This window comes from Triticum aestivum, chromosome 7D (assembly GCF_018294505.1).
Source record: "Triticum aestivum cultivar Chinese Spring chromosome 7D, IWGSC CS RefSeq v2.1, whole genome shotgun sequence".
Classification (NCBI taxonomy): domain Eukaryota; kingdom Viridiplantae; phylum Streptophyta; class Magnoliopsida; order Poales; family Poaceae; genus Triticum; species Triticum aestivum.
The window spans coordinates 242,087,512-242,231,690 of record NC_057814.1 but is presented as its reverse complement, the minus strand read 5'-3'; positions in this window follow the sequence as shown (position 1 = coordinate 242,231,690).

Here is a 144,179-nt window from a genome sequence, read left to right as displayed (position 1 = left end):
TCGTCCTCAGATGTGAAGGCCCTGACCAACGCGTCCACATTATCCTCAACCCAATGCGCTAGGTCGCCCCGGACGGCCATGGGTACGGGGGCGATGGCGGCGTCGAAATCAAAGTTAGGGTCGGCATTCAGGAGGTGCCTGAAGACGCGGGAGAAAGCGCGCTCGAGCAGGCCACGACCCCTTTCCTCCACAAGCTGGCGAGCTCTGGCAGATCAAGCCTCCAGGCGCGTCACCACCTCGGTGAAGAAGGTCAGGTGGCTGGCATAATCATTCGAGTGAGGGGCCGGCGCCTCCATGTCGCAAATATGGCCCAGGGCGATATTGACCCTGTTCCGGAGATCCTGAAGTATAGGGGTATGCTCGCGCTCCAATGTGCGTCGCCGTAGCACTTCTTCCGTGTTCTGCCTCGCGACGGCCTCAGCATCATCAACCCGCCTCCGGAGGGAATGCAGCTTGCATGGGCGGAGGCCAGGTCCACCTGCGCCATGACCAAGGCGGCGGCCATGGCTTCCGCACGCCTCTCGGCCTCGTCCAACCTGGGCCTAAGGGCAGCGGCCCTGCCCTCATCCTCCGCGCCCGCGAGCTTCAGCTTCAGGTCATACCTACCCTCAAGATCTGTGCGAACCTCGGCCACCCGGTGAGCAATCTCCTCCTCGGCTCTGGCCTCGCAAGCCCCGACGACATCTTCCGCTTGGGCAACTTAACGCTCCCTCGTCTCCAGTCGCTCGAGGCTGCGCTCCACGGCCTCCAGGGTCAGCGCCTCCTCGCGCTTCCGGATCTCCTCTTCCTCCACGGGCGTCCCCCTCAGCGACGCCAGAGCGGCCCTGCGTGCCTCCACCTGCTGCTCAAGAGATGCGCTCTAGGCCTAGAGCTCCCACGCGCGCTTCTCCGCAGCCTCGCGACGGCGGTCAGCCTCGTGAGCCTCTTCCAGAGCTCACGAGCGGGCTTTGTGGGCAACCTTGAGGGATGCCTCGGCTTTCGCGTTATCAAGGTCGTGCTGGTATCGACCGAAGTTGATGGCCACCTTCAGCTTGCGCCGCTCCTCCACCAGCCGGAGACCCTCAGCCTCAAGGCGCGAGTCGACACCCGCGAGCTCTTCACCGAGTTGGCTCATCGCGCCCATTGCCTCCTAGAAGAGCTCATGACGAACCATGCTTCGCCCGCGCTCGAGCTCGAACGCCCGGCCCACCTCGTCCTCCACCTCGGGGGCTGCGGGCGGGGCGCCAAGCGGCACACCACCCCCCGACAGGGGGCTGGGGGCTGGCACTCCACCCGACGTCAACTCATCCTCGCGAGGAGCCCGAGCCGATAGGGGCTCGCTGCTTGAAGAGGAAAAGAAGATTGAAGCCAACCAGCTGCTGCCCATGAGCAAGGGAGGAGTCTTAGGTGCGCCCGCCAATCTCCACACCAGGTCGTGGGGGAGGGATGGCCAAGTCGCGGGCTCGGTACGCCGCGAAGGTAGAGGCGCTCCTCCAACCCACCCCTCTCCAAGGGCGGCAGGCGGGCCAGGAACGCTCAAGGCCGATGATGAAGTTGGAGAAGGAGGAGGCTGCTTCTCGGGAGTCGCAACAGCTTCGACGGGAGGAGCCCTGGAGGACCAACGTCAGAATAAGGAGACTGCAGGGAGGAAGCCATGACAATAAGATACTTACACGTCAATGGCGATGTACTTTCGCCGCCTCAACGACCCGAAGATATTGCTGCCGCCAGGGGATCCTTTCCTCTTACGGAGCTCCTCGAAGTCCACACAAAGACGACCGAAGCGCTGGACGTGACGACTGGTGCGCAGTGGGGCCGAAGAAGAGCTCGGAAGGATATCTTCAGGGGTGCCCGGTTGCGGCAGACAGCCGGGCCTCGTCTCACCACGACCTCCCGAGGCTACTGGAGCCTTGGCCTCGGGAGTCGCATGCGGCGTCTCCTCAGCGACCGACGCCTCAGGAGGGGGGTGGCAGGCTCCTGAGGACGATGCCCCAGGATCCCCACTCATCACTTGCTCCTCAGCACTCGAGCCACCGGCCTCAGCCGGAGCTCGCCCACCTGCACCGTCGCTTGGGGCGAGCTCAGCACCAGGGGCAAGGAAGGGAACCACAACGACGGGGTTGTCGCGAGGCCCCTCTAGGCCCATCGGCCGCGGCCCCCACTCGTCGAAGGAAGGCAAGCTCACTGCAAACTCATCCTTGTTCTTGCAGCGATACATCAGGCAATTCTTCCCAGGCAGTTCGGCCGGCAAAGGGACACCCGTCAGGACCTTGAGCATTGTCTGCCGCTTCCCGAGGAGGAGCCCAAACTCCTGAAACCTCATGTGGTCCTGGCTGTGAAGCAAGTTCCACATTGGGCGAGAATGGTGCTGAAGCAGAGCAACCCAGCGCTTGAGGAATTCCTTCACCACCATTGGCACGGTCACGCCGCGATCCTTCAGCAACCTCAACCTGAGCCAGACATGGGCAAGGCCGGGGCTCATGAGCTGCTGATGGCTCCAGCCAGGTTTAGGAACAGCGGGCCCTGACGGAGCCTGAAGCAGAGGACTGAGCACGCCGACATCGACAAACACCCCTCGTGTCCGAAATTCGCTCGAGGATGGAGGAAGCTCAAAGTCGATCCCCTCGCCTGCCGTCGCAGCCACGGCGTGGAAGCTCACGCATCCTGAGCTTTGTTGGGGGTCGGTCAGATGCAATGAGAAGAAATGGCGAAGGAGGGCCACAGAAGGGGCTATGCCAGCCATGGCCTCGCACACGAAGGCGAAGACGGTGAGAAGAGTCACAAACTGAGGATCTAGATGCAGCATATGGATCTGGTAATGCTCAAGCGCCGCGTTGAAGAAAGCGGAGAAGGGAGGAATCAGGCCAGCCCAGAGGGCATCTATGAAGATTGGGACTTCGGTGGCCGCCTGAGCCGTGCGGGTGCGAGACGTAGGCCAAGCCACCGTCTCCCCCCACTCGTTGAAACTGGAGGCAAGCATCGGGTGCACCTTGTCCATGGCCTCGTCGTTGAGCACCCGAGACCGGCCGAGTGCCGGCGCAAAGGGCGGAGGCGCAGCTGGCAGAGGCAGAGGCCCCTTCCCCTTTTCAGCTTGTTTCGGCACCATGGCGATGGAGCAGGCGGAGCGCAAGTCAGATTGGAGAAGAGGAACAAAGTCTCGAGGAAGCAAGGGGACTGGGGAAGCAAGGCGCAGGCAACGGGGAATAACTGTGTAGGCCGCGGGGGCCGCACAGCTCGGCGGATTCAAAGGCAGCGTGGGGAAGCGGAGATGCCCATGTCAATCAATCGCCATGCGTCAACCGAGGCCGCAGGCTTTTGGGGCCCGCGGTGCTCCGAACTTTACCATTGGCTTCGCCGCGAAGCCAAGCCCGAGCGCACCTTGGGCCCGGGGGCTACTGTCGGCGTTCTGGGAATGGGGGTCCCCAGACTTGCCTGCCTGCGGCCCACAGTGTGGCCAAGCCAGCAGGTCGTTTGGCCCATCTTCATCAACAAGGCATCCAAGACCCTCGCGAGGGTCCAAGCTTCACGAGGCGGACGACGCAAGACCTCCTCTGGAGTATCCTAACCAGGCAGGCTTGCGAGGAGCGGAGATATCAAGGCAGGGCAAAACCTCACGAGGCCCTCGTGATGTGAGCCATGAAGAATGGCACCAGGAGGGCGCCAGCGCGCGCAGCGTCCTTATTTCGTCTTTGGTGCTAAGGAGGCCAGCGGAGGCGAAGAGTACCGAGCCATCAGGCAAAGGTTGCTATATTGGTGCAACGAGACCAAGACCAGAAGGACGGCAAGACGGAGGTCATCATGGAGCCCAAGACGGCGTCACCACCAGAGCTTTTCGCAGGCGAAGACCGCTTTTGTCAGGATAGCTTGTACTAGCTGTCCCATTTCAAATTCCCCCGCCATTGTTGGCTCCCTTCCTGCTCGATATTTGGGAAGCGGACCAGGGCCTCTATAAATAGGTCTAGCCACCACAGTAGTAGGTATCGAATCCTCACCAGCACAAGTTCGACAAGCACAAGAGCACTTCAACCTCAGGAGGCTGTTCTTCCTTTGTACTGTTCATCATCAGCCCAGGAGGTAATCCACCACCACCACATTGGAGTAGGGTATTACACCACAACGGTGGCCCGAACCAGTATAAACCTCATGTCTCTCTGTGTTGCGAGTTCGTCGAGTTCGTCCGCGAGATCTTTGTGAGCTAGGGCGTAGATCGGTAGGAGGGAAAGACTTCGCGCGCACCACAGTGTTCGAACCTCAAGGGTTTGCCGGAACCCCACATCCGACACTACTGTCTTGGTTTATTTCCCATTTAGATAAGCTAGATGCTTCTTTTTGTTGGCTTCTGTGTCATCCATCGTTATTGACCACTAGTTGTTTCCTTTGCACCTCTGTGTAAACAGGGTTATCTACTTCACCTCGTTGCCACTGTGACCTTTTGTTGCACTGCACAAAACACTTTTGTTTTAACAGTGTTTTGTGCAGTTCGACCCAAATGTCACACCGACAACATTGCTTGATTACTTGATCTTAGTGGATCTGCACAAGAGGAGATTTTACTTCCTATCCGTGTTGGCAAATTTGGTTCAAATCTTCTTCTTGTGAGTTGTTTGAATTCTGCATCACGAGAGGTCAGTACTAGCCTTCTTTCACATGATTCTGCAGTGTGCTTTGATATGTTGTGCTATTTGTACGGTAATGTTTCTTGATTTTAGTGAACTGCACAAATGGAGACAAAACTTCCAATCTGTTTGTGCACCGCAATATCCCATTGAGGTAAGATAAGGATATTTCACAACTGTTGGCCTGTATTTTGCCACTTTCATCATAAAATTAATGTCATTGTTTGGTGTTATACTTGTGCAACCTAATTGACATGCCAAATCTAACATTGAAGGTGAAGCTTGTCTGTTATTGAACCAAGTGATGAAGGGGAAGAACAAGCGGAAGAAAAACAAAAATCAACTCCTGGTGCTGTAAAGAAGCACTGGAACTGTGATGACACAAGTAATGATATAGTTTTGCATCTTAATTTATTGCTATGGCTGGAACGACCAATTGTTTTGCCACTGATTTGATGCCACTCTTAATGTAATACGTAATTATCTCTACTTGTGCAAACAGGGATCTTCTTTGAAGATACCATATATTTTAGTGGAACTGCACAAGAAGATGTTGGAAACATTAATCTAATCAAGGAGTATATAGTAAGCATGGACACCACAGTAGATAGCAACAGATGGTTCCGGAGAAGTGCTTCATCTGTATGCTCTACACAATAAGCCTCCTGACAAAGGTTGGTACTCGCCCACTGATTTCATCCATATGATTGAGCTTTGTCATCTCTATTGGTGTTGTGCTATTGTTTAGATACTGTCATCAAAAAGTGGTATTGTCCTTGAGAAGTGCTTCATCTGTGCTGTTTTAAATATTTTCTTTCCTTTTTTCGATCAAACAGGGATGTTAGCATTTAGTTATCCTCTTGTCTTTGCACAATAGGATCATCCTCCTCTCAAGAAGAATATGGAGTACGTGAAGTGACTAGTTCCGATTATGCCAGGATGAAGAAGCTCTGTCCTCATCAGAAGGAGCAGTTTAAGGATGGTTACATTACCCCCCACAAGACCAAACTAACTTCAGCTCAGAAGGACTGACAAATCTCCATTTTCTTGCTGTGATGCGCGAGTACAATGTTGTTCAAGGATTCTTTCCGGTGAGTTCCATTTTTCTAAAAGTGTGCTCTACATGGACCATGTAGGTGCCTGTTTAAACTGTCAATTCATAGTAGAGTTTGCTTTATACTAATCACTTTTTTGAATTTGTGCAAACAGTGGTGCTCAGCTTGATTTCAATGGGAACTACACAAAATGTTCATGAATACATCAAATCATTCATTTCCACCACAAGAAAGGAGGTGCCGATAAGTTCAAGGCGTTGCAACATATAAGGGCGAAATCATACATGCTACGCGCGAATTTGGTTGATTTTGGTGGAACTGCATAAAAAGGGCAGCTGGTTTATTTAGCACGAGGTGCCATGTCAATGGCCGAACTGATGGCAAACCCTGCCCATTCCACAATCGTAGGCATTTGATATTTTGGAATGGGAAAACCTCGTCAAATTTTGCTCGTTGATTTTGGCAAGAAGACATGCGTTTGATATTTTCGAATGGGACGCCCTTTGCTGTCAGCAGCGTCGATCCATTTTTTCTTTATTATTTAGTTGTGAAGTAAATATTGGCTCTGACATGTGAATCGCTAAGATGCATAATCATCGATTGTTTTGAATGTTCTCTGTGAATTGCCAGGCCTGTGTTTGATTGCAATGTACAGGAACGCTAAAAAGCTGCTCAAACTCTTTGTACTCCTTCTGTTCCTTTTTACTTCGCACATTGTGAAAGTGCATACTTTTTTCTATAAGATTGGTCAAAGTAGAGATACTTTGACTGGAGACAAAACTTGTATGCAGACTAGAAAGGACCGGAGGGAGTACATGTGAAACTGCTGCAAACGAGGTGATCACCCTAGGAATAATGCTAGTACGTATTGTTTTGCATGTTCATCCAATGCCAGTGATACAAGAATTCGAACTAATCGAAATAAATTCATTCATACACTGTCGGATTTCATATAAACATGCCGGATTTCATTACATTTCATACATTCTTCAACTAAAAAGGGGTGCGCTGGAGGTATAATTAATTAACCGAAGCTACCCATCTGTGTCCGGCTGAGCCGAACAGAAGCTTCAGTGACTTAACTGTAGGTTCAGTTGCATAACTGACATGTGGCCCAGATGCCTATTGGGCGCACGTGTCAGTCAGCCAACTGCACCAGCAGTTAAGTAGAAGCAGGGTCCTTCTCCAACATAGCTCTTCGACTCCACGTCGCTGCCAAGAAGCTGACCGTCCGTCAGTGGTCAACCCGCCTAGCTTGTCATAGCGATTAGGGCAACTAGGAACCCAATGATCAGGATCCCCACATGACAAACACCTTTCTTCTTGTCATTCTTCTTCTTGAAGTTCGTGTGTTGCACAACCTTGTTCTTCCCATCAAACTTTGCTTTACCATCAAACTTGCCCTTGTTCTTGAACTTGTGGGGCTGGAAGTTCTTCTTCTATACCAGATTGGCACTAGATCCTCCCTCAATTCCTCGAGCACATGTGCGCTTTGGTCTCACCTTTTCTTCCACATCAAGAGTGCCAATGAGATCCACGAAGGAGGAAGCTTAGTGATGATACCTCCGGCAACAAACTTGTCCAGTAGCATACAACTGAAGTGCTCAAGTTCTCTAGCAAATGGCTGTATCTTATGAGCTTGCTCAACCACAGAGCGCTCTTCAATCATCCTGTAATCACAGAATTGCTCCATGATGTACAGCTCAGTGCCAGCAACCGGAGGGTAGCAGCGGTGGGCTTACTTGGACCCGAGCGGCGGCGACCTACCATGTTCTACTCTTCCTCGTTTTCTGTGTGGTGCGGCCTCGTTGGCAGTAGGGTGGGCCTCGGCGGAGCCGGCGATGTCCTCTATCTCGTTGCGGGCGGCGCCTCGACGGAGCGTGGGAAATCCTCCCCCTTGTTGCCGGCAGGGTGGGGCCTCGGCAGTGCCGGCGGTGTCCTCTGCCTCATTGTTGGCGCCTCGGGGCCTCGGCTGAGCTGGGCCTCGTCGACGCGAGCGGAGCGGGATTCGTCGGAGCCGGCATTGTCCTCTGCCTCGTCCTCGGTCTCGCCAAACAGTGCCTCCCCTGCTTCATCGCCCTCTTTGTAGGCGGCCGCAGCCTCCGCCACCCACATGCGGTACCGCCAGTGCTCGAGGCGGCCCTCGCGGGCAGAGCGGTACGAGTCGAGCAGTGCCTCCTGCTCCGCCCCCTCCGCGGCGATCTACTCCTACGCCTGCAGGTGCTCCTGGAGGAGATGGTGGTTGTAGGCGGCGTCGGCCTGCGCCTCTCGGAACTACCCCTCACGCTTCTACCTCACCGTGTCCATGTATTGGGCATGGGCCTCACCGATGGGCATGGTGCAATGCACCGACGAGGATGGCGCGGAGGAGGGGGTTGGCGCCGGATCGTCGACTACCATGTTCTCCGTTGGGACGTCGTCGTCATCCGGCTGCCTGCCGACCAGTCAGCCGGTAGCAATGGCTGCCATCTCCTTGTGGTCCGTCGTCCGCCCGTCCCGAAGAGCGCTGGAGCACGAGGAAGCCATGGTGGGTAGTAGTGGTGTGGACAGGAGAATAGGAACGGATGCGGATGACTGTGGCTATGGCCGGCGCAACAGTTTATATAGCAATGGTGGGCGGCAGAGGGACGGACGTGTGGCGCCGAAGTAGCCGCCTCGGCAACTGCGTATCATTAATGTGGGCGGCAGAAGGACAGACGGACGGCACTTGTGTCGTTTGAAGGCGGAGCAATCGCATGCACCGGGAAGCGGGGCGGGCGGCGCTGACCGTTTCGGGCGGAAAGCGCGCGCGGGCAAGGGAGGCAGTCTGGGTGGGCCAGGGCAGTTAGACTCGTGCTTGACAGCGGGTCGGTCAGCAGCCGGACATGCTGGCTCGCCAGCTACCTCGCCGAGCTGAGCGACGACAATCAGATGATGGACGTAGCTTTCGACCAGGAGCCGGCACCACTGTCCAAGCTGGTTCATGTCGTGTTCACCATAGAGCAGGTGCGGCCGCACTTCGACGCCCTAATGGCGGAAGAGCTACCAGCACAGGAGGACCTGCGCTGCAACCTCCGTCTCCTCAACAAGCACCGGTGAACAACCGAACGATAATGCCGTCGAGGACATGTGGCCCTATGATCCTGGCTTCTCGAATGAGCAGCCGACGCTGTATCAGACCATTCGTAGGGCCCATGAGGCCCTCTCCGTCATCCTTCGAGTTGTTGCGCTCGCCGTGGCGCCGCCGTCTCGTGTTGTCAACATGGTCAACGGACATGAGGATGAGGAGATGACTTTACTTGGAGAGGATGACAGTGGGGACCCACCAGGGCCATAGCCGCACGTACGCAAGTGCCTCCTTATATGTATATAAAACTATAATTTTTTTTGCTTCCTCCTGGTTTCCTGACATCACGGTCCCACACCATTGTCAACCTATGTAGTCAATAGACGAGAGAATTGCACAAGAAGCGGCCGACAGCTGGGACCAAGCAGCTTGAGCAGTATTTGTGTTTTTGAGGTGCGAGCACTACACGGTTTTTCTTGAGCGATGTTTAGCCCAGATATTAATTTTTCTCGTTTGAACAACAACGAAAACATCGCTGCAGCTATTAACTGGGCGGGCTGTGGCCCGTCTAGCCCACGCCAGATATCCAGCCCAGATATTAAATTTTTTTCAAGCTGAAAATGGCTAGCCCAGCTATACTTTTTTTAGGAATGCCCAGGCAAGGTCAAGGTGTTATTCTCCGCCCCGCTGGGCTGCAAATCTTTCCTAGGAGGGATGCATTAGGCTTAACAAGAAAATGGCTATAAATGGGATGTAATTATAAAAACTGGCCAGTAACTATAAAAAATGCACCAAACACGTAATTACTTTATAAAATATTATTTTTGGATGTTGAAAATTTTAATTTCATTAATTGTTGCGAGCGCAATGTTTCGTTGTTACGTAATATAATTTATATTGAAATTGTATTTAATCTGACTAGAAATTTCGGGATAAAAAATATTCCGGATCTCATCAAAATGTGGGAAATTTTATTGAATTCTGTTTTGAACGTTTGGTTGAAATGGGCTATACTTTAACAAACTCTAAATGGGCTGTAGTAAATTCCATTAGAATTCGAAAATTGGCTGCACATTCTTACAAATCTCAAATGGGCTATAAGTTCTCTGCCACAAACTTGGGGGCTTACTAAGTTGACGCGTCCCCTCAAAAAAAAAGTTGACGCGTATGCAAGGCTTTTTCAACTTATAGTCAACACACGGTTCAAGCAGCGGTGGCCGTTGGATGTCCATCCAACGGATGCCGTGCTTCTTCTTCAATCTCGGATATTCTAGCTTCACCCGCCCAAAAAATGATTCCTCCCCTTGACATCTGGGGCGCACCGTTTCAGAAGCTGACCTGTGGGCCTACTAAGTTGACGCGTACCAAGGGCTTTGTGAACTTAGTCAATATAAATGATTCTAGCTGCAGTGACCGTACGATGTCCATCCAATGGCCGCCGTGCTTCTTCAACCTCTGGTCTTCTTGCTCCAGCCGCCCAAAGCAGCGCCGGTCGTGCCGCCTGCTCCTGCCTCCCGTGACCGGCTGTGTTGCCGCGCAGGCCTCACCACCCCCTACTACTCCCACCGCTGGCCAGGCCATCCCTCTACTCACCCACACCCCCTGTTATTCCGCGGCGACGACAACCTCACACCGCAGCCGAACCAGTGAACCATCATACTCCTCTCCGCACGGGCTTCCACTGCTGCGTCTTCCCTGGCTCCGCGTCGTCCCCTTCCCTGGCCTCACCGTCGTCCACCGCCCTGGTGCTCTCGGCGTGGCGTGGTCAACGTGGTCAAGGAACGGCTTCCATCGGACGTGGACTGTACGTGGAGAGGCTGATAGCTGGGTCCACCAGGCCAGCAAGGAAGTGCCTCCTTATTACGCGGAAAATAATGATTCCTCCACTTGACAGTAGGGACCCACCGGACGGGCCACCGTATTTCGTGAAAAAAAACATTTCCCCCTGACTGCTGGGACCCACCAGACGGGCCAACGTATTGCGTGAAAAAACGTTCCCCCGCTGTCAGCTCGGACCCACCAAAAGTGCCTCCTTATTACGCACAAAAAATGAATACTCCCCCTGCTGGTTGGGACCCACCTTGGTGGGAGGCTGACTTGTGGGCCTACTAAGTTGATGGGGACGGAGTGCTTTCTCAACTTAGTCAATATGAACGATTCTAGCACCAGTGACCATATGATGTCCATCCAACGGCCGTAGTGCTTCTTCAACCTCTGATCTTGTCGCTCCAGCCGCCCAAAGCAGCGCCGGTCGTGCCGCATGCTCCTACCTCTCGTGGCTGGCTGTGCTGCCGCGGAGGCCTCACCGCCCCTACTATTCCCACCGCTAGCCAGGCCATCCCTCTACTCACCCACACCCCTGTTATTCTGCGGCAACGGCAGCCTTACACCACAGCAAACCAGTGAACCCTCATACTCCTCTACGCGTGGGCATCCATTGTCGCGTCTTCCCCCGCTTCGCGTCGTCCCTTTCCTAGGCCTCGCTGTCGTCCACCGCCCTGGTGCTCTCGGTGCGGCATGGTCAACGTGGTCAAGGAATGGCTTCCATCAGACATGGACTATATGTGGAGAGGCTGACAGCTGGGTCCACGGCCGCAGCAAGGAAGTGCCTCCTTATTACGCGCAAAATAATTATTCCTCCACATGACGGACACGCCACCGTATTTCACGAAAAAACATTTCCCCTGAATGCTGGGACCCACCAGCTACATCTTCACACGCAAGGAAGTGCGTCCAGGCAAAAAAATGATTCGCCCCCCTAACTGCTGGGACCCACCAGCTACATCTCTGCACGCAAGGAAGTGCCTGACAGTCGGGACCCACCTGGTCGAAGCGTACGTAGCATTGTCATTCTGGTCGGGAACATGTACGTACATACTGGTGGATGTAGAGGCGCGCACGTGTCGTAGTAGAGGCGCGCATGTAGCATATACACGTACGTACAACGCCCAGTGTGCAAGAAAGAAAATACAGCCACGTACGTAGATACGGGCAGGGTCACGAATGCCTACTCGCGCATACGTACGGCCAGGGCTCGTGTACATGGCTGGGTCGGAACGGAGAAACTGTGTCCTCGTCGTGTTCATGGGGAGCCAACCGGCTGGGTCGAAACGGAATGCGTCATCGTGTTCATCGGGAGGGCTTGGATGGAACAGCCGATGGAAATGATGCCTGGCGTACCGCAGAACGGAGGAAACGACCTTGTGTTCGACCGGCCATGTTCGAAATGGGATCCTGTTCATCGGGAGGGGTCTGGTGTACCGCAAAACGGAGGAAACGGACCTCCTACAGTCGAAACGGGGGTCCTGTTGATCGGGAGGGGTGTGGCATATCGCAAAATGGAGGAAACCGACTTCTGTTGGAGTGCTACGGTCCAAATGGGTGTCGGTTCAATATCTGGCGTATCTCGTAGTAGGGGTCCTAAGCTAGGCATCTTGGAGCGATGGTAACATTGGACACGGGGATTTAACCAGCTTCGGGCTCTCTTGATGAGATAATACCCTAGATGCTGCTTTTGATTGTATTCATATGGGTGTAGTACAGAGTACATGTATCTACCACAAGATTGTAGTAATGAATATGAGATTGTCGATTGACTAGCCTGGCCTCGGTTTATATATGCATCGTAGGCCTAGGGTTTAGAGGAGTCCTTGTCTTGGGCGCCAAGTCTTGTAGAATCCTCCTTGTATGCGGCATGGGCTGTCTGAACTGGCCCAATAGTGAAGTGCCATGGGGGTCCACGGCCCAATCTAACTGATCGGGAGACGACGTGGTGAGTACCCCCTAGTCCAGGACACCGTTAGTAGCCCCCTGAACCGGTCTTCAAGTTGGGACGCTCCTCGATTTTTCTGAACTATTCTTCATCTTCGGTCGTCGGTCTTGAAAACTGGTTCAACTAATCTTCTTATCTTCGATCTTGAGGATCGCCGAAGTAAATCCGAAGGGTTTATATGTCGGGTATCCGAGGAGCCCCTTTAAGTTATCGGCTTTTATCAATGCCTTGTTATTTTTACACCCACCTCGGGCTCGAAGTTGTTCCCGGGCGGCGGGGTCCTGTTGCATCCGAGCTCCAACGCCGGACTGCATTTCGAGGTATCTTTTGCAGCCGAGCACCAACGTCGGACTGTATCCGAGCTCCAACGCCGGACTGTATACAAGGTGTCATAGATCACCTTGGCTTGAAGAAGTTTAAAGGGAGTTAGCCGAGCTTAATGCCTGAAATGCCCTCTATAGGGCTAGCCACTTGCATCCGAGCTTTATGTCGGACTGCTTCCGAGGTGATGCACCACCTCGGGCTTGGGCTAATTGTTTACGGTTTTTATTTCTGATGCGTATAAATTTATTTGCTGACGAGATATATTTCCAGTAGCCCTCAAGGTGTCTATCGGCCTAAAATCTGAGATGCACCTGACGGAAAACATAAAACTGCTGATCCTGGTAGCCCCTGAGACCCAGGTCGTGAAATTGGCCTGAGGATCAACTCCTAGCTCGGCAGCATACATAGGAATAGAAATGCAGTGTAATATATTAGAGGTAATAGTGATCGGCGGATGGGCCCCTAAGAGAGGGTCGTGAGAAGTCGCCGTGATATACCAGCTTGATGCCGGATAAGTCCCATATGGTACTTACTGTCGTCCGAAGACGCGCTTTTCCATAGTTCGGTTATGCCGAACATTAAGCACTTTGAATTTGCTGCATTGAATAGGCAATGCAGTAGCCCCGAGACACTTGTCGGGTGGCAACACCAGATTAGGGGATCGATGTGCCCCTTTAATATTTGTAAATAATGAGCGCAAAGCCCAGTAGCCCCCGAGCCTTAATGTGGGCACGGGTGGCCGAATTAACGATCGATATCCGTTTGACAGAAAATTTTGTTGTGTTTAACACAAACTTCTCGGAAAGAGAATAAAGATCTCCTAAAAGAGTTTAGAGTTGGTCGAAATCCGAGCTCGCCAAGGTAGGCCCCAAGGGGTTTAAAAGATGGATTGCAGTAAATGGATTTTACTCGCAATTTTTATGTGTAATGATTCTATGTATCCAAGTACTTTTCATCACTAATGCTCAAATCCGCATTGTACAAAACTTTGTTGACCGACCATCGGCTTCAACCTCCTCGGCCAGTAGCTGGGGAGTGTTTGTCCTACTTTATAAAGCTGTTATAAGGGCAAAGTTTTACGACAAACAAGGCAATCCAGTCATACGGTTTTATAAACAAAGGTACACGGAGAGATATGTTATATTATGTTTTAACGTAAGAAACATCTTCCAAAGAAAATAGTCTCGCTATCGGTTCCTTTCTTTGGGTCGTCATGCTTATCATGATCATGAAACTCACCTCCGATCAATGTGGGAGGAAAATATTCAGGATTTAGTTCGGCGAAAGTTCCCGAACTCTATGGTATTAATGAACCAAAATTTTTACTTCCGTTGTTGCCGACCAATCTGATCCTTTAAGATTGCTAGCTTTCAGCTTCACCCAGTTTGAGGTACTAACTCGGATGACCCGGTAGTAACAATCACAGAGGTGCTCCCTTTACCGCATAGCCGAACAATCGGGAACGTAGGGGTAAGCACAGGAGCCAGGAAACCTGTCGTGGAATTGTCACGGCAGATGTCCTCGTGCAAGGACTTAGTCGTGGAGCCATCGCAGCTAGGAAGCTTAAAGGGGTTAAACGGGACAAGTAACACGAGGGTTATACTGGTTCGGCCCCTTACGGTGAAGGTAAAAGCCTACGTCCAGTTGAGGTGGTATTGATTAGGGTTTCGATGACCAGGGAGCTTAATCGCTATGCCTGGCTCTCGACGAGATCTTACTTGTCCCTAAACCGCCGCCGGGTCACCCCTTTATATAGAGAGGTTGACGCCCAGCGGCTCTCAGAGTCCCGGCCGGCTCATAAGAGTGTCCGGCTCAGACTCTCAACTACTCTTGCCTTACACTACAAGTCTTGCCATATGGCGGTTTATCACTACGGGCCTTAAGCCACCTCCGGGTCTTAAGCCCATTATCTAACCCGCCGTCTTCAAGATTGGTACTGGGCTTCGCGTGATGACCATTATGACGTAACCCGGCCCCTCCTGGGCGGGTGACTCTAATGGTTATATCCTCAACAAAACCCAGCTTGGCCAAAATCTTAAGTCAAATTGATGCATATGTATGGCTTTATAACGATGATTACAGAAGGCAGCCTTTGTATATTAAATACAAACGCCGATGATATGTTTATTTTGACACCGTTGCGACCATTTATCAGTTGAAAGTGGCCCATCGTCAGCTTCCGCCCCATTGTAGATGCTACGCAGGGTGTTTACGCAATAACAAAACAACCCTTAGCCGACGTCTCGGTGCCCGAAGGCGGTTGTGTTAGCGGAAACGAGGCAATCAGATATGCGGGCTTTATAACTTTCACTTAGTCATAGGAGCTTTAAACTGGGGAAGCTAGCTACGAGCCCTCGGTTAGTGTTCGGCGACAGCCGAGGTCAAGCCGTAAACACTTCGGCCAATGTTATGAATGGCCCGTCATTTAACATAGTCATCGGATCGCTGACCAGTTTATGCTTATTGTGACAGTCAGTTTTCGGCTTTCTCCACTAAGGTGCTTAACCATGCGAGCTGGAAGCACAATCGCAGTGGTTCTCCCTTTGCACACCTAGCCGAACAAAGGGAACGTAGGAGGCAAGCACGGGAGCCGGGCAACCCAACTATTGACCGAAGACACAATTCGAAACTGATGCATATATAGCAATGTCCGAGAATTTCGTGCCGAATCTCTAAAGGTGTCCGGCGTTGCACTACGAGACTTATGCGGGAAACACACAAATAGTTTAAAAGTGCCATAGGCTTGGAAAACCCAACAATTTAGTAAAAACATGACGTCCGAATTAGATCAAGTGTTCGGTGCCAATCCGAAAATTGGTCAAAAAAGGGGTGCTTCTGTCGTGCCTTAATATGACACATCCGATCTCAAGACCTCAAGCGGGTCAGCCCACGGCTGTAACCTCCTATCCCGAAGGCGGAGTACTGCTCGTTAGGCCAGTTTAGCAAACTAAACTCGAACGGCTTTGAGAGAGAGACTAGGCTCCCCGGCTATTGACCACACACTCGCGTCGAAAAAAGGAGTGATAAAAAAAGATTTTGCAATGACCAAGAAGAAAACATTTATTATAAAATGGCTCATACTAATTTAAGAGCCCCCGAGTGACTTGGGCAAAAGAATTTTATGTATAATGATTGTATGTACGGAAGTACTTATATCATATCCGTGTTCACCTGAACTTTAAACGCGTCTTAACCGACCGTCAGCTTCTCCCTCTTCGGTCAAGGACCGAAAAGTGTTATGTACTCCACCTGTCGAGGATATCGACGGTGTTTCCGATAACCAGGCAATCAGGCCATAAGGCTGCAACAGACAAAGCACGCTCATGGAACTTATGCTATATTACTGGCGAAGTGTAAGAAGCGTCTTTGAAGAAAATAGTACCTCCACCGATACCTTTCTTTGGTTGCTCATTGTTACTATGAGACTTGTGCAATAGATTTTTTGTACTCATGAGTTCCGTTGTGTGCCGCCCATTATTGAAAACAATAAGAGCACTAGCTTTCGGCTTCACCCAGTCTGAGGTACTAACTCGGATTACCCGGTAGTAACAATCGTAGAGGTGCTCCCTTTACCACCTAGCCGAACAATCGGGAACGTAGGGGTAAGCACAGGAGTCAGGCAACACAGCTTGCAAAACACTTAAGTCAACATGGTGCATATTGTGGCGTAATACACGAACAAGGAACGAAGCTGTACAAGTATAGTCATATGCAGGAGGAAAGGCTTCATGAAGGAATCCCCCAAGTAAACGGGGTATTTGAATTTGTGTGTCACAAACAAACTTTTGACAAGGAATTTTGTCACAAACAACTTTTTGCCAAAAGAGTATAATGCTTGGTCGAACCAAACAAAATTTAAAACTGAAAGTTTTTGAGCATGAAAGCGACTTACCTGGTTAATGTGCTCAGTATTGATGACGCGGTACGAGCTTACGACGGGGCAAGGTCCCAGCCCCCAAGCCGGTCCCGAGGTGGCGGAGCGAACAGCTCGGCACTCCGAAGTGGCGACATAGCACGCCTAATGCAGACCGGCAGTGTGACGCCGAAGTCCCCGGCGTGGCTTAATGAAGTAATGGCGAAGCCCTCGGTCCAGTCGAGGTGACATGGCACGTCGGTACGCCGAGGTGACAGCGCTACCCGACCCGGATCCTTTACCTGTGCACAGAAATAGTGCAAGCCGGAGATAATAGGAATAATTATAAAAAAAGTTGCATAATTAACAATTTACGCAAAGTGAGTAATAAAAGAAATATGGCCTGTGTGCCGAACACTCGATGAGGTAGAGCTCTCTCAACGATGCCGAAGTCCTCGAGGCAACCGAACATGTCGGTATGGCAACACGACCAACAAAGTGATCGCGCGAGCCGATTTACGCCCATTGGGACGACGGCGTCAGCTTGCCGAAGAGACCACGTGACTTAGTCGAAGTCCATTACCGAACCACCATGTGACCGTCGTTAATGCGTCCACAATTTTATAGGCCTGCGTACAGATGATGGAACAAACCAGAGTAATAATTCCTTGGAAAAAATAAATCCAAACAAGCAAAAATTACTAGGATAAATAGCACTTGGTTTATTTGTTGTAGCAATCCGAAGAAAGGTGACTCCCAAAATTAGGACTCGATCCGCACACCCATTGCCTGAGGGGCGATAAAGCGACGGCATGGCGATGCTGACAAAGGTTGGCTTGCCGAGACAAAGCCCTCGGTCTAGCTAATGTGACGAAGCTGGTCGGCTGGTGACGCCGAAGTCACCGAAGTATGTTGATGTAGAAATAGCCAAGTCCCCGGTCCAGCCGAGGTGACGGAGCAGGTCGGTGAGGAGACGTTGCAGCTGCCCTGTCAGCCGAGGTGTTGAAGCAGGTCGGCGTGATGGACATCGGCTTGAAGAAGCAACAGTGCGGCCATGCTGACGTATGTCGTGACTTGTGACGCGGTCAATGCCGGCTTGATGAAGTGACCACGCGGCGATGCCGGTGTGCCCGCTCCGTGTAATCCAGGGGCAGCGATGTTGGTGATGATTTATCCTTCGCGATGCCGAACTCTTGTTCGGCTTGCCGAGATGATGATCGAAGAAGTTGAGCTCGGCTCAACAAAGTGGCGACGTGTCTGGCGCAGGTCGACAGCCGTGGAGCAATATTGCCCAACTGGTTTGACACCAGCGTGATGGTGAAGGTTACTTCGGAGGAAGCTTAAAATTTTATGGCTACATGTTTAAAAACAACGCACACTACCCTAGAAAAAAAATCCTTCAAACGGGTTGTCCAATATTTCGTTCATGAAGAATCATGAACTCAGGCCGGATTCGTATTCGCGCAGAAAGCAGATCCGAAAATTGGTCCACTCATCGGAAGGTTCCCGGAGTTTGAACCATCGGATCGAGCTGAAATTTGGAGGGGCGCTAGATATGGGAATTCCATAGAGGATGAACGGTTGGATCTTCCAAAGGACCTCCGAGCTGGGCTCTGGAGACTACGCCCTAAACTCATCCGGATTCCCGTCCAGATTTGACACGGCTCCGGTATATCGTAGATTGCCAGAGATTCCTCCATCGGAACTCGACGAAATCTGGCATGGTTGTTGTACAATTAATTACGCACAATTCCACAGAAGGAATCATCAAAGCGACGCTCGAGGAGGTGGTAGCAGCGGATACAAGTTTGCTGTTCGGAAAAAACAGCACGTTCGGCCGAGGGCAATGTTGACGTTGAGCCCCCGAGCTCCATGGATGATTCTTCCATGATCATGATAGAGATCGGAGTTGATGTTGACGAAGGCCCTCGTCCGAACATGATGAACGGAGGTAGGTCATAGTCCTTAGTTAAGCCAAGGTGGCCAGCCGAGCCGGCCACAAAAGATGCCGACATCGACCATAAAGCTCGGCTCCGATGCGTAGATCGCGCCGGAGACAATCCGAATTCCCATTGCCCCTTGGTGACCGCCAGCAGGCTCTCAATGAAAGCACCAATGTCGGTTCAATATCCGGCGTATCTCGTAGTAGGGGTCCTAAGCTAGGCGTCTTGGAGCGATGGTAACATTGGACACGGGGTTTTACCCAGCTTCGGGCTCTCTTGAGGAGATAATACCCTACATGCTGCTTTTGATTGTATTCATATGTGTGTAGTACAGAGTACATGTATCTACCACGAGATTGTAGTAATGAATATGAGATTGTCTATTGACTAGCCTGGCCTCGGTTTATATATACACCGTAGGCCTAGGGTTTAGAGGAGTCCTTGTCTTGGGTGCCAAGTCTTGTAGAATCCTCCTTGTATGCGGCATGGGCTGTCCGAACTGGCCCAATAGTGAACCGCCATGGGGGTCCTCGGCCCAATCTAACTGATCGGGAGACGACGTGGTGAGTACCCCGTAGTCCAGGACACCGTCAACGGGGGTCCTGTTCATCGGGAGGGGTGTTGCGTACCGCAAAACGGGACTCCATGGTTTACTGTTCATCTCCACCGTCGACCCCCTCCAGCCTCCACGAGCTACTGTTCATCCACCATCGACCTCCTCCAGCCTCCACCTGCGACTGTTCATCCACGGGCTCCTGTTCATCCAGCCTCCACCGCACGCCACTCCACCGGCTACTGTTCAACCAGCCCTCTCCACGGGCTCCTGTTCAACCACCCCTCCACGGGCTACTGTTCATCCAACCCTCAACCGTCTACTGTTCATCCAGCCCTACACGGGGCGGTCCTGTTCATCCTGCCCTCCACGGGTCCTGTTCATCCAGCCCCAACCGGCTCGATCGATCGGGGTCCTGTTCATCCAGAGACAACACCATGGGGTCATGTTCATCCACCCCAACGGGAACTGTTCATCCAACCCCTCCAGCAACGCTCACTCTTCATCCAGAGGCAGCATCGATCGGCTTTAGTAAGCAGCAGTAGCGAAGGAATTGCTCGATCGGGTTCAGTTAACAGCCATCGATCGATTGCTCGGGTTCAGTAACGCGTAGCCTGCAGTGCAATCGTTCGGGTTCAGTTAGAGCCCAACGCCTCGCTCGAGTTCAGTTAGAGCCCAACGCCTCGCACCCACGCGCGTGCGTGTACGAGAGAAACGCGCATCGCTCGGCCCCGACCACCCACCGTAACTTGGAACACCCCGATATTTTCCTCGCCCTCGCTTCTACCACGGTTTTTTCCGTCATGGACAGCCCAAAGAATGTCATACAGCTGCGTCTCCGGCCTGCCCAGGAAGAAAAGCCCATTTTCTGTCATGATTTTTTGTCATAGAAGTAGGACCCCACCACATCTATGATGATACCGGGTTTTTGTCAAAATTATCGTCATAGAAGTGTCATAAGTATGATAGAAAAAAAATTCGTTCGGCCCAAAATATCACAGATGTGTTTTTTTTGTAGTGCAAGCATATCAATAAGCAACCATGTCTTTCAAAATATCAACACTAAAGAAAGTTATCCCTAGCCCACCATGCTCAATCATTGATCCATTCATGAAACACACTCGCATATTAGCTACATCCAATGCTCATGTACGATCATAGTTCCCCTTAGTTGGTGCTTTATAAGAGAAGATGGAGACTCAAATAAAAATTAAAAAATTGCATAAAGTAAAAAAGAAAGGCCCTTGACAGAGGCAAGTAGGGATTTGTAGAGGTGCCAGAGCTCAAAGCTTAAATTGAGAGATAAATTTGTTTGAGAGGCATACTTTTCCTGTCAACGAAAACGACTGAGTAATTCCCAACACTTTCCATGCTAGATATATCATAGGCGTTTCCCAAACAGAAAATAAAGTGTATTCCTTTTTCCACCATTCTTTCACATTCCACGGCTAGCCGTATCCACGGGTACCGTCCATACCAACACTTTCCAAGGAATTTATTATTTGACAACATAAAGTAAATTTCTTTTTCATTTTGGGACAGGGCATCCCTATTACCATCGCTCTCTCGTGCAATGACAAGTGAATAAACACTCATCTTGAGAATAACACATCTATCATGGAAAATATTGGCCACCCTATAAGTGCATCTAGTGCCCCTTAGTGATTTTGGTGTATTGAAGACTTATAGGTTAAGGGACTAATGCGTTTATGAGTGTACACATGTATATAAGTCTATGAGGAGTTTGATATTTACAGAGAAGGTCGACCCCTAAAAATGAATGTCTTCAACTGAAGACTTTGGTTTTGTGAAGATCTTCTGAAGACTTTGAAAGTGAAGAAATTGGTGTGATCATGAAGACTTGGATTTCATGCGAGGAACATGAAGCGTGAAGACCTTTGTTTTCATATTTTCATTTTCTTTTCTTGAGTCATAGGAAACACCGTACTGTTAAAGGGGGTCGAGGAAAAACTAAGGAAAAGTTTCCAAGTGATGCTCATCTCAAAATCCTACACCTACCAATCCTTTCGAGTGAAGCCATTAGAAATCTCATGCAGTTCAGTCAATTTCTTCAGTGACAGAGACGAAGTTCTTCTGGTCTCTGAGGAATTTGTTCTGACTGAGGAGTTAGGAATTCGCCAGTGCGGATTGCCTACAAGTGAGGAACATGATAGCCCTGAGGAATTTGAGCCTCAAATTTCCGACCGTTGCTGTGCTACGTGCCAGCTGTCCCAAAATATCTACCTACCTAATGGTCATATCATTGAAGGGCATTTATGTCTTATCATGTCGGGCTGCTCCCTAGGCTATAAATAGCCGCCCCCTACAACCACTGGGTTGGCTGCTCCGAGAGAAACATACACTTGTCATTGAGAGCATCCCATCCTCCGAGGACTTTGAGTGAAAATCATCAAGTGAGGAAAACCAAAACCTAAAACACCTACAAACCCAAAGTGATTGAGCATCAGTGAAGAGATTGTTCCTGTGTGGATCCGATGCTTGTTACCTTTGAAGACTGTGCATCTTCCAAATGGTTAGTCATGGTCTAGAGCATCCAAGAGGAAATTGTGGATTGCCGAGTGATCGAGTTTGTGAAGGTTTGGAAGTCACCTGAATACTTACCACGAGTGATTGGGCGAGGTCTGTGTGACCTTAGCTCCAGGAGAATACGGTGAGGACTTTGTGTCCGGGACTGTGTGTCCTCAGGTTTAAATACCTAGCCGCTCCAACCAGACGTACAACTGTCACAGCAGTTGGAACTGGTCTACCAAATCACTGTCTTCACCAAGCCTAGTGGTTCTATTTACTAAACCCTTCCATTTCCTCATTACTTTGTTGTGTGCTTGTTCATATCCGTTTGAAGACTTTGATTGAAGACTTTCTGAATTTCCTCAGTTCAATTTCTTCAGTTTGTTTGTCTTCGTCCTGTTTATCCTGTGCTTACGCTTTCTGTACTCTGTGTTTGCTTTCATTTCGTCATGATGTCTATGCTTATGTTATGTTATGTCTGCATCTGAGTACTTATTCCATTGCAAGTAGTTCTTTGCTAAGGAATTTCCTCACCCGGAAATTCCTTATTGAAGAATTCATAAAAATCGCCTATTCACCCCCCTCTAGTCGACTTAACGCACTTTCAATTGGTATCAGAGCAAGGTACTCCCTTGTTCTGTGTGATTTTGGTTTAGCCACCTGGAGTTTTAGTTATGTCGATCACAAGTATGATCAAGGTCTCTGCTGGGTGTCCTACCTTCGATGGGACGGACTACCCCTACTGGAAGAATAAGATGTGAATGCATCTTGAGGCAATTAATAATGATCTCTGGTATGTTGTGGAGAATGGTGTCCCCTCTGTCACTCCTACCATCAACGTTGCTGACGTGAAGAGATTCAAGCAACTCGACTCTCAAGCGAAGAACATCATATGTGGCCATCTGAGCAAAGGGCAGTATGGCAGAGTGAGTGCTTTGTAGACAGCTAAGCTTATCTGGGACAGGCTGTCCTAGGTCAATGAAGGAGTCTCAACACAACGTGACTCTTGAGTTGACGTTCTTCGCAATCTCTTCAACCGCTTCAAAAGACTCGACAATGAAAATGTTCAGCAAACCTTGGATCGCCTCACTGACATCTCAAATGAGCTTCAAGCACTTGGTGCCACTGACATCACCGACCATGAGGTATTGAAGAAATTGCTCAGATCGCTTGATTCCTCATTTGACACTCTGGCACTGATGATACAAGAACCTGGTGATTACAAGTCACTTGATCCCGCTGATATCCTCGAGAGGCTAAACACTCATGAGTTCCAGCTTGCTGAAAAGAGAGATCTCCATGGACCGAGCTATGGCAGATCACGAGCTCTGAAAGCCAAGGTAGTGTCTGAAGCTGAAGGTGAAGATTCTGGTAGCAACCTTGGTGATCCTGAAGAACAAGAAGAAATCTTCAAAGTCTTCATCATCAAAATCCTCGAAGTCTTCATCTCACAAGAAGAGCAGGTCTAAGAAGGCTCGGGCATTCATCGGCAAGGAAATGGACTCTGAAGCTGAATCTGAGGAACATGAGGAAGAGGAGGCATCTGGGGAGTCAGAATCTGGTGTGGCAAGCGTAGCCCTCGCTACTCCATTCGTCAGCAAGTCCATCTTCAACTCTGAGGAGAATGACTTCCCCAACAAGGCTGATGATGGCGATGATGTCTACGCTCCCACCTATTGCTTCATGGCAAAAGGTGCCAGGGTACTCAAATATCCCTCCTCTGAATCAAGTGAGGATGAATCTGATGAAAACCTCAAGCCTAGCTACTCTAAACTTGCTAAGATTGTTGTGAAACAAGAAAAGGCTTTTGAAAAGGTTCAAAACATGCTAGACAAGAGCGATGATATGTTGGGTGAAGAAATGGATCGCACTAAAACTTTGACTGAAAATCTTCAGAGACTTTAGTCCAAGTTTGATAATCTTCAAAGTCATCATAACACTCTCTTATTTGATCATGATAAGCTTTCTTATGAATTTCTTCAAAGAAAGCAAGATCTTGAGAAGCTAAGGGAGAGTTATGAAGGTCTTCAGAAGGAGCGTGATTCATTACTAGCTCAACAAATCAGCGCTGCTCAGGAAGAATTTATTCCTCCATGTTTGAAGTGCATTGAAAATGAATCTGCTAATTCTTCACCTGAATGTTCAAATACTTATACTGCTACAAATTCTTCACCTGTCTCTGCTATCACCAATTCCTCATCTGAGGATATTGCTAGTATCACTGACAATGCAGGGCTGAAGGAATTGTATATGATAGGCATGTACAAAAGCCACAAAGGGCATCAGGCTCTTTGTGATATGCTTAAAAAGAAGATCCTCAAGAGGAACCCTAGGAAAGAGGGTATTGCCTTTGTGAGGAAACTCAATGCTGATGGAACATACTGGAAGCCTGAGCAGTACCCCAAAACCTCATGGGTTGCTGCAAAGGGACCTCTAGTAGATCCATCTACTCTATCTGGCTTTACATGTGAATCTCCTCATTCTTCTGATGAGTCATTTGACTCCAACTATAAGCGGTTCAAAAATCAGAATGGTGAAGTATTTGCTAGATATGTTGGCTCTAACTGCAGGAACGGTTCCCCTATGAAGAAAATCTGGGTTCCCAAAAGGTGCCTTGAAAGTCTTCAGGTGAATGTCATCATGACACCACCTGTGAAGAATAGGAACCCCAAATCAAATTCCTCATATGGACCAAATTCTTCATATGGATCCAAGTCCTCGTACGGACCAAATTCCTCACGTGGATCAAATTCCTCAAAAGGATCCAAATCCTCATATGAACATCATCGTGCTAACACTTCTGTTTCGCAGGAAAGATCTAAGTGCTATGAATATGAGCATTATTCTTCTAACCATTATGTTCATAAGTCCTCGAAGAATTTCTCTGCTTATTCATATGCTTACCCTAACTCCTCTTATGTGAAACGAAGTGGACTGGCTTCTATGCCACCTTTCTCTTATGGAGCTCGCAGAATGATGAACTCTTTGCCACCCCTTCAGATGTGGGTGGTGAAGAAAAAGAACTAATCTCTTATGCAGGGTCAGGTCTCCAGACATACTTAATTGTCTGAAGAATTTGCTAGAGACCTGAAAATGCTTGAAAGGGCGCAAGCTAATCATGAAGAAATGAACTTTCATTTCTCACGTCCTCATACTGCTTTATCTGTTCTATTGCTTGATGAAATTGATGTCATATTCTTCACTGATGAAGTCTATGTGTTCGTAAGTTGCACTAATTCATCTGCAGGATGATCAACCCAAAGCCATTGAGTGGGTCCTCGATAGTGGATGTACAAATCACATGACTGGTGACAAGAATCTATTGATGGATGCTCCCTTATCTCCATCGCATCTGAAGCATATCAGCTACGCTGACAAAGGCAAAAGGAAGTGCAGGAAGTCTTCAAACGATTTTCCTCGAGGGCTTCAACCAACTTTGGTGTGAAGATCAAGCACATCAGAAGTGACAATGGAACTGAGTTAAAGAATACTGGTCTTGATGACTATCTTGATGAACTTGGTATTACTCATTAGTTATCTGCTCCTTATACTCCTCAGGAGGATGGCGTCGTGGAGCGCAAGAACCGAACTCTTTTTGAGATGGCTCGCACTATGCTTGATGAATACAAGACGCCTTGTCATTTCTGGATTGAGGCAATTCATACTGCGTGCCACATCATCAACAGGGTATATCTTCACAAATTCTTCAAGAAGACTGCTTATGAACTCCTCACTGACAAAAAACCCAATGTGAGTTATTTCAAAGTCTTCCGTGCTAAATGTTGGATTAGAGATCCTCATCACAATCCTAAATTTGCACCGAAAGCACATGAAGGTTTTATGCTTGGTTACGGAAAGGACTTACACACCTACAGAGGCTTCAACACCGTTCACCTCAAGGTTGTTGAAACTTTAGATGTGCGGTTCGATGAAACTAATGGCTCGCAAAGAGAGCACCTACCTCCTGTGCTATATAAACAGTCTCCTGAGGAAACCATCAAGTTCAAGGCTACTGAGGATGTCATTCCTACCGAAGAATATGTTGAAGAAGTCATTCCAGACCATGAATAACATCATGTTGGTGCACCTGAGGAAAATGGTTCTGAAGAAAATGCTGATCCAATTCCTCATCGCCAACCCGCTCATCCTTGAGTTGCAAATGAAGTGGATATTGAGAAAATCATCAGCGACATCAACGCACCAGGTCCTCTCACACACTCAAAAGCTTCACATTTTTCTAACTTTTGTGGGCACTTTGCTTTTGTCTATATCATAGAGCCCACTAAGGTAGATGAAGCATTTCTGGAGCCTGGGTGGATTCAAGCTATGCAAGAGGAATTAAATCAGTTCGAGCTCAACAACGTCTGGGAACTTGTCAAGTGACCAGACCCTCGCAAGCACAATATCAAAGACACAAAATGGATCTACCGCAACAAGCAAGATGAAAATGGCCTTGTGGTGAGGAATAAGGCATGGCTTGTAGCTCAAGGCTACACACAGGTTGAAGGAATTGATTTCGATGAAACTTTTGCACCTGTTGCTAGACTTGAGGTTATTCTCATATTACTTGCTTATACTAACCATCATGACATTATCTTATATCAAATGGATGTGAAAAGTGCATTCCTCTATGGTAAGCTTGAGGAAGAAGTATATGTTGCTCAACCCCCTGGTTTTGAAGACCCAAAGCATCCTGACCAAGTCTACAGACTCAATAAGGCCCTCTATGGCCTCAAGCAGGCCGCTCAGGCTTGGTATGATACTTTGAAGGAATTCCTCATGACGAAACGCTTCAAACCCGGTTCACTTGACCCAACTCTTTTCACTAAATCTTATGATGGTGAATTGTTTGTGTGCCAAATATATGTTGATGATATCATCTTTGGCTGTACTGACCAACGTTACATTGACGAATTTGGTTTTATGATGAGGGAGGAATATGAAATGTCTATGATGGGAGAATTGAAATTCTTCTTAGGTCTTCAAATTCGTCAACAACCCAATGGCATATTCATATCTCAAGAGAAATACCTCAAGGATGCATTGAAGAAATTCGGCATGCAAGATTGCAAAGGCGTCAAAATCCCTATGCCGCAAATGGCCATCTATGCACTGGTGAAAATGGTATTGACTTTGATCAAAAGGTATACCGCTCCATGATTGGTTCTTTATTGTATTTATGTGCATCTAGGCCAGATATTATGCTTAGTGTTTTCATGTGTGCCCGCTTTCAAGCTACACCGAAGGAATCACACCATAAGGCTGTGAAGCATATTCTTCAAAATCTAGCTCACACTCCGACACTTGGATTAGGGTATCCCAAGGGCTCGGTGTCGGTTCAATATCCAGTGTATCTCATAGTAGGGGTCGTAAGCTAGGTGTCTTGGAGCGATGGTAACATGGACACGGGGTTTTACCCAGCTTCGGGCTCTCTTGATGAGATAATACCCTACATGCTACTTTTGATTGTATTCATATGGGTGTAGTACAGAGTACATGTATCTACCACGAGATTGTAGTAATGAATATGAGATTGTCTATTGACTAGCCTGGCCTCGGTTTATATATGCACCGTAGGCCTAGGGTTTAGGGGAGTCCTTGTCTTGGGCGCCAAGTCTTGTAGAATCCTCCTTGTATGCAGCCTGGGCTGTCCGAACTGGCCCAATAGTGAGCTGCCATGGGGGTCCTCAGCCCAATCTAACTCATCGAGAGACAACGTGGTGAGTACCCCCTAGTCCAGGACACCGTCAGTAGCCCCCTGAACCGGTCTTCAAGTTGGGGACGGTCCTTGATTCTTCCAAACTGTTCTTCATCTTTGGTCGTCGGTTTTGAAAACTGGTTCAACAAATCTTCTTATCTTTGATCTTGAGGATCTCCGAAGTAAATCCGAAGGGTTTATATGTCGGGTATCCGAGGAGCCCCTTTAAGTTATCGGCTTTTATCTATGCCTGTTATTTTTACGCCGACCTCGGGTTCGAAGTTCTTCCCGGGCGGCGGTGTCCTCTTGCATCAGAGCTCCAATGCCGGACTGCATTTCGAGGTATCTTTTGCAGCCGAGCACCAACGCCGGACTATATCCGAGCTCCAACGCCCGACTGTATACAAGGTGTCATAGTTCACCTTGGCTTGAAAAAGTTTAAAGGGAGTTAGCCGAGCTTAATGCCGGAAATGCCCTCTATAGGGCTAGCCACTTGCATCCGAGCTTTATGCCGGACTTCTTCCGAGGTGATGCACCACCTCGGGCTTGGGCTAATTGTTTACGGTTTTTATTTCCGATGTGTATAAATTTATTTGCTGACGAGATATATTTCCAGTAGCCCTCAAGGTGTCTATCGGCCTAAAATCCGAGATGCACCTGAAGGAAAACATAAAACTGCTGATCCTGGTAGCCCCTGAGACCCAGGTCGTGAAATCAGCCTCAGGATCAACTCTTAGCTTGGCAGCATACATAGGAATAGAAACGCAGTGTAATATATTAGAGGTAATAGTGATCGGCGGATGGGCCCCTGAGAGAGGGTCGTGAGAAGTCGCCATGATATATCAGCTTGATGCCGGATAAGTCCCATATGGTACTTATTATCGTCCGAAGACGCGCTTTTCCATAGTTCGGTTATGCCGAACACTGAGCACTTTGAATTTTCTGCATTGAATAGGCAATGCAGTAGCCCCCGAGACACTGGTCGGGTGGCACCACCAGATTAGGGGATCGATGTTCCCCTTTAATATTTGTAAATAATGAGCGTAAAGTCCAGTAGCCCCCGAGCCTTAATGTGGGCACGGGTGGCCGAATTAACGATCGATATCCGTTTGACAGAAAATTTGGTTGTGTTTAACACAAACTTCTCGGAAAGAGAATAAAGATCTCTTAAAAGAGTTTAGAGTTGGTCGAAATCCGAGCTCGCCAAGGTAGGCCCCAAGGGGTTTAAAAGATAGATTGCAGTAAATGGATTTTACTCGCAATTTTTATGTGTAATGATTCTATGTATCCAAGTACTTTTCATCATTAATGCTCAAATCCGCATTGTACAAAACTTTGTTGACCGACCATCGGCTTCAACCTCCTCGGCCAGTAGCTGGGGAGTGTTTGTCCTACTTTATAAAGCCGTTATAAGGGCAAAGTTTTACGACAAACAAGGCAATCCGGTCATACGGTTTTATAAACAAAGGTACACGGAGGGATATGTTATATTACGTTTTAACGTAAGAAAGATCTTCCAAAGAAAATAGTCCCGCTATCGGTTCCTTTCTTTGGGTCATCATGCTTATCATGATCATGAAAACTCACCTCCAATCAATGTGGGAGGAAAATATTGAGGATTTAGTTCGGCGAAAGTTCCCGAACTCTATGGTATTAATGAACCAAAAATTTTACTTCCGTCGTTGCCGACCAATCTGATCCTTTAAGATTTCTAGCTTTCGGCTTCACCCAGTCTGAGGTACTAACTCGGATGATCCGGTAGTAACAATCACAGAGGTGCTCTCTTTACCGCATAGCTGAGCAATCGGGAACATAGGGTTAAGCACAGGAGCCAGGAAACGCAGCTTGGCCAAAATCTTAAGTCAAATTGATGCATATGTATGGCTTTATAACGATGATTATGGAAGGCAGCCTTTGTATATTAAATACAAACACCGACGATATGTTTATTTTGACTCCGTTGCAACCGTTTATCAGTTGAAAGTGGCCCATCGTCGGCTTCCGCCCCATTGTAGATGCTACGCAGGATGTTTTCGCAATAACAAAACAACCCTTAGCCGACGTCTCAGTGCCCGAAGGCGGTTGTGTTAGAGGAAACGACGCAATCAGATATGCGGGCTTTATAACTTTCACTTAGTCATAGGAGCTTTAAACTGGGGAAGCTAGCTACGAGCCCTCGGTTAGTGTTCGGCGCCAGCCGAGGTCAAGCCGTAAACACTTCGGCCAATGTTATGAATGTCCCATCATTTAACATAGTCATCGGATCGCTGACCAGTTTACGCTTATTGTGACAGTCAGTTTTCGGCTTTCTCCACTGAGGTGCTTAACCATGCGAGCTGGAAGAACAATCGCAGTGGTTCTCCCTTTGCACACCTAGCCGAACAAAGGGAACGTAGGAGGCAAGCACGGGAGCCGGGCAACCCAACTATTGACCGAAGACACAATTCGAAACCGATGCATATATCGCAATGTGCGAGAATTTTTTGCCGAATCTCTAAAGGTGTCCGGCGTTGCACTGCGAGAATTATGCGGGAAACACACAAATAGTTTAAAAGTGCCATAGGCTTGGAAAACCCAACAATTTAGTAAAAACTTGATCTTCGAATTAGATCAAGTGTCCGGTGCCAATCCTAAAATTGGTCAAAAAAGGGGTGCTTCTGTCGTGCATTAATATGACACATCCGATCTCAAGACCTCAAGCGGGTCAACCCACGGCTTAAACCTCCTATCCCGAAGGCGGAGTACTGCTCGTTAGGCCTGTTTAGCGAACTAAACTCGAACGGCTTTGAGAGAGAGACTATGCTCCCAGGCTATTGACCACACACTCGCGTCGAAAAAAGGAGTGATAAAAAAAGATTTTGCAATGACCAAGTAGAAAACATTTATTATAAAATGGCTCATACTAATTTAAGAGCCCCCGAGTGACTTGGGCAAAAGAATTTTATGTATAATTATTGTATGTACGGAAGTACTTATATCATATCTGTGTTCACCTAAACTTTAAACACGTCTTAACCGACCGTCAGCTTCTCCCTCTTCGGTCAAGGACCTAAAAGTGTTATGTACTCCACCTGTCGAGGATATCGACGGTGTTTCCGGAAACCAGGAAATCTGGCCATAAGGCTGTAACAGACAAAGCGTGCTCATGGAACTTATGCTATATTACTGATGAAGTGTAAGACGCGTCTTTCAAGAAAATAGTACCTCCACCGATACCTTTCTTCGGTTGCTCATTTTTACTATGAGAGTTGTGCAATAGATTTTTTGTACTCATGAGTTCCGTTGTGTGCCGACCATTATTGAAAACAATAAGAGCGCTAGCTTTCGGCTTCACCCAGTCTGAGGTACTAACTCGGATGACCCGGTGGTAACAATCGCAGAGGTGCTCCCTTTACCACCTAGCCGAACAATCGAGAACGTAGGGGTAAGCACAGGAGCCAGGCAACCCAGCTTGCGAAACAGTTAAGTCAACATGGTGCATATTGTGGCGTAATACACGAACAAGGAACGAAGCCGTACAAGTATAATTATATGCAGGAGGAATGGCTTCATGAAGGAAGCCCCCAAGTAAACGGGGTATTTGAATTTGTGTGTCACAAACAAACTTTTGACAAGGAATTTTGTCACAAACAACTTTTTGTCAAAAGAGTATAATGCTTGGTCGAACCAAACAAAATTTAAAACTGAAAGTTTCTAAGCATGAAAGCGACTTACCTGGTTAATGTGCTCAGTTTTGATGACGCGGTCCGAGTTTACGGCGGGGCAAGGTCCCAGCCCCCAAGCCGGTCCCGAGGTGGCGGAGCGAAGAGCTCGGCACTCCGAAGTGGCGACATAGCACGTCCAATGCAGACCGGCAGTGTGACGCCGAAGTCCCCGGCGTGGCTTAATGAAGTAATGACGAAGCCCTCGGTCTAGCCGAGGTGACGTGGTACATCGGTACGCCGAGGTGACAGCGCTGCCCGACCCGGATCCTTTACCTGTGCACAGAATATAGTGCAAGGCGGAGATAATATGAATAATAATAAAAAAATTGTTCCATAATTAAGAATTTACGCAAAGTGAGTAATAAAAGAAATATGGCTTGTGTGCCGAACCCTCGATGAGGTAGAGCTCTCTCAACGATGCCGAAGTCCCCGAGGCAACCGAACATGTCGGTATGGCAACACGACCAACAAAGTGATCACGCGAGCCGATTTACGCCGATTGGGACGACGGCGTCGGCTTGCCGAAGAGACCACGTGACGTAGTCGAAGTCCATTACCGAACCACCATCTGAGCGTCGTTAATGCGGCCACCATTTGATAGACCTGCATACAGATAATGGAACAAACCAGAGTAATAATTCCTTGGAAAAAATAAACCCAAACAAGCAAAAATTACTAGGATAAATAGCACTTGGTTTATTTGTTGTAGCAATCCGAAGAAAGGTGACTCCCAAAATTGGGACTCGATCCGCACACCCATTGCCTAATGGGCGATAAAGCGACGGCATGGCGATGCTGACAAAGGTTGGCTTGCCGAGACAAAGCCCTCGGTCCAGCTAACGTGACGAAGCTGGTCGGCTGGTGACGCCGAAGTCACCGGAGTATGTTGATGAAGAAATAGGCAAGTCCCCGGTCCAGCCGAGGTGACAGAGCAGGTCAGTGAGGAGACGTTGCAGCTGCCATGTCAGCCGAGGTGTTGAAGCAGGTCGGCGTGATGGACATCGGCTTGAAGAAGCAACAGTGCGGCCATGCTGACGTAGGTCGTGACTTGTGACGCGGTCAATGCCGGCTTGATGAAGTGACCACGCGGCGATGCCGGTGTGCCCGCTCCGTGTAATCCAGGGGCAGCGATGTTGGTGATGATTTATCCTTCGTGATGCCGAACTCTTGTTTGGCTTGCCGAGATGATGATCGAAGAAGTTGAGCTCGGCTCATCAAAGTGGCGACGTGTCTAGCGCAGGTCGACAGCCGTGGAGCAATATTGCTCGACTGGTTTGACACCAGCGTGATGGTGAAGATTACCTCGGAGGAGGCTTAAAATTTTATGGCTACTTGTTTAAAAGCAACGCACAATACCCTAGAAAAAAATTCCTTCAAAAGGGTTGTCCAATATTCCGTTCATGAAGAAACATGAACTCAGGCCGGATTCGTATTCGCGCAGAAAACAGATCCGAAAATTGGTCCACTCATCGGAAGGTTCCCGGAGTTTGAACCATCGGATCGAGCTGAAATTTGGAGGGGTGGTAGATATGGGAATTCCGTAGCAGATGAACGGTTGGATCTTCCAAAGGACCTCCAAGCTGGGCTCTGGAGACTACGCCCTAAACTCGTCCAGATTCCCGGCCAGATTGATAGGGCTCCGGTATATTGTAGATTGTCAGAGATTCCTCCATCGGAACTCGACGAAATCTGGCATGGTTATTGTACACTTAATTCCGCACAATTCCACCGAAGGAATCGTCAAAGTGATGCTCGAGGAGGTGGTGACAGCGGATACAAGTTTGCTGTTCGGAAAAAACAGCACGGTCGCCCGAGGGCAATGTTGACGTTGAGCCCCCGAGCTCCATGGATGATTCTTCCATGATCATGATAGAGATCGGAGTTGATGTTGACGAAGGCCCTCGTCCGAACATGATGAACGGAGGTAGGTCACAGTCCTTAGTTAAGCCAAGGTGGCCAGCCGAGCCGGCGACAAAAGATGCCGACATCGACCATAAAGCTCGGCTCCCATGCGTAGATCGCGCCAGAGACGATCCGAATTCCCATCGCCCCGTGGCGAACGCCAGCAGGCTCTCAATGAAAGCACCAATGTCGGTTCAATATCCAGCGTATCTCGTAGTAGGGTCCTAAGCTAGGCGTCTTGGAGCGATGGTAACATTAGACACGGGGTTTTACCCAGCTTCGGGCTCTCTTGATGAGATAATACCCTACATGTTGCTTTTAATTGTATTCATATGTGTGTAGTACAGAGTACATGTATCTACCACGAGATTGTTGTAATGAATATGGGATTGTCTATTGACTAGCCTGGCCTCGGTTTATATATACACCGTAGGCCTAGGGTTTAGAGGAGTCTTTGTCTTGGGCGCCAAGTCTTGTAGAATCCTCCTTGTATGCGGCATGGGCTGTCCGAACTGGCCCAATAATGAACCGCCATGGGGGTCCTCGGCCCAATCTAACTGATCGGGAGACGATGTGGTGAGTACCCCCTAGTCCAGGACACCGTCAACGGGGGTCCTGTTCATCGGGAGGGGTGTGGCGTACCGCAAAACGGGACTCCACGTGATACTGTTCATCTCCACCGCCGACCCCCTCCAGCCTCCACGGGCTACTGTTCATCCACCATTGACCTCCTCCAGCCTCCACCTGCGACTGTTCATCCACGGGCTCCTGTTCATCCAGCCTCCACCGCGCGCTACTCCACCGGTGTAACACCCACGATGCGGCTATATCTCCCACGTGTCGAGGCACGACTTAGAGGCATAACCGCATTGTGGTTTCGTCGCAAGAAGGGTCATCTTCACACAATCCCATGTAATGAACAAGAATGGGATAAAGAGTTGGCTTACAATCGCCACTTCACACAATACATAAATATAATTCATACATCATCCAAAATACACACATAGACCGACTACGGTCAAGATCCAAATGAAATTAAGATAACCCCAAATGCTAGATCCCTGATCGTCCCAACTGGGCTCCACTACTGATCATCAGGAAAAGACACATAGTAACGACCACGTTCCTCATCGAACTCCCACTTGAGATCGATCCCATCATCTGCACTGGCATCGTCGGCACCTGCAACTGTTTTGGTAGAATCTGTGAGTCACGAGGACTCAGCAATCTCACACCCGCGAGATCAAGACTATTTAAGCTTATAGGAAAGGAAGGTGTAATGAGGTGGAGCTGCAGCAGGCACTAAGCATATCTGGTGGCTAACATACGCAAATGAGAGCGAGAAGAGAAGCAATGGAACGGTCGTCATCTAGTAGTGACCAAGAAGTGATCCGGAACTCCTACTTATGACATGCATAACTCAAACCGTGTTCACTTCCCGGACTCCGCCGAGACGAGACCATCACGGCTACACACACAATTGATGGATTTTAATTGGGTCAAGTGACAAGTTCTCTACAACCGGACATTAACAAATTCCCATCTGCCTCATAACCGCGGGCACGGCTTTCGAAAGATAATACCCTGCAGGGGTGTCCCAACTTAGCCCATCATAAGCTCTCACGGTCAACGAAGGATAAACCTTCTCTCGGAAAGACCCGATCAGTCTCGGAATCCCGGTTTACAAGACATTTCGACAATGGTAAAACAAGACCAGCAAAGCCACCCGAATGTGCCGACAAATCCCGATAGGAGCTGCACATATCTCGTTCTCAGGGCACACCGGATAGGCAAGACGTCGGGTTGGCATAGACCCTGGTTGCCCAGGGGCGCCGGACATCGCCCAGTTTGGCCCAGCACTCGAAGGAGCACTGGTCCGGGGGTTTAAAATAAAGATGACCCTCGGGCTCGCGAAAGCCCGGGGGAAAAGGCTTAGGTGGCAAATGGTAAAACCAAGGTTGGGCCTTGGTGGAGGAGTTTTATTCAAGGCGAACTGTCAAGGGGGTCCCATAAATCACCCAACCGCGTAAGGAACGCAAACTCAAGGAACATAAAACCGGTATGACAGAAACTAGGGCAGCAAGAGTGGAACAAAACACCAGGCATAAGGCCGAGACTTCCACACTTTACCAAATATATAGATGCATTAATTAAATAAGAGATATTGTGATATCCCAACATGTCCATGTTCCGACATGGAACAAACTTCACTTCACCTGCAACTAGCAACGCTATAAGAAGGGCTAAGCAAAAGCGGTAACTTAGCCAAACAACGGTTTGCTAGGAAAGGATGGTTAGAGGCTGACATGGCAATATGGGAGGCATGATATAGCAAGTGGTAGGTAGCGCAGCATGGCAATAGAGCGAACAACTAGCAAAGCAAAGATAGAAGTGATTTCGAGGGGTGGTCATCTTGCCTGCAAGGTTCTCAGAGTTGTCGAAAGCTTGATCCTCGTAAGCGTACTCAACAGGTTCCTCATTCACGAACTCGTCTCCCGACTCTACCCACAACAACAACACAAGCAACGGAACCACAATCAATCACGGGGAATGCACAAGCAACATGATGCAATACATGAATGATATGCAAGATATGATATGCGGTGCATATGCGTGCTCCGGGAAGAAAAAGATGAACAAGGCAGTAACTTGGCAAACCAAGCATGCCATTGGAAAGATGAGATGATTTCAGTCGAAATCGATATAAAGATCACCGGAAACGGATGCACGGTTTGCAAATGGCAAGCAAAACAAGAATGACACGAATCTGCGATTAACAGCATGATAGCACTTAGAATGCAACAAGTAACAATTCTACAGCACTCCAACATAGCAACAAAGCATATAGCCGTAATCTACAGGAGATGCTTGACAAAATATGAACACTGAGCTACGGCTAGTTCACAACATAACAAGCTCAAACAAGCATGGCAAAAATGCAAAAGGTATCAGGTTCACAGACTTGATGAAATTACTGGACATGCCTGAAACAGCATCAGGTAGCAATGTTCAGAGCACGAAATCAACATGCTATAGGAACTTAACATGGCAAAACAAGGAATTGCAGTATTCTACTAAATGCATATGACAAAATTCCCTTACTAACCATAAGCCAAAAAAGAACAGAAGATATGATGGCAACCATGTAAACACAGCAAGTTTTGTTAACAGGTTCCAGACTTGGCAGAAAACAGAGCATGGCAGAAACAATAATATGAAGGCACCTTGGTGAGCTTGATGCACTCATCACAAGACAATGCATGACAAAACAAGCATACCTACAGCAAGATGGCATGTTTATGAAGCTACCTATGGCAATAACAAAAGCATAGTATGTATGGATCAACTACAACAAACTTGGCAAAATTACATATCATGTTAAGAATCTGCCAGAAATATTTTATAGCAAAAGGAGAGGCAGATTGAGTCATGCTATGGCACTCCATAAATGCAATCAAAGGCAGGAATGGATCAATTACAACAATATCTACAAAACACCCTTACTGAACATCTCCAAAATATGCATGGATCTCTCTGTAGCATCAAGTTTACATGGCATCAAGTTTACTTGGAGAAATTCCTAAGTCTCTGAAATCAGAAATATTATGGGGCCTAGTTTGCATGCTTGTGCTAGTCACCACAGAGATCACAAAAATACATGGCATACACCACTGGAAATATGGCATGGCATACAACAAAACACATGTAGAGCTCATGCCCATAAGATGCACAGATTAAATGCAACAAAAATAACAAATCACTAAGTTCTGATAAGAACCAGCAGATAACAGCAACTAGCACTTTTGCACCAGAGTTTTGGGCATCAAGACGGCCTCTAATGAACATGGTGCAATTGAACCAAATGTAGAGCATCACGATACGAACAATTTGACATATTACACGCACGAAACGGAGCTACATGCAGAGAGTTATGATGCGTTGAACAGGTGCACATGCTGTAAAAATAAATGACAGAAATCTCGGGGAGAGGAGAGGAAAGTCAACCGGAGTGGATCTCGATCTGGCCCGAGCTCGGGCGCCGAGCTGCTCGCCGGAGAGGGTGCGGCGGCCGGAGGAGAGGTTGGGGCGGCCGGGCGCCGGCTCGGGGAGGAGGTGGAGGAGGCCGTCCGGAGGAGGAAGAGGGCGGGGGGCTCGGGCGCCTGCGGGCGCGGCGGCGCGCGGAACGGCGGCGGCAGGCGCACGTTGGCGGCGGCGAGGCGCGCGGCGGCGGCGGCGAAGGGAGGCGGCGGCGGCGCGTGGGTGGGAGGTGGCGGCGCTCGGGCTCCCGCGGGGCAGCGGCGGCGTGCGGGCCGGGAGGGCCCGCCCCGGGCCGAGCGGGCTGGCGCGGTGGAGGGGATCCGCGGGACAGGTGGCGGCGCGTGAGTGGATGGGGCGCGGCGGCGGGGGCGTCCGGCCGGCGGCGGACGTGTCTGGCGGCGCGGAGGGATTAGGTTAGGGTTTGATCTGCGAACGTTTTCGGGAGGGGATGCATATATATAGCTAGAGGGAGCTAGGAGAGTCCAAATGAGGTGCGGTTTTCGCCCACACGATCGTGATCGAACGACCTACAGCATGGAAGAGAGTTTGGTGGGTTTTGGGCTGTTTTTGAGGGGGTTTTGCTGCACGCACAAAAGGACTTTGCGGATGCCCGGTTAACCGTTGGAGTACCAAACGACCTCCAAATGGAACGAAACTTGACCGGTGGTCTCCCGGTAGTATACCAAGGCCACTTGACAAGCCTCGGTCCATTCCGAGAACGTTTGACACCCGCTCACGAAAGAAAACAAGAAGGGTGCGCCGGAGGAGATGGGAGCGCCGGATTGCAAAACGGACAACGGGGAAAATGCTCGGATGAATGAGACGAACACGTATGCAAATGCAATGCACATGATGACATGATATGATATGCATGACATGAACAAAATGCAAAACGTAAGACAAAACCCGACCACGGAGGGAATATCATAACACATAGCCGAAAATGGCAAGAGTTGGAGTTACAAATATGGAAAGTTACATCCGGGGTGTTACAACCGGCTACTGTTCAACCAGCCCTCTCCACGGGCTCCTGTTCAACCACCCCTCCACGGGCTACTGTTCATCCAGCCCTCCACGGGGTGGTCTTGTTCATCCTGCCCTCCACGGGGTCCTGTTCATCCAGCCCCAACCGGCTCGATCGATCTGGGTCCTGTTCATCCAGAGGCAACACCATGGGGTCCTGTTCATCCACCCCCACCGGGAACTGTTCATCCAAACCCCACCCCCCAGCAACGCTCACTTTTCATCCAGAGGCTGCATCGATCGGCTTGAGTTAGCAGCAGTAGCGAAGGAATCGCTCGATCGGGTTCAGTTAATAGCCATCGATCGATTGCTCGGGTTCAGTAACGCGTAGCCTGCAGTGCAATTGCTCGGGTTCAGTTAGAGGCCAACGCCTCGCTCGGGTTCAGCAAGAGCCCAACGCCTCGCACCCACGCGCGTGCGTGTACGAGAGAAATGTGCATCGCTCGGCCCCGACCACCCACCGTAACCGGGAACACCCCGATATTTTCCTCGCCCTCGCTTCTACCACGGTTTTTGTCGTCATGGACGGCCCAAAGAATGTCATGCAGCTGCGTCTCCGGCCCGCCCAGGATGAAAAGCCCATTTTCTGTCATGATTTTTTGTCAGAAGTAGGACCCCACCACATCTATGATGATACCGGGTTTTGTCACAATTATCGTCATAGAAGTGTCATAAGTATGACAGAAAATCATTTAGTTCTGCCCAAAATGTCACAGATGTGTCTTTTTTTTGTAGTGCAAGCATATCAACAAGCAACCATGTCTTTCAAAATATCAACACTAAAGAAAGTTATCCCTAGCCCACCATGCTCAATCATTGATCCATTCATGAAACACACTCGCATATTAGCTACATCCAATGCTCATGTACGATCATAGTGCCCCTTAGTTGGTGCTTTATAAGAGAAGATGGAGACTCAAATAAAAATTAAAAAATTGCATAAAGTAAAAAGAAAGGCCCTTGGTAGAGGGAAGTAGGGATTTGTAGAGGTGCCCGAGCTCAAAGATTAAATTGAGAGATAAATTTGTTTGAGAGGCATACTTTTCCTATCAACAAAAACGACTGAGTAATTCCCAACACTTTCCATTCTAGATATATCATAGGCGGTTCCCAAACAGAAAATAAAGTGTATTCCTTTTTCCACCATTCTTTCACATTCCACGGCTAGCTGTATCCACGGGTACCGTCCATACCAACACTTTCCAAGGAATTTATTATTTGACAACATAAAGTAAATTTCTTTTTCATTTCGGGATAGGGCATCCCGATTACCGTCGCTCTCTCGTGCAATGACAAGTGAATAAACACTCATCTTGAGAATAACACATCTATCATGGAAAATATTGGCCACCCTGTAAGTGCATCTAGTGCCCCTTAGTGATTTTGGTGTATTGAAGACTTATAGGTTAAGGGACTGATGCGTTTACGAGTGTACACATGTCTATAAGTCTATGAGGAGTTTGATATTTACAGAGAAGGTCGACCCCTGAAAATGAATGTCTTCAACTAAAGACTTTGGTTTTGTGAAGACCTTCTGAAGACTTTGAAAGTGAAGAAATTGGTGTGACCATGAAGACTTGGATTTCATGCGAGGAACATGAAGCGTGAAGACCTTTGTTTTCATAGTTTCATTTTCTCTTTCTTGAGTCATAGGAAACACCGTACTGTTAAAGGGGGTCGAGGAAAAACTAAGGAAAAGTTTCCAAGTGATGCTCATCTCAAAATCCTACACCTACCAATCCTTTCGAGTGAAGCCATTGGAAATCTCATGCAGTTCAGTCAATTTCTTCAGTGACAGAGACGAAGTTCTTCTGGTCTCTGAGGAATTTGTTCTGACTGAGGAGTTAGGAATTCGCCAGTGCGTATTGCCTACAAGTGAGGAACATGATAGCCCTGAGGGATTTGGGCCTCAAATTTCCGACCGTTGTTGTGCTACGCGCCAGCTGTCCCAAAATATCTACCTACCTAATGGTCATATCATTGAAGGGCATTTATGTCTTATCTTGTCGGGCTGCTCCCTAGTCTATAAATAGCCGCTCCCTACAACCACTAGGTTGGCTGCTCCGAGAGAAACATACACTTGTCATTGAGAGCATCCCATCCTCCGAGGACTTTGAGCGAAAATCATCAAGTGAGGAAAACCAAAACCCAAAACACCTACAAACCCAAAGTGATTGAGCATCACTGAAGAGATTGTTACTGTGTGGATCCGATGCTTGTTACCTTTGAAGACTGTGCATCTTCCAAACGGTTATTCATGGTCTAGACAATCCAAGAGGAAATTGTGGATCGCTGAGTGATCGAGTTTGTGAAGGTTTGGAAGTCACCTGAATACTTACCACGAGTGATTGGGCGAGGTCTGTGTGACCTTAGCTCCAGGAGAATACAGTGAGGACTGTGTGTCCGGGACTGTGTGTCCTCAAGTTTAAATACCTAGCCACTCCAACCAGACGTACAACTGTCACAGCAGTTGGAACTGGTCTACCAAATCACTGTCTTCACCAAGCCTACTGGTTCTATTTCCTAAACCCTTCCATTTCCTCATTACTATGTTGTGTGCTTGTTCATATTTGTTTCAAGACTTTGACTGAAGACTTTCTCAATTTCCTCAGTTCAATTTCTTCAGTTTGTTTGTCTTCGTCTTGTTTATCCTGTGCTTACGCTTTCTGTACTCTGTGTTTGCTTTCATTTCATCATGATGTCTATGCTTATGTTATGTTATGTCTGCATCTGAGTACTTATTCCATTGCAAGTAGTTCTTTGCTAAGGAATTTCCTCACCCGGAAATTCCTTATTGAAGAATTCATAAAAATCGCCTATTCACCCCCCTCTAGTAGACTTAACGCACTTTCAATTGGTATCAGAGCAAGGTACTCCCTTGTTCTGTGTGATTTTGGTTTAGCCACCTGGAGTTTTAGTTATGTCGATCGCAAGTATGATCAAGGTCTTTGCTGGGTGTCCTACCTTTGATGGGACGGACTACCCCTACTGGAAGAATAAGATGTGAATGCATCTTGAGGCAATTAATAACGATCTCTGGTATGTTGTGGAGAATGGTGTCCCCTCTGTCACTCCTACCATCAACGTTGCTGACGTGAAGAGATTCAAGCAACTCGACTCTCAAGCGAAGAACATCATATGTGGCCATCTGAGCAAAGGGCAGTATGGCAGAGTGAGTGCTTTGGAGACAGCTAAGCTTATCTGGGATAGGCTGTCCAAGGTCAATGAAGGAGTCTCAACACAACGTGACTCTTGAGTTGACGTTCTTCGCAATCTCTTCAACCGCTTCAAAAGACTCGACAATGAAAATTTTCAGCAAACCTTCGATCGCCTCACTGACATCTCAAATGATCTTCAAGCACTTGGTGCCACTGACATCACCGACCATGAGGTGGTGAAGAAATTGCTCAGATCGCTTGATTCCTCATTTGACACTCTGGCACTGATGATACAAGAACGTGGTGATTACAAGTCACTTGATCCCGCTGATATCCTCGAGAGGCTAAACACTCATGAGTTCCAGCTTGCTGAAAAGAGAGATCTCCATGGACCGAGCTATGGCAGATCACGCGCTCTGAAAGCCAAGGCAGTGTCTGAAGCTGAAGGTGAAGATTCTGGTAGCAGCCTTGGTGATCCTGAAGAACTGAGCCAGGAGCTAGCAATGCTCGTGAAGAAATTCCAGAAGTTCTCAAGACATGGTCGTTTTGGAAAATCCTCAAGAAGTGATGATTCCTCATCCCGTGACTACAAGAAGAGACTGTGCCACAAGTGCAGGAAACCTGGTCACTACATTCAAGACTGTCCTCAGTGGGAATAGGAATGAAAGAAGAAGAAATACAGGGATTACAATTCTGATGACTCAAAGAACAAGAAGAAATCTTCAAAGTCATCATAACACTCTCTTATTTGATCATGATAAGCTTTCTTATGAATTTCTTCAAAGAAAGCAAGATCTTGAAAAGCTAAGGGAGAGTTATGAAGGTCTTCAGAAGGAGCGTGATTCATTACTAGCTCTACAAATCAGCGCTGCTCAGGAAGAATTTATTCCTCCATGTTTGAAGTGCATTGAACATAAATCTGCTAATTCTTCACCTGAATGTTCAAATACTTCTACTGCTACAAATTCTTCACCTGTCTCTGCTATCACCAATTCCTCATCTGAGGGTATTGCTAGTATCACTAACAATGAAGGGCTGAAGGAATTGTATATGACAGGCTTGTACAAAAGCCACAAAGGGCATCAGGCTCTTTGTGATATGCTTAAAAAGAAGATCCTCAACAGGAACCCTAGGAAAGAGGGTATTGCCTTTGCGAGGAAACTCAATGCTGATGGAACATACTGGAAGCCTGAGCAGTACCCCAAAACCTCATGGGTTGCTGCAAAGGGACCTCTAGTAGATCCATCTACTCTATCTGGCTTTACTTGTGAATCTCCTCATTCTTCTGATGAGTCATTTGACTCCAACTATAAGCGGTTCAAAAATCAGAATGTTGAAATATTTGCTAGATATGTTGGCTCCAACTTCAGGAACGGTTCCCCTATGAATAAAATCTGGGTTCCCAAAAAGTGCCTTGAAAGTCTTCAGGTGAATGTCATCATGACACCACCTGTGAAGAATAGGAACCCCAGATCAAATTTCTCATATGGACCAAATTCTTCATATGGATCCAAGTCCTCATACGGACCAAATTCCTCACGTGGATCAAATTCCTCAAAAGGATCCAAATCCTCATATGAACATCATCGTGCTAACACTTCTGTTTCGCAGGAAAGATCTAAGGTCTATGAATATGAGCATTATTCTTCTAACCATTATGTTTATAAGTCCTCGAAGAATTTCTCTGCTTATTCATATGTTTACCCTAACTCCTCTTATGTGAAACGAAGTGGACTAGCTTCTATGCCACCTTTCTCTTATGGAGCTCGCAGAATGTTGAACTCTTTGCCACCCCTTCAGACGTGGGTGGTGAAGAAAAAGAACTAATCTCTTATGCAGGGTCAGGTCTGCAGACATACTTAAATGTCTGAAGAATTTGCTAGAGACCTGAAAGTGCTTGAAAGGACAAAAGCTAATCATGAAGAAATGAACTTTCATTTCTCACGTCCTCATACTACTTTATCTATTCTATTGCTTGATGAAATTAATCTAATGAAATTGATGTCATATTCTTCACTGATGAAGTATATCTGTTCGTAAGCTGCACTAATTCATCTGCAGGATGATCAACCCAAAGCCATTGAGTGGGTCCTCGATAGTGGATGTACAAATCACATGACTAGTGACAAGAATCTATTGATGGATGCTCCCTTATCTCCATCGCATCTGAAGCATATCAGCTACGCTGACAAAGGCAAAAGGAAGTGCAGGAAGTCTTCAAACGATTTTCCTCGAGGGCTTCAACCAACTTTGGTGTGAAGATCAAGCACATCAGAAGTGACAATGGAACTGAGTTCAAGAATACTGGTCTTGATGACTATCTTGATGAACTTGGTATTACTCATTAGTTATCTGCTCCTTATACTCCTCAGGAGGATGGCGTCGTGGAGCGCAAGAACCGAACTCTTTTTGAGATGGCTCGCACTATGCTTGATGAATACAAGACGCCTTGTCATTTCTGGATTGAGGCAATTCATACTGCGTGCCACATCATCAACAGGGTATATCTTCACAAATTCTTCAAGAAGACTACTTATGAACTCCTCACTGACAAAAAACCCAATGTGAGTTATTTCAAAGTCTTCGGTGCTAAATGTTGGATTAGAGATCCTCATCACAATTCTAAATTTGCACCGAAAGCACATGAAGGTTTTATGCTTGGTGACGGAAAGGACTTACACACCTACAGAGGCTTCAACACCGTTCACCTCAAGGTTGTTGAAACTTTAGATGTGCGGTTCGATGAAACTAATGGCTCGCAAAGAGAGCACCTACCTCCTGTGCTATATAAACAGTCTCCTGAGGAAACCATCAAGTTCAAGGCTACTGAGGATGTCATTCCTACCGAAGAATATGTTGAAGAAGTCATTCCAGACCATGAATAACATCATGTTGGTGCACCTGAGGAAAATGGTTCTGAAGAAAATGCTGATCCAATTCCTCGTCGCCAACCCGCTCATCCTTGAGTTGCAAATGAAGTGGATATTGAGAAAATCATCAGCGACATCAACGCACCAGGTCCTCTCACACACTCAAAAGCTTCACATTTTTCTAACTTTTGTGGGCACTTTGCTTTCGTCTATATCATAGAGCCCACTAAGGTAGATGAAGCATTTCTGGAGCCTGGGTGGATTCAAGCTATGCAAGAGGAATTACATCAGTTCGAGCTCAACAACGTCTGGGAACTTGTCAAGCGACCAGACCCTCGCAAGCACAATATCATCGGCACAAAATGGATCTACCACAACAAGCAAGATGAAAATGGCCTTGTGGTGAGGAATAAGGCACGGCTTGTAGCCCAAGGCTACACACAGGTTGAAGGAATTGATTTCGATGAAACTTTTGCACCTGTTGCTAGACTTGAGCTTATTCGCATATTACTTGCTTATGCTAACCATCATGACATCATCTTATATCAAATGGATGTGAAAAGTGAATTCCTCTATGGTAAGCTTGAGGAAGAAGTATATGTTGCTCAACCCCCAGGTTTTGAAGACCCAAAGCATCCTGACCAAGTCTACAGACTCAATACGGCCCTCTATGGCCTCAAGCAGGCCCCTCAGGCTTGGTATGATACTTTGAAGGACTTCCTCGTGAAGAAACGCTTCAAACCCGGTTCACTTGACCCAACTCTTTTCACTAAATCTTATGATGGTGAATTGTTTGTGTGCCAAATATATGTTGATGATATCATCTTTGGCTGTACTGACCAACGTTACACTTACGAATTTGGTTATATGATGAGGGAGGAATATGAAATGTCTATGATGGGAGAATTGAAATTCTTCTTAGGTCTTCAAATTCGTCAACAGCGCAATGGCATATTCATATCTCAGGAGAAATACCTCAAGGATGCATTGAAGAAATTCGGCATGCAAGATTGCAAAGGCGTCAAAATCCCTATGCCGCAAATGGCCATCTATGCACTGGTGAAAATGGTATTGACTTTGATCAAAAGGTATACCGCTCCATGATTGCTTCTTTATTGTATTTATGTGCATCTAGGCCGGATATTATGCTTAGTGTTTCCATGTGTGCCTTCTTTCAAGCTACACCGAAGGAATCACACCATAAGGCTGTGAAGCATATTCTTCGAAATCTAGCTCACACTCTGACACTTGGATTATGGTATCCCAAGGGCTCGGTGTCGGTTCAATATCCGGCGTATCTCATAGTAAGGGTCCTAAGCTAGGCGTCTTGGAGCGATGGTAAAATGGACACGTGGTTTTACCCAGCTTCAGGCTCTCTTGATGAGATAATACCCTACATGCTGCTTTTGGTTGTATTCATATGGGTGTAGTACAAAGTACATGTATCTACCATGAGATTGTAGTAATGAATATGAGGTTGTCTATTAACTAGCCTGGCCTCGGTTTATATATGCACCGTAGGCCTAGGGTTTAGGGGAGTCCTTCTCTTGGGCGCCAAGTCTTGTAGAATCCTCCTTGTATGCAGCATGGGCTGTCCGAACTGGCCCAATAGTGAACCACCATCGTGGTCCTCAGCCCAATCTAACTGATCGTCCAGGACACCGTCAGTAGCCCTCTGAACCGGTCTTCAAGTTCGGGACGCTCCTCGATTCTTCCAAACTGTTCTTCATCTTCGGTCGTCGGTCTTGAAAACTGGTTCAACAAATCTTCTTATCTTCGATCTTGAGGATCGCCGAAGTAAATCCGAAGGGTTTATGTCGGGTATCCGAGGAGCCCCTTTAAGTTATCGGCTTTTATCGATGCCTTGTTATTTTTACGCCCACCTCGGGTTCGAAGTTGTTCCGGGGCGGCGGTGTCCTCTTGCATCCGAGCTCCAACGCCGGACTGCATTTCGAGGTATCTTTTGCAGCCGAGCACCAACGCCGGACTGTATCCGAGCTCCAACGCCGGACTGCATTTCGAGGTATCTTTTGCAGCCGAGCACCAACGCCAGACTGTATCCGAGCTCCAACGCCGGACTGTATACAAGGTGTCATAGATCACCTTGGCTTGAAGAAGTTTAAAGGGAGTTAGCCGAGCTTAATGCCGGAAATGCCCTCTATAGGGCTAGCCACTTGCATCTGAGCTTTATGCCGGACTGCTTCTGAGGTGATGCACCACCTCGGGCTTGAGCTGATTGTTTAAGGATTTTATTTCCGATGCGTATAAATTTATTTGCTAATGAGATATATTGCCAGTAGCCCTCAAGGTGTCTATCAGCCTAAAACCTGAGGTGCACCTGAAGGAAAACATAAAACAGCTGATCTTGGTAGCCCCTGAGACCCAGGTCGTGAAATCGGCCTGAGGATCAACTCCTAGCTCGGCAGCATACATAGGAATAGAAACGTAGTGTAATATATTAGAGGTAATAGTGATCGGCGGACGGGCCCGTGTGAGAGGGTCGTGAGAAGTCGCCGTGATATATCAGCTTGATGCTGGATAAGTCCCATATGGTACTTATTGTCGTCCGAAGACGCGCGTTTCCATAGTTTGGTTATGCCGAGCACTGAGCACTTTGAATTTTCTGCATTGAATAGGCAATACAGTAGCCCCCGAGACACTGGTCGGGTGGCAACACCAGATTAGGGGATCGATGTGCCCCTTTAATATTTGTAAATAATGAGCGCAAAGTCCAGTAGACCCCGAGCCTTAATGTGGGCACGGGTGGCCGAATTAAGGATCGATATCCGTTCGACAGAAAATTTTGTTGTGTTTAACACAAACTTCTCGGAAAGAGAATAAAGATCTCTTAAAAGAGTTTAGAGCTGGTCGAAATCCAAGCTCGCCAAGGTTGGCCCCAAGGGGTTTAAAACATGGATTGCAGTAAATGGATTTTACTCGCAATTTTTATGTGTATGATTCTATGTATCCAAGTACTTTTCATCATTAATGCTCAAATCCGCATTGTACAAAACTTTGTTGACCGACCATCGGCTCCAACCTCCTCGGCCTGTAGCTGGGGAGTGTTTGTCCTACTTTGTAAAGCCGTTATAAGGGCAAAGTTTTACGGCAAACAAGGCAATCTGGTCATACGGTTTTATAAACAAAGGTACACGGAGAGATATGCTATATTACGTTTGAATGTAAGAAATATCTTGCAAAGAAAATAGTCCCGCTATCGGTTCCTTTCTTTGGGTCGTCATGCTTATCATGATCATGAAAACTCACCTCCGATCATCGTGGGAGGAAAATATTGAGGATTTAGTTCGGCGAAAGTTCCCGAACTCTATGGTATTAATGAAACAAAATTTTTACTTACGTTGTTGCCAACCAATGTGATCCTTTAAGATTGCTAGCTTTCGGCTTCACCCAGTCTGAGGTACTAACTCAGATGACCCGGTAGTAACAATCACAGAGGTGCTCCCTTTACCGCCTAGACGAACAATCGGGAACGTAGGGGTAAGCACAGGAGCCAGGCAACCCAGCTTGGCCAAAATCTTAAGTCAAATTGATGCATATGTATGGCTTTATAACGATGATTACGGAAGGCACCCTTTGTATATTAAATACAAACGCCGATGATATGTTTATTTTGACTCCGTCGCGACCGTTTATCAGTTGAAAGTGGCCCATCGTCGGCTTCCGCCCCATTGTAGATGCTACACAGGGTGTTTTCGCAATAACAAAACAACCCTTATCCGACGTCTTGGTGCCCGAAGGCGGTTGTGTTAGCGGAAACGAGGCAATCAGATATGCAGGCTTTATAACTTTCACTTAGTCATAGGAGCTTTAAACTGGGGAAGATAGCTACGAGCCCCCGGTTAGTGTTCGGTGACAGCTGAGGTCAAGCCGTAAACACTTCGGCCAATGTTATGAATGGCCCATCATTTAACATAGTCATCGGATCGCTGACCAGTTTACGCTTATTGTGACCAGTTTACGCTTATTGTGGCATTCTCCACTGAGGTGCTTAACCATGCGAGCTGGAAGCACAATCGCAGTGGTTCTCCCTTTGCACACCTAGACGAACAAAGGGAACGTAGGAGGCAAGCACGGGAGCCGGGCAACCCAACTATTGACCGAAGACACAATTCAAAACCGATGCATATATAGCAATGTCCAAGAATTTTTTGCCGAATCTCTAAAGGTGTCTGGCGTTGCACTGTGAGACTTATGCGGGAAACACACAAATAGTTTAAAAGTGCCATAGGCTTGGAAAACCCAACAATTTAGTAAAAACTTGACATCCGAATTAGATTAAGTGTTCGGTGCCAATCCGAAAATTGGTCAATAAAGGGGTGCTTCTGTCGTGCATTAATATGACACATCCGATCCCACGGCTGTAACCTCCTATCCCGAAGGCGGAGTACTTCTCATTAGGCCAGTTTAGCGAACTAAACTCGAACGGCTTTGAGAGAGAGAGACTAGGCTCCCCGGCTATTGACCACACACTCGCGTCGAAACAAGGAGTGATAAAAAAGATTTTGCAGTGACCAAGAAGAAAACATTTATTATAAAATGGCTCATACTAATTTAAGAGCCCCCGTGTGACTTGGGCAAAAGAATTTTATGTATAATGATTGTAGATACGGAAGTACTTATATCATATCTGTGTTCACCTGAACTTTAAACGCGTCTTAACCGACCGTCAGCTTCTCCCTCTTTGCAAGGACCGAAAAGTGTTATGTACTCCACCTGTCGAGGATATCGACGGTGTTTCCGATAACCAGGCAATCAGACCATAAGGCTGTAATAGACAAAGCGCGCTCAGGGAACTTATGATATATTACTGACGAAGTGTAAGAAGCATCTTCGAAGAAAATAGTACCTCCACCGATACCTTTCTTGGGTTGCTCATTGTTACTATGAGACTTGTGCAATAGATTTTTTGTACTCATGAGTTCCGTTGTGTGCCGACCATTATTGAAAACAATAAGAGCGCTAGCTTTCGGCTTCACCCAGTCTAAGGTACTAACTCGGATGACCAGGTAGTAACAATCGCAGAGGTGCTCCGTTTACCACCTAGCCGAACAATCGGGAACGTAGGGGTAAGCAGAGGAGCCAGGCAACCCAGCTTGCGAAACACTTAAGTGAACATGGTGCATACTGTGGCGTAATACACAAACAAGGAACGAAGCCGTACATGTATAATCATATGCAGGAGGAAAGGCTTCATAAAGGAAGCCCCCAAGTAAACGGGGTATTTGAATTTGTGTGTCACAAACAAAGTTTTGACAAGGAATTTTGTCACAAACAACTTTTTGCCAAAAGAGTATAATGCTTGGTCGAACCAAACAAAATTCAAAACTGAAAGTTTTTGAGCATGAAAGCAGCTTAGCTGGTTAATGTGCTCAGTATTGATGACGCAGTCCGAGCTTACGGTGGGGCAAGGTCCCAGCCCCTAAGCCGGTCCCGAGGTGGCGGAGCAAAGAGCTCGGCACTACGAAGTGGCGACATAGCACGGCCAATGCAGGCCGGCAGTGTGATGCCGAAGTCCCCGGCGTGGCTTAATGAAGTAATGACGAAGCCCTCGGTCCAGCCGAGGTGACGTGGTACGTCAGTACGCCGAGGTGACAGCGTTGCCCGACCCGGATCCTTTACCTGTGCACAGAAAATAGTGCAAGCCGGAGATAATTGGAATAATAATAATAATTGTTGCATAATTAACAATTTACACAAAGTGAGTAATAAAATAAATATGGCCTGTGTGCCGAACACTCGATGAGGTAGAGTTCTCTCAACGATGCCGAAGTCCCCGAGCCAACTGAACATGTCGGTACGGCAACACGACCAACAAAGTGATCACGCGAGCCGATTTACGCCGATTGGGACGACGGCGTCGGCTTGTCGAAGAGACCATGTGACGTAGTCGAAGTCCATTACCGAACCACCATGTGGCCGTCGTTAATGCGGCCACCATTTGATAGACCTGCGTACAGATCATGGAACAAACCAGAGTAATAATTCCTTGGAAAAAAACCAAACAAGCAAAAATTACTATGATAAATAGCACTTGGTTTATTTGTTGTAGCAATCCGAAGAAAGGTGACTCCCAAAATTGGGACTCGATCCATCCACCCATTGCCTGATGGGCGATAAAGCGAAGGCATGGCGATGCTGGCAAAGGTTGGCTTGCCGAGACAAAGCCCTTGTTCCAGCTAACGTGACGAAGCTGGTCGGCTGGTGACGCCGAAGTCACCGGAGTATGTTGATGAAGAAATAGCAAGTCCCCGGTCCAGCCGAGGTGACGAAGCAGGTCGGTGAGGAGACGTTGCAGCTGGCATGTCAGCCGAGGTGTTGAAGCAGGTCGGCGTGATGGACATCGGCTTGAAGAAGCAACAGTGCGGCCATGCTGACGTTGGTCATGACTTGTGACGCGGTCAATGCCGGCTTGATGAAGTGACCATGCGGCGATGCCGGTGTGCCCGCTCCGTGTAATCCGTGGGGCAGCGATGTTGGTGATGATTTATCCTTCGCGATGCCGAACTCTTGTCTGGCTTGCCGAGATGATGATCGAAGAAGTTGAGCTCGGCTCAACAAAGCGACTACGTGTCTAGCGCAGGTCGGCTGCCGTGGAGCAATATTGCCGGACTGGTTTGACACCAGCGTGATGGTGAAGATTACCTCGGAGGAGGCTTAAAATTTTATGGCTACGTGTTTAAAAACAACGCACAATACCCTAGAAAAAAATCCTTCAAAAGGGTTGTCCAATATTCCGTTCATGAACAAACATGAACTCGGGCCGGATTCGTATTCGCGTAGAAAACAGATCCGAAAATTGGACCACGCATCGGAAGGTTCCCGGAGTTTGAACTGTCGGATCAAGCTGAAATTTGGAGGGGTGGTAGATATGAGAATTCCTCAGCAGATAAACGGTTGGATCTTCCAAAGGACCTCCGAGCTGGGCTCTGGAGACTACGCCCTAAACTCGTCCAGATTCCCGTCTAGATTTCACAGGGCTCCGGTATATCGTAGATTGCCAGAGATTCCTCCATCGGAACTCGACGAAATTTGGCATGGTTGTTATACACTTAATTCCGCACAATTCCACCGAGGGAATCATCAAAGTGATGCTCGAGGAGGTGGTGGCAGCGGATACAAGTTTGCTGTTCGGAAAAAACAGCACGGTCGCCCGAGGGCAATGTTGACGTTGAGCCCCCGAGCTCCATGGATGATTCTTCCATGATCATGATAGAGATCAGAGTTGATGTTGACGAAGGCCCTCATCCGAACATGATGATCGGAGGTAGGGCACAGTCCTTGGTTAAGCCAAGGTGGCCAGCCGAGCCGGCGACAAAAGATGCCGACATCGACCATAAAGCTCGGCTCCGATGCGTAGATCGCGCCGGAGACGAACCAAATTCCCATCGCCCCGTGGCGACCGCCAGCAGGCTCTCAATGAAAGCACCAATGTCGGTTCAATATCCAGCATATCTCGTAGTAGGGGTCCTAAGCTAGGCGTCTTGGAGCGTTGGCAACATGGACACGGGGTTTTACCCAGCTTCGGGCTCTCCTGATGAGATAATACCCTACATGCTGTTTTTGATTGTATTCATATGGGTGTAGTACAGAGTACATGTATCTACCACGAGATTGTAGTAATGAATATGAGATTGTCTATTGACTAGCCTGGCCTCGGTTTATATATGCACCTTAGGCCTAGGGTTTAGAGGAGTCCTTGTCTTGGGCGCCAAGTCTTGTAGAATCCTCCTTGTATGCGGCATGGGCTGTCCGAACTGGCCCAATAGTGAACCGCTATGGGGGTCCTCGGCCCAATCTGACTGATCGGGAGACGACGTGGTGAGTACCCCCTAGTCCAGGACACCGTCACTCAGTTTTTGATCTCATTGGATATTCAGACTCTGACTATACTCGTGATCGTGTGGACCGCAAGTCAACATCAGGTACATGCCATTTCCTCGGATGATCCTTAGTCTGTTGGTCCTCGAAGAAACAGAACTGCGTATCATTGTCTACTTCTGAAGCTGAGTACATTGCTGCTGGTTCGTGCTGTGCTCAATTGCTATGGATGAAGCAAACCCTCAAGGACTTCGGCATCAACATGAAGAATGTGCCACTCCACTATGACAGTGAGAGTGCCATCAAGATTGCTCATTACCCAGTTTAGCACTCGAAGACAAAGCACATTCAGATTGGTCATCATTTTCTTCGTGATCATGTGTTGAAGGGCGACATCTCTATCGAGCACGTGAAGACTGAAGAACAGCTAGCCGATATCTTCACAAAGCCCTTGGATGAGAAGAGATTTAGTAAGTTGCGGTGTGAGCTAAATATCTTAGAATCATCGAATGTCCTTTGAAAAGGACACACATCCTAACACTTATGCTAAATTGATGACTTAGATGTGCAACACACGAAGTAACATTTTTCTTCAGTCAATGAAGACTAACACTCTAAGTGTGAAGAAATTAACGAAGAATTTGATTCTCAGAGCCCTACGATAATTGTACGCGGTTTCTGAAATCATCATTCTTACACGGTGGGACACGCCACCAACAAAAGTTGAAAATCTTCAATCTGAGTTTTTCTCCATTTTGAATTTCCACAGTTGTTCAATTTCTTCAACTTTGCATTGTCTTCACTGTTTCCGTCATTTTTATTCATTGGCTATATATATATGAGTTTATGTCCTCTACATCATTCACTTATTGCTATTTCTTCAAGTTGCTTTTTCTGCTAAGTGAATGTGATCGGACCCTTTCCCCTCTATGCTAAACTCAACCCAGTCTGTTCACAAATTCTTCATGTGTGTTCTATTTGAAATCCGTTCAAAATCTTCACTGAGTCCTTGTCAGCTGAAGAATTTGCGAACGAAACGTTAAAATATTCTAATCTGAATTTTCGGCTTTTGCCGCTCAAACCGTTCCACATTCTACGACAGGACTTATCTATTCACCCACGATCACACACGATCTCGACCTCTCTGTACGTGGGTGACATATGTCACAAGAATGAGAAGGGTCAGGGGCACGTTCGTCCATTTTCCTCGGGCGAACAGTTTTTCACCGCGGATATATATACCCCTCCCCTTCCTCAGACTATTTTTATTCCGCTCGACCTCACTCCCTCGCTTGAGCTCTCAAAACCTAGCGCCGCCGCTACTTCCATCGTCGCCGGTGATGAAGAGCTTCGCTGCCTCGACCTCGTCGCCGTCGTACTCGCGCCGGCCGCGGATTTCTTCACTCTGCCACCGCCGTAGCTGTCTTCCTCTGCCAAGTTAGGGCATGGAAGATCTGAACTGATGAGCCTCAAATCTACTATTCACAGTTCGTCGTGTTCTTCATCAAGGGTAATTAAAAGTCATTTTTACTGCCCTTTTTGATTCCTTTGATTTCTACAAATCTTTGAAAGGTGTTTATTCTTCAATCTTCACACTCTAAACACCTCACACAAACATCTATTCTTGATCTGTTTCCCTAAGCAACATTTTCCTTCAAGATTCCTCAACCGTGTGGATTTCCAATCTATACAACTCTGGAACCTAAGTCAAAGAACGCTTAGTAAAATTCCTCAAGACACATCCGGCCAACACTACAAAAAAATTACACTTCCGTGATGATACGTGTTTGTCACAGTAGGTCACGTTTTCTGTCATGCATGTACATCCATGACAAATTTATGACAGAATCAAGATAGTCATACCTGTGCTGTCGTAGAAGTGTTCCATGACATTACCAAAATTATCATCACGGAAGTGTCCACTTCCATGACGATAAATCGCGCGTCACAGAAGTGCTTTCATCAAGGGTGACCGACACGTGGCATCCACCGTAACGGAACGCCGTTAAGCTATCAGGTCCGGTTTTGGATCCGATAACCCGTTAACAGCCCCCACCAATGGGGATTTTCCACGTGTAAAATCATCATTGGCTGGAGGAAACACGTGTCGGCTCACCGTTGGGACAGACATCATCCACTCATTGGACCCAAAGCGCCTATGATACGCTGACACGTGGCACGGCCAAACAGAGGCCCATTCGTGTGAAAAGGCCAGCCTATTTGACTTGGTCAAAAGGTAGCGGGCCGGCCCAAGGCAAAGCCTGTTAACAGCATGTTCGCATATAGCCCATTTACAGCCTGCTATCCCAGGGCCCTTTTATGGCCTATCCGAATTAGGCCCAGTAGCATCATCTGGGCCGTCCAATATAATTCCAGCCTGTTTTAACTTCCGGCCCATGTATGGCCCATGACGTCTTTTGGCCCATATGAGGCCCTTAGTAAACCTCGGACCATTAACGGTCTGCGGTAAAACTTGCCCGTAATGAACAGTGTATCACTTTATACCCATTAACGGCCCATTATTCCGTTGGGCCGTTTCCAGCCCATGTTATCTTTCGGCCTTCTTAGTGCCCATTTATTCTTGGGCTCATTTCCAGCATTCGTTTACTTTCGACCCGTTACTGTCATTTTCAGCTTGTGGGCCAAATACAGCCCATGGTTACAGTCGGCCTGTTTGTGGCCCGTTAATACGTTGGGCCGTTTTCATAGCGTCATCAAATACAGCCTATTAACGATGGCCCGTTATGGTCGGCCCATGAATGGACGATTTCAACTCTAGCACATTTACGGCCATAATGTAGTCTGTTATTGGCCAACCGATCATACGGCCCGTAGAAGGCCCATTGAAGATACCGCCGTAGAAGGCCCATTGTGTCTACGCCCCATTGAAGGCCCATTGTGTCTACGCCCCGTAGAAGGCCCATTGTGTCTTTGGCCCTTAGAAGGCCCATTGTTTCTACGGCCCGTAGGAGGCCTACAGTAAATATCTAGCCCATTGTTAATGTGGCCTAGTTTAAAAAAATAGGTTATTCCGGCCACTAGCAAACCGCAGAAAAAGAACTGCACTGACTACAAGAAAACAAATAAACAAGACAACGGAAATAAATAAGCAAGTAACTTATGCTAGGCTATCACGGCTATTACACATATTACATCCACTGGGCATCAAAGTTCGCCACCAGTGCAAATATAGGGAACAAAGCAGCATATAAACGCCGCAGCAAAACAAGTCCAGAACTGAAACCACTTCAGAAGAGCTCAAGAAACAATATCCTAGGTACCCATAATGCTGGCAAGATGCTTAGCAAGCTTATTAACTTTCTCTTGTTTGGCGCTTAAATCCTCCAGCACTTGCTGTTGCACCAGAAAGTATGCATCGGAATTCTGCAGGGACTTCCTCAGTCCTTCGGCTTCCTGTCGCATAACATCTGATCGATGTCTTTCAACTTGAAGTTGAGACTCAAGAAGCCGAACTGATTCAGGCAGCGAGTACGAAGAGCTGGTGCCAGCAGTAGTAGCCAGTAACTCGAACACTACATCAAGACAGGACTTTGGGGTTGTCTCAGTGTCTTCAATATAGTTTTTATCAGCTTTCTTGGAGAACAACATGGATGTCTCACTATCTTGAACCTGATCTGCATTACTTCCTTTACCATTGCATAACGGGGTACTCTTCTCCAATATTTTATCCGCATTCTAAAGGAGAAACAAACAAACACATCACAGGTTTACAATGTAGTATATGAAACTCATTTTGGTAAACTAGTTCAGTAGTAAGGTGGACAGGATAACAGCATGAAACAAACATATATCTATGTAGTATGGTCACTGTATGGTCTATATCATTCTAGTTTATGTTGCCAAATCAAGATAGATACAGTTTGAATCATATCTATTTAAGACAAAGCAGCATAGAGAGAATATAAGTGTGGGAAACTACACAACAATAAAAACACTTGTAATGTGCGTGGCATGAGAACATAACTGTTTATTCAATTGAAACTGAAATCAACATAGAGCAAGTTACAACAGCAAACATGTTAAAGAAAACAGGTTTAAAACATACCTGTTGCGCCATTGGAGTTTCAATTGCATCCTGCAAATTTGAAATTAGTTGGTATGAGTAAATACAATGATGCAAGAGCAAACTAGTATGAACCATAGCTACGGAACCTGACCTGAGAACAATTGTTCTTCCGCTTTAAGCGTTGACTTGGGGTTTGGAGTGGTGGTGCTCGTGCTTTGGGCACCGCAGTTGCCTTACTAACTGCTCGTGTTTTGGTGCTCTATGGTGGAGACGGTGTTGTGTCAACAGGAACTGGGTTACTATCTGCAGTGGTTGGGGTTAGAAGGGGTGTAGCTAGTTCTCTGTCCAACTGGGTAGGGGTACAATCTGCGTGAGTCTGGGTTATGTGTGGTGGGGCTGGTTCTTGGGCAAGTACAACCGTGGTTCTATCTCCATCGACAGGTAGCACGATCTTTTCTGAAGACCTTTTTTTACTCCCACAGATACTGCCATCACCCCCTCCAATTGAAATGGCTGATAAACAAGAAAAGTAATTGAATATACAGACATTGTAAGATAGACAGGTGCAATGGATAGTAGGGAAGAAAACAGGGCATGAAATAATTCACATTTATGTTGTCTAACCAAACAGAATAGCAGGACATAATTTCAAATATATGATGGCTAATTAAACAGGATAGCATGACACAATTTCACATGTATGATGGCTAACTAAACAGGATAGAATGACATACTTCAAAATATGATGACTATGTAAACAGGACGACATGATATAACTATACGATGTGTCTATTAATGTGGTTGGCATGCCATAAATCACAAACATGCCGTCGACGGAAACATGATGGCATGATATAATTCACGGATAGAATGACATAATTCAAAATATGATGACTATGTGCACAGGATGAGATGATATAACTATATTATGTCTTTTGAAAATGGTTTGGCATGCCATAATTCAGATACATGATGTCTATGTAAACATCATGGCATGATATAATTCAAATATATGATTTATATACTAAGAAAGTGAGCAGAGGGCAATCACATATATGATGTGTCAACTAAGGAGATGGCATTCGACATCGTGTATATGATGTAAAAACTAAGCATTGCAATACAACATATGCATGATATGAGTAATATAACCCTGCCAAGTTTGAGCATACACCTCATGGGGATAATAGGACTGGTCATCTGCCTCTGAATCCTCCTCTGAAGAGCTATCTGTAAGCAGCAACATATCTGCTTCACCAGGTAGCATTGTCTGCTCTGAAGACCTTGTTTTCACTCCAGATTTCTCCATCACCAATTCAAATGGCTGATGCACTGGAAGAGCAGTTGAATATACAAACATTGTCGACAAAAGCAATGAGAAATACAAAAAAGGACGACATGATATAATTCACATATATGACGCTTGGCTAAACATCATGGCATTGCATATTCAAATGTATAATGCCTTGCAAAAAGATGGCATTGCATAATTCACATATATGGTAATTAGATACTAAACATGTGGCATTCACACAAATCATGTCTAAACTAAGCAAATGACATAGCAATGCAATATACCAAACGCACAATATGAGCAACATAACCCTGCCAAGTTAGAGCATGCACCTCGGGGGGCGGGAATAGGACTGGTCATCTGTCTCTGAATCCTCCTCCGAGGAGCTATCCGTAACCAGCGAGATATGCGCTTCGTCATCTATCATCTTATATGTTTTCACTCCAGATTTCTCCATCACCAATTCAAATGGCTGATGCACATGAAGAATAGTTGAATGTACTAACATTGTTGACAAATGTAATACGTAACAAAAAAAAAGGATGGCCTGATATAATTCACATATAAGATGACTGGCTAAGCAGGATGGCATTGCAAAATTCACATATATGATGCCTGGCTAAACAAGATGGCATTGCATAATTCACATAAACGATGAATAAACTAAACAGATGGCATACACACAAAGCATGTCTAAACTAAGCAGTTGACATATTTGATGTATAAAGTAAGCAATGCAAGGCACCATATGGATGATATAACCAACATCAGCATGCCAAGTTAGAGCGAAGACCTCATGGGGTAAATAGGAGTGGTCTTCTGCTTCTGAATCCCCCTCAGAACAGTTATCTTCCTCTTGATTACGATCCGAAATGGGTGGAGGGGGGCTGCCTTCGCGCCCACCATGGAGCGACGTCTGCATGAAATTTTATTGCCACACAAGGCTCGTCTCTTTTGCTCTACATGTTCAGTTCCATTGTGTACAATAACTAACATGCATAGGAATAAAACATAGTGAGATTATGTAAGGAGTGCATGCACAAATCCAGAGTGATGGTAGCAAACTGTGGATAGACCCAAAACCAATGATAGCAGGTAGATAATAGCTTTAGTTAAAAAATACAGATAATGGCTCCTTTAATGTTTGTTTGCACCCAACACGAACCTCATAGTAGACACTCGAGATTAACCAGATAGTAGACAGATAGTACTGATTGCTGCCCCAATATGTACCCCACAACCATTTAAAAACTCAAGTTTCAGCACAAGTTTGGACCTGAGTCTGAGTCTAATAGGTGAACACGACGATAAAGTAGCATGTCATCATATTAAGCGATGCATAACGTAAGCAGACACGGAAGAGTGCGACCTCTCTTGCGGACCCGTGTAGTCCTCAAGGTCATCTGCTTAGTTGATAATGGTAATGCAGTTGTCGTGGCTGCCGGCGGTGGGGAAGAAGATCTGAGGCGGCGAAAGATAGTCTGGAGAGCGGATCCCTGCTGTGGTGAACCCTTCCGTCGTTGGAGCAGCTGAGATGGGGTGGAACACAACACCGCAGGAGCTGGACAAACCACACAAGGTTTTATTTGACACATATCTGTAACAGAAGTAATTGTGTAAGGGCTTGTTTGAATTTGAGGATTCTAACTGTACCGACCAGACCTCAAACAGTCCAGTCTCTGTGCATCAGTGTCATCCCTGGATCGGTAATGCTGACACGCACAGTACTTGAAGGATTTATAACAGAGTAGCAATCACACACTTATTACATCGAATAGTCTTTAGAGAGAACTTATTAAATAAATATGGCTTAAGGCCATCTAAAATATGATAACAGCGAAAGGCTTGGAGGATAAAGTGAGTTCATCAACTCCAACGGCATCACTGAGTATAAGACCACGACCTATGGCACCTTACTCGTCGTCTGAAAAGTCTGGAACATGAACTTTGTAGCCCGAAAACGGGTTAGCACATGGAATATGCTGGCAAAGTAACACATAGAGAGTAATGAGCAGAATAATGCTAACACTACATGCATATATGGCTGGTGGAAAGCTCTATGGTTAATGTTTTGCGAAAAGCCAATTTTTCCCTACAACAAGGAAATAAATTTTATTTAACTATCATGGTGGTTGTTAAACATTGAGAAGGTACCTCCAACTCAATCCCAATTAAGAACGTGATTAACCCAATCAAATTAAATTAAGTAACATGATGATGAGATTCACATGATAATCCAAGAACTAGATACTCAAGATGTCCATAACCGGGGACACGGCTAACCATGATTAGTTTGTACACTCTGCAGAGGTTTGCGCACTTTTCCCCACAAGACTCGTTCTCCTCCGTTTGATTTCTCGCACTACATGGTGTTTGAGAAACGGATGACCGAGACATAGTCTTTCAGAAACAATAACTCTTTACTCCGGGTGGACAGTTACACCTACTTTCCCCTACATCTGCTAGCCCACCACTAAAAGAGGTCATGCAACATACTCAACTATGCTAGAGCCCATAATAGCTTGTGGCTGCACACGGAAGTTTCTAGCATGAATAATCTCATGATCCCTTTGAGCCTGAGTGGCGGTCCATATGATAATCTCACAGGTACTCCGGGATATCCGAAAAATAAAGGCAACACTGGGTTCCCCAGGTGCCTCAATCCACCCAGATGTGAATTAAAGTAACCACCTTAAGTTGAACCATTAATTAACATCCTCACATCTGTCATGGAAATTCACTCAAACCCAATCCACGTCTACGAGCATAGCATAGTGATATAAGCGAACGTAGAAGTAACTCCCAACGGTTTGATAATAAACAGGGCAATAGGTACTACCTCATCTACTTCCCAAAACCCACATATTAAACAGTTCCTAACCATGCAATAGTTTGAGGGTTGATCTAATGCAATAAAACTGGGTGGTAAAGAGGTATGATCAAAGTGTTACTTGCCTTGCTGATGATCCGTGAAACCTAGAGACTCGTAGTAGCACGCTTCGCACTCCGGGTACTCTATCGCAAACAAACAATACATACATAAGCAATCAAGCAAGGGTGCACGGGTAAAACTCAAAATAAGAGATCTAACCAGAAAGTTCAAGTTAAGAACTCCGGTTTGCAAAAAGAATCAAATCGAACAAAACAACGAAACTCTGACGGCAAAAGAAACAAGCTTCGTTTACTAATCTGGACCTAAGTCAAATTTTACAGTAGCAAAAACTTGTTTAAATTGGTTAAATGGAAAGAGGGTTTCGAGACGAAACTCTAGGCGCTTGAATTGCCTGATTCCGATAAACGAGCGAAAAGTTATACTAAAACGAAAAACAGATCGGAAATCGCGATCGAAAATAATCGCGAAAATTCCGAGAAAAAGAAAAACTGACGAACAGGCTAACGAACGAACGTTCGCTGTCTGCGGCTAAATGACGAAAATTGTTCGTTAAAACGAACGTACGGACGAAAGTCCGCAAAATAAATAAACTGAAAAAAACTAAACTGATCTATATAAAAAAACAACCGCGGGTTTTATAAAAAAACCGATCGGTTTCCGGGAAAGACCGGCGGCGGCGGCTACCTCAGGTCCGGCGGAATTCCGGCGAGGCGCGGGACGGCGGCGGGCTCAGGCGGGGTCGGCGTCGGGCGGCTGGGCGGCGGTGAGGGCGGGCGGCGGCGGCTCCCTCCGGCGGCAACGGAATGGCGACGGCGGCGGTGTTCGGCGGCGCGGGCGGCGGCTTGGCTCGGGGTGGGGAGAGGTGGCGGCGGGGCGGGGTACTTAAAGGGGTCGGGGAGGACGTCCGACTTGGGGGAGGGGGCACCCCCGGGCGGTCGCGGCGGCGCTGACCCGGACTCCGGCGGGAGTCCGGCTCGGCCACGCTCGGGCGAGGTGGCGCGGGCAGGTGGGCCGGCTAGCCCTTCGGCCCAGTTCGGTCCGCGGGCAAATTTAAAAAAAAACAATTCCGCCGAAACTTAAATAAATCCTAGAAAAATAAATAAAAATCTAAAAATGCCAAAACAATTTTTCTCCGTCTAAATAAAATATTTAGAACAAGATGAACATTTTCTTGGCCCTAAAATGCAATTTTTGTAAACGTGCAATTTTTCTAATTCAAATAAAATTGCAATAAACTCCAAATAAAATACAAAAAACTTATTTTAATATTTTCCCTCTAATATTTCATTTATTTTGGAGAAGTCATTTTATCCCCTCTCATATATTTTAATGTGAAATATTTTTGGAGAGAAAATAATTAAAACAAATGATCCTTGTTTCGAAATTTGATAAAATTCAAATACGAAAATTGTGAAATTCCGAACTCTCTCCGTGGGTCCTTGAGTTGCGTAGAATTTCCTAGGATCTAGCCAAGATGCAAATAAAAATATGATATGCAATGATGATCTATTGTATAACATTCCAAATTGAAAATTTGGGATGTTACACTAACAATGCAGGGATAGGAAATAGACAGGAATAGGATAGGAATGCACGTGCAAAACACAGAATTTAAAAACACAGGATTTCTGCCAATCTGGGTGTTTGGTTCACAGGATGCAAAGAAGTATGGTGAGATTAAGTCAAACCACAAGAAGTGTACAACCTCTTTGGCGAAGCCATGTCGATCTCAACGTGATTGGGTTGGCCGGTGAGGATGCTCCGGCTGACTTGGCTGTCGGAGGAGGGGGGTCGGGACCCCGATTCTATGCCACACCGTTCTAGCCTGTAACACCTCATATCACTTTGCGGCCTCACGCACGCTATTCCCACGGGTGTCGCCTTACCATGGCCCGGGACCGTTTGCGCCTTTTGGCTCACGTATATGATAGTGTCGCTAGCATCCATATGACAGAGAACCCGGGCCGACATGACTAGTCGTGAACCCAAAGTGGCACTAACTTACGGGGACATCCATACATGAATCAACATCGAGCATGTCGGTCAGCAGCGTGCGAATCCGGGCTGTAGCACTGGGCTAACAGGACTCCAGGAACCCGGGCTGTAGCAGGCTAGCCAGGACTCCGAATGTCACCGCGTGACATTTCCCCGAAGGGACAGACACATGAACGAAGTGAAACACATGCCGGCCAGTCAAGTGTTCCGGAGCAGTAGTGCTGGGCTAGCAGGACTCCGGTAATCCGGGCTGTAGCGGACTACTATGGCTCATGGATGCACAAGACTACATTTCCCCATAAGAGAGGCTACCAAGGATAAACAACTAGGTTGTCGGATCCCACACATACCAAGCATTTCAATCATACACACAATATGCTCGATATGTGCAAATACAACATGGCATCACAACAAGACTCTACGACTCAGAGTATTTATTCATTAGGCTCCGAGGAGCCAAGATATTACAAACATGGGTCTCATGACCCAACATTCAGAGCATACAAGTCAAAAGCACACGCGGAAGCTTAACATGTCTGAGTACAAACATCTACAAATGAAAAAGGCTGAGAAGCCTGACTATCTACCAGATCCTGCCGAGGGCACAAGATCGTAGCTGAGGTAACAAGCTAAACGTCGAAGTCCATGCGAAACTACATGCGAGACTGAAGTCTTCGCTGCAAAAACATAAATAAAGCAACATGAGTACAAAGGTACTCAGCAAGACTTACATCAGATCCAATCATACATGCACTAGTATCAAGGAGGCAATGCGGGGTTCAGTTGCAGCAAGCTAGCTTTGACTCAGTGGCTAACCTATTCTACGACTACGAGAAACTTCTTTGAGGTAAGAAAGCGCACACGAGTCCACTAATCACCACCTCAATACACCACTATGGATTCATTCTCGTCTCACTACGAGAAGCCATCCATAGCACTCACACTTATCTTGAGCATTTTAGAGTATCCACTTCAGGTTGTCTATGTACCACGTAAGCATCCAAGAAGTCCATAACCGAGGACACGGCTATTAGAATAGATCATGATAACCCTGCAGGGGTGTACTTCTTCACACACGCTCTCGTCACTTACCGCCATGTACACGTCATGTATCTCGGCAACCTTCAAGCGGAAGCCTGGTGAGGGAGTCGGCCACGACCTAACTAGCCACAGAATACTCTAGTCCAGGTTTATCGCCTATTCGGGTTCCATCCGCAAGGAGATCGGCCGGGGTGTCGCTCACGGCCCCAAACGATGTGTGCAGGGTTCCCAAGCCCACCTCGCCAGATGGATCTATGCTTGGTACACCGTTCCACTTGTGCCTAGTCTGTCCCAAGCCCACCTGGCCGGGTGCCACTTGGTAGACTACTAACACTACCTACAAGCACCAGAAACTAATTGCAACTCCTGGACAGATATCAAGTTGGTTAATAAGTCGAGAGGGGTCGAGTTACCGGAACCCAATGTGTGGTAGTAGCTAGTCATTGGACAACATACACAGAACTCAGTGCTTAAGGACGGTTCCAGTGAGACAACCCACCATGTACTCCTACATGGCCTCTCACCGCTACCTTTACCAAATCGTGTTCATACACTTAACTCTCAGCACCAGAACATATCGTAACACTCCAATTCATTCCCAATGAATCAGACCTAACACAACTCTAAGCAATAGCAGGCATGGCATGGTAGGAACACAACATGGCTCAATCAACTCCTACACATGCTAGTGGGTTTCAACTATTTACTGTGGCAATGACAGGTCATGCAGAGGAATGGGTTCAACTACCGCAGCATAAAGTAGCAGTTGAATCGTTGTTGTCCTAATGCAATAAAAGAGAGCAGGAGCGAGAGTAGGATTGTATCGGAATGAACAAGGGGGGTTTGCTTGCCTGGTAGATCAACAGGGTTCCACTGCTCCTCAGACAGGTACTCTCGAGCACTCTTCGGAGCAGGACCTATCGAGAAGGAACGGTGTCGACAATCAATAAAAAATCATATGCAACAATATGATGCATGATCATGGCATGTAGATGTGATGTTGTTTGAGTTAATGCAACTAGCATTCAACTTGGAAGAGGTCCATTTGAACCAAAGGTTCAAATGCAATTCTAAGTTAAGTCCCTTTAAATGCCATAAGTGTGTTTTCATATATACAGCATGTATAGGTTGGTTTTTCATGCATGAAAATGTTATAGATGGATAGATTGAATTTTTCTGATATTTTTCATATATAACTTATTATAATCTGAGTTACGGTTGAATTTCTATGAATTTTAGAAGTTTTGGCTATTTTCTGGAATTTCCTGATTTAATTTAAATCCAGAAAATAAATAACTGCATCAGCATTGCATCATGCTTGCGTCAGCAAGTCAACATCGCTGACTGGGTCAAACCTGACGTGTGGGATCCACACGTCAGTGACACAGTGTTAAACAAGGGGGTTTTACTAATCTAATTAAAAGATTAGGGCGCACTGGCCCACATGTCAGTGTCAGGGGGATTAATCAGGCAGTGATTAGCGCTAAGCTAATCACCTGCCAGGCCGAACCCACGTGGCAGGGCTCAGGCGACGGGGCTCATCTCCGATGACCACTAGCCACGGCGGAGTCCCCGCTGGAAGCCACGGGAGCGGCAACTGGGGGCACCAGGAGGTTGCCCGCGCTCCCGCGCATCCAGGGGAGCCAGCGAGAGGCTGCGGGGGCGGCGGAGCTCGCCGGAGCGGAGCTCGCGGCGGCGGCCGGAGTTCGGCCTCGGGCGGGATCGTGGCTGCAGCTTGCAAAAGACAAAGGGGAAAGGAGGATTCGAGGTGGGAGCTCACGGGGAGTCCAGCAGAGGAAACGGCGGCTCGGGGGAGGGTCTGCTGGCGACGGACGGGCGATGGAGATCCCCGGCGGTCGGTGTTGAAGATGATGGCGGAGGCGGCGATACGGTGCGTCCCCAGTTGCCTGGCTCGTCGAGGACGTAGAAGACGTCGTGGCGGAGCTCTCGGGCGCGGAGAGAGGTTGAGGGGGAGGCGGTGGCTGTGGCAGCAGCGAGCGGCGGCGATGGTGGCGTTTGGCCGTGCGCGAGAGAGAGCGAGGGGAAGAGGAAATGGGCTCGTCGAGGACGTAGAAGACGTCGTGGCGTCGCGCGGGGTATCCAGGAGACGAGGGGGAGGACAGGCAGGCAGGTGGCGTGGCGGCACGGCCGTGCGCGCGCGCCGGCCACACGCCTGGCCGACTGGCGCCATGAGGACGACGGCGCTGGCGGGCTGGTCCAGCTGGGCCGCAGGTAAGCACAGGTAGGTTTTTTTCCATTTCTGTTTCTTTTCTATTTTTCTGACATTTGTTTGGTTTAATAAAAATAATAAACCATTTTATTTTCTTATGCCAATTTTTGTAGGGGCTAGCGGTATTCTTCCAGAGCTCCTCAACAAATGGCATAATTTTTGGACAATATTATATATATAACAATATATATCCAAAGCAAATAATTACAGCATTAATTCAAAATGCTCAAAATAAATATTTATGAGCTCCTAAAAATATTGGTTTGATTTTTATCTCTGTCCAATATTTTCAGAGAGCAACATGAACATTTTCTTGGACCCTTTTGGAGCAATTTTTATCTGGGTCATTTCCAGAAATGATTCTGAGGGTTTCCCAAATCCCCACTTCAAATTTAAATGGAATTTAAACATGATGCACAGATGATTAGCTAGTCTAGGTCATACCAGAACTAGGGATGTGACAACTCGCCCCCACTTGAAAGAATCTCGTCCCGAGATTCAGGGGTCGATGGAAAGTAGGTGGGGTACTCGAGTCGAAGACGATCTTCTCGCTCCCAAGTAGCTTCGCTCTCAGAATGATGAGACCACTGAACCTTGAGAAACTTGGTGTTTTGACATCGGGTGACACGCTCTGCTTGATCAATAATGCGAATAGGGTACTCTCGATATGTGAGGTTATCTTGGAGATCAAGCGTTTTGTGGTCCACTCTGCGGAAGGGATCCGAGAAGCAACGCCGGAGTTCACAGACGTGGAAGACATCATGGACTCGAGAAAGATGTGGGGGTAGTTCCAACTGGTAGGCAACCTCTCCTCGTTTAGCGAGAATGAGGAACAGACCAATATAACGAGGAGCCAACTTGCCCTTGATACCGAATCGATGGGTACCCTTTAGAGGAGTAACCCGAAGGTAAGCCTTGTCGCCAACTTCATAAGCCACTTCCTTATGATGACGGTCATACTGGCTCTTTTGACGAGACTGGGCTGTTTTCAAATTCTCACGAATGATGCGAACTTGCTCTTCTGCTTCCTGGATCATGTCTGGTCCAAAGAATTGTCTTTCACCGGTTTCTGACCAGTTCAAAGGTGTTCGACATCTTCGTCCATACAGAATCTCGAAAGGAGCTTTCTTAAGACTGGATTGATAGCTATTGTTATAAGCAAACTCGGCGAAAGGTAGGCATTTCTCCCAATCCATACCGAATGAGATAACGCAAGCTCTAAGCATGTCTTCGAGAATTTGGTTGACCCTTTCCACCTGACCACTTGATTGAGGGTGGAAAGCGGTACTGAAGGAAAGATGGGTGCCCATGGCAGTTTGGAAACTCCCCCAGAAATGAGAAGTGAAGAGACTACCACGGTCTGAATTGATCTCTAGTGGAACACCATGAAGTGACACTATTCGAGAAATATATAAGTCAGCGAGCTGACTAGCAGTGATACTCTCTCGAACAGGTAGGAAGTGAGCCACTTTGGACAGGCGATCAATGACTACGTAGATAGCATTATTCCCTTTCCTGGTCCTGGGAAAGCCGGTGATGAAGTCCATACCAACTTTGTCCCATTTCCACTCAGAAATAGCTAAAGGCTGAAGGGTGCCAGCAGGCCTTTGATGCTCTGCCTTAACGTGACGACAAACGTCACAGTTAGCTATGAACTCAGCAATTTCTCTCTTCATCCTAGTCCCCCAGAACCTCTGGCGTAGGTCCTAATACATCTTAGTACTACCGGGATGAATCGTGAGAGGGGATTCATGCGCCTCCTTAAGGATCAATTGCCGAAGATGTTGCTTCTTGGGAACCACCAAACGGTTCTCGAAGGGAACAACACCTCGATCATCTATAGAGAAACTACCAGCAATACCCTTGGCAATGTTTCTCGTGATCCGGGTAATCCCCGTATCATGCTTCTGGGCTTCTATGATATGATCCACAAGAGTAGGCTTCACCACCAAGGTAGAAAGGAATCCTTGAGGAGCAATGTGAAGGTTAAGCTTATAGAATTCCTCATGGAGAAGTGGTTGGCCCTGCTGCAACATAAGATTGTTGCAATAGGACTTACGACTTAGCGCATCAGCCATGACATTGCCCTTGCCCGGGGTGTAGGTAATCCCTAAGTCGTAATCTGAGATCAACTCCAACCAACGTCTTTGCCTAAGGTTCAAAACTGTTTGGGTGAAAATATACTTGAGACTCTGGTGATCGGTGTAAATCTCGCAACGTTTACCAAGAAGGTAATGTCGCCATGTCTTAAGAGCATAGACTACGGCTGCGAGCTCTAGATCATGTGTAGTATAATTCTCCTCATGTGGATGCAACTGTCGAGATGCATAGGCAATCACATGACGATCCTGCATAAGAATGCAACCTAGTCCCTGTCGTGAGGCATCGCAGTAGATAACAAAGTCCTTCGTGAAATCCGGTGGCACCAGTATGGGAGCAGAAGTCAGGCGTCTTTTCAGTTCCTGAAAACTATACTCACACTATGGGGACCACTCAAACTTTTTATCTTTCTTGAGAAGTTCCGTGAGGGGTTTGGCCACTTTGGAGAAGTTCTCAACAAAGCGGCGACAATAACTGGCTAGACCAAGGAAACTCCTAATTTGCTTAACCGTTACAGGTGGAGTCCAATCAAGAACGACCTGAACTCACTCGGGATTGACAGCAATGCCCTTACCAGAGATCACGTGGCCCAGATAGATTACTACTGGCAACCAAAATTTGCACTTGGAGAACTTGGCATAAAGGCGGTGCTCTCAGAGTTTTTCTAGCACAAGTCTAAGATGTTCGGCATGCTCTTCCTCGTTCTTCGAGTAGATAAGGATATCATGGAGGTAAACCACGACGAACTTGTCTAAGTACTCCATGAAGATCGAGTTCATCAAACGGGAGAAGGTAGCTGGAGCATTGGTTAGACCAAAGGACATGACGGTGTACTCGTACTGGCCATAACGCGTGACAAAAGCCGTCTTAGGAATGTCCCCGTTTCTAATCTTGATTTGGTGGTAGCCTAACCTCAAATCCATCTTGGAAAAGACTGAGGATCCAGCGAGCTGATCATACAGGTCATTGATCCTGGGGAGCGGATACTTGTTCTTTATCGTGACCAAATTAACGGGACGATAATCTACAACCATCCGGTCCGTACCATCCTTCTTCTTGACGAAGAGAACGGGGCAAGCCCAAGGAGAAGAACTAGGACGGATGAAACCCTTTTGCAAGGATTCATCGAGTTGTTTCTTAAGCTCGGCTAGCTCTAAGGTGCCATCTTGTAAGGTCTCCTAGAAATTGGGGCGGTTCCTGGGATAAGATCTATGACAAACTCTACATCCCTGTCAGGTGGAATACCTGGCAGTTCTTCTGGAAAGACATCCGGAAAGTCACGGACTACCGGGATATCCTCAAGGTCTGGAAGAGGGCTGGCATTAAGAGAATAAAGCTGCCGCTTTGAAATTCTGGTGGAGACAGTGACTATCTTGCCAGATGGGTGTGTGAGCTGAACAGACCGGGTGTAACAATCAATCTTGGCATAATGAGCTTTCATCCAGTCCATACCCAAGATGATGTTAATATCTGAAGACTTGAGAGATATCAAGGAAGTTAGGAATACAAGTCTGTCAACATGTATTTCATTGCCATAACTTATCCTAGAAGTTTGCCATTTGGATTCAGGAGTTTGAATGAGTAGTGGGGAGGGCATATCACAAAATGAGATGTTGTGCAAGCGGGCATAACTTTCGGAAATGAAGGAATGAGACGCCCCAGTATCAAATAGAACCGAAGCTGGATGACAGTTTACAAGGAGTGTACCAAGAACGACATCTGGATCATCCTAAGCGTCTTTAGCTGAGACGTGATGCACACGTCCACATTCAGTGGGAGCTGACTTGGTACTGATCATCTTGCGTGATGGCTTACCATGGCCAACAGACTTCTTGGGCTGGGGTGGAGCAACACGGGTCTGAGTGCAAATACGGGCAGTGTGGCCTGGCTCTCCGCACTTGTAACAAATCTTGGAGGTAGGACGTGGACCCGCGTTGGTAGGCGGTCCACCAATAGGCCTGGGTGGAGCATACGGCTGAACTGGGTGAGGCGCCACATAAGATGGCCTCGGTGTATAACCGGGTGGAAGAGCAGAGTTCGGAATCCAAATTCGGCGCTTCTGAGAACTAGAACCGGAGGAAGAACCCAAATCACGGGTGTGCTTACGAGACTCCTCGTAGGTGAGCTGAGCTGTCTCCGCATTAATGGCCTTGTTCACAAGAGCCTGGAATGTATTGCAATGGTGCAGGTGGAGATCTCGACGCAACTTGGGGTTGAGACCCTTCCGGAACCTAGCCTGCTTCTTAGCGTCCGTGGACACTTCTTCTGTAGCATAGCGGGCGAGGTTCTGAAACTCTCTACTGTAAGCATCAACAGCCATCTTACCCTGGGTAAAACTAGAGAACTCTTCTCTCTTGCGGTCAATGAGAGCCTGAGGAATGTGATGCTCGTGAAAAGCCTCAGTGAAATCCCTCCAGGTCGGTATCTGGCCAGCTGGAAGCATAGCCTCATAGTTCTGCCACCAAAGACTAGCAGGACCTTCCAGGTGATATGCAGCATAAGTGACCTTGTCACCATCAGCTATGTTCGCAGAACGCAGCTTGTGCGTGATACTACGGAGCCAGTCATCTGCATCGAGTGGTTCAATGGAATGTTGGAAGGTAGGTGGTTTCAAACCAATGAAATCATAGATGGTCGCTGACTCTTTGCACTGAGGTGCGGTGTTCTCCTCGATACGTGCTAACAAGCGGTTAGACTCATGCTTGTTCCTCTCCATCTCTAACATAAACTCTGCCAACGAAGGCTGGTCGGGAGGATCCTCCTCATCCCTACCACCTCCGTGGTTCAGGCAACGAGCAACAGAACTTCGGTTAACTGACGACATCCTGAGAAGCGGAACCAAGGATGAGGTCAACAACAACTATAGGATGCAACATGTAGCATAAGGAAATTTAGTATCTCTCCAACTCCTAGGACAAATCCGGTAGCATAACGGCAGTAAAATGCTCAAAATGAGACATTCTGCAAAAGGCGGGGTAGCACCATACTCAACATCGTCACTCAAGGTTCTGAGATATTACTAAACAGGCTACACCGGAGGTACTCGAACTGGTATATGACTCTGATCAACCAATCCTAAGAGACTACGGAGTACTAACACGTGATCCTGATAGACGGGAGAGAAAGCCTAGTTCCTTAACCCCGTAGGAAAGATAGGATGACTCAGATCAGAAGGCATGAGGTAAAAGGAGTAAAAAGAGCCTTACGTTCCCTTCCACAATCAATTCCCTTATATAACTAAAGAATTTCTAGACTCAACTTCGACCAGGTTGGCTTGGAAATCCTACAGGCAGTCAGGCTCAGACACCAAAGCTGTCGGGACCCCGATTCTATGCCACACCGATCTAGCCTGTAACACCTCATATCACTTTGCGGCCTCACGCACGGTATTCCCACGGGTGTCGCCTTACCATGGCCCGGGACCGTTTGCGCCTTTTGGCTCACATATATGATAGTGTCGCTAGCATCTATATGACAGAGAACCCGGGCCAACATGACTAGTCGTGAACCCAAAGTGGCACTAACTTACGGGGACAGGCATACATGAATCAACATCGAGCATGTCGGTCAGCAGCGTGCGAATCCGGGCTGTAGCACTAGGCTAATAGGACTCCGGGAACCCGGGCTATAGCAGGCTTGGCAGGACTCCGGATGTCACCACGTGACATTTCCCCGAAGGGACAGACACAGGAACGAAGTGAAACACATGCCAGCCAGTCAAGTGTTCCGGAGCAGTAGTGCTAGGCTAGCAGGACTCCGGTAATCCGGGCTATAGCGGACTACTATGGCTCATGGATGCACAAGACTACATTTCCCCATAAGAGAGGCTACCAAGGATAAACAACTAGGTTGTCGGATCCCACACATACCAAGCATTTCAATCATACACACAATATGCTCGATATGTGCAAATACAACATGGCATCACAACAAGACTCTACGACACAGAGTATTTATTCATTAGGCTCCGAGAAGCCAAGATATTACAAACATGGGTCTCATGACCCAACATTCAGAGCATACAAGTCAAAAGCACACGCGGAAGCTTAACATGTCTGAGTACAGACATCTACAAATGAAGAAGGCTGAGAAGGCTGACTATCTACGACTACGAGAAACTTCTTTGAGGTAAGAAAGCGCACACGAGTCCACTAATCACCACCTCAATACACCACTATGGATTCATTCCCGTCTCACTACGAGAAGACATCCATAACATTCACACTTATCTTGAGCATTTCAGAGTATCCACTTCAAGTTGTCTATGTACCACGTAAGCATCCAAGAAGCCCATAACCGAGGACACGACTATTCGAATAAATCATGATAACCCTGCAGGAGTGTACTTCTTCACACACGCTCTCGCCACTTACCGCCATGTACACGTCATGTATCTCGGCAACCTTGAAGCGGAAGCCTGGCGAGGGAGTCGGCCACGACCTAACTAGCCACACAAGACTCTAGTCCAGGTTTATCGCCTATTCGGGTTCCATCCGCAAGGAGATCCGGCCGGGGTGTCGCTCACGGCCCCAAACGATGTGTGCAGGGTTCCCAAGCCCATCTCGCCGGATGGATCTACGCTTGGTACACCGTGCCACTTGTGCCTAGTCTGTCCCAAGCCCACCTGGCCGGGTGCCACTTGGTAGACTACTAACACTACCTACAAACACCAGAAACTAATTGCAAATCCTGGACAGAGATCAAGTTGGTTAATAAGTCGAGAGGGGTCGAGTTACCGGAACCCAATGTGTGGTAGTAGCTAGTCATTGGACAGCATACACAGAACTCAGTGCTTAAGGACGGTTCCAGTGAGACAACCCACCATGTACTCCTACATGGCCTCTCACCGCTACCTTTACCAAATCGTGTTCATACACTTAAGTCTCAGCACCAGAACATATCGTAACACTCCAATTCATTCCCAATGAATCAGACCTGACACAACTCTAAGCAATAGCAGGCATGGCATGGTAGGAACACAACATGGCTCAATCAACTCCTACACATGCTAGTGGGTTTCAACTATTTACTTTGGCAATGACAGGTCATGCAGAGGAATGGGTTCAACTACCGTAGCATAAAGTAGTAGTTGAATAATTAATGTCCTAATGCAATAAAAGAGAGCAGGAGCGAGAGTAGGATTGTATCGGAATGAACAAGGGGGGTTTGCTTGCCTGGTAGATCAACATGGTGGCACTGCTCCTTAGACTGGTACTCTCGAGCACTCTTCGGAGCAGGACCTATCAAGAAGGAATGGTGTCGACAATCAATACACAAGCATATGCAACAATATGATGCATGATCATGGCATGTAGATGTGATGATGTTTGAGTTAATGCAACTAGCATTCAACTGGGAAGAGGTCCATTTGAACCAAAGGTTCACATGCAATTCTAAGTGAAGTCCCTTTAAATGCCATAAGTGTGCTTTCATATATACAGCATGTATAGGTTGGTTTGTCATGCATGAAAATGGTACAGATGGATAGATTGAATTTTTCTGATAATTTTTCATATATAACTTATTTCAATCTGCGTTACAGTTGAATTTCTATGAATGTTAGAAGTTTTGGCTATTTTCTGGAATTTCCTGATTTAATTTAAATCCAGAAAATAAATAACTGCATCAGCACTGCGTCAAGCTTGCGTCAGCAAGTCAACAGTGCTGACTGGGTCAAACCTGACGTGTGGGATCCACATGTCAGTGACACAGTGTTAAACAGGGGGGGTTTACTAATCTAATGAAAAGATTAGGGCGCACTGGGCCCACATGTCAGTGTCAGGGGGATTAATCAAGCGGTGATTAGCGCTAAGCTAATCACCTGCCAGGCCCGACCCACGTGGAAGGGCTCAGGCGATGGGGCTCGTCGCCGGCGACCACTGGCCACAGCGGAGTCCCCGCTGGAAGCCACGGGAGCGGCGACTGGGGGCACCAGGAGGTTGCCCGCGCTCCCGCGCATCCAGGGGAGCCAGCGAGAGGCTGCGGGGGCGGCGGAGCTCGCCGGAGCGGAGGTCGCGGCAGCGGCCGGAGTACGGCCTCGGGCGGGATCATGGCTGCAGCTTGCAAAAGACAAAGGGGAGTGGAGGATTTGAGGTGGGAGCTCACGGGGAGTCCAGCAGAGGCAACGGCGGCTCGGGGGAGGTTTTGCAGGCGACGGACGGGCGGTGGAGATCCACGGTGGCCGGAGTTGAAGATGACGGCGGAGGCGGCGATACGGTGCGTCCCCAGTTGCCTGGCTCGTCGAGGACGTAGAAGACGTTGTGGCGGAGCTCTCGGGCGCGGAGAAAGGTCGAGGGGGAGGCGGTGGCTGCGGCAACAGCGAGCGGCGGCGACGGTGGCGTTTGGCCGTGCGCGAGAGAGAGCGAGGGGAAGAGGAAATGGGCATGGGAGAGAGCAAGAGAGGTGCGGGGCGGCGCGTGGCATCGCGCGGGGCATCCAGGCGACGAGGAGGAGGACAGGCAGGCAGGTGGCGTGGCGGCACGGCCGTGCGCGCGCGCCGGCCACATGCCTGGCCGACTGGCGCCAGGAGGACGACGACGCTGGCGGGCTGGTCCAGCTGGGCCGCAGGTAAGCACAGGTTGGTTTTTTTCCATTTATGTTTCTTTTCTATTTTTCTGACATTTGTTTGGTTTAATAAAAATAATAAACCATTTTATTTTCTTATGCCAATTTTTGTAGGGGCTAGTGGTATTATTCCAGAGCTCCTCAACAAATGGCATAATTTTTGGACAATATTATTTATATATAACAATATATATCCAAAGCAAATAATTACTGCATTAATTCCAAATGCCCAAAATAAATATTTATGAGCTCCTAAAAATATTGGTTTGATTTTTTTCTCTGTCCAATATTTTCAGAGAGCAACATGAACATTTTCTTGGACCCTTTTGGAGCAATTTTTATCTAGGTCATTTCCAGAAATGATTCTGAGGGTTTCCCAAATCCCCACTTCAAATTTAAATGGAATTTAAACATGATGCACACATGACTAGCTAGTCTAGGTCATACCAGAACTAGGGATGTGACAAGGGGAAGAAGATCTTAGGCATCTGGAGATGGAGCCCGGGGTACTGCTCCGCTGTGATGGAGGGTTTCGTCATTGGAGCAGCTCCGGTGAGTTGTACGACGCCGAGGCTGAAGCAGGACAAGAGAGAAAATGTTAACTTGAGTGGAATTCTAATAGCATCTCCAATTGATGACATAAAATACATAACCACAAAGTGCTAGATGTATACATCAGCCGCTCATCTCTGAACTTAACTGTCGAAACTGAATTTAACTGTCGAAACTGAACTTAACTATCGAAACTGAATTTTGCTGTTGAAACTGAATTTTACTGTCGAAACTGAACGCACTAGAGGTGAGGCTACACATTAGTCGACTGACTTTTTCATCTCTGGTCAGTCGATTTTGCAGCCGTTGGATACAAAATCAAGGGCCTGCAGTTCATCTTCAACATCCACCCCCCTGAGCCGGCAGTCACCACCGGCCAAACAGCCGCCCCGCCCGCCCCGAAAACACTCCCCACCGCCGGTCCGCCGCCGCCCCGGCCATCCCTCTAGGCGTCCCCGTGCCGAGCTTTTTCTCCGGCGATCCCCACGCCACCGCCCCCACCCTGAACCCTAAGATAGATAGTGGGGTACTTCTCCGGCGAGCCCCCCTCCCCGCTGTGGCTGGTTCTTCCTTAACTCTGGCGAGCCCCCCACCCCCTGAAAATTGACTGACCCAAAAGTCGATTCAGTCGACTGAAGTGTAGCTAAATCGGAGCAGCATCGCAAGCAAGAGCAAGGGCGAGAGCAGCAGTGCGAGCATGAGCAAGAGCAGACCAGGCAGGGGACCGAGAGCAAGAGCAAAGCAGCAGTGCGAGCGAGAGCTAAAGCAGCAGCAGCTCCTACTGATGTGGACGTCGCCGCCGAGGGAGCGATGCCGTGGAGGAAGTGGCGGGCGACGCCGCGGTGGATGGAGCCGCGCCATGTCGGCTCGGGACCGAGCGCCGGCAGCACCGTGAGATCGAATAAAGAAAAAAATGCGGCGATTAGTGTACAACCTCTTTGGTGGCGCCGATTAGGCCGCAGCTTCATCCAAGGAAATGGTGATGCTGATGCTCTTTCGGTGGTGTAGGTGAAGACGGCGGTGTGGGAATGGAGGTGGCGCGAAAGACGTGGGGAACGTCGGGGGAGCTCCTTGGATGTGGAGGACGGGGTGGCTGAACCGTCGGGACGACCAGATCGATGATGGATCCTCATCCGGTACGGTGGATGAGGGACGTCGAGGTGTTGCTGTGGACGATGTCGTCGGGGAATAGGCTCCGGCTGGGTGGCGGACGGAGGAGGGTGTGGGGCTTCGCGGGTTTTTCTGGCCTCGGTGTACGAATGGGTGGGCGGATGGGATGGGAGTGGGGAACCATGGCTTAGGGACGCGCTTGTCCGAAATGTGGGGTAAGTTACGAAAGTAGCCCCACCGATTTGAGGCGGTTCTTTCGGTTCAGGGGTAATACGGGCATTTCGCGTGTCGGGATTTCACAGGAGGTGGGAGTTTTCACGCGAGTTGTAATTTTGGAATAGCAAGGCGCGGGTTGAGATGGAGGGAGTTGTCGGAGCACAACGAGACAAAGATATATCTTAAATATTTCAGGCTAACAAGGCGCGGGTTGAAATTTCCGGACAAGCCTAATGTGTACTGTACCAAATCAATTTGCACTACAAATGTCATTCAAAACTTTGAATTCATGTATGTTCAGTTAAAATATTTTGCTACGTGTATAATGCATGCAACCTAGTACTCAAATGAACGTTTTAGTGCATTTCAAACGTATATACTACTGCGTCAATATGAACTAAATTTGAATTCGTTTCTCTATTTGAATAAGATCTACAATAATGATTGTTGTGAAGTGAAAGCGTTTGAATTTGTTTCTCTGTTTTAATAAGATCTACAATCGTCATTATTGTCAAGTTAAACCATTGTTTGTGTATTATCTTCACAGCACACCACATGATTATTCTCGAGTTACATATGAACTATGTGTACTATATGAACTCGAAGTCGATTTTTTGAATCCACTTTAAGTTGATTACAAATCATAGTACATTTCAAGCTCTAGCTAGATCTTCACAAACTAAACCATGTCTCATATGTATAATGTGTTTATCACATTATGGATGGTGCCCCGCCCCCTACGCCTACAAGTATTTAGATGTGAGTTGCAAACACCACACATTACCACCAATTCAAATAAAATGTGAGAATGTTCGATATATAGTATTGTTTAGATTGTTCGATATTTAGTTGTAAGCTGCAAACGCCACACATTATCACAAATTCTAATAAAATGTGAGATTGTTCGGTGTATAGTATGGTTTAGATTGTTCGACATTTAGCTGTGAGTTGCAAACGCCATGCATTATCACATTATGGTATAACATGTGCAAAACCACAACACGCGTATCACCGCTATATTCATGCATGCATATGTTTAAAACACTAGGATCTCCTATTCAAATATATGAATCCACTTTCATATCAAATTTTGATCTTTTTTAGTCTCTTACACCCACACAATCCTCTAACCTTTGTAGCTACCACTAAATTTCTCTCGTGCATGCACACGCCCTCCTCCCCCTCCCCCTCCCTCAACATTCTATCCATCGCGCACATTCATTTTCTTCTTCTTTAGGTAGTTCTCCCACAGTCTCCACAACTCCTTTCCGACACACACCGATCGATAAACCTTTCTAGCGATGTCTGCCTACAACATACACACGCACCTTCAATCTCCTCCTTTATGTGTCCTTGCCTCATGTCTCTCATACGGTCCCACTCACGTGTAAACTCTTGCCCCTCTTTTCATCGATCTCACAACCGCACACTCCTCCCCCTATCTAGCTAGTAGCTGGGCCTCTCGCACCACCTCCTAGCTCCATTCTCTCTGTCTATCCGTCTCGTCGGGCCTTATTTGCCTCTAACAAATGGACGTACACCGACAGATCTCCCGCTATAAATATAGCTAGCTAGGTCCTTATAACTCGTTTTCCCCACGCATCGATCGATCTACCTCATTAGTTATGTCTCTCCCTTCCTCCGACAAACAACAATTGATCTACCGATCTAGTTAGGTTTGCTTACCAAACACATGGTTCCCCTTCATCATCGATGGATGTGTCCCGACAGATCTATCACGCATAGGCACACACAGAAACACATCCCCACTCTTATTGATAATATAGCAGTTCCACCCTCAGTTTGTCTAGTAGGCCTCTCCCACCATCTTCGAGAAGCAACTCCATCACCCATCCAGCACTCTACCCCTCTCCCTCCCTCTCTCTCTCTCCTCTCTCTCTGTCCCATCCTATTTCCCGTCCTTTGGTTATGTATGGATGTCGACCGATCTCCCTCAAGACATAGCTGGGTCTCTCCTTCTCAACACATATACGAGTCGTTCTACCTCTATAGTCAGGCCTCTGCCTACCCCTCCCCCACCCCCTCGCACACACACACACCGATACATCGAGCGCTCTAGTCATGTCTCCCTGCCACACACAAACTTGACCTGTGCCCTCTGACGTTTCGGTAGCTAGGTCAGTCGCCCTATATCTTTGACTTGCACACCCACACAATTTCGATGGCTCTCTTCATCGATCTCGCAACCACCCACTTGATCCTCTCTTCGACTCTATCGCTATCTATGACCCCTCCCTCTCTTCTCGTGGATCGCCCGACCCTCTATATATGATATGGATAGGCCTCCATTTCACACACATTGCATGCAAAAAAAAATTGAGATGTCATCGACACATATTCCCACAAATACATTCACGAAATCAACCTCCCCCCCCCAAAAAAAACAAAAAACACTCACGAACGCACAAGCCATTTGTCTAGGTTTGTATCTCTCACACACACCCACGTAGGTGGGGGACGTGCACGAAAGAAGAGGTGCACGCACGGCGCACGTACTCCCGTCTCTTTCCCAACCACACCCACGCGGGTACACGGTGGAGCTCATTTCTGTACGAAAAGGCAGCCCACATGGTAACTTGACACGTGTACTGGTTGTCCACTAGATGGAGGGAGGATCGTCTACCACGGGTGAACAAACAAATTGCGACTTGACGCGTTATGTTAAAAAAGAGGCAAACCATGTGGGGCCTACCTTAGAGGCAAGGCTCTATACACTGGAGTACTTTTGATGTGTCCCGTCAACTCGCAGAACGAGGAGAAGCTTGCTTAGTACGCTGTCTCCCCCGCCCACGGGCGCGGTGGCTCGCAGGATGAGGTGAAGCTTGCTTACTACGCCTTACGCCCGCTCCCTCGCCCACGCGCGCGGTGGCTCGCAGGACGAGGAGAATATTTTACTAGTACTCCCTCCATTTACTCCTCGCCCCTACTACCTTGGTTAGAGAGATTATCATATTGTTTGGAATATATGTCCTTTAGTATATTTCAATATGAACTACGAGTACATACTCCAAACACTGATGTATATTTCAATATGGACTACATACGGAGCAAAATGAGTGAATCTACACTCTAAAATACGTCTATATATATATCGAGCGGGAGCCAGTGAGAGGTCGAAGTTGGACGGACGAAGCAACCATCACTCTTGAATCCGCTTCTCCCTTCAACGCAGGCGCCAGTGAGAGGTCGCGTCCGCTCTGCCCGGGCATGAATGCGGCACCGATTCTTTGGAGCGGCGCTGACCGTTTCGGGCGGGAAGCACGCGCGGGCGATGGAGGGGCTTTGGGTGGCCCAGGCTGGTCAGGAGCGGGCGTGGCAGCTGTCCGCCTGTCCCTACCGGACGCCCGGAAACGAGAGGATGCACCGACTCTCGCGGCTAAAATCGTACACTACACATCATCTCTCTGTAGGAGTAGGTCGATCTGTCGCTCTCTGTAACACACACACATGCTGTTAAACAAACACACGCACACGCACATGCACACACAGGTTCATAGAATAGGAAAATCGTGCGAGTGCGAAGCCACAGGAAGTGAGATACAAATGTTGTACGTACAAGAAGAGAAGAGGCATCTCTTAGTTGTTTCGATTAATTGTTGCGTTTAGAGACAGAAGCCAGGGCTTTGATTGGAGGAATGACTGGTCAAGTTTCTCCTTCTCCTCCAATCTGCTTGCACCTTGGTCCCGCTACACCTTCTAACGTGACTTATTACACCTAGATGGAAGGAGTCGTACGAGATACGGTGGCACACTGACTTAGGTCGAATACAAGTGCCCAAAATTGTGTGCATGTTATAATAAGGATTCACTTAAAATAGTACGTGAGCGAACAGAGGGATCAATTGCATAGTGTTCCCGAGTAGTAGCGAGCTGTGTGAGGTAAGATACACCGCTGGCGCTTTTAATTTTTCTTATTAATTTGTTTGTTTCACCCTGTGACTGGTGGGACCCAACGTACTACGTGGAGAGAGGTAAGGTGACTAAGGCTGCATTATTTCTGCACCACTGTGGATAATCTTACCACCAAAGCCACATGACACGATTATGATTTAAATCCCAATGACTCCCACACACACAAAAAAACATGGCATGCTTGTCACACGAATGCAGGAATGTATAAAAGGTTATTTTCCTCTCATTGAACATAACAAGAGGGTTGTGTAGCTAGTTAGCCTGTTCGCTCATCAAACTTGAGGTCTCGGGTTCGATAACTACACTTGATCATAGTTCGTGCCAGAAGGATTCTTTGACAGGTCAAAATGGATGGATACGGAGCTATACGATCTCGTAGTGACCGTATAATCACCTAATCATGTATAAGTTGCAGCCTCGGCGCTTGTTTTCTAGGGTTTGCACTCTTCACACTCTCTCCAGTATATATATACACACTGGAGCCTCAGCGCTTATAGTTGCTCTCTTCACACTCTCTCACCCTCTCCAGATCTAAACAAGACTTCGTTGGCCTCTCTCTCCCCTCACTGCTGGTCTGCTTGTAGTTGCTCTCTTCACACTCTCTCACCCATTCTAGATCTAAACAAGACTTCACTGGCCTCTCTCTCCCCTCACTGCTGGTCAAAGAGCCGTCCGCCGGGAAGGGAAGGAGGCTTAACGCTATCGCCGTCAGCGAGGAAGGGAATCCACTACTGGCGCAGCTGTTCACTTTCACCCAGCGGCGGCGCGGGAGGGCCTCCGACCCCTTCTTCTTCGCCGCCGTACATAGTGTGGGTCGAACGGCCTCCGGTCGCTGACCGAACCACAGCCCAAGAACCTTAAGGTACAATTTACTTATTCCACATGCATTGCTCTAGCTGCATGTGGTCTTTTTCCGCTTCTGCACTTGAATCTAGGTGTTGGATCAAACAGGAAAGTTGTGGGGAAAGTTGTATACCATGAATCTAGGACGTGGTTCAAAGAGGAAAGGAATGGGGGAAAGTAGTGGGAAAAGTTGTATATCATGAATCTAGGACGTGGTTCAAAAAGGAAAGGAAGGGGGAAAGTAGTGGGGAAAGTTGTATCGCATGAATCTAAGACGTGGTTCAAAGAGGACAGGAATGGGGGAAAGTAGTGGGGAAAGTTGTATAGCATAAATCTAGGACGTGGTTCATAGAGGAAAGGAAGTGGGGAAAGTACTAGTACAGACTAGCTATCCAGCACCTACGTTGGTCGAAAAGGGAAAACAATGACAAACGCAGTACGGACATCTGTAACGAACTGATCTTTGTTTTGGGGGACAAGGCTGTAGAGTTTGAGCAGGACTAGATTTGGTGCGCTCACATAGGGAAAGGTGTCTAAAGATAACAAAACTAGGACCAACAAAAATATGCTCCTTGTTTGTTTGTTCTTTGTTGCAACAGACTGTGCATCAACCCAGTACATCGGTACATGCACATGGTGCTGGTGCGTCCACTGTCCTGTGCAACTCTTTAGCTGTTGTTAATCTAAGGCCCTGTTTGGTTAAAAACTCCCTAGTCCCTACCTGCTTGGTTCCAGGGACTAAACATGGACTAGAGGTTATTAAATGACATGCTAAAAGACCATGTTACCCCTAGTAGTGAACTAATAGAGACAAGGTGCGATGTGTGGCAGGGGCAACTATTGGAAAAAGTCCCAAAAAGACTCCCTCGGGGTCTTCTTTATTTAGTCCCAAAGGCCCACTTTTAGTCCCTAAAAGTCCCTCCTATTTGGTTTAGATGGGACTGACACGGAGTTTTTTTAGTCCCTCCACCAAAATGTCCCTGTAAACAAACACCCTCTAATAATGCCTCTGGAAAATTGATGCAATGCCACAGTTAAAAGCAAATTACATGTTTAATGAATTTTATTGTTAATATAATCTCTCTGTTAATATTAATCAATGCTACCGTTTGAGAAATGCTACTGTCTTGCTTTATTTCCCATTTAGATAAGGTAGATGCTTCTTTTTGTTGGCTTCTGTGTCATCCACCGTTATTAACCACTAGTTGTTTCCTTTGCACCTCTGTGTAAACAGGGTTATCTACTTCACCTCGTTGCCATTGTGACCTTTTGTTGCACTGCACAAAACACTTTTGTTTTAAGAGTGTTTTGTGCAGTTCAACCAAAATGTCACACCGACAACGTTGCTTGATTGCTTGATCTTAGTGGAACTGCACAAGAGGAGATCTTACTTCCTATCCGTGTTGGCAAATTTGGTTCAGAACTTCTTCTTGTGAGTTGTTTGAATTCCACATCATGAGAGGTCAGTACTAGCCTTCTTTCACATGATTCTGCAGTGTGCTTTCATATGTTGTGCTACTTGTATGGTAATGTTGCTTGATTTTAGTGAACTGCACAAATGGAGACAAGACTTCCAATCTGTATGTGCACCGTAATATCCCATTGAGGTAAGATAAGGGTATTTCACAACTGTTGGCCTGTATTTTGCCACTTTCATCAGAAAATTAATGTCATTGTTTAGTGCTATACTTGTGCAACCTAATTGACATGCCAAATCTTACATTGAAGGTCAAGCTTGTCTGTTATTGAACCAAGTGATGAAGGGGAAGAACAAGCGGAAGAAAAACAAAAATCAACTCCTGGTGCTGTAATGAAGCACTGGAACTATGATGACACAAGTAATGATATAGTTTTGCATCTTAATTTATTGCTATGGCTGGAACGAGCAATTGTTTTGCCACTGATTTGATGCCACTCTTAATGTAATACGTAATTATCTCTACTTGTGCAAACAGGGATCTTCTTTGAAGATACCATATATTTTAGTGGAACTGCACAAGAAGATGTTGGAAACATTAATCTAATCGAGGAGTATATAGTAAGCATGGCCACCACAGTAGATAGCAACAGATGGTTCCGGAGAAGTGCTTCATCTGTATGCTCTACACAATAAGCCTCCTGACAAAGGTTGGTACTCGCCCACTGATTTCATCCATATGATTGAGCTTTGTCATCTCTATTGGTGTTGTGCTACTGTTTAGATGCTGTCATCAAAAAGTGGTATTGTCCTTGAGAAGTGCTTCATCTGTGTTGTTTTAAATATTTCCTTTCCTTTTTTTCGAGCAAACAGGGATGCTAGCATTTAGTTATCCTCTTGTCTTTGCACAACAGGATCATCCTCCTCTGAAGAAGAATATGGAGTACGTGAAGTGACTAGTTCCGATTATGCCAGGATGAAGAAGCCCTGTCTATCTTCTCATCAGAAGGAGCAGTTGAAGGATGGTTACATTACCCCCCACAAGACCAAACTAACTTCAGCTCAGAAGGACTGACAAATCTCCATTTTCTTGCTGTGATGCGCGAGTACAATGTTGTTCTAGGATTCTTTCCGGTGAGTTCCATTTTTGTAAAAGTGTGCTCTACATGGACCATGTAGGTGCCTGTTTAAACTGTCAATTCATATTACAGTTTGCTTTATACTAATCACTTTTTTGTATTTGTGCAAACAGGGGTGCTCAGCTTGATTTCAATGGGAACTGCACAAAATGTTCATGAATACATCGAATCATTCATTTCCACCACAAGAAAGGAGGTGCCGATAAGTTCAAGGCGTTGCAACATATAAGGGCGAAATCATACAAGCTACGCGCGAATTTGGTTGATTTTGGTGGAACTGCACAAAAAGAACAGCTGGTTTATTTAGCACGAGGTGCCATGTCAATGTCCGAACTGATGGCAAACCCTGCCCATTCCACAATCGTAGGCATTTGATATTTTGGAATGGGAAAACCTTGTCAAATTTTGCTCATCGATTTTAGCAAGAAGGCATGCGTTTGATATTTTCGAATGGGACGCCCTTTGCTGTCAGCAGCGTCGATCCATTTTTTTTTATTCTTTAGTTGTGAAGTAAATATTGGCTCTAACATGTGAATCGCTGAGATGCATAATCATCGATTGTTTTGAATGTTTTCTATGACATGTGAATCGCTGTGATTGCATGTACAGGAACGCTAAAAAGCTGCTCAAACTCTTTGTACTCCTTCTGTTCCTTTTTACTTTGCACATTGTCTGGTAGCATACAACTGAAGTGCTCAAGTTCTCTAGCAAATGACTATCTCATGAGCTGGCTCAACCACGGAGCGCTCTTCAATCAGCCTGTAATCATAGAATTGCTCCATGATGTACAACTCAGTGCCAGCAACTGGAGGGTAGCAGCGGTGGCCTTACTTGGACCCGAGCGGCGGCGACCTACCGTTTTCTACTCTTCCTTGTTTTCTGTGTGGCGCGGCCTCATTGGCAGCGGGGCGGGGCCTCGGCGGAGCCAGCGATGTCCTCTGTCTCGTTGCCGGCCGCCGGCACCTCGGCGGAGCGAGGGAAAATCCTCCCCCTCATTGCCGGCAGGGTGGGGCCTCGGCGCAACCAGCGGTGTCCTCTGCCTCGTTGTTGGCGCCGTGGGGCCTCGTCGGAGCCGGCATTGTCCTCTGCCTTGTCCTCGGTCTCGCCAAACAGCGCCTCGGCCGCTTCATCGCCCTCTTTGTAGGCGGCCGCAGCCTCCGCCACCCGCATGCGGTACCGCCAGCGCTCGAGGCGGCCCTCGCGGGCGGAGCGGTACGAGTCGAGCAGCGCCTCCTGCTCCGCCCGCTCCGCGCCGATCTGCTCCTCCGCCCGCAGGTGCTCCTGGAGGAGATGGTGGTTGTAGGCGGCGTCGGCCTGCGCCTCCCGGAACTGCTCCTCGCGCTTCTGCCTCACCGTGTCCATATATTGGGCACGGGCCTCGCCGATGGTCATGGTGCAATGCACCGGCGAGGATGGCGCGGAGGAGGGGGTTGGCGCCGGATCGTCGACTACCATGTTCTCCATTGGGACATCGTCGTCCTCCGGCTGCCTGCCGGCCAGCCAGTCGGCAGCAATGGCTGCCATCTCCTTGTGGTCCGTGGTCCACCCGTCCTGAAGAGCGCTGGAGCGCGAGGAAGCCATGGTGGGCAGTAGTGGTGTGGACAGGAGAATAGGAACGGATGGGGATGACTGCGGCTATGGCCGGCGCAGCAGTTTATATAGCAATGGTGGGCGGCGGAGGGACGGACGTGTGGCGCCAGAGTAGCCGCCTCGGCAACCGCGTATCATTAATGTGGGCGGCAGAAGGACGGACGGACGACACTTGTGTCATTTGAAGGCGGAGCAATTGCATGCACCGGGAAGCGGGGCGGGCGGCGCTGACTGTTCCGGGCGAAAAGTGCGCGCGGGCGAGGGAGGCGGTCTGGGTGGGCCAGGGCAGTCAGACTCGTGCTTGGCAGTAGGTCGATCCAGCAGCCGGACATGCTGGCTCGCCAGCTACCTCGCCGAGCTGAGCGACGATAATCAGACGATGGACGTAGCTTCCGACCAGGAGCCGGCGCCACTGTCCAAGCCGGTTCATGCTGTGTTCACCATAGAGCAGGTGCGGCCGCACTTCGACGCCCTAATGGCGGAAGAGCTACCAGCGCAGGAGGACCTGTGCTGCAACCTCCGTCTCCTCAACGAGCACCGGTGAACAAGCGAACGACAATGCCGTCGCGGACATGTGGCCCTATGATCCTGGCTTCCCGAATGAGCAGCGGGCGCTGTATCAGACCATCCGTAGGGCCCGCGAGGCCCTCTCCGTCGTCCTTCGAGTTGTTGCGCTCGCCGTGGCGCCGCCGTCTCGCGTTGTCAACATGGTCAACGGACATGAGGATGAGGAGATGACTTTACTTGGAGAGGATGACAGCAAGTGCCTCCTTATTAGTATATAAAACTATAATTTTTTTTGCTTCCTCCTGGTTTCCTGACATCACGGTCCCACACCATTGTGAACCTATGTAGTCAATAAACGAGAGAATTGCACAAGAAGCGGCCGACAGCTGGGACCAAGCAGCTCGAGCAGTATTTGTGTTTTTGAGGTGTGAGCACTGCAGAGTTTTTCTTGAGCGATGTTTAGCCCAGATATTAATTTTTCTCCTCTGAACAACAACGAAAACATCGCTGCAGCTATTAACTGGGCGGGCTGTGGCCCGTCTAGCCCAGGCCAGATATCCAGCCCAGATATTAATTTTTTTCAAGCTGAAAATGGCTAGCCCAGCTATACTTTTTTTAGGAATACCCAGGCAAGGTCAAGTTGTTATTCTCCGCCCCGCTGGGCTGCAAATCTTTCCTAGGAGGGATGCATTAGGCTTAACAAGAAAATGGGCTTTAAGAAATAATAAATGGGATGTAATTATAAAAACTGGGCAGTAACTATAAAAAATGCACCAAACACGTAATTACTTTATAAAATATTATTTTTGGATATTGAAAATTTTAATTTCATTAATTGTTGCGTGCGCAATGTTTCGTTGGATTTTTACGTAATATAAATTTATATTGAAATTGTATTTAATCTGACTAGAAATTTCGGGATAAAAATATTTCGGATCCCATCAAAATGTGGGAAAATTTTATTGAATTCTGTTTTGAACGGTTGGTTGAAATGGGCTGTACTTTTAACAAACTGTAAATGGGCTGTAGTAAATTCCATTAGAATTCAAAAATGGGCTGTACATTCTTACAAATCGCAAATGGGCTATAAGTTCTCTCCCACACACTTGTGGGCCTACTAAGTTGACGCGTCCCCTAAAAAAAGAAGTTGACGCGTATGCAAGGCTTTGTCAACTTATTATAGTCAACACACGGTTCTAGCAGCAGTGGCCGTTGGATGTCCATCCAACGGATGCCGTGCTTCTTCTTCAATCTCGGATATTCTAGCTTCACCCGCCCAAAAAATGATTCCTCCCCCTGACATCTGGGGCGCACCGTTTCGGAAGCTGACCTGTGGGCCTACTAAGTTGACGCGTACCAAGGGCTTTGTCAACTTAGTCAATATGAACGATTCTAGCTGCAGTGACCGTACGATGTCCATCCAACGGCCGTAGTGCTTCTTCATCCTCTGGTCTTCTTGCTCCAGCCGCCCAGAGGAGCGCCGGTCATGCCGCGTGCTCCTGCCTCCCGTGGCCGGCTGTGATGCCGCGAAGGCCTCACCGCCCCCTACTACTCCCACCGCTGGCCAGGCCATCCCTCTACTCACCCACACCCCCTGTTATTCCGCGGCGACGGCAGCCTCACACCGCAGCCGAACCAGTGAACCCTCGTACTCCTCTCCGCGCGGGCTTCCACTGCCGCGTCTTCCCCGGCTCCGCGTCGTCCCCTTCCTAGGCCTCGCCGTCGTCCACCGCCCTGGTGCTCTCGGCGGGGTCAATGTGGTCAAGGAACGACTTCCATCGGACATGGACTGTACGTGGAGAGGTTGATAGTTGTCTCCATGACGGCAGCAAGGAAGTGCCTCCTTATTACGCGGAAAATAATGATTCCTCCACCTGACAGCAGGGACCCACCGGACGGGCCACCGTATTTCGCGAAAAAAACGTTTGCCCCCTGACTGCTGGGACCCACCGGAAGGACCACCGTATTGCGCAAAAAAAACATTCCCCCCGCTGTCAGCTCGGACCCACCGGAAGTGCCTCCTTATTACGCACAAAAAAATGAATACTCCCCCTGCTGGTTGGGACCCACCTTGGTGGGAGGCTGACTTGTGGGCCTACTAAGTTCACGGGGACGGAGTGCTTTGTCAACTTAGTCAATATGAACGATTCTAGCTCCAGTGACTGTACAATGTCCATCCAACGGCCGTAGTTCTTCTTCAACCTCTGGTCTTGTTGCTCCAGCCGCCCAAAGCAGCGCCGGTCGTGCCGCATGCTCCTGCCTCCCGTGGCCGGCTGTGCTGCCGCGGAGGCCTCACCGCCCCTACTATTCCCACCGCTGGCCAGGCCCTGCGGCGACGGCAGCCTCACACCGCAGCCGAACCAGTAAACCCTCGTACTCCTCTCCGCGCGGGCTTCCACTGCCGCGTCTTCCCCGGCTCCGCGCCGTCCCCTTCCTAGGCCTCGCCGTCGTCCGCCGCCCTGGTGCTCTCGGTGCGGCGTGGTCAACGTAGTCAAGGAACGACTTCCATCGGAAGAGTACTATCGTGGAGAGGCTGACAGCTGGGTCCACGACCGCAACAAGGAAGTGCCTCCTTATTACGCGCAAAATAATTATTCCTCCACCTGACAGCGGGGACCCACCGGACGGGCCACCGTATTTCGCGAAAAAAACATTTCCCCCTGACTGCTGGGACCCACCAGCTACATCTTCGCACGCAAGGAAGTGCGTCCGGGCAAAAAACAAAAAAACGATTCGCCCCCCTGACTGCTTGGACCCACTAGCTACATCTTTGCAGGCAAGGAAGTGACTGACAGTCGGGACCCACCTGGTCGAAGCGTACATAGCGTTGTCATTCTGGTCACGAACGTGTACGTACATACTGGTTGATGTAGAGGCGCGCACGTGTCATAGTAGAGGTGCGCACGTAGCATGTACACGTACGTACAGCGGCCAGGGTGCAAGAAAGTAAATACGGCCACGTACATACATACGGGCGGGGTCTCGAACGCCTACTCGCGCGTACGTACGGCCAGGGCTCGTGTACATGGCTGGGTCGGAACGGAGAAACAACGTTCGTCGTCGTGTTCATGGGCAGGCAACGGAATGCGTCGTGTTCATCTGGAGGAAACGGAGCCAACCGGCTTGGATGGAACAGCCGATGGAAACGAGGCCTGGCGTACTGCAGAATGGAGGAAACGGCCTTGTGTTCGATCGGCCACGTTCAAAATGGGATCCTGTTCATTGGGAGGGGTTTGGCGTACCGCAAAACGAAGGAAACGGACCTCCTACGGTCGAAACGGGGGTCCTGTTGATCGGGAGGGGTGTGGCGTACCGCAAAATGGAGGAAACAGACTTGTGTTGGAGCGCTACGGTCGAAACGGGGGTCCTGTTCATCGGGAGGGGTGTGGCGTACCGCAAAACAGGACTCCACGGGATACTGTTCATCTCCACCGTCGACCCCCTCCAGCCTCCACGGGCTACTGTTCATCCACCGTCACCTCCTCCAGCCTCCACCTGCGACTGTTCATCCACGGGCTCCTGTTCATCCAGCCTCCATCGCGCGCTACTCCACCGGCTACTGTTCAACCAGCCCTCTCCACGGGCTCCTGTTCAACCACCCCTCCACGGGCTACTGTTCATCCAGCCCTCCACCGTCTACTGTTCATCCTGCCCTCCATGGGGTGGTCCTGTTCATCCTGCCCTCCACGGGGTCCTGTTCATCCAGCCCCAACCGGCTCGAACGATCGGGGTCCTGTTCATCCACCCCCACCTAGAACTGTTCATCCAAACCCCCCAGCAATGCTCACTATTCATCCAGAGGCAATGCCACGGGGTCTTGTTCATCGACCCCCACCGGGACCTATTTATCAACCCCCCCCCCCGCAACGCTCACCGTTCATCCAGAGGCAGCATCAATCGGCTTTAGTTAGCAGCAGTAGCGAAGGAATCGCTCGATCGGGTTCAGTTAACAACCATCGATCGATCGCTCGGGTTCAGTAACACGTAGCCTGCAATGCAATCGCTCGGGTTCAGTTAGAGCCCAACGCCTTGCTCGGTTTCAGTTAGAGCCCAAAGCCTCGCACACACACGCGTATGTACGAGAGAAACGTGCATCGCTCGGCCCCCGACCATCCACTGTAACCGGGGACTCCCTGATATTTTCCGCACCCTCGCTTCTACCACGGTTTTTTCCGTCATGGACGGCCCAAAGAATGTCATGCAGCTGCGTCTCCAGCCCGCCCAGGACGAAAAGCCCATTTTCTGTCATGATTTTTTGTCATAGAAGTAGGACCCCACCACATCTATGATGATACCGGGTTTTGTCACAATTATCATCATAGAAGTCGCATAAGTATGACAGAAAAGATTTTCGTTCGGCCCAAAATGTCATGGATGTGTCTTTTTTTGTAGTGCAAATTCCTCAAACTTGTTCTTTCTGCAAAAATTTCTGAGAACGCATATGACCTCTCCAAAATTCTTCGCACCTATACTCTGTTCACAGGTACACATGTCCGCTGCTGAATCACTAGGTTCTCATCAACTTAACTCTTTTGTAGCGTTCCTCGAAGAAAAGTTGCATACCTCTTCAGAAAATTCTATCGTTCAGATTCCTCAACTGAAGAAAATGGCTGATGGCATGAAACCTCAGAAGGGAGGAAATAAATTGGAAGTCAACACAGGGTTTGAAATCCCTGAGGATATCTATGATGAATATTGCACTCCTAATGAGGCCAAACATGGCAAGGAGACCAAGAATGAGCGCAAAGTGCACATTCAGAGGATAGAGAGGAGATGGGCCAGAGAATGGAGGGAATATCGCTATGTCACTCCCAAGTACATGAAGAAATTCGCTATACACCCTCCATGCCCAAGACGTCCATTGGCACCAGGCCAAGAAGCTGATCCCTCTAGCATCAGAAGAGGTGAGGATTTCCCCAAGGAGTGGGCCAAGCTCTTCAATGCCCTCATGGCCAATTCCTCAAGCAGTTACAATTCCTCAAGCTGCTCCTGCTCCTCCAAAGTCCTCAGATCCTCCTCCAATGTCCTCAGCACCTGTGCATCTCAACTCGTGACAAAGGACAACTGGCATCTCAATTGCCTCAGGAGCCTCTGCAAGTTCTTCAGCTCCTCCGAATTCCTCAACAGGCCCTACCTTGCTGAAGACCAAGGCCACTGCTGGACAAGGCTCTAGACCAAGTCCTCACAAGAAGCAGGTTGCCTTTCATGTACCATCCGATGACGACGAAGCTGATGATGAGGAACTTGCCGAAATCATCAGAGATAGACAACAGAGGGCCGCTAGAGCCAAAGGAAGTGAGGTTCCTCTCCTACTGGATCCAAAGTTGATCCTTGAGTACATTGATCTCTAGCACAAGGACCCCAACACTCCTGTGCCCGACTTTAAGCTGACTCCTAGCCAAAGTCACATGCTGATCGCCTTCATAGGCGAAGAAAAATGGAAGTTTGAGAAGGCCAGGCAGTTGAAGAAAGCTCAATAGAAGAAGGAGCGACTTTTGAAAAAGAACATTGTAAAAATGACCACTGATGAACTCATTGCTGCTCTGACTGAGATAAAAAACCTCAGTGATGAATTTGACACCTACCGTGCAGACTAGCTAGGAGCCAAAGTCAGATTTGTCAAGTTGGCGAAAGGATTTTCTTCAAATGCTGCTCCAACGCACACTGAAATTCCTCAGGCTGAAGCATCTGCTCAGCCGACTGAAGAACATGCCAGCACCGCTGATGAAAATCAGACTGCTGATGAAAATGAGAGTACCAGGGCTGATGCATCTATTCCAGCCGCTGATGAAATTGCCAGGGCAACCACTAGTGTTGCGCCTGAAGAACAAGCTAGGCCAGCTGAGGCATAAACTGCTGAACCTGAAGAAACTGAACAAACCAGGCCAACTGCATCAGTTGTGCCTAAGGAAAATGAACCAATTTCCCCTGCTCCTCCTGCACCATCACCAAGTCCAGTTCTTCCTTCCGCATCAGAAGCGAAGAAAACTAGTGATGCAGAGCGAGCAACAGTAAAGAAGAGGAAAGCATCTGCTTCATCACATTTTTCAGCACCGAAGAATATGAAGATATTGACAAGCTCTTTTGAGAATCCCATTGATGTTGTTCCTATCTCCAGTATGCCATCAAAGGAACTCGTTCCATTTGGTGAAGATTATGAGATCCCAGGCGGATCTGATGAAGACGTTCCTTCTGCTGCTCCTTCAGAGAAGTTGAATGAAGAAATTGAAGTGGATGATATCCCTTGAACTCCAGTTGTTTCATCGCCAGTGCCTTAGTTCACAGCTGAAGAGGCAGGCGTTGAAGAATTAAGTGAAGAAGATGAAGATGTGGACATTGGGAGCACCACGCCTGTGATGAATGATGACTTTTGGGAAAGTCAGCACCCCAACTCTCCCTTCTTCGTGCCACTACAACAAATTCCTCAGTCCCCAGTGCACACTAAATTTCAAATGGGCTCTGACAAACCTCGCACCACTCCTTCCATCCATGAAGAAATTCTAGCCACTAGTGCTGATGAAAATGCTGCGGAAGAAAAGAAGACCCAGGCTGCAACTGAAGCAGAAACTGAAATTCCTCAGCCTGTGGTGCCTGAGAATGTGATTCCTGAGCCTCCGATGACTTTGAGTGATACTCCTCAGCCCAAGCCGAAGAATCCCTTCTCTAAGAAGCAAAACTTCAAGGCTGATGACTTCTTCCACGACCATGTATTCTTCACAGACTACAATCCCTATGACTCTGCTCGCCTATGAAGGAAGCGTTTCTGGACCGCAAGTCAAGCCAACTTCTATTCTTCACTGCTTTTTGATAAGGACATAGTCTTCGACCATGAGCATTTTCCTCATGTGGACATGGAATCGCTGCTGTGCTTCACACCAGTCCTCAGTGTTCTTCATGACGCTGGATTGCTCAACTTCTGCACCGATATCTGTGATTGGAATGAAGATCTAATTTTTCAGTTCTATGCAACGCTGCACATCACAGGAAATGTTGAAGATGTGAACTCTTGGGTGTTGGACTGGATGACAGAAAACACTCACTTCAAAGCACCGGCCTCTGAATTGCTTCATGCCCTGCCTGTCAGTCCTCCCCTTGAAGGTGCTCGTTGTATATCATAAACCTGAACTCACTGATCACTATATGCAAGTGTTGATGAAGCCACTGAAGCCCGGTCAAGCCCCAAGGACCAAATTCCTCGTGAAGGAATTGCTATATGTGCCATGGACTGCCTATCGCATTCTGACCAAGACATTGAGTCCACTCAAGGGCCACGACTCGAATGAAGAAGAGGTTCTTGGCATCATGAAGAATCTGCTGTTCAACATCATTCATGGCGTTCCTGTCAACTACCATGATTTCTTCATGGGGACTCTGGCCAATGTTGCATTGTCACGTTTTGAATTGAAGCCTTATGCTCCCTGGATTATGAGATTCCTCAAATCAAGGTCTTCAATCAATTACAAGGCAGACTTTCAAAATCATCTCAGCTACTTGCCCCCCATTGAAGTCCACAAGCGGAAATTTTCCTCAGCTGATGAAAAGGGCAAGGCCACTGCTGTTATTGATGAAGGCATTCGTCCATTGGATGGTCAGTTCCACAAAGCTGCATCTTACTCCACCAATGATGACTCAGCCACTCATGACTCTGCCGCCAATGCCACCAAGCAAAATCCTCTAGGCACAACTCCAAGGGTGATGACTGATCATGAGCTTCTCCTCAGTCTTCACCAGAAGGTCGATCGCAACCACAAATGGGTTAAGCATCAATTTGGTTCAATTCTTCACAACATGACTGCTACGCACAATTCAGTGAAGAAGAACCACTACTACCTCCATGAAGTATTCAATCGCACCTGGATTGTTCTGTCTCATCTTTATGTTGAAGAAGATCTCAAGCAGATGGGCTTCAAGAAAGACTTTGACTGGTCTAAGCAACCGTCGAAGAAATTCAAGAAAGTCAAAGTTCCTTCCTTGGTGGGCAGCTCATATTCTTCATCACGCGAGACTGATGAGTATGAAGATTTGGACGACACTGCGGCAGAGCCTACTACAACAACCGACCCCAACAATGCTGGCGCTCCTCCATCGTCTTCGTGACATTCTTCAGCGGCGTTAGTCCTGTTTTTCGTCCCTTTTGGTCATTCGATGACAAAGGGGGAGAAATTTGAGTTAGTCTTCATGCGGGTCTCTATTTATGGGCATTTTTTTTCTAAAGTTACAACTCACATTCTTCTGAAGACTTTGTTGGATCGAGTTGTAAACTTAAACCCGATGGTGGTCTGATACTTTTGGTATGCTTTTCTGCATGCTATTTCCTCATATATGATAATGCACGCATGCTGAATTACATCAATCACCATATTTCATCATGCATTTCAAATTCTTCATATCATATGTTAAATACGTGTATGAATTACAAGGTATAGGGGGAGATCTCCATGATTCTACTCTTCAAATGTGCATTGCTTCAAAAGCAATTTCCTCACTATGCACATCTTCAAGGGGAGTTCTTCTATATCTTGCAGTCAAATTCCTCAATATGAGTGTTTACACTTCATATGTTTACCCCCATTGAAAACTTAACCTATATTGTCATCAATCACCAAAAAGGGGGAGATTGTAAGTGCATCTAGTGCCCCTTAGTGATTTTCGTGTATTGAAGACTTATAGGTTAAGGGACTGATGCGTTTACGAGTGTACACAGGTCTATAAGTCTATGAGGAGTTTGATATTTACGGACAAAGTCGACCCCTAAAAATGAATGTCTTCAACTGAAGAATTTGGTTTTCTGAAGACCTTCTGAAGACTTTGAAAGTGAAAAAATTGGTGTGACCATGAAGACTTGGATTTCATGCAAGGAACATGAAGCGTGAAGACCTTTGTTTTCATAGTTTCATTTTCACTTTCTTGAGTCATAGGAAACACCGTACTGTTAAAGGGGGTCGAGGAAAAACTAAGGAAAAGTTTCCAAGTGATGCTCATCTCAAAATCCTACACCTACCAATCCTTTCGAGTGAAGCCATTGGAAATCTCATGCCGTTCAGTCAATTTCTTCATTGATAGAGACGAAGTTCTTCTGGTCTCTAAGGAATTTGTTCTGACTGAGGAGTTAGGAATTCACCAGTGCGGATTTCCTACAAGTGAGGAACATGATAGCCCTGAGGAATTTGAGCCTCAAATTTCTGACCGTTGCTATGCTACGCGCCAGCTATCCCAAAATATCTACCCACCTAACGGTCATATCATTGAAGGGCATTTATGTCTTATCATGCCAGGCTGCTCCCTAGGCTATAAAGAGCCGCCCCCTACAACCACTAGCTGGTTGGCTGCTCCGAGAGAAACTGACACTTGTCATTGAGAGCATCCCATCCTCCGAGGACTTTGAGCGAAAATCATCAAGTGAGGAAAACCAAAACCCAAAACACCTACAAACCCAAAGTGATTGAGCATCACTGAAGAGATTGTACCTATGTGGATCTGACGCTTGTTACCTTTGAAGACTGTGCATCTTCCAGACAGTTAGGCGTCATGGTCTAGAGCATCCAAGAGGAAATTGTGGATCGCCGAGTGACCGAGTTTGTGAAGGTTTGGAAGTCACCTGAAGACTTACCACGAGTGATTGGGCGAGGTCTGTGTGACCTCAGCTCAAGGAGAATACGGTGAGGACTGTGTGTCCGGGACTGTGTGTCCTCAGGTTTAAATACCTAGCCGCTCCAACCAGACGTACAACTGTCACAGCAGTTGGAACTGGTCTACCAAATCACTTTCTTTACCAAGCCTACTTGTTCTATTTCCTCAACCCTTCCATTTCCTCATTACTATGTTGTGTGCTTGTTCATATCTGTTTGAAGACTTTGACTGAAGACTTTCTCAATTTCCTCAGTTAAATTTTTTCAGTTTGTTTGTCTTCATCCTGTTTATCCTGTGCTTACGCTTTCTGTACTGTGTGTTTGCTTTCATTTCATCATGATGTCTATGCTTATGTTATGTTATGTCTGCATCTGAGTACTTATTCCGCTGCAAGTAGTTCTTCACTAAGGAATTTCCTCACCCTGAAATTCCTCATTTAAAATTCATAAAAATCGCCTATTCACCCCCCTCTAGTCGACTTAACGCACTTTCACACTCCCTGCCACTTCATGAGCGATTTCATTTTGAAAATTAGAGATGTCACATACAAATTTGCTTAGAACGCCATGGAAATACCGCATATAAGTAGGTATGGTGGACTCATATGGCAAAACTGGGTTTAAGGATTTTGGATGCACAAGTAGTATTTCTACTTAGTACAAGTGGAGGCTAGCAAATAGATTGTGAAGCATCCAACCAAGGAACGGAAAATCACATAAGAGAGCATTAAGCATAACTAACATCGAATAATGCACCATAAGTAGGATGTACTTTCATTGCATAACTATTGACTTCCGTGCTTGCATGGGGAATCACAAACCTTAACACCAATATTCTTACTAAAGCATAATTACTCAACAACATGACTCACATATCACCATCATCATATCTCAAAACTATTTCAAAGAATCAAGTTTATTTTGTCCAATGATCTTCATGAATATTTTTATGATATCCCTCTTGAATATCTATGACTTTGGGACTACTTTCAGATGTTGCTTTTGATAGCTCAAACAAATTTAAGTGAAGAACATGGGCATAAAGATTTTCTTCTCTCAAAATAATTTAAGTGAAGCATGAGAGAATTTCTTCGAAAATTAACTAACTCTCAAATAAATCCTAGTGAAGATGAGATCACTTCTTCCAAAATATTAAAGCACACCGTGCTCGAAAATATATAAGTGAAGCACTAGAGCAATTCCATTGCGTAAAAAAATTTAAGTGAATCATAAAGAGCAATTCTAGAAAATCATAGCATAATTTTGGCTCTCACAAATAGGTGTGTCCAGCAACAATAGATGCCACAAACTCAAAAGCAAAACAAGCAAAGGCTCATATAATACCAGATGCTCCAAGCAAAACTCATGATATCTGACGAATAAAAATATAGCTCCAAGTAAAATACCGATAGTCGTTAGAAGAAAGAGGGGATACCTTCTGGGGCAAGCCCGAGCTTAGGCTCTTCTTACTCCTTATTCCTTCATCCATCGTGATCTCACGTAAAACTTGAAAACTTAAATCACACAAAACTTAACAAAACCTTCGTGAGATCCATTAGTATAACAAAGCAAATCACCACTCTAATTACTATTGCAAACCCATTCAATTTTTATTTTGCATTATATCTACTGTATTCCAACTTTACCATGGCTCATACCCCAGATACAAACCATAGATTCATCAAAATAAGGACACAACGCAAAGAAAACAGAATCTATCAAAAACAGAAAAGTCTATAGCAATCTGAACACCTCTTATATTTCTATAACTCCAAAAATACTAAAAAATTAGGACGGCAATTTGTATATCAATCTTGTGTAAAGAACTCAGAATTTTATCACACTTCTATGATTTATGAAAATTATTTTACTAGGCGCAAAAGTTTTTGTTTTTCAACAAGATCAAATCAACTATAACCCAACATGATCCCAAAGGCTTTACTTGGCACAAACACTAATTAAAACATCAAAAACACAATCATAATAGTAGCATAATTATGCAAACACTCAACAACAGAAAGAAAAAGGCAAAAAATAAAATTTATTTTGGGTTGCCTCCCAACAAGCGCTGTCATTTTATGCCCCTAGCTAAGCATAATGCATAGATTCAAGTATTGTCTTCTTTAGTCTAGATCCATAGGATGCCCTCATGATTGATTCATATGGTGGCCTAATTCTTGTTCTAGGGAAGTGTTCCATACCCTTTCTTAGTGGAAATTGAAATTTAATATTCCCTTCTTTCATATCAATCACGGTCTACCAAGTATAATGGGACAAGACGGATTGCAATCAATATCAAGAACAATAAAATCTATGGGCACATAATTCCTATTTGCAAGAATAAGAATATCATTAATTCTTCCCATAGGCTTTTAATAGTAGAATCCGCCCAAGTGCAAATTACGAGAACATTCTTCAATTTCGGTAAGACCAAGCACATCACATAGAGATTTCGGAATTGTGGAAACACTAGCACCCAAATCACATAAAGCAAATCACTCATAATTTTAATCTTGACTTTGATAGTAGGTTCTCATTCATCATGTAATTTTCTAGGAATTGAAATCTCTAATTCCAACTTTTCTTCTAAAGCTTTCATAATGGCATCTACGATATGTTTAGTAAAAACTTTATTTTGTTCATAAGCATGGGGTGAATTTATCATGGATTACAACAAAGAAATACAATCAATAAAATAGAAATTATCATAATTAAAGTCTTTGTAATCCAAAATAGTGGGCACATCACTAGTTAAAGTTTTGACCTCTCCAAACCCACTTTTATCAATTTTATCAATGAGATTTTCACCTTGTGAATTATCGGGACACCATCTACCTAAAGTTGAATCTTCTTCAGTCCCTTTTTCATCAATCTTAATTTTACTAAACAAAGAATCAATTGAAGAAACACCAATCATTTTAAGATCTTCATCATTTTTTATGAAAGCAATCACTAGAAAACGCCCTTTCTAAAAATTCTTTTTTAGCTCTAAGCATTGCGCTTATTTTCTTACTTTCATCCATAGACACATATAAAGCTTTAATTGATTCATCAACCTTGGGCACAAAAATTTTGAACTTGAGATTTTCTACGTCGTGAGATATTCTATCAATGCTTCTAGACATATCATCAATCTTATTCAATTTTTGTTCTATCATAGTGTTGAAAGCCTTTTGAGCATTGATAAATTCTTTAATATTATTCTCAAGGTCAGAGGTGTTCCTATTATTATTGTAAGAATAATTGCCATAGGAATTACCATAATTATTAGAGGAATTTCCAGGAACAGGCCTAGGATTAAAATTACCTCTATAAGCATTTATACTAAAATTGTTTCGCGAGACAAAATTCACATCTATGGGATCACTATTTTTCTCAATGAAAGTAGACAAAGGCACATCATTAAGATCAATAGGAGCACTTTTATTAGCAGTCAATGTCATAAGAACGTCAACCTTTTCACTCAACGTACTAATTTCTTCAATAGAATTAACCTTCTTACTAGTAGGTGCTCTTTCGGTATGCCACTATGAATAATTAGCCATAATATTATCAAGCAATTTAGTAGCTTCACCCAAAGTAATTCCCATAAAAGTACCACCCGCGGCAAAATCTAAAAGATTTCTAGAAACAAAATTCAATCTCGCATAAATTTTTTGTATGATCATCCAAGATTTAAACCATGAGTAGGAGAATTCTTAGCATCAATTTCATTCTTTCCCAAGATTGTGCAACATGTTCATCCTCATGTTGCTTAAAATTCATGATTTGTGTCCTAAGGGAAATAATTTTCCCGGTTCAGAAAATACTTAGTAATAAAAGCATCTTTACACTTATCCCAAGAATCGATACTATTGTGAGGCAAGGAAGAAAACCAAATTTTTGCACGATCTCGCAAAGAAACAGAAATAATTTCAACTTCACAATATCATTGTCCACATCTTTTTTCTTTTGCATATCGCATAATTCTACGAATGTGTTTAGATGCGACGCGACATCCTCATTTGGAGTACCGGGAAATTGATCTTTCATAACAAGATTCAACAAAGCGGCATTAATATCACAAGATTCCACCACTAGTGACGGGAGGAGCAATCAGAGTGCTAATAAAATCATTTTTATTGGTATTGGAAAAATCACACAACTTGGTATTTTCTTGAGAAATCCTGACTACGCAAGCAAGATTGCACACAAAAACAGATCTGACAAGAAAACGACGAACGAGAAAGAGGGCGAATAAAACGACAAATTTTTGTGAAGTGGCGGAGATGAAAACGAGAGGCAAATGGCAAATAATGTAAATTGCAAGGAGATGAGATTTCTGATTAGGAACCTGATACATGTTGATGATGTCTCCGCGGCAACGGCGCCAGAAATTCCTTTTGATGTCGCTTGAACTACGTCGTTATTTCCCCAAAGAGGAAGGGATGATGCAACACAACTGCGGTAGGTATTTCCCTCAGTTATGAAACCAATGTATCAATCCAGTAGGAGAACCAAGCAACACTATTTAAACGGTACCTGCACACAAAGAACAAATACTTGCACTCCGACGCTTATAAGGGGTTGTCAATCCCTTTTCGGGTAACAGCGCCAGAAATTGTCAAGTTGACGGGATAAAATTTATGATAGATTGGATAAACAGATCTCGAATAAACGCGAAATTAAAGATGCAAATAAAAAGTGTAGCAAAGTATTTTTGGGTTTTTGGAACAATAGATCTGAAAATAAATGCAAATAAAAATAGATATCAAAGGAAAATAATAGATTGGAAAGCAAATATGATGAAGAATAGACATGGGGGGCCCGTAGATTTCACTAGTGGCTTCTCTCAAGACATAGCACACGGTGGGTAAACAAACTAATGCTGGGCAATTGATAGAACCTGAAATAATTATGATGATATCCAGGCAATGATCAATATAGGCATCACGTCCAAGATTAGTAGACCGACTCCTGCCTACATTTACTACTATTACTCCACACATCGACCGCTATCCTGCATGCATCTTGTGTATTAAGTTCATGGAGAAACAGAGTAATGTAATAAGAACGATGACATGATGTAGACAAGATCTATTCATGTAGGAATAGACGCCATCTTGTTATCCTTAATAGCAATGATCAATATGTGTCTTGGTGCCCCTTCTGTCACTGGGAAAGAAAACCACACGATCGAACCCATCACAAAGCACATCTTCCCATGGCAAGAAAAATTGATCTAGTTGGACTAACTAAACCAAAGATTTGAAGAATAAATACGAGGCTATAAGTAATCGTGCATATAAGAGATCAAAACTCAAATAACTTTCACGGATATATAGATCTGATCATAAACTCCAAGTTCATCGAATCCCAACAAACACACCACAAAAAAGAGTTACATCAAATACATCTCCAAGAGACCATTGTATTGAGAATCAAACGAGAGAGAGGAATCCATCTAGCTACTGCCTATGGACCCGTAGGTCTATGATGAACTACTCATGCATCATCGGAGAGGCACCAATTAGGATGATGAACCCCTCCGTGATGGTGTTTAGATTGGATCTCGTGGTTCTGGAACTTGCGGTGGTTGGAATTGTGTTGTGTTGACTCCCCTAGGGTTTTTGGAATATTTGGGTATTTATAGGGAGAAGAGGCGGAGCGGGAGGCCACCGAGGTGGGCACAACCCACCAGGGTGCGCCTGGGCCCCCAGGCTCGCCCAGGTGGGTTGTGCCCCGCTTGGGGCACCCCTCTGGTACTTCTTTGGCCCATCTTGTGTCTTCTGGTCCATAAAAGTTCTCCAAAAAGTTTTGTTGTGTTTGGACTCCGTTTGGTATTGTATTTCCGCGATGTAAAAAACAAGCAAAAAATAGCAACTGACACTAGGCACTATGTCAAAAATTATAGATACGTTGGAGACGTATCAGTGAGTAGTTCACCATGGACCTACGGGTCCGTAGTCAGTAGCTAGATGGCTTGTTCTCTCTTTTTGGTTCTCAATACAATGGTCGCTTGGAGATCTATTTGATGTAATGACTTTTTGCGGTGTGTTTATTGGGATCCGATGAAGTTCGAGTTTATGATTAGACTTTTATCCATGAGTACTATTTGGGTCTTCTTTGATATCTTATATGCATGATTATTTATAGCCTCGTATTTCTTCTCCGAATCTTTAGTTTAGTTAGGCCAACTAGATTGATTTTTCTTGCAATGGGAAGAGGTGCTTTGTGATGGGTTCGATCTTGCGATGTCCTTTCCCAGTGACAAAAGGGGAAGCAAGGCACACATGTATCGTTTCTATCAAGGATAACAAGATGGGGTCTATTCCTACATTAATAGATCTTGTTGCATTACTCCTTTTCTCCATGAACTTAATACACTAGATGCATGTTGGATAGTGGTCGATGTGTGGAGTAATAGTAGTAGATGCAGGCATGAGTCGGTCTACTAATCTTGAACGTGATGCCTATATATTGATCATTGCCTTGGATATCGTCGTAGTTATTTGTTCTTCTATCAATTGCCCAATAGTAATTTTTTCACCCACCGTGTTCTAATTCTCGAGAGAAGCCACTAGAGAAATCTACGGCCCCCGGGTCTATCTTTATCATATTTGCTTCCCGATCTATCTATTGCCGCATTTATTTTCAGATCTATATTTCCAAAAACCCAAAAATACCTTGCTGCACTTTTTCTTTATTTATTCTATTTCACGTTTTATCGAGATCTATTTATCCAATCTACCACAAAAAAAATTTTGTTTTTACCGAGGAGGGATTGACAACCCCTGAAAGGATCGATATGGTTGACTAGAGGGGGTGAATAGGCAACTACCAATTTTTAGCTTTTCTTAGGGTTAGCAACAAAATAGGTTGTCTAGATGTGCAACTAGGTGAGCAACCTATATGATGCTAATAACAACAACAACAACAAGCAAGCAAGCACAAGATACAACAAAAATAAAGCTAACACAAATTAAGTAAAGGTAAGAAGTAATGACAAGTGGAGCCGGTGAAGACGAGGATGTGTTTCCGAAGTTCCTTCCCTTTCAGAGGAAGTACGTCTCCATTGGAGTGGTGTGGAGGCACAATGCTCCCCAAGAAGCCACTAGGGCCACCGTATTCTCCTCACGCCCTCACACAATGCGAGGTGCTGTGATTCCACTAGTGGTGCCCTTGAAGGCGGCGACAGAACCTTTACAAACAAGGTTGGGGCAATCTCCACAACTTAATTGGAGGATCCGAACACCACCACGGAGATTCACCACAATGGAATGTGGCTCCGAGGTGACCTCAACCGTCTAGGGTGCTCAAACACCCTAGAGTAACAAGATCCTCAAGGGATTAGTGGGGGAAATCGAATATCTCTTGGTGGAAGTGTAGATCGGGGCCTTCTCAACCAATCCCTAGAAAATCAACAAGTTTGATTGTCTAGGGAGAGAGATCGGGCAAGAATGAGCTTTTGAATGGCAATGGAGCTTTGGAGGAAGAGCTCAACCTTAGGAAGAAGAAGACCCCCCCTTTATATAGAGAGACAAAAATCCAACTGTTTTCTGCCCTGTGCCCGCAGCCAAGCGTTACTACCGCTCCTAGGAGCGGTACTACCGCTAAGGCAGTACTACCCTGCACAGGCCAAAAGTACACTGGATGTACCCACGGTAGTGCCGCCGGAGCGGTACTATCGCTGCCCCTAGCGGTACTACCGCTTAGGGATTTTAGACCTGGAGAGGCAGCAATAGTAGAGGGTGCCAGGGCGACAGTACCGTGCGAAGCGGTACTACCGTCCTAGTGCCGCTCTACTACCGCTTAGCGCAAAGTGGAAACAGAAGCTTGCACAGAGAAAACCCCGCAAGCGGTAGTGGCGGCGGTAGTATGGGCGATAGTACCACCGGAGCGGTACTACCGTGCTACTACCGCGTTACTACCGTTAAAACCATATCGGCAACCGAGAGTTGCACGCTCGGGGAAACCCTAAGCGGTAGTGCCACGAAAGTACCCAGCGGTACTACCGTGGGCACTAGCGGTCCTACCACTTGCAAGTCACTGAAAATCCACAGAAAACATATGGATATGCTCCAGAGAAGGGAAAGGAAACTGTGGGTGCATATGGGGCTGTGTACGTGTCGATTCCACCCATACCATTCCAACGCGGACCCCCTCTTAATAGTACGGATATCTTACGACTCAAATCCACAAAAAAGGATAAACCGTCTCGTGCCTATTGATATAGTCTCTAAAAAGGTCAATGCACATGATTAGTCTGCAAAACGCATTGTCATCAATCACCGAAACTACTAGGGTAAAATATGCCTGCACAATCTCCCCCTTTTCGGTGGATTGATGACAACACAGGATTTGCACAAAATGATATAAGAGATAACTAGGTAAACCGACAACCTACAAAATATAAACAGGCTCCCCCTAAATTTTATAAACTAGCAAAACTTGCAACAACAGAATATACAACGCTAAGCAGGAAAGCAATAAGAACAATAAGCATAATCTCATGCACATAGGGTTATAATAAGGATAACTAGGCACTACTGCAGGATCCTGCTAACGCGACACTACGATCAGAGTCCCTTCGAGAAACTGTGTGTGATGCAATAATCGCAAACGGTGCTGTATGAAAACCGTTAGAAATGATGCAAAATGTTTGCGATGAATGATAGATCAAACACGGTTCAGATTTTAGTTGCGTGTGCGATGAGGGGCATACGATTGATCTGTACGAACTATTTGCGATGAGACAGAACAACAGAAACGGGCAGCCAGATCAAGGTGTGTGCGATATACTGCATACAGTTCACTCTGATGAACCATTTGCGATGAGTGAGGTGAACACAAATGATTCGGCGTAACAAGATGTGTGTGATACCTGGCAAATAGGTCGGTAATCAGAATTGTGTGCGATCATTATAGACAGCCCATACGGTCTTTTTTTTGTGAATTGTGTGCTCGTCAAGGCACACAGTTCAACAAACCAACCTGTTGGCGATAATGTAGAAGATCTCTGTCGAATACATATTACTAACCGTCTGCGATGAGATTGACAGGATAAACAGAGATATATACAGTCTGCTTAATTTAGTCCTTCTTCTTCTTGTTGTTCTTGTTGGATGGCCCCGCGACATCGTCTTGGCGAGGACGCTTCTTGCTGCTGACCGTTGGCTTTTCATCGCTGCCGCCATTGTCATGGTCATTGCTGTCGTCGTCGTCCTCCCCTCGTTCGACCATTCCTCCACATCATCATCGTCGTCCTCTTCTTCGTCGTCCGACGGCTCCTTGTCCATCTGGTTGTCGTCTGACGACTCCGGAGGTGGCGTCCCTTCCATGAACCGGATATAATCGAGGTCTGGGCTCGACGCGAGACTCATGGAAGACGAGCGGGATGATTCTGATGTTGACCTATCATCGGGCGCCAGACTGCTAGCCGAACTGCCGTCCTCGCTATCGCTCGACATGGCTGCAGAGTGTGTGCCAGTGTGTAGCGCGGCCTGCCGGGGACGATGAAGATGGTGGACACTTAAGAGGGGTATGCAGAGAAGAGGAACTGCCAATTGAAGCGGGGGTTGACGTATTATCTAACCGCTGATATAATCAATCGTAATTATTTGTACCCAGTCGCTCCAAATTCCCGGGGTTGCGCATGACTCCTATTGGCTATTTGGCTGGTTTCCTTTTTCAGGACAAAAACAAGGAACGAGTTTTGGGATTATGCACCGGTACCGGTACGAACAGAGTAGGAAAGTTGGCAAGCAATACATTGAGCTCTTTTTATTGATAAAGCCAGTAATAATCAAACTAGAAAGGAAAAGACAAAAGACAAAGAAAAATATATGCACGAATCTTCGTGTAACATCAATGGCATATGTAGGACCTAGATGTGCATTACTTAGAGCACATCTAGCTGTGCTTTAGCAATACTGTCATACAAAACCCCTAAGCATCATTGCAAACAGCGCATAGAACATGGCTAATGCGAGAACCACAACTACACATGCTAGTTCCTTCTTGTCTCTTGCTTTCATCTGTTGCCTGTGATTGATTCTTTCTTGCTTCATCATACTGATTGTACATTCCAGATCAGCCAGTTTCTTCTTCAGCTTTACGTTATCTTCAACGAGCTTGGTGATAACACTTCGAGCCCTGCCATGCCATTCTTCATTCAGCCAATTAACAAAGGCACAAGCCTCATATCCCTGCCAATGTTAAATAGTATTCTGGATGAGCGGTGGCATTAACTTAAGTCAAATGATGAACTTAATTAGCACTAACCTCTAAGGGGCAACTGAGAAACGGCCTGCCAATGTCGAATCCCTCCGTGCATACACGTCGAGCGGGAGTGTGCCCGTGCTCACAACTCAGCTTTTGGTACTTCTCGGTGGTGCAAAAATCGGAGTCGAACTCGTGTTGCGCGAGTCTGGAGTCAAGCTCCGGATCCAGCGGCAAATCGCTTTCCTGGGGGGTCATTCAGGACGGATTCAGCAACGAGCCATACTTTGGACATGGTAAAAAATATCGGGATAGATTGGAACCTGACAAGACGATTCGGATCCGTAGTACACCTGCCTTCTGATGACCTTAGGAAAGTGCTCGGCGGCGACCGCCGTCGTGCCGGCGATACGAGCAGGAGCAGCCGCACTGAAACCAGCAGCACCACTCGTCCGCATTCCCCCACTGTCAGTGCCACGCGAGGGAATTTGGAGGCTATGTAGGGATTTGGGGGAAATGGGGAAACTGTGGAGATAAGCTAATGGTCGGGAACTACTAATGGCACTATATATATGTTGTATACAGCACAAGAAGACAACATAGGTAGACACGGTTGTCGTTACATAACCGTATGTGATGTACTACCCTGTCCATATAATTGAGTTACGGTGAGATACCGTGTAAACAGCCGCTCCGCGGATGTCCATAAAAAAACAGCCGCTCTGCATATAGAGATGGCGGCGACGGCCTAGGCAGCGGCTACCGGAGAAGAGGTCAATCCTCAGTCGGTGGCTGGTGGCGGCGTCATAGGATGTCAATCCTCGTTCTGCGGCGGGAGATAGGAGGAGCTCAACCATCGAGGCCGGTAGCGGCGTGATTTGAGCACATCCACCGCGGTCGATGGCGGGATAGTGGAGGTCGAACATCAGGCGGCAGCCGCACTAAGCTTTGATCCTCGACCTTGCTGTCTCGGCGTGCCGCCCCATCGCGCTTGTCTGTCTGCTGGGTGGAGGTCGCCGCGCGGCTAATTAATTAAGGTATTCTTTTCGTGAGTGGCTAAATTTAGGTATTCAATTCCTAAGTGTAGTGTTGTACTAGTACTCTGCGTGTAAATTGATTGGCCATTAATTTTTGTCATAGAACGTCTGGATAACAACATGGAGCGCCCTCAGTAATTATTAAAATAAAACCTTATGATTTATGCATGCATCTTTGGACAGCAGTTAATCTGTGTATTAATGTTGCTGTTTTGGTTTTAATTACCATTCGTGTGCTGCAGATGGAACGATCTCGATAGATGAAGAATCGGAAAACCGCAGATTTTATCAGTGGCGTGACAGAGTTCATGAATTTGGCTGAAAGTACAAAGAGGAGAATTGGTGATGCGGATTACATGATGTGTCCATGTACTGATTGTGCCAATACAGAGTCACATGAAGTTGCAGATGTCCAGATGCACTTAGTCTCTATGGGATTCATGGATGGATATACACATTGGACCAGACACGGTGAAGAGGAGGTCATGGATGAAGATACCCAGGGCAGAGAGATGCCAAACCCCGATCAGTGTCACATGGATGTTGAATCTAACATCGGGGCAGAGGCGTCAAGCTACCAATGGAACACCGGAAAGCCGAAACGCCCACTGGAAAACCAAGACGTCGATGCAGATGACGACGATCTTGATATGCCAGATTTTGCTGCTATGATTGCAGATTTCGTGGGCCCAAATAAGCATATGATTGGGTACAAGGATCTGCCAACCATTCATGCGGACTCCAAGAAAGAATTGTATCCAGGTTGCAAAAAGAAACATTCCAGGTTGAGTGCCACCTTGGCGCTTCTCAGATTTAAAGCAGCGAACGGTCTATCAAACAAGGGCATCACAGAGATGTTAGGTCTTTTGAAAGAAATTCTTCCGGAAGATAATGTGCTCCCCAGAAGCACGAATGAAGCGAAGAAAATTGTTTGCCCATTGGAACTTGAAGTACAGAAGATACACGCTTGTGTGAATGATTGTATATTGTACTGTGGTGAGTACAAAGATTATCGTGCATGTCCTACATGCAAGCATGCACGATACAAGCGCAGGAGAGCAAAGGATAAGTACAAATTGGACGACGAGATCAAGACAGGAGTCCCGTTCAAGGTTGTTTTGTACTTGCCTTTAATTCCAAGGTTGGGGCATTTGTTTGCAAACCCTAGAGAGGCAAAGAGGTTGCGGTGGCATCATGATGAGCGAATTGCGGATAAGTATATGAGGCACCCGAAAGATAGGGCTCAGTGAGAATTAATCGACAAAAAGTTTGAAAATTTTGCCAAGGATCCTAGAAGTATAAGGCTCGGGGAGTGTACTGACGGGATGAATCCTTTTGGCGATATGAGCAACAACCACAGCACATGGCCGGTGCTTCTGCGCATATATAACCTAGCTCCTTGGTTGTGTATGAAGAAAAAATACATTATGATGTCAATGATTATCCAAGGCCCGAAGCAACCTGGAAATGACATCGACATTTACTTTCAGCTACTGGTAGAAGAACTGCTAACAGTGTGGATAGATGTGCCTGCTGTAAAATGTTATGATGCGTACGGAAAGGAGATTTTCGATCTACATGCCATGCTGGTGCACACCATTCAAGATATGACGGCATTAGGCAACACATCGGGGCAGAAAACAAGGGGAGAAGTAGGGTGTGTCACATGCATGGATAGGACAGCTAGCAGAAGACTTCCCAACTCGCACAAAACAGTGTATTTGCGTCATCAACATGGCTAAAAAATTAATGTTGTGCTTTGCATCTGCAGCCCCAAGACCCTATGAAGGGGTGGTGGTCCACAACATGGCTAAAAAATTAATGTTGTGCTTGGCAAGAACCACCCTTTGACTGTGAAACTAACACCCAAGGATCAAGTGTTTAAGAAGAAATCGGTGTTCTGGAAATTACCTTACTGGGAGATTCTATGTGTAGCCTGCATCGATGTCATGCACGTAGAGAAGAACGTATGTGAAAGCATCCTTGGTACTCTGCTCAAGATTAAAGGTAAAAGAAAGGATGGTGACGGTTCACGGCTCGATATGGTTGCTGATCAATCACAACGCAAGAGTGAAGCAGAAGATGATGACAAAATCATGAAAGCTCGCCAGAGTTACAATTTCAGTACAAAAGAAGCAACACAGTTCTTCACCTATTTGTTGTCAGTTAAGACACCCTCTTCCTACTCCGCAAACATCAGAAGTCTCGTGGATGTGAGCTCAGGTAAAATGATGTTGGGACACATGAAGTCACATGATTGCCACGTAATGTTGATGCAAATCCTCCCGGTGGCCATCAGGAATCTGATGGACAAAGATATAAGAAACACACTCATTGACCTCTGTGATTTCTTCAACCAACTATGGCAGAAAATTGTAGATCCTGAAGAGTTGGATCATATGCAAGATGATATTGCAAGAATATTGTCCAACCTAGAGATGTTTTTCCCACCGTCATTCTTTGATATCATGGTCCATCTCACTATGCACCTTGTCAACAAGATAAAGTATTGTGGTCCTGTGTTTCTTCGCAACATGTATACCTTCGAGCGGTTCATGGGAATCCTGAAGCGCTTTTGTCATAACCGAAACCATCCAGAGGCAAGCATCCTACAAGGTTATACTGCGGAGGAGGTGGTTGAGTTTTCCACCGAATGCATGAAACAAATACCTATAGGTTTGCCCCTCTCTCACCACGAGGGAAGGCTGAAAGGTAAGCCAGTCCTTGCTGGCACGCAAATGGCTGCACCAGGAGAATTGGCAGAGAAAGCCCATTTGCGGTACTGCTTAATAGCCCAGTTCTCATCGCTTATGCCGAAGAACACTTGGCGGAGATACACCAAAGATTCTTACCAATGGTGCCTTCATCAGAGGTGGAGATGAAGGAGCACACTAAGAACTATGCCGAATGGCTGAAGAATCGTTTGGCACAAGGATCCATCGATGACATTGCTACGTGGTTGGCACAAAAGCCATCACCTACGGTGCTGACGTACCAATCATATGACACAAATGGATACACGTTCTACACTGAGGAACGTGATAAGAAGACCTCGTATCAGAACAACTCTGTTTGAATAGAATGCATGACTGTAAATGAAGCTGGTAAAAGGGTATACTATGGAACCATGAAAGAGATTTGGGAGCTTGACTATCTGAAAGTTAAGGTGGCATTATTCAGGTGCGCATGGATCCCTCTTGGTCAGGTAAGGATTGATGAGTACAGGAAGACCTGTGTTAACAAGACAATGATGGCATATCACGCGGACCCACTCATTCTTGCCAGCGATGCTACCCAGATTTTCTTTGTGGAAGACTGAGGGAGTCCTGGATTAGGGGGTCCTCGAACAGCCGGACTATATACTTTCGCCGGACTGTTGGACTATGAAGATACAAGATTGAAGACTTCGTCCCGTGTACGGACGGGACTCTCCTTTGCGTGGAAGGCAAGCTTGGCAATTCGGATATGTAGATCTCCTCCCTTCTAACCGACTCTGTGTAACCCTAGCCCCCTCTGGTGTCTATATAAACCGGAGGGTTTAGTCCGTAGAAGAACAATCATAACCATAGGCTAGCTTCTAGGGTTTTAGCCTCTACGATCTCGTGGTAGATCAACTCTTGCAATACTCATATCATCAAGATCAATCAAGCAGGAAGTAGGGCATTACCTCCATCGAGAGGTCCCAAACCTGGGTAAACATTGTGTCCCCCGCCTCCTGTTACCATCCGCCTTAGACGCCCAGTTCGGGACCCCCTACCCGAGATCCGCCAGTTTTAATACCGACATTGGTGCTTTCATTGAGAGTTCCACTGTGCCGTCGTGATACAGGCTTGATGGCTCCTTCGATCATCGATAACGATGTGATCCAGGGCGAGGCTTTCCTCCCTGGATAGATCTTCGTATTCGGCGGCTTCGTACTGCGGGCCAACTCGCTTGGCCATCTGGAGCAGATCGAGAGCTACGCCCCTGGCCATCTGGTCAGGTTTGGAAACTTGAACTATACTGCCGACATCCGCGGAGACGTCATCTTCGACGGATTCGAGCCCATGTCAGGTGTGCCGCACAGTCACGACGAGCATGACTTAGCTCTGCCATCGGACAGTGTTCGGGAGATCACACCGGCAGCTACTCCGGCCCTCAATCCGAAGCAGATCGTGCCGTCCAAGGACGGGTGGATGGACCCCACCACGGAGGCCGCACACTCAGCGCTGATAGAGCCGAATACTGACTTCACCTCCTATGAGACCCATGTTGTGGGACACTTGGATTCGTCCCCGGTCACGGGCTCCGAACCGCCTGCATCCCTGCCTATCGAATCTGATTGGGCACCGATCATGGAGTTTTCCTCTGCGGATATCTTTCAGCACTCACCACTGGGCGACGTGCTAAACTCATTAAGGTCTCTCTCCTTGTCAGGAGACCCTTGGCCGAACTATGTCCGGCTGGAGTGGGATGCAGACGATGAAGAAATTCGCTCCCCACCCACCACCTATTTAGTAGCCACTGTCGACGATTTAACCAACATGCTCGATTTCGGCTCCGAAGACATCGACGGTATGGACGACGATGCAGGAGACGAACAGGAACCACCACCCATAGGGCGCTGGACTGCCACCTCATCATATGATATATACATGGTGGACACCCCCAAAGAAGGCGATGGCGATAAGGCAACGGAGGATAATCCCTCCAAGAAGCAATCCAAGCACCGGCGTCAGCGGCGCCGCTCTAATCCCGCCATAGCAAAAGCAGCGATACCGGCACAAGAGACAATAATGCTCCGGATAGTGCCGAAGACGAAGACAATCCCCTCCAGCCAGGCCTCGAGCGGGAGGATGGACAAGCTAGCCCTTAGGAACAGGCAGCAGACGGAGAATCAGCGGAAGACAATTACATGCCTCTCTCCGAAGACGAGGTGAGCCTCAGCGACGAAGAATTTATCGTGTCTAAGGATCCCGTTGAGCAGGAGCGCTTCAAGCGCCGGCTTATAGCCACGGCAAATAGCCTAAAGAAAAAGCAAGAACAGCTTCGAGCTGATCAAGATCTGCTAGCGGATAGATGGACTGAGGTCCTGGCAGCCGAGGAATACGAACTAGAACGCCCAACCAAGAGTTACCCAAAGCAGAGGTTACTACCCCAACTCGAGGAGGAAGCACTAAAACCTACACTACCAGCGTAAGATGCGGCTGATCGGCCACCTCGTGGCCGAGATAGAGCGGCATATCAGCCCGAAGACGAGCCCGCACCCTGTTGCCTGTCAAACAAAAACACCAAGGCCCGGGGCAACACGCAGGACCTGCGAGACGTATTGGAAAATAAAGTAGGACATAAAAGATCGATCTACGGATCACGAGGGCGCCCCACAACGCGTGACGATGACTGTCGCGCCGGATATACTAACAAATCTGGCCGGGCTGAATGCAGCAGACAAGACTCGTATGAACTGCGTCGTGATATAGCCCGGCACAGAGGCACTGCACACCCCCTATGCTTCACTAATGAAGTAATGGATCATGAATTCCCAGAAGGGTTTAAACCCATGAACAATGAATCATATGATGGTACTACAGACCCCGCGGTATGGATAGAGGACTTCTTCCTCCACATTCACATGGCCCGCGGGGATGATCTACATGCCATCAAGTATCTCCCGCTAAAACTCAAAGGGCCGGCTCGGCATTGGCTGAATAGCTTGCTGGCAAACTTCATCGGAAGTTGGGAGAACCTGGCAGACGCATTCCTGGACAATTTCCAGGGCACTTATCTGCGACCACCGGATGCTGATGATTTAATTCACATAACACAACAGCCCGGAGAGTCAGCCAGGAAATTCTGGACTTGGTTCTTAACTAAAAAGAACCAAATTGTCGACTGTCCGGATGCTGAAGCCCTAGCAGCCTTTAAACATAACATCCGTGATGAGTAGCTCGCCCGACATCTCATCCAAGAGAAGCCAAAATCCATGGCAGCCCTCACGATACTTATGACCCGCTTTTGCGCGGGCGAAGATAGCTGGTTGGCCCGTAGCAACAACACCGCAAGCAAACCTGGCACATCAGAGGCCAGAGATAGCAACGGCAAACCACGACGCAACAAACACAAGCGCCGCAAATATGGTGAAAATGCCGAAGATACGGCAGTTAATGCCGGGTTTAGTGGCTCTAAGTCCGGTCAGCGGAAAGGGCCACTCAAAAATAACAATTCGGGTCCATCCAGTCTGGACTGCATACTCGATCGTCAATGCCAAATTCATGGCACCCTAGGAACGCCGGCCACCCATACCAACAGAGAATGCTGGGTCTTCAAACAAGCCGGCAGGGCAGGCGCCAAAAATAGAGATGGGGGGTCTCAAAGCGATGATGGCGACGAAGAGCCCAGACCACCAAGCACAGGAGGGCAAAAGAAATTTCCCCCGCAAATCCAAACGGTGAACGTGGTAAACAACATCCACATTCCCAACCCGGACTGGATGCGCACCCTTAGGGATGCCGACTTAACGGAACTAGTCGTCCCACAATATAAATCAGGGCCGGTCACCTTCAACTGCATGGATCGTCCGGCTAACGCCAATCAGGGCAATCCAGACGCACTAGTCCTCGACCCAATAATTGACGGGTTCCACCTCACATGAGTCCTTATGGAAGGAGGCAGCAGTCTAAACCTGCTTTACCAGGACACAGTGCGCAAGATGGGCATCGACCATTCGGTGATCAAACCCACTAAAGCCACTTTCAGAGGCATTATACCAGGTGTGGAAGCCAGCTGTACAGGCTCCATCGCCCTTGAGGTAGTCTTCGGATCACCAGACAATTACCGTACCGAAGAGTTAATCTTCGAAATCGTCCCTTTTCGCAGTGATTATCAGGCACAGCTCGGACGAACTATGTTCGCTCGATTCAACGCGGTGCCACATTATGCCTACCGTAAGCTCAAGATGCCCGGTCCACATGGCGTCATCACGGTTAATGGCAAGGCCGAACTTTCCCTCGGCACCAACGAGTACACCGCTGCCTTAACAGCAGAAGCAACGAGCAGCACCTTGCAGCCGAACCTCGAGTCTACGGCCAGGCTCCCGGACACCGTCAAAGGAGTCTGAACTACTTCGTGGCAGGATAGCCCGGCTCGTCCAGAGCTCAATTAAACACTCCGGCGAAGGCCAGGACAGGCCGCACTCAGCGGCTCAACCGCTCTCCGGCACACAAACATTTCTTACATTTCCTTTGCAGGTTCACCTTTGCGCCGACCAGGACGGGCGATATGGAGGCAGCCCGAACGCGCAAGGGAATCCTTAGATATTCCCCGCAATGACCATCCGACTATACTTTGGATCCGCACACAGCTTCTTCCCCCCTGGTCTCAGCAGGTTCCACAGTCATATTTCTTTTTTTATCACATTACCTGTACTCATACGCATCGACGTACTATTCAAACACAACATGTGGATTCATATGACGCTTATCTGCTGTTATTTCTTATTAAAATTCTTTTGTCAAGTGGCATCCGTACACTGCGATATGACTTCAAATATGCCAGGGGCTTTGTTTTACCCATAATACGGCAATAAAGTCCGAACACCTTCACGGAAGTTCAGCACCCTGAACTTATAGCATTATATGCATCAGCTCTGAATCATGTCTTGGGTCAATAGTTGGGTTTGCCCAGCTCCCATGTTTTGGTACCTTACGTTCCGCTATACCGGCTAAGGTAGCACTGGGAGAACTACTGCGATTGTGTCCCGGTTCTTCCGGACGAGCACCTCAGTAGAGAAAACCAAAAACTGACTGTCATGATACGGAGAGAGCTGGTCAGCTGTTCAAGAGGTTGTAAAATCTTTAAGGATTTCTCCCGCATAATGCCATAACCAATGCAGCGTGCGATGGATCGGTTCTTCTTCCGATCAGGTGCTTATAGAGCCCCTCGTGCGGTCTTCCGAACACAAGGGGCTGCGCCTACCTTCCTAAAGCTCCTATGGCTAAGTGAGAGCGATAAAGCCCTATAGTCCGATTGCCTGGTTCGTTGTGCTGAACACCTCCTTCGAAGGACCCAAAACTGGGATAAAGAGTGATTAGGTTTATCCCAAACACCCCCGTACTTCTTACGTGGGGGCAGATGTAACACCCAAATTTTTTGGCCTTGTTTTATTTATTAAAATGTTGTCAGGAAATAAAACTTTTCCAATTGTCAAGTTTTACCTTTTGTGATTTTGGATTTTATACACCTTGTGGGAAAAACCTTCAAAGGTATTGTTGGACTTGATTTCTCTCTATAATAAAACAATTATTTATTCAGTGGATTCAAATGTTGCAAGATTTATTTTCTCAAAACTTTGCTCTTATAAAATGTTTTCTTTTGCATTTGGAGCCATTTGCACTACAACCATTTGATAAATGCTTCTAAAAATTCCACCAAAATTTGGGGATGTCATGTGATGGTTCCACATCACTTTTATGCAAAATTTCCTTCTGGCCATTTGGAGATTTTGAGCTCTTCACCAACTTTTCCAATCTGGTCCAGTAGGCACTTTTGCACTGCAACCCATTTAAATATTCTTCTAAAAATTCTTCCAAGTGTTTGGAGATGTCAGTGGATGCATACCATTCATCTTCAAGCAAAAACCCAGTGATCTTCCTTGGAAAATTTGAGTGGACCAGCCTCTTTTGCATTCTGGTCCAATTTGGTGATTTGAACTGCAACCTTATTTTTCCTTGCTCTAGTAACCCTGAGCCTTTTCCTACTAGTAACCCTCCCTACCAAACTCTTAAGTCCAGGAGATTGGGCTCATTGGAGGTTTTGAAGTGCATGCTCTAAACCATTCTGTTTTCTGTCCAAAGCTGGAGTTTTGCAAAACTTGCACTATCAACTTTCTGTTTTTGCCAAACTAATCTTACCACCATCTCCTGCATCTAAGGAGACACTGATCTGGAGATTTTGGCCACTCCAAGAGTTGCCTAAGTGCATCTGGCATTCTGTCGAACACCTGGTGTGCACAGTCTTTTTGGCAAGCTCTCTGGTTCGCATTGTGGACATGGACCTCTGACCGATCCACCTTGTCCACTGAGTGCCTTGTTACCCCTACCTCCACCCTGTGCAGTGCCAGCTCCACCCTCGAGCTCTAGAGCGCGCTGGCATTCCGTCAAGCACCTGCCGTGCGTGCTCTGGGCGCGCCCAGAGCACACGTTTTGCACGCGCGCGCACTACGCCGACACGCCGCACTGCTGCACTCGACGCGACCCGACCCTGGCCCCCTCTGCATCGCTGAACCGCGCACTAGCCGCCCCCTGCTCCACGACCTCTCTGGCACCCTACTGCGCCACTGGCCGCGCCCTTGGCGGCACAACGGCGTCGGCAGCAGATTCCGCCGCGGACGGCGCCGCCCGAGCCACCAGCGCACGACAGCTGCCTCAGAGCACAGGCCGTGCTTATCCTCCCGCTCGTCGGAACGCGTTCGTCGCCGCCACGATGCCCTGCAACTACAGCAACAGCTGTCGCCGGCGATCCTATCTTCTACCGCCATGGTCCAACCTCGAGCGCCTATATAAAGGGTCCCCGAGCTCGTTCAAGGCTTCAGGCGACATCAGACCTTCCCCGTAGGGCTCCCCTAGCAGTAGATTGACCGGAGAGGACCGTCCTCCCCAACTCCGGCCAGCTCGGCCGCCGCCAAGCCCCGGTGCGATTCGTCGCAGCCGGCCACCTTTTCGCCCAACCAACGCCACCAGTAGCTTCCCATAGTTCTTGCGGAGCTGCCTAGCTACCCAAGCTCGATCGGAGACCACTGGAGCACAAATGTCACTTCACCACCGTAGCTTTCCTCCGCCGCGGAGCTCGCCGCCGGTGATTCCTGCCACCTCCGTCGACCCAACCACCACCTAGAGGACTGTCTCGGTCTAGCCTTTCCATCCCCGCCCGCAGATGCCCTCGAGGAGCCGCCGTCCGTCGCCGGCGACCGCCGGAGCCTCGCCACCGTTCGGGCACAGAGAAAGGAGGGAGAGGGAGACCAGTCAAACCTGACTAGTGGGCCCTCTGGACCCATTGTCAGTGGCCCGCGCGCCCGCCCTCTCTGGTTAAGTGGTGGCGCCAAACCCCGCGTACGTTTCTCTGCTGCGAAAGCGTATTTCTGCTGAATCATTTTCCTTTTCTGGTTTTATTTAAAAACAGAGTTTTGACCAGACTTTGACTGGCTATAACTTTTAAAATAAAACTCCAAATGAGTTGATTCTTTTTCCCACCTCTCTCAAATTTCATCTAGTTTATTTTAAGATTTAGTTCAAAAATATTTGAGACAACTTTTTGTACTGTGTTTGAAATATTTGTATTTGTGTATTTTGCAAAATAGGATTTTTGGAGGAAAAGGAAAGCTTCCAATAAGTGCATCCTTTGCACACTCTTGAAGGCAAGCATTTCTGAACTCTGGCATAATATTTTGTTGTGGTGTTTGGATGCGATCATAACACCTTTTGACTTGGAGTGTGTGATAGTTTATGTATCGATATGGTCTCGTGCATGAGTGCACTTTCGAGTTGTTTTGTGGTCAGCAAGGACACACTACTGATTTGGATCATCCTCGTGAGCTTCTCTTGCACACCGGTAGGAAGCCGGGAAAGTCGTGGTCTTGGGTAGACGCAAGCTTGTCCCTAATCCCTCGTCGAGACGAGTATGCCCGGCATAGCATGGTGAGGCTCGAGGAGTGGTGATTCATTTCACTAGTGGTAATATTGTTGGTGGATTCTTGGACCACCTGAGTCGGTTGTAGACCGAGTCTTGATCAATAGCTTCCTTTTTGTTGGTACCACCACTTGTTCCTGCAGGGGACAAGGTATGGTTCAGTAGGTTGTCAACCCCTTTCCAAAGCACACACCGTACAGAGAGGCCGTGATGAGGGTCCCATGGCCATGGATTAAAGCCAGTCATCCGGTCCGGGGGCATGGGTGTTTCGGTTGTAGCCGAAGGGGATAGCTTCCCCAGTTTGCGCGCGGTATAAATTTTGTGATCCCATGCTACGTCGAGGTTGTAGCCTCCCCACTTAGAGTTTTGCTTGGCAGGTGTCGTGGGTGATTCCAGACACTGGTGAGTTAAGCTGGTGTGTGCAGGTCAGGCGTGTTTTCAATCAAAAGACTGTAGACGGAATTAGTCCCGAGGGACTAAGTAAATCCGTTACTCGTGGAAAATGGTACTCCCTCTGCAGAGGATATATCTTGTTGGATAGTCATGTTCTTGAGTAAAGACCACAGTCTGGGTTGAATCTCAGTAACGGTATTCGGATGGAGAACGATTTAACTAGAACTCTGTAACGGTATTCGGATGGAGACACGGTTAACTGGATCATAGTAACGGTATTCGGATGGAGATACGGCTTGACTAAATTATCGGCTTTCGGATGGAGAAACGACTGTACTAAATATTGTTTATGATTATGGCACGCATGGATTATGATCTCATTATTTTGGACTAACCATTGTGTATTTTTATCGAGTATCCTTGGGATGGTTCTACCTCCCGGATATTCACGGTAATTATTCTCTTTTAAGCCCTTTCTGTGGCGTCGCTCAGACGCCCGACTGCGGCATGCTTGTTGTTCATTTATCTTTTATAAGCCCTTTATGTGGTGTCGCCCCGACGCCCGACTGCGGCATTATTATTCTGCATTTTCCGCTCGAGGAGTCATTCAGACACTCGTTTGGCACCTGTATTATTATTTCGCGTTTTCTGCTCGAGGAGTCTTTCAGACACTCGTTTGGCACCTGTATTATTATTTCGCATTTTCCGCTCGAGGAGTCATTCAGACACTCGCTTGGCACCCAGTATTTTACCTTGGATTATTTTAACCACATGTGTGCATCATGGTGTCTGTATCTTTTCGTGACAGACGTGTGATCGCATATTAACCCGGAGCATGTTTGATATATTATACCCGTGTTCTTTATGTTTGCGAGTACATTCAAACGTACTCACTGGCTTGTCCCTGGCTATTGTCTTGGCCAGATTCCATGCTTGGAGATAAGCATCGCGGTGTCAACTTCGGAACCTACGTGTTGACGTGTGTAGCCTCGCGAAGATAGGAGTTATCCTGGTCAGCTGTTCTTGTGGGAAATGGAGTCCCATAGACGCAGATGTACCCAATCGCTTCCGCCCTCGATCATTAGAAACCAAATGTTGTGCTCCTAGGCCTGAATGGTCTTGTGCTACATATTTTTGTACTTGCTTGGATTTTTTTTGTATCAAGTTGGTGCCTCATCAGCTAACAGAAATCCTGGGGCTGGTGAGCTCACAGGCCGTATTTCTGGGAATTTATATCCTGAAATTCGGTCGTGACAGACTTGGTATCAGAGCCAGGCTGACCATTGGCTAATCCTATCCTAGCCAGGTCAATAAACCTAGGTTAACCCAAACCGTCAGACCTTAGCTTAACCCCGGTCAAGCTTCCCGCGTAAGGTAGCTCCACAGTGACCCGACGCCCTTTTCGGCGGACGGTGCCCAACCTATCAGCCTAGCCCGTCGATCACGCGCCAGTGATCGACACCCAACCCGTCTCTATCGCTAGCGTGCGGAGGAAGACTCCGTCCCCTTTTCCTATAAAAAGGGCACGCTAGCCGCAATCGCAACGCAGCCTCTTTCCCCCAAACCGAGCCACGATGCCTGGCCCCATTGTTCACAATGAGACCACAGCAACCAACCTTGGAGGTTTTGTGACCATGCTCGCAAACCTCACCCGCCGTGCCTATGCGTTAGATGAGCCTCCTGAGTATGTTGTGTACCAGGGACCCATGTACGGTGAGAGCCGTCAGTACTGGGCCACTGCGCACATCTACGGTAGGGGTCTGTCGCCAGAACGCCCCTACAGGTTCACGGGAAGGACGACTTCCTTTGAGCCACAAGCCATCCAGCTGGCAGCCCGCGAAGCTATAGTTCAACTCCGGCACCTGTCGCCCAGAGTTAACTGTCGCTCGTTCTACTACGACCCCAGTCGTGACGGGTATGGTAGGCCGCCCCAGGTTGCCAACGGAGACCACGAGACGGATCCTGCGCTATTGCATCTGGTGCGCTATGTAAGCGCACTAGAGCAACTGTTCGACCAGGTCACTCTTGATCTGATCGCAGCTCGTGGAGAGCTGGTTCGCCGAGTCCCGGCGAGGAGAGAAGCGGAGGCCGCCACCGACAACCCAGTCGTGCTATTCGGACACCCGATCGATCCTTTGGGGACTGCGCCAGCCATCAACCAGAGCACTTTGGTGACCCCAGAAGCGCTTCGTCGCCTTTTAGAAACCCATTCCAACGGGATTTGGGCCAACAACCCCCGGGATGGTCATCACCATCTCCCCGACCCTGCAGCACCTCAGCCTCAACCCGCAAATCCCGACGGCGAGAACCGTGGAGAAGCATCGGCGTCCACAAGGCCAGCCCACTTAGACGTTAACGAAGTAGACTAAGTCGCTCGAAGTTGTATCGAGCCTTAGTTTTCCTACGCTTTGTAATGTGTGGCCTTGTATCGCTTTTATTGCATGCTGTCTGTTTGAGCGCTCTTATTTTTGGAGTAGTAGCTATGCATGTGTACGTTGGCGTACAGTTGCATTTTTTTATATTTCGGGCACAGCTGCCGAGACCAACCCCGTCGGCGCACATAGTAAGGCGTCACATTTATGTGATGTGTATATCTGTGGCTTTGACCCAAGTACAGGATCGTCAGCCAGTTACCTTTCACCCTGGTAGATATCCCACCCCCGGTGCTATATAAAGGCCACTCCGTGACCTTGCCAAGCACCCCTCACCTTTGTGCGCAGTGCTCACAGCCATTCCTTGCCATGTCGACCCCCAGTATTTATCTGAGAACCCCAGACGCGACCCCGGGCAGTTTTGTCAAGTTATTGTGGGACTTTACCTGCAGTACTATGAGTGCCACCCGTCCACCCCAGTACGAGTTGCTCAAATCGAGGATCACTCCTTCCACCTCGAAATATTGGGCAGTGGTGCACATCCCTCCCGCCTACCCAAACCAAGACCCAACGGAAGTCTCCTTCGTGGGGAAATCCATGCCGACTCCGCATATGGCCATAGAAGCTGCTGCGTACGAGGCGCTCACTCGTCTTCGATTCGCAGTGCCCTATGCCAGCGAGCGAGGTTACTATTATTTTCCGGGTCGTGCAGCACCAGGAGAAGTTGCATCTTTTCCCGGTGGGCGCATTGAGAGAGATCCAGTACTGGCCAACCTTGCCCAGTACGTCATCGCTCAGGAGCGTTTAACTCAGCGAGTAATGGGCTATCTCCAGAGCCTCGCCGATTTAAATCCTCGGATCGCTATTGGCAGACCACTAAGGCCTGACCAAGAAGGGCGCATTCATCGACTGGTCAACCCGCTTCCCCCGATAGAAGAGGAGTGTGCCCCGGTGCCAGAGGCATTTTCTCAGGACCCTGTCGTTTTACCGTTTTCCATGTAAACGCCTCCGATGTATTTATTGTCCCAGTACTTGTATTTATGTGTTGCAGCATGTCCATAAAATCCTTGTGCAAACGGATCCGATTTTCTTTAATTCCTGTTTTGTGAGCAGTGTTACTGCTGTTAGTTTTGTTTTAATTATTTCTTCTCTCGCAACATGTTTTCAAGGAGATTTCTTTTCCCTGAGTTATCGCTGCGTATATATGCATTTTCCCGGCATAGATTTTATTCGCGCATCATCGTTACAGCAAACTCTCCGCAGCCACCACTCGACCTCGAGCACTGTTACAAATCCGCGAGCGCATTTTTGCGCCTATCTAACCACACTCGAGGACACCACAATCTCAGTGAGAGAGGCTTGTGAGTATTCATTCGAGCGCGAGCTGCCCCGGCACTCCGATAGCAGTCAGCCCCGATGCCGCGCCTAATCCACATGATCGCCGCCACCGCGAAGAGCTAACACTCGAGCGGCAGCATCACGACGATCATCCAGGACCATCGCGCACAGGAGCACGGAGAACCCCAGCAGCACCGCCAAACCTCCACATACCAGTCCGGCATTACCTCCGCCATTAGAGCCTCGGCTCGAGCTCCTGCCAGCAGCTATGGAGGAGAAGGAAAGAGAAGAAGAAGCGAGGCCGGGTGTGAGGAAGAAGGGAGGAGCCCCGCGATCGTTTTATAGCCCGAGATCGGTGCACGGTGGGCGAGGTCCACCAGCGCCACCCGACGCTCGGCCGCCGGTGTTCGGAGGCGAGTCCGCGAGCAGTGCCGACAACGCCCTGGCCCGCGAGGTGAGTGCACACTGCACCGGCAGCTAGCACGCCGCGCACTACCACGGTACGGCCTCGATGCCCTATGAGCTAGGCATCGCCGGTGGAGGAAGCGCGGGAGAACGCGCGAGAGAGAGAGAGCCAGAGGAAGGAGAAGAGGCCGACAGTGGGCCCTGGGCCCACCTGTCAGCCAGAGAGAGCACTGTGCTCTCGGGTGCGACCAGCGTATTTTAGTAATTTAGAATTTATTCTAAATTACTGTATCCCGTAGAAATGTCTCGTTTTCCCTAACCGTGGATTTTTCCACGCCACGCCAGTGTGCCACACTGTGGTTTTACACCACTTATTGCCCTCTCACTGTAGCCGTTTTATTTTTGTGCATTTGAAGGATTTCTTTGATAAAAACAATTTTGTTTCAAAACAAATCCTTGTTCAAAACAACTTTTAACAAATCTCGAGGACGAGATTTTTCTTAAGGGGGGTAGTGTTGTAACACCCAAAATTTTTGGCCTTGTTTTATTTATTAAAATGTTGTCAGGAAATAAAACTTTTCCAATTGTAAAGTTTTACCTTTTGTGATTTTGGATTTTATACACCTTGTGGGAAAAACCTTCAAAGGTATTGTTGGACTTGATTTCTCTCTATAATAAAAAAATTATTTATTCAGTGGATTCAAATGTTGCAAGATTTATTTTCTCAAAACTTTGCTCTTATAAAATGTTTTCTTTTGCATTTGGAGCCATTTGCACTACAACCATTTGATAAATGCTTCTAAAAATTCCACCAAAATTTGGGGATGTCATGTGATGGTTCCACATCACTTTTATGCAAAATTTCCTTCTGGCCATTTGGAGATTTTGAGCTCTTCACCAACTTTTCCAATCTGGTCCAGTAGGCACTTTTGCACTGCAACCCATTTAAATATTCTTCTAAAAATTCTTCCAAGTGTTTGGAGATGTCAGTGGATGCATACCATTCATCTTCAAGCAAAAACCCAGTGATGTTCCTTGGAAAATTTGAGTGGACCAGCCTCTTTTGCATTCTGGTCCAATTTGGTGATTTGTACTGCAACCTTATTTTTCCTTGCTCTAGTAACCCTGAGCCTTTTCCTACTAGTAACCCTCCCTACCAAACTCTTAAGTCCAGGAGATTGGCTCATTGGAGGTTTTGAAGTGCATGCTCTAAACCCTTCTGTTTTCTGTCCAAAGCTGGAGTTTTGCAAAACTTGCACTATCAACTTTCTGTTTTTGCCAAACTAATCTTACCACCATCTCCTGCATCTAAGGAGACACTGATCTGGAGATTTTGGCCACTCCAAGAGTTGCCTAAGTGCATCTGGCATTCTGTCGAACACCTGGTGTGCACAGTCTTTTTGGCAAGCTCTCTGGTTCGCATTGTGGACTTGGACCTCTGACCGATCCACCTTGTCCACTGAGTGCCTTGTTACCCCTACCACCACCCTGTGAAGTGCCAGCTCCACCCTCGAGCTCTGGAGCGCGCTGGCATTCCGTCGAGCACCTGCCGTGCGTGCTCTGGGCGCGCCCAGAGCGCACGTTTTGCACGCCCGCGCACTACGCCGACACGCCGCACTGCCGCACTCGACGCGACCCGACCCTGGCCCCCTCTGCATCGCTGAACCGCGCACTAGCCGCCCCCTGCTCCATGACCTCTCTGGCACCCTGCTGCGCCGCTGGCCGCGCCCTTGGCGGCACACCGGCGTCGGCAGCAGATTCCGCCGCGGACGGCGCCGCCCGAGCCACCAGTGCACGACAGGTGCCTCAGAGCACAGGCCGTGCTTATCCTCCCGCTCGTCGGAATGCGTTCGTCGCCGCCACGATGCCCTCCAACTACAGCAACAACTGTCGCCGGTGATCCTATCTTCTACCGCCACGGTCCAACCTCGAGCGCCTATATAAAGGGTCCCCGAGCTCGTTCAAGGCTTCAGGCGACATCAGACCCTCCCCGTAGAGCTCCCCTAGCAGTAGATTAACCGGAGAGGACCGTCCTGCCCAACTCCGGCCAGCTCGGTCGCCGCCAAGCCCCGGTGCGATTCGTCGCAGCCGGCCACCTTTTCGCCCAACCAACGCCACCAGTAGCTTCCCATAGTTCTGGTGGAGCTGCCCAGCTACCAAAGCTCGATCGGAGACCACTGGAGCACAAATGTCACTTCACCACCGTAGCTTTCCTCCGCCGCGGAGCTCGCCGCCGGCGATTCCTGCCACCTCCGTCGACCCAACCACCACCTAGAGGACCGCCTCGGTCTAGCCTTTCCATCCCCGCCCGCAGATGCCCTCGAGGAGCCGCCGTCCGTCGCCGGCGACCGCCGGAGCCTCGCCACCGTTCGGGCACAGAGAAAGGAGGGAGAGGGAGACCAGTCAAACCTGACTAGTGGGCCCTCTGGACCCACTGTCAGTGGCCCGCGCGCCCGCCCTCTTTGGTTAAGTGGTGGCGCAAAACCCCGCGTACGTTTCTCTGCTGCGAAAGCGTATTTCTGCTGAATCGTTTTCCTTTTCTGGTTTTATTTAAAAACAGAGTTTTGACCAGACTTTGACTGGCTATAACTTTTCTGCATCTAAGGAGACACTGATCTGGAGATTTTGGCCACTCGAAGAGTTGCCTAAGTGCATCTGGCATTCTGTCGAACACCTGGTGTGCACAGTCTTTTAGGCAAGCTCTCTGGTTCGCATTGTGGACATGGACCTCTGACCGATCCACCTTGTCCACTGAGTGCCTTGTTACCCCTACCTCCACCCTGTGCAGTGCCAGCTCCACCCTCGAGCTCTAGAGCGCGCTGGCATTCCGTCAAGCACCTGCCATGCGTGCTCTGGGCGCGCCCAGAGCACACGTTTTGCACGCGCGCGCACTACGCCGACACGCCGCACTGCTGCACTCGACGCGACCCGACCCTGGCCCCCTCTGCATCGCTGAACCGCGCACTAGCCGCCCCCTGCTCCACGACCTCTCTGGCACCCTACTGCGCCACTGGCCGCGCCCTTGGCGGCACAACGGCGTCGGCAGCAGATTCCGCCGCGGACGGCGCCGCCCGAGCCACCAGCGCACGACAGCTGCCTCAGAGCCCAGGCCGTGCTTATCCTCCCGCTCGTCGGAACGCGTTCGTCGCCGCCACGATGCCCTGCAACTACAGCAACAGCTGTCGCCGGCGATCCTATCTTCTACCGCCACGGTCCAACCTCGAGCGCCTATATAAAGGGTCCCCGAGCTCGTTCAAGGCTTCAAGCGACATCAGACCCTCCCCGTAGAGCTCCCCTAGCAGTAGATTGACCGGAGAGGACCGTCCTCCCCAACTCCGGCCAGCTCGGCCGCCGCCAAGCCCCGGTGCGATTCGTCGCAGCCGGCCACCTTTTCGCCCAACCAACGCCACCAGTAGCTTCCCATAGTTCTTGCGGAGCTGCCCAGCTACCCAAGCTCGATCGGAGACCACTGGAGCACAAATGTCACTACACCACCGTAGCTTTCCTCCGCCGCGGAGCTCGCCGCCGGTGATTCCTGCCACCTCCGTCGACCCAACCACCACCTGCCTCGGTCTAGCCTTTCCATCCCCGCCCGCAGATGCCCTCGAGGAGCCGCCGTTCGTCGCCGGCGACCGCCGGAGCCTCGCCACCGTTCGGGCACAGAGAAAGGAGGGAGAGGGAGACCAGTCAAACCTGACTAGTGGGCCCTCTGGACCCATTGTCAGTGGCCCGCGCGCCCGCCCTCTCTGGTTAAGTGGTGGCGCCAAACCCCGCGTACGTTTCTCTGCTGCGAAAGCGTATTTCTGCTGAATCATTTTCCTTTTCTGGTTTTATTTAAAAACAGAGTTTTGACCAGACTTTGACTGGCTATAACTTTTAAAATAAAACTCCAAATGAGTTGATTCTTTTTCCCACCTCTCTCAAATTTCATCTAGTTTATTTTAAGATTTAGTTCAAAAATATTTGAGACAACTTTTTGTACTGTGTTTGAAATATTTGTATTTGTGTATTTTGCAAAATAGGATTTTTGGAGGAAAAGGAAAGCTTCCAATAAGTGCATCCTTTGCACACTCTTGAAGGCAAGCATTTCTGAACTCTGGCATAATATTTTGTTGTGGTGTTTGGATGCAATCACAACACCTTTTGACTTGGAGTGTGTGATAGTTTATGTATCGATATGGTCTCGTGCATGAGTGCACTTTCGAGTTGTTTTGTGGTCAGCAAGGACACACTACTGATTTGGATCATCCTCGTGAGCTTCTCTTGCACACCGGTAGGAAGCCGGGAAAGTCGTGGTCTTGGGTAGACGCAAGCTTGTCCCTAATCCCTCGTCGAGACGAGTATGCCCAGCATAGCATGGTGAGGCTCGAGGAGTGGTGATTCATTTCACTAGTGGTAATATTGTTGGTGGATTCTTGGACCACCTGAGTCGGTTGTAGACCGAGTCTTGATCAATAGCTTCCTTTTTGTTGGTACCACCACTTGTTCCTGCAGGGGACAGGGTATGGTTCAGTAGGTTGTCAACCCCTTTCCAAAGCACACACCGTACAGAGAGGCCGTGATGAGGGTCCCATGGCCATGGATTAAAGCCAGTCATCCGGTCCGGGGGCATGGGTGTTTCGGTTGTAGCCGAAGGGGATAGCTTCCCCAGTTTGCGCGCGGTATAAATTTTGTGATCCCATGCTACGTCGAGGTTGTAGCCTCCCCACTTAGAGTTTTGCTTGGCAGGTGTCGTGGGTGATTCCAGACACTGGTGAGTTAAGCTGGTGTGTGCAGGTCAGGCGTGTTTTCAATCAAAAGACCGTAGACGGAATTAGTCCCGAGGGACTAAGTAAATCCGTTACTCGTGGAAAATGGTACTCCCTCTGCAGAGGATATATCCTGTTGGATAGTCATGTTCTTGAGTAAAGACCACAGTCTGGGTTGAATCTCAGTAACGGTATTCGGATGGAGAACGATTTAACTAGAACTCTGTAACGGTATTCAGATGGAGACACGGTTAACTGGATCGTAGTAACGGTATTCGGATGGAGATACGTCTTGACTAAATTATCGGCTTTCGGATGGAGAAACGACTGTACTAAATATTGTTTATGATTATGGCACGCATGGATTATGATCTCATTATTTTGGACTAACCATTGTGTATTTTTATCGAGTATCCTTGGGATGGTTCTACCTCCCGGATATTCACGGTAATTATTCTCTTTTAAGCCCTTTCTGTGGCGTCGCTCAGACGCCCGACTGCAGCATGCTTGTTGTTCATTTATCTTTTATAAGCCCTTTATGTGGTGCCGCCCCGACGCCCGACTGCGGCATTATTATTCTGCATTTTCCGCTCGAGGAGTCATTCAGACACTCGTTTGGCACCTGTATTATTATTTCGCATTTTCCGCTCGAGGAGTCTTTCAGACACTCGTTTGGCACCTGTATTATTATTTCGCATTTTCCGCTCGAGGAGTCATTCAGACACTCGCTTGGCACCCAGTATTTTACCTTGAATTATTTTAACCACATGTGTGCATCATGGTGTCTGTATCTTTTCGTGACAGACGTGTGATCGCATATTAACCCGGAGCATGTTTGATATATTATACCCGTGTTCTTTATGTTTGCGAGTACATTCAAATGTACTCACTGGCTTGTCCCTGGCTATTGTCTTGGCCAGATTCCATGCTTGGAGATAAGCATCGCCGTGTCAACTTCGGAACCTACGTGTTGACGTGTGCAGCCTTGCGAAGATAGGAGTTATCCTGGTCAGCTGTTCTTGTGGGAAATGGAGTCCCATAGACGCAGATGTACCCAATCGCTTCCGCCCTCGATCATTAGAAACCAAATGTTGTGCTCCTAGGCCTGAATGGTCTTGTGCTACATATTTTTGTACTTGCTTGGATTTTTTTGTATCAAGTTGGTGCCTCATCAGCTAACAGAAATCCTGGGGCTGGTTAGCTCACAGGCCGTATTTCTGTGAATTTATATCCTGAAATCCGGTCGTGACAGCAGAAGCCGACGACTGGCCAACTCTTAGGATTAATATATAAAACGGCCGCGTAGGAGGATAAACTTTTATATAACGTGCAATAAATAATATAAATGACCTTGTTCAAATAGTACAAAGGACAACATGATTTGCATTGATGGAAATATAATGTCCTTGGTGCATAGCTCCGCTGCAAGGTAGGATCCTTTGAGGACACTCTCATAACATAATTCGGGCTTGCGGTGCTCCTTCCCCTCTGGCGGTCCTTCGGTCATCAGCTTTTCAGCATCCATTTTCCCACATTGCACCTTTGCACGGGCGAAGGCCATTCGCGCACCCTCTATACAGACCGACCGCTTGATGACATCAAGTCGAGGCCAGGCACTCACAAGCCGCTTCACGAGCCCGAAGTAGTTGCTTGGAATCGGCTCGGTGGGCCATAGCCGGATAATCATATCCTTCATGGCTAGTTCCGCCGCCTTATGCAGTTTGATCAGCTGCTTCAGTTGATCGACAAAAGACACCGGATAATTCGGTGCCAAATACTGCGACCAGAAGAGCTTATCCGCAGTGTTCCTTTCTTCGGCTCGGTAGAATTGGGCGGCATCCGATATGCTGCGGGGTAGCTCCGCAAATACCCCTGAAAAATCCGAATTCAAAATTAGAAACATAATTTTCTCCTCAAATACTTGCTTTACATGGAAAAAAGCCTTACCCGCCGCGATCTTCCTCGCCTCTTGGATCCCCTGCAGGGCGCTTTGGGTTTCCCCCCGGGCATCGCTCGTGGCCTGATGAGCCTTGGTGAGTTCGGATTCTTTCTCTGTTAAACTCTGCTCCAAAGTCTCGCACTTCTTCACGGCCTCTTGAAGCTCCTGCTCAGCTTCAATAACCCTGGCCTCGTGCTTCTCACGAAGAGCCTGCTCTACGACTGCCTTTTTCTCGGCCTCGGCCACAGCCTTCTTAAGAGCCTCAACTTCGGTCATCATCCCTAGAGCAAATCATGAAACATATTTTTTCATACTGAAAATTCATTCGCAATAAATGCGAACAAGACCTGCGCATACCTTGTTTATCTCCCAACTGCATTTTCAACTAGCCAAGTTCTTCTTTGGCCCGCTCTAGACTTTGATTCAGTCCGGAGACCTCCGCAGTATGAGAGGCAGCCGCCGCTACAGACGCCTGGTTATAAAAGAAGAGCGATAGATGTCATCAAATGAGTCTTCCTGCAAACATAAATTTGATCCTCTCTCCGGTTCTTTCTTTCACCGAACAGTGTATCAAGGCTACTATCCATACCATAACACTCTTTGAAACCTCATAAAACATACCTCAAAACCTTTTATAAGGCTGATACATGCTTCATTCAGTCCACTCTCAACAGACTAAATCTTCTCAATCACCGCACCCATCAGGGCACGGTGTTCATCAACGATGGAGGCGCTCTTTAGCGCCACCAACAAAGCATCCGACACCTCTGGTTGGACAGAGGTTGCCGGTGGAACTGGCAACCCCCCCCCCCCCCCCCCCCCCCCCCCCGTAGCTGAGGGAGGCTACCTACTTGATTCTGGAGCCGTATTGGTCTCTGGAATTGCATCCGAATTCAAGATGGCCCCCGCCGTCAGCTCTCGGGGGAATCTTCTCCCCCATGTGTCTGGCCCCTGAAGCTTGACCCTCAGGCGCCGCCTTCACGGTCTTTTCCTCTCCTCCTTGGCCAGGGTCCTTTTGGGACAAAGCCTCGGTGTTATTCACCTGTTTGGGGGAAGGGGCCTTCGGGGGCGTCCCGCTCTTCATAGCATCAGAGCTCAGCGAATCCTCTGATGAGGATTGTTTGGTACGGGACCTCGCCGGACTACAAAAAATATGGCTCAGGTTAAAATATTATGCCATGATGAGTCTGGACGCATAAACATACTCGGACTTTATATACTCACGAGTTCACCAGGGGCTGGGCCCTGGGATCCCACGCCGGGCCACTATCGGCGGCGGCAGTAGACTCCTCCGGAAGAGGAGCTTTTCCCCTTTTAGGCGACTCGGCCTCCAAGTGTGCGGTGGCCGTCCTCTTCTTTCTTCCCCCCACGGGGGATTCATCTTCCTCCTCCTCCTCATCCTCTTCAGAGGCGGAACGGGCATTTGAGCCTTCGGATATTGTGTCCGAAGTGCCGCGGCGACATAGGCCGCCCCGGTCTTTTGGCTTCCTTCTCGACCGTCTTCTTCGGCATCTTGTAAGGCTCCGGGACCAGCATCTTCGTCAGAAGTGGGACGGCCGGTTCTTCGGGCACCGGGGCCGGGCAATGGATCCGCTCCGCCTTCTTCGTCCAGCCCTAGGAGAGTTGTGGAAAACACATTAAGCGTTTCCTTTGGGTTATGCGGATAAAAAATATAATGACTCACCGAGCTTGCAGGGCGGGACAGTTGGTACCCTCGGTCCTCGGCTGAGTCCGGCCATGATTTTCCGGACTTGAAAAGCACCTTCCAGATGTCTTTGTGCGAGGAGCCAAAGTGCTCTCGCAGGGTTGGTGCTTGGCCGGATCGAATTCCCATAGATTGCAAGTCCGGTGTTGACAAGGCAGGATCCGGCGAACTAACATCACCTGGACTACATTGACAAGTTCGATGTTCTTGTCTTCCATATCTTTAACGCGCGTCTGGAGCACCAATAGTTCGTCGGACGAAGACCAGTTCAGGCCCTTCTTAACCCAGGAGGTAAGCCGCAGAGGGGCTTCGGATCGAAACTCGGGAGTAGCGGCCCATTCCGTGCCGCGCGGCTCGGTGATGTAAAACCATTGCTGTTGCCACTCCTTGACGGAATCATTAAAAGTGCCTGTTGGCCATGTGACGTTGGGCATCTTGCTCAACATAGCACCCCCACACTCGGCGTGCTCGCTGCCCACTACCATGGGCTTCACATTAAAAATCTTCAGCCATAAGCCCAAGTGTGGCGAGATGCGGAGAAAAGCCTCGCACACGACAATGAATGTCGAGATGTTAAGGAAGGAATTGGGGGACAGATCGTGAAGATCGATCCCATAATAATACATGATGCCGCGAACGACCGGGTGGAGAGGAAACCCTAGCACGCGGACAAAGTGAGGGAGGAATACAACCCTCTCGTGGGGTTCCGGAGTAGGGACGATCTATCCCGCCGTCGGGAGACGGTGGCTGGTTTTCTTGTCCAGGTACCCGGCCTTCCGAAGCTTTTTGATATCCTTCTCCCGGACGTTAGAGGCCATCCACTTGCCTCCTGCTCCGGATCCGGACATTTTCGGAAGGCCTTTGTGAGCGGAGAAGATGAACGCTTGGGCGCTGGAGCTCGAGCGAAGGGGAATGGATCGGGAAGAAGAAAGCGTGGGTGCGAAAGGGAGTCCTTGTCCCCTTATAAAGGCAGCAGGGATTCTGCGCCTCCCCACTTGCCTGGTAAACTTTCTTATTCCCCAAGCGCCGTGATTGATGGCGCGGTTGGGTTACCCACACCCGTATTGATGACAATCCCGTAATAAGGGGACACGATCTCTGCTTCGACAAGACGTGCCAAGAAAACCGCCTCGCAATATGTGCAGTAGCTGGTTGGAAAAAATGGTTCAAATAATGACCGGGCCGTGGCGTGATGTCATGCTATGAAACTTGTCAGCAGATTAGACTTGTGGAATATTATACTCTCCACGTTGGTATGTGGAATTTGTTTTGTAGAGCCGGACACGATCCTTGTGTTCAAAATCTTCTATGGAGTATTCGGAGGAGGAACCCGCCTTGCAATGCCGAAGACGATCTGTGCGCCGGACTCATCGTCATTGAAGCCTGGTTCAGGGGCTACTGAGGGAGTCCTGGATTAGGGGGTCCTCGGACTGCCGAACTATATACTTTGGCCGGACTCTTGGACTATGAAGATACAAGATTGAAGACTTCATCCCGTGTCCGGATGGGACTCTCCTTTGCGTGGAAGGCAAGCTTGGCAATTCGGATATGTAGATCTCCTCCCTTGTAACCGACTCTGTGTAACCCTAGCCCCCTCCGGTGTCTATATAAACCAGAGCGTTTAGTCCGTAGAAGAACAATCTTAACCATAGGCTATCTTCTAGGGTTTTAGCCTCTACGATCTCGTGGTAGATCAACTCTTGTAATACTCATATCATCAAGATCAATCAAGCAGGAAGTAGGGTATTACCTCCATCAAGAGGGCCCGAACCTGGGTAAACATTGTGTCCCCCGCCTCCTGTTACCATCCGCCTTAGACGCACAGTTCGGGACCCCCTACCCGAGATCCGCCGGTTTTGACACCGACAAAGACCCCTTGCATAAGAACGGCCATTTAGCGATGCATGGGAAGAGAAGGGTACTAGGTGTTGACGATGTTGCCGATCAGGACGAGTACGATGAATTTGATGAGTTGCCAGCCAAGGGATCACGCACCAGTGCAAGAGAGAAGAAGTTTAAAATCATCGAAAACCCCAAGTTCATTCGGGGTCAACTTAATGATCCCAGTTCCCACATGTACATGGGAATTAAGCTGTAAGACTAGTCTTTATGCCTACCCTGAAACTTAATTCATTCAATTTAGAACTGTCGCGTGTACTGAATTTGTGAGTTATGCCCGGTTTACTGTTGATGTAAGAACCGTTAATATGTTGACCTTGATATGTTGTCAGCTCAGGCAATGAATATGAACTGTTTTTTGTTATTATTATTATTATTATTATTATTATTATTATTATTGTGTCATAGAGGTAGCACACTCAATCGATCTCACTACAGTATGTGTGAACAAAATATGCAATCTGGTTTGCGAATAGCGCACGGTTCATTGATGAAAGCCGTGTGCCGACCAAACCCCGCCACCACCCCGCCCATGATCTGAGTCGTGCTTTATGATTGGCCAGAACCCAAACGCCACGGATCATACGTCTGCACCATTGGATGCTCCCAGATCGAACGGCGATCCTCATCCCTTTCGACAACGCATGCAGTTCCAGTTGTAATTTTATTTTTATGCACAAAATGCACGTTAATATCAAAAAATGTCTTAAATATAGCTAATGATACCTGAAATGTGCCAGAAAATCAAACCCGTGGTATAATGGTGATTGCGTACCGTGGAAATTTTTATGAGGCCAAACGATGAAGTCACCAGCCACATGAGTTTGAATTGACACGTCTCCTTTTGGAAAACCATGATCCTTCATGTGAGATGCTCCGGTTTGGAAGGAGCAGTCATCAAAACTTGTGCCAAACTTTACCAATTTTTTTCCACGGGGTCGTGAGAGCATGGAACAGGCACACATCGATTTTGATGATGTCCGAACTCCATCTGAATTTTCTGTAATTAAAATACCAACTAGGCCTACGCTAGTGGCCGCACCTCGCGGCCGAAATGTTTGAAACTTCTCCCCACTTCTCGAACAAATGGATGAAAACTCACAGAGTGACGCACAAATGATTTATCCACCTTTGCTAGGCTGATAGTAAGGGGGTATCATAGCTAGTATCATGCATGCCAACTAGGCAATTTTGATGAGCTGTCATAGAATTAATTAAATGAAGAAAGAGAGGGTTAAGTATCATATCATGAAACCGTATCATAATAAATGTTATGCTACTATGTGTCATGCATGACAATATAAATAAAGTACTACATATGATACTAGCTACTCTATGATACTATGCATTATTAGAGCAATTAAGTACACAATAGAGTGACATAAGACTAGCTAGCCACAATGGGTATTGACATAGAATGTTACTAGTCTATGTTACTACCTCTATAGTGGGGAGTAACATATGTGTAGTAACATGCAACACTTCATTTATTAGGCTATAGACTCATCTTGCCTTGAGATGTGTGATGTTACTCAGACTAGCCACAATGGGTAGTAACATAGACTAGTAACATGCCCATGTGTTACACTAGTCTATGTTACTACCTCTATAGTGGGGAGTAACATATATGTGTGGTAACATGCAACACTTCATTTATTACGCTATAGACACATCTTGCCTTGATATGTACATGTGATGTTACTCATACTACTAGTAACTAGCTATGTTACTACTTTCCTCTCTTTCTTCATTTATTGCTTGCCACATCATCTACTTTATCTAGATATGTGTGATGTTACTACCTATGTTACTCCCATTGTGGGTAGTCTGGCTATAAGGATTAGAATAATATATATGTGCTTATTAGTTCGAGGAAAGAGAAGAGAAGAGGGCTCTTGGTTAGTAGAGCCAGCTGCAATAGGAGACCCAAGACACTTTGTGAGGATGTAAGGTGGGCCAACTATTGATAAACTAGTACGTATATAAAACTTATTATTGTACATACCCGCTATGAGGTTGGCTTATATGACATGCCAACTTCTTATGGTCGACCCTTGGCTGTATTATTAACCATGCTCTTAGTGAGGTAGCTAGTATATCATGGACGACTAGCTAGTATCAGACTAGCCACAGTGGGAGTAACTTCAGCAGTAACACCGACTCCAACTCAGCAAACTTGCTTATGTGGCAATAAGTTAATAAGGAGAGAGATAGTTTCAGTAACTGATAGTTATTGTAGCATAACATGTCCCAATGCAATATGAGTCTGTAACCTAAGAAATGAAGCTCTGCATGACACTACACTTATGTTACTACCCACTATGAAGGTAGTAACATATATAGTCTAGGGATATGTGTATGTTACCAGTGTACTACTCTCCATTGTGGCTAGCTAGTCTCATACTCCCTCTTTTTCGGTTTAGCTAGGCTGGATGTAATGGTATTATCATAGGCGGTATCATGCATGCCAACTAGACTTTCTGGATGTGTGGCACACAAAAGAGGATGTGGTATCATATCATGATACCGTGTCATATTAAATGTTGTACTACTACTACTTTGTGTGATTAGTAAGGCAACCTACACTACAAAAAAAAGACACATCCGTGACATTTTGGGCCGAACAAAAAAAATTCTGTCATACTTATGACACTTCTATGACGATAATTGTGACAAAACCCGGTATCATCATAGATGTGATGGGGTCCTACTTCTATGACAAAAAATCATGACAGCAAATGGGCTTTTCGTCCTGGCGGGCCAGAGACGCAGCTGCATGACATTCTTTGGGCCGTCCATGACGGAAAAAACCGTGGTAGAAGCGAGGGCGAGGAAAATATCGGGGTGTTCCCGGTTACGGTGGGTGGTCGGGGCCGAGCGATGCGCGTTTCTCTCGTACACGCACGCGTGTGGGTGCGAGGCGTTGGGCTCTAACTGAACCCAAGCGAGGCGTTGGGCTCTAACTGAACCCGAGCGATTGCACCACAGGCTACGCGTTACTGAACCCGAGCGATCGATCGATGGCTGTTAACTGAACCCGATCGAGCGATTCCTTCGCTACTGCTGCTAACTGAAGCCGATCGATGCTGCCTCTGGATGAACAGTGAGCTTTGCTGGGGGGGTTTGGATGAACAGTTCCCGGTGGGGGTGGATGAACAGGACCCCGTGGTGTTGCCTCTGGATGAATAGGACCCCGATCGATCGAGTCGGTTGGGGCTGGATGAACAGGAGCCCGTGGAGGGCTGGATGAACAGGACCACCCCGTGGAGGGCAGGATGAACAGTAGACGGTGGAGGGCTGGATGAACAGTAGCCCGTGGAGGGGTGGTTGAACAGGAGCCCATGGAGAGGGCTGGTTGAACAGTAACCGGTGGAGTAGCGCGCGGTGGAGGCTGGATGAACAGGAGGCCGTGGATGAACAGTCGTAGGTGGAGGCTGGAGGGGGTCGACGGTGGGTGAACAGTAGCCCGTGGAGGCTGGAGGGGGTCGACGGTGGAGATGAACAATATCCCGTGGAGTCTCGTTTTGCGGTACGCCACACCCCTCCCGATGAACAGGACCCCCTTTCGACCGTAGCGCTCCAAGACAAGTCCGTTTCCTCCGTTTTCCGGTACGCCACACACCTCCCGATCAACAAGACCCCCGTTTCGATCCTAGGAGGTCCATTTCCTCCGTTTTGTGGAATGCCAGACCCCTCCCGATGAACAGGATCCCGTTTCAAACGTGGCTGGTCGAACACAAGGCCGTTTCCTCCGTTCTGCGGTACGCCAGGCCTCGTTTCCATCGGGTGTTCTGTCAAAGCCCTCCTGATGAACACGACGATGCATTCCGTTCCGACCCAACCGGTTGGATCCCCATTAACACGACGACACTATTTCTCCGTTCCGACCCAGCCATGTACACGAGCCCTGGCCGTACGTACATGCGAGAAGGCGTTCGAGACCCCATCCGTATGTACGTACGTGGCCGTATTTACTTTCTTGCACTCTGGCTGGTGTACGTACGTGTACATGCTACGTGCGCGCCTCTACTATGACACATGCACGCCTCTACATCGACCAGTACGTACGTACACGTTTGCGAACAGAATGACAATGCTATGTATGCTTCGACCAGGTGGGTCCCGACTGTCAGGCAGTTCCTTGCATGCGAAGATGTAGCTGGTGCGTCCCAGCAGTCAGGGGGGCGAATCGTTTTTTTTGCGCAGACGCACTTCCTTGCGTGCGAAGATGTAGCTGGTGGGTCCCAGCAGTCAGGGGGAAATGTTTTTTTCGCGAAATACGGTGGCCCGTCCGGTGGGTCCTCGCTGTCAGGTGGAGGAATAATTATTTTGCACGTAATAAGTAGGCACTTCCGTGCTGCGGCCATGGACCGAGCTGTCAGCTTCTCCACGTACAGTCCACGTCCGATGGAAGCCGTTCCTTGACCACGTTGACCACGCCACGCCAATAGCACCAGGGCGGTGGACGATGGTGAGGCCTACGAAGGGGACGACGCGGAGCCGGGGAAGACGCGGCAGTGGATGCCCACGCGTAGAGGAGTACGAGGGTTCACTGGTTCGCTGTGGTGTGAGGCTGCCGTCGCCGCAGAATAATAGGGGGTGTGGGTGAGTAGAGGGATGGCCTGGCCAGCGGTGGGAATAGTAGGGGCGGTGAGGCCTCAGCGGCAGCACAGACGGCCACGGGAGACACGAGCATGCGGCACGACCGGCGCTGCATTGGGCGGCTGGAGCAACAAGACCAGAGATTGAAGAAGCACTATGACCGTTGGATGGACATCGTACGGTCACTGGAGCTAGAATCGTTCATATTGACTAAGTTGACAAAGCACTCCGTCCCCGTCAACTTAGTAGGCCCACAAGTCAGCCTCCCACCAAGGTGGGTCCCAACCAGCAAGGGGAGTATTCATTTTTTTGTGCGTAATAAGGAGGCACTTCCGGTGGGTCCGAGCTAACACCGGGGTGAATGTTTTTTCGCGCAATACGGTGGCCCGTCCGGTGGGTCCCTGCTATCAGGTGGAGGAATCATTATTTTTCGCGTAATAAGGAGGCACTTCCTTGCTGCCGTCGTGGAATCAGCTGTCAGCCTCTCCATGTACAGTCCACGTCCGGTGGAAGCCGTTCCTTGACCACGTTGACCACACCGCGTCGAGAGCACCAGGGCGGTGGACGATGGTGAGGCCTAGGAAGGGGACGACGCGGAGCCGGGGAAGACGCCGCAGTGGAAGTCCGCGCGGAGAGGAGTACGAGGGTTCACTGGTTTGGCTGCGGTGTGAGGCTGCCGTCGCCGCGGAATAACAGGGGGTGTCGGTGAGTAGAGGGATGGCCTGGCCAGCGGTGGGAGTAGTAGGGGGCGGTGAGGCCTCCGTGGCATCACAGCCGGCCACGGGAGGTAGGAGCACGTGGCACGACCGGCGCTGCTTTGGGCGGCTGGAGCAAGAAGACCAGAGGTTGAAGAAGCAGTACGGCCGTTGGATGGACATCGTACGGTCACTGCAGCTAGAATCGTTTATAATGACTAAGTTGAGAAAGCCCTTGGTACGCGTCAACTTAGTAGGCCCACAGGTCATCCTCCGAAACGGTGCGCCCTAGATGTCAGGGGGAGGAATCTTTTTTTGGGCGGGTAAAGCTAGAATATCCGAGATTGAAGAAGAAGCACGGCATCCGTTGGGTGGACATCCAACAGCCACAACTGCCAGAACCGTGTGTTGCATACGCGTCAACTTAGTTTTTTTAGGGGACGCGTCAACTTAGAAGGCCCACAAGTGTGTGGCAGCGAACATATAGCCCATTTGCGATTTGTAAGAATGTACAACCCATTTTTTCATTCTAATCGAATTTTCTACAGCCCATTTACAGTTTGTTAAAAGTACATCCCATTTTCTCGCTAGGACAACGATTAATAATTTCAACCAACCGCTCAAAACAGAATTCAAAAAAATTCCCACATTTTTATGGGATCCAAAATATTTTAACCGAAATTTCTAGTCAGATTAAATATAATTTTAAAATAAAGTTGTATTACGTTAAAATCCAACGAAATATTGCTCGCGCAACAAGTAATGAAATTAAAATTTTCAAATTCCGAAAATAATATATTTTTAAAACTAATTACACGTTTGGTGCATTTTTTTATAGTTACTGCCCAATTATTATAACTACATCCCATTTATTATTTCTTAAAGTCCATTTTCTTGTTAAGCCTAATGCATACCTCCTAGGAAAGTTTGCAGCCCAGCGGGTCGGAGAATGACAAGTTGACCCGGATATTGTGTACAACTGTCGGCCCAGTTGCATTGCTGATGTTGAAAAAAAAGACCTGTGTAGTACAGTACAACCTAACATGGCTACTCAGCCCACATTCAGCGACGCCGGAAAGGCCCAAACAAGGCTTCTGTACAACTTTTGAAGTCACTGAGCTCAATTAATAACTTAAGAAAAAAGTTAGATTACAGTGGAACCTAATTAAAAGATGTCACGAGCAAAGAAATAATTCAACGGGTCCCACTTGTGCGTGTGTGCGTGTGTGCGTGTGTGCGTGTGTGCGTGTGTGTGTGTGTGTGTGAGCGAGAGAGAGAGAGACCCATCGGTCGATGCTCGTAAATACATCTTTCAGCCATATGCATTGCTGATGCTCAGTAAAAACTTATATAGTTGACACAATCATATAAATCATCATAGCACACTGAACTTGCATACAAAAATTTCACGCAGGCGACACAATCAGGATGGAAGCAGTGGATCACTACGGGTAGGGCTATGTTGAAATCAACGAACTCGTACATAACGGTTCATAGTATTTAACAATGACCGGGAAATATCTTGAATGTTGTGCAAAGAAAACAGACAGACAACACAATAAGTTCTGCTAGCACATTAAGTTGACGTACAACCCTTTCTTAAAAAATTCAGGTACAAAATTAGAACAGGTCACAATCAAATGTACTGGCACATCAGTGCTTCACACCCATAGCTCGGATTTAACTAGTATCTGACAAGATTCAGTTGTAACCTCAAATTAGAGCACATCCAGGAAGCCAGTCCTGCCTCTTCTCCCAAAGAAGCAGTGGCCTCCGCTGCGCGATGGAGTAGGCCCTATGCCATCCATCATTTCGAGCAACATGGGGAAAGTCTGACGTTGACTCCTGTAATGGATGTCATCGACGGACCCTGGCACCAGCGGCGGCGCCAGGACTTCGATTGATGGATTGACCACTTCTTCGACATGCACGAACACTCGATACAGGTACATCCCTAACGTGGTCCACGGTGGCCTTGGTGGCGACGAATAGTACAACCCCGGTTCCTGCACTGGTATGTCAACACCAATCACCTTCAGTATGGTGGACGGCTTCTTCATCCATGCCATAACCGTCAGAGCCCAGCTGTCTGGAGGAACAAACATACTTACGAGCTCACCTCCAAGGTCGTTGATAAGCTCATTCATGGACTCGCTGTTCCAAGCACGTCGAGGCATGCCGTGGAAGGTAAGCTTTGTTAAAAACTCAAGCTCAGAGGGCACCGAGCCCCACCCTGGGTGCCACCGATCAAAGCTCACCAGTGCGCCATCACAGAACAAACGCTGGGAAGATTCGAACACACGACTGCGGTCAAAAGTTGTTCGGAACCTGACGAAGAAATCAGCCGGTGGCGGACAGACTTCGACGAGCAAGTCACTTATTTGGATGCCGTGCGCAATGCCAAGAGCTTTGACAAGGTCGTCCGGCGAGACGGGAGGCCGGTCACCATTGATGGTTACCATCAGCACTTTGCCGGCAAACTGGTCGTCAAGCGCCGCCATGCCACTGTTGAGCGACAGTACGCAGCGACCGAAGGCAGGACGAACCTCAGGATCTCTGGCTCAAAGATCCGCGTTGACCGACGACATGATAGTGAGCTTGTGTACAAGGAGTATAGGAGGGGGATTTGGGGGAACTGGAGTAGGAATCGAGATTCCAGAGGTGGGGGAGGGGCGGGAGATTGGGGATGAAAAGGTAGCTTGAATTTCGAACACGCGCCAATATGCTCTCGGCACGCAAGCGCACGAAAACAACGGTGGCACCCACATGTCGGCCTAAGAGTCCTTATTCTTTCTTTTTTGGAGAGCCCGGCCTTTTTTTGAGGATCTTTTGAGAGCCCGGCCTGAGAGTCATAGTTGACCTGTTTGGCATTCCGTTACTACTCGGCCCATATTCAACGACACCTCACTGGCCCAAACAAGTGTACATCATCGAAAAGACACTGAGCTCAAATTATATAACTTGAAAAAAGGAGATACACTCTGGACACTGGAGAATGGCGATGCCCTCATTTAGCCCACCAGTAGTTCGAGACAATAAATAGTTCAAAACAATGATATATACAACATTCAAACACTGACTAGTGACTACTACTGACATAAACAGCAAGACATGATAGTTCATAAGAAGTCTTGCTACACCACCAAAATGCACCCATCTGCAGCGCTCAGACTCTCGTGATCCAGACGAGAATGACATTCGAAACAGAGCCAACTATTACATAGTAAGAGTGACATAGACAAGGATGACCAAATGGCAAGGAATATGCATAACGAAAGAAAGAACTACCCATCCAGAACAAGCAGCAAAGACAACAAAGTCATTCGAAGAGATGATCCAACACCATCATAATTTGCAACCCCGCTTCAGTGACCAATGATCCGGAGACACCAATACTCCATCCTTTCGACACAACAGCCCAATTACCTATCACTGCCTATCGTAATTGAGACATCCAAGGATCAAAGTTAATCCAGATGCCTTTGTCATTCTCACCTTCTTTTGGCTGCAGGCTGTATCGTTGACAATCAGGGGAGTTTGCTCCCGAACTCCTAGGGCTCGCCGTGGAGACATAGTTTTCCGTAGCAAACAGAGCCTCTCTGCCATCAAGGTCCTTGCCAACGGTGATCTCCTGGTTAATCGGATAATTGAGTCCGAGAAACAGATAGTGTGAACCAAGGCTGTTTACCCGCCTCCAACTAAAAAATCCTGAAGGCCCCAACAAGCTGGTATCCTAGTCATGGACGTAACAGCCATTGTCCGGATACTCACGTATTTCACGGTGCTTGTATACAGTGGGGTTTTTGCAATATAACTTTTCTGGCTCATGTGTCCGAATGATCATCAGTCTTTTGCCATCATCTGATCGAGCGAGGAACCAGTTGTGCTTCCCTGTTTTTGGCAAAGGTGGTGTGATGACAAAGGGCAGTAACTGTAAGGACACTCCATCATATCAAAAAGGACATGCATTGTTAATGTAAGATCAGTATTGTTCAGAGTATGAGTAGGATAATGCAAGAAACAACATTGACATGTCCCTGTTGGAACTGGGAGGAAAATACAGGGAAATGTATACTCGGTCCGAAAATATAGAAGTGCCATGCATGGTTATACTCATGTTATCTCGCAATCGATTCTTCACAGGAAACTACCATGGCATGCATGTTATGGAATCATGGTTTGTCCTCACAAACAAATTCTTCAAGGTAACTAACATACCATGCATTGTTATATACTCGTGTTCTGTGGGCAAATTTTTTGTGAGGATATTATTATAGCCATTGATTGCTGAAGGGCGAATATAGGTATGTACACATGGTAAGTATTACAGGATTTCACTACTTCCAAATATAGAGTTCTCCAAATGCACATTTACTTCCCTAATGTATGGTTAGATGAAACCAACAGTGTGGTGCAAGTTTCTACATCATGAAAATGAGGAAACTAACATGGCCATTGATACACACTCATATTTAGTAGTAGTATATAGATTACTGTAAAATAAGGAGAATATCCATATATTCCTAACCGTTTGATTATTCAGGGGTACAAATTGGCTGTAAAGACATGATCACAATCGCATGAATTAACTCATTCCAAATATAGCTGATTTACGACGTCTCTAATACATTGTCATAGTTCTACTCAAATTCTGCTCAAACAAGGATATGCCAATCATCACAAAAAGTTCAAACAGTGTCATGGCGTCATCATTAACATGAGACAGAAACAACTTACACGCGCCATCCCAGCAATACATGGTGCCATCTACTTTGTCGATCGCGTAGATGATGCCATTGTGTTCAATAGCATCACAGAAGTGTGTATCAGCTTTGACGATGATCCACTGCGAGCTGAGTTGTCTCCAGGCCTGCGGTTGAACAAGGCAATTAGCTTGAAGTCTGCGTAATTCGCATGTCGTGTGGGCACTTGGCAGATTAAAATCTTCTGGAAAACAAGGTCCGTCCAACTGACGTGCTAATCTAGATGACTAGGACCATGATGGTAAAACTCTATATAATCCAACGGAGGAAGGATAATCTCATGGGAGGTCTGGAAGTTCACGAGCACCAACTTTTTACCGTCTTCTCTGAAGGCAGCCATGCAGTGAGAGTTCATGCTGACCCAGTACATACCCGCCAAGAAGTTTCGGGCGATGGTGATCGGATCGAAGTAGAGGGAAATGATGTACGGTGACCCACTACATACCTGCAAAGAAGTTTCGGCTAATGGAGATCGGATTGAAGCTGAGGGGCATCATATACGCCTCCGTATCATGGTGAGCCAATCTCGCAAGACCAGATAGCAGCAAGCAGGGTGTCTTTAAAAGCTTTGGCCTCGCTTCGATGATGGCCGTGTGCATGCCCCTCGAGCATGTAGCCAGCCGTAGGGCGCTCAACATATCCATACATGAACAACAGAGGTCGAGGACGTCACTGGGAAGATTGCTCCAATCGCGACTCATATGGATCCTACGCGGTTCGCGTTCGGCCATGGTGGAGTTTGGAAGGTGGGGTTTCGGGGGGGCTTGATTTACGAGGGAGAAGGTTGTCGGTGCTGGAGCGGCTAGCGAGGGAATAGTGGTACTGGGGGAGGCGAGCGAGGCGAGGGTATGCGGGGGCATAGTGAGATAATGAAGAGTGACCTCAGGATCTCCGGTGAGACGGAGATGGAGATGGAGTGGTGCTAGGGGAGAGCAAGACGAGGTGAGGCATGCTATACAGTGGCGGTGACAGTGACTGCACAGTGCACAAGGTGAGGCTGACTTTGGTAACCCGGACACGCCGCCTGGACTGGTGTCACCTCGGGCGCAGGGTCTTGTCACTTCACTGTGAAGACCGGATGAATAATAGTATTTTGACCATCAAGTGTACCACAGTTGTACTAATACTACTAGTAGGAGTAGTAGGAACATGAGTACACTCCCGTGCTAGCATGCCTTTGGGTTCACTTCATCCTCCAGCTATCATCCATATTGCGAGCAGAACCAAATTCTCGTGCATGCGGAAGCGCGAAGAAGGACTTTTCTTTTTTGAGGATAACCGCATATTCCTTAACCATAGTAGGAAGATGAGTAGTACTCCCTCCGGTTCTCTTTTGTCTGTGCATAACTTTTTTCAGTATTTCTCTAATTAGTCTGCGTATATACCCTTTTGCATGCGCCCATTTCCCTCCATTCCCCGCATTCACAGCATTAATTAGCATACGCATGAGTAGCTATAGCCAGACACCAGCCAATAAACTGCAGCATGCAAGTGGGCCACTCTGTGCGCGTGGGAGAGAGAAAAGGCAACTGCAGAGCCCGTCCAATCCATTGCATGCCGCAGTCAAACCACCGCACCTCTCCTCATGCATGCGCATAACTTCTCCCATTTACCCCAATTTACTTCTCCATCGGGAACCGATTTTCCTCGGCTTTTTCACTACTCCTTGATCTTCATTTGAATCCAAAGCACACTGCATTCACATTGTTTTAACCTCTTCACATCCTCCTGGAGTAATTCCGAAGGCCCTATATATAATCATCTTCTTCAGTTAGACTAGCCATCTAATCCTAGTTCTCCAAACCATAGCCCTCCGGTCCAGCGGTTCCAAATGGCTAAAGAGATCGAGATGAAGGTTTTTAGCGTCCAACATGTCCTCGTCGAAGGCTCGTTGAGCATAGTTGCAACAGTCACCGACCACCCAAGGGTTGTTCGGAAGTGGATCAACAATGTATCCAACTCCCTCCAAAAGGTGGAGATGAATGTCATCAGTCTCAACGCAAAGTACACGGAGCATGCCACTGGGAAGATCCAACGCGCCGTTGTCCTTCAGTTGTGCCTCGAAGATGATGTTTTGGTGTACCACATCATACACGCGCCCTCCATACCAGGTGAGCTTCATGATTTCTTTTCTCGGGAGGACATATACTTCCGTGGGGTAGCCATCGCAGGGGACAAACAGAAGTTGGATCCGTACAACCTTGATTTGAAAAGCATGGCTGACCTACAAACTAGAATAAAAAATCATGTAGAAGATTGTGATAAACTGACACCATCCCTATTCGACGTAGAAAATTTTGTGCTAGGAACAAATCTTCAGAAGGGTGACGAGACAATGGCATTAAGGTCGTCTGGATGGGAGAATTATCCCTTGACGTACGAGCGGATAAAATATGCTGCCCTCAATGCCCGTGTGAGTTTCAAGATAGCTACAAGGTC